Here is a 102,556-nt window from a genome sequence, read left to right as displayed (position 1 = left end):
CTTACAACCTTTGAGGCCGGGGATCTACCTTCAAGGCGAATCGGGGAAGATCTTGCAGGGGTTCACCTTCGAAAATCTGTCAGGAGTGTGCTACAAGTGTGGTTGCCTCGACCATGGCAGGGAGAAGTGCGGCCCTGCGCCGCCAGTCTCTGGGGGGGGGGGTGGTGGTGACAAGGTGGTGGCAACATCAGTAAGCCCGGGTGATGCTGACCTTAACTAGAGCAATCGGTCAGCTTACGAGCCATGGTTGATCACCAATTGGACCCACAAGCTAAAACCGTTCGGACCAGAGCCGCGGAAGAAGACGACCAGTGAGTTGGGCGTGGAGTCAAACTGGGGTCCACACGCTGACAACTAGGGCCCAAAATCTTCACCAACTAGAACGCGCCTTGCTGAGGTGGTGGCGGGGGTCGACTAGCGGGGGTCGGTAGCGGCGCCGGATCGGGGGAAAGCGTCGATGGTGGATGATCTCGGCGATGACTCGACCTTCCCAGTTGAGGTATGCTCTGTTGACTCGCTCTTTACTTTTGAGCCAGAGCCGATTCCACTCAGTAAGGAGGAGCTTGGGCCTATGCAGGACCTATCGGGCCGAGAAGTGGGGCCAGGCCTGTCCAGACGGGCCCAAAGCCCACTAAAGGGTCGCGGCAAGTCTGAGGCCGTAGAGACAATGGGCTGAGCCCAAAACAAGGGAGCGGTGTCAAGCCCGGATCAGCAAGTGGGCCCCAGCATATCCAGCCTGACTGTTCAGGGCCCAAGCCCAATAGTTAGTCTCGGTATGACCGGGAGTGCGAGGCTAAATCAGGCGGGTGGGCGAGTCTCCGAATCCACATTCAGAACCCGCTTAACTGAGACAAACCAAGGCTACTCGGTTACTAGGCAGCAAGGTCCGAATGTCTTCACTAATCCCACCACCTAGCCTCCCCCCACTACCACGCCGGCGACGAAGGAGCGGGCGGTGGTGGAGGACCTGCAGGGAGTGACTGGGAGCAAGGGTCTACCACCACACACAATGAAGGAGGTCAATCTGGTGGTGGCTGCAGCGGTATCCGGGAAGAGTCGAGCAGAGGTAACCACCTAGAACCGAGCCAAGGCTGGCGGCATGGCATCCAATGGCCGGCGGGGGGTGGAGGTAACTATTGGAGATGGGCATGGAAAGGATTTGGGTGATCGGGGGGCTGGTAATTTGAAGCGGTAGCAGGGTGATCAAACTAGGAGGGAGAGGCGGTAGACTCAGAGGTTGGTGGGGGAGAAGAGAGTGTCTGGCATGGCGGTTGACAGTAAGGCAACGCACATTGTGGTGGAACAGGGAGAGGTAGGAGGCAGGATTGCCGGGGTGGTACCCACGGAGGATGCTCACAAGCACATAGTAGCCAAACTTAAGAGCACCATCCGTGACTAGGAAGATTCCTCAAATGTGGAAGGGCCCAAGCTAGGGGGCAAAGTAGTCCCTGCTCAAATCCTTTGTTATGAAGATCCTTATATGGAATTGCCAGGGTGCAGGGAAATCATCCTTTAGCCCGGCTTTTTGGAGGCTAGTGCACTTGCATGAGCCAAACATTTGTGTACTCTTAGAGACCAGACTTTCAGGTAGGGGCTTAGTGGATTTGGGCTTCTCGGGACCGAGATTCACATGGTGCAACAACAGGTTAGGCTGTGCCAGGATTTGGGAGCGGATTGACCGGGTGTTTGCCACGGTCGGGTGGATTCAGGGCTTGACGGACTTCAGGGTAAGCCATCTGCCACGGATTGCTTCTGATCATTGCCCCGTGCTGGTAAACACTTCCCCCACTATCCAAGCACATGGTCCATTTCGGTTTGAGAACTTATGGCTCTCATATCTGCGTTCCTGGGAGGTGGTGAGGGAGGCATGGCAGATGCCGGTACGTGGGGATGTCGTTTATAGAGTGTCACGTAGGCTGGAGATGACTAAACATCGACTGAGGAGGTGGAACAAGGTTGAGGTGGGGAACATCTTTAGGAGGGTTGAAGTGGCTGAAGCATCTATTGCACTAATTCAGAGTAGAGAAGAGATGAATGGAGGTTTGATAGAGAGTGAACAGGTGGAGCTCCAGTCTCAGCTTGCTCTGTAGCACTCCCTTCTTCGGCAGCAGAAAACCTTCTGGAGACAGAAGTCGAGAGTTCAGTGGATTTTGGAGGGAGACCGTAATACCAGATTCTCACGATCCTTCGTCGGCATAGGAACAAAATTTATAGCATCAGGGAGAGCAGTGGTCAAATGACTGATGACCCAGACTCGATCAGGAGAGTCTTGGAGGAGTTTTTCAAATTTAGATGGACAGAGCAGACCAGGGACAGAGGGTTGCCCGCTCAACCAGGCCCATCGAGGAGGGTAACGGATTTGGAGAACACCAAGCTGATCAAGCCGATGACAGGAGTAGAGATTCAGGAGAGCCTCTGGCATCTGGTTGGGGACAAGGCCCCGGGGCCAGATAGGTTTTTCCCTCTCTTTTTTCAGAGGTTTTGGTGCATAGTTAGACAGGATGTGACTGAGGCCATCATTCAGTGTTTCAGCTCAGCCTCCATACCTAGTGAGTGGAAACGAACCTTTATTACCTGGATCCGAAGAGGCAAGATGCCACGGAACCGAGTCAATACCGACCCATTATTCTCTGCAACACCCATTAGTCTAGGCGGGAGGTATTGGCAGCTAGGCATATGGTTAGATTCATTCTGGAGCCGGATGGGTTATAGAGTAGGTTGATGAGAGGCCAAGTATGGAGAGAGGTGTGTCGGTGATTCATTTAGACCAGGGCATCAGTGCTCCTACATTTGGCGCGGGATGTGTGCTCGAGCCCCGCAGGTGCTCCCATGTATCTCGTGGGCAGTAGGGATGGTTGCATGATTGATGTTGTTGAGGACAGTTGGATGGCTGGACTACCGCTATCCAGATGGCCTACCAGGATCGACCCGGCTGCAATAGCCGATTGCAGAGTGTGTGATCTTCTAGTTTCCGAAGAGAGTAGATGGGATGTTGACCAGATCCACCTTCTCTTTGACGACGCTCTAGCAGAGAGGATATTGGCTACACCCCTACCCTTAAAGGGGACGGTTGACAGGAGGGTATGGAGCCCGACTGGCAGGACGAGAGTTACAACTAGGGATCTCTAGACTATATTGGACCCGGGGCCCACCCATCATCTGAAGGGCCGTTGGATCTGTCGATTGCGAGTCCATCCACAGGTGGCCCTATTCCTATGGAGGGTGGCATGGGGCATACTATCTACCAGAGAGGTATTGGCTCGGAGGGGAATTCACCTACCCGTTGACTGTGAGGGTTGTCCGAGGGAGGAGGAGTCTATGGGCCACGTGTTGTTTACTTGCCCGCGAGCGATGCAGGTTTGGGGCCTCGCCTTGGCTCATCGGTTGTGTTTCACTTCTTCAGAGACATTCTTGCACCAGTTGAGAGATTCAACTCGGAGACCCAATATGGTAGAGAGGGGGGTGGTATGGGTGTATGTAGCATATCATATATGGTTGGATAGGAATGCGCGGATTTTCGAAGGCAGAGGGCTCTATTCGAGATCGGTGGTGGACAGGGCCTTCGCACATATAGCCGAGCTGGTGAGCACTGCAGTTGTAAGCTCACCTGGAGGTGATAAGGATATCTGGGGTTTCTCTTTGGCTCTTACAGCGTCTAGGCATGCGATGATACCTTTGGTATCCTGGAAGCCCCCAGTCCTTAGTTTTCTCAAGGTGAATTTTGATAGCAGCATCTTAGAGGGTGATAGTAGATGCGTGGTGTAGAACCAAGTCCGGAAGGAAGACTTCAGTGGAATTTTAAATCAGAAACAGAAGAAGAGGGAGAAGAGAAGGAGGAAGAGAAGAAAGAGAAAAGAAGAAGAAAGAGAGGAGGAGAATACGTGGGGGAAAGAAAATTTCTTAAACCTTCATTAAGCTCTAATCATGAAAATAGGTCCCTATATATAGGGCCAAAATACACAATTTGCATAAATCCCCTTACACAAAAATAAATCCTAATAAACCCACAAATAACACAAATAACCCACAAATAAGCCCTAAAATGCAAATAAATTCAGAAATAAAAATAAACAAATATGCAAATAAAATGCGAACCTAGCTGATGTCCCCATCAACTTCTCCCAGGTGGGAAAAACTCGACCCCATCGAGTGTGGATCTGGCCGGCTGTCGTACTGCTCCAGAAGATCAGGGTCAAGGCGCTGCAATTCGGCTCGCGAAATCCACGACACATCTGATTTGGGTCGACCTTTCCACCGAACAAGGTAACGTTGGTAGCTTCCTCTCCTGGTAGATATAACCTGCTCATCTAATATATGTTCTATGTGTTCTCTGCGTGCATGAAACTGTGGAGGTGGAGGCTCAATAGCAGGTGCTGGATTAGGGTGATCAACAACAGTGGATGTATCAACAAAAGGGTCAGAAGGAATAAATGTTGATTTCTTATATGGGACCAAATCTTCAATATTAAATGTCGCACTAATCCCATAGTCTTCAGGAAGATCTACAACATAAGCATTCGAACTGATTTTCTTTAGGACTTTGAACGATCCCGCACTACGAGATTGCAACTTTTTGAACATCACCGAAGGAAGTCGTTCAGGTCTAATTCTTACCATGACAGAATCGCCTACATTCAATTCTTTATAACGTCTGTGCAAATCAGCAAGGGATTTATATTTTAAGTTATTAGAGTGAATATGTTTGCTGATCTCCTGATGCAATGAATGCAGGTGTGAAGCAAATGATTGTGCAGACTCAGAGACTCTATGTTGATGAGACATGGGAATCAAGTCTATGGGTTGCCTAGGTTTATATCCATTCACCACTTCGAAAGGATCCATGCCTAAGGTCCTATTGACCGAACTATTATATGCAAACTCGGCAGTTGGTAACACGAGATCCCAAGTCCTAGCATGCTCACCTACCAGACATCTTAAAAGATTTTCTAGACTTCGGTTGACAACTTCGGTCTGGCCATCAGTTTGGGGATGATAGGCAGAGGAAAATTTTAATTTGGCACCCATCATGTGCCAAAATGTTTTCCAAAAATAGCTCATAAATTTAACATTCCTATCAGACATAATAGATTTTGGGAGGCCATGGAGTCTAACGACTTCGTCAAAATAGAGTTTCGCAATCCTAGAAGCATCGGAAGTCTTAGAACATGGGAGAAAATGAGCCATTTTAGAGAACCGGTCTACCACTACAAAAATGGAATCGTGTTTGGTCGAGGTACGTGGAAGCCCTAACACAAAATCCAAGCTAACATCTTGCCATGGACAATCAGGAACAGGTAGTGGAGTGTAAAGCCCAGTGTTCTGTTTACGTTGTTTGGCTAGTTGACATGTGCGACACTGAGTGACAATTTTGGCTACGTCTTTCTTGAGACTCGGCCAGAAGAAACGTCTTTCCACCATTTCAATGATTTTATCTCTCCCGAAATGCCCAGACAGTCTTCCAGCGTGTACTTCCCATACTAGAAAATCTCTCAATGAGGTTCGAGGAATACACAATCGGTCGGAGCGAAAGAGATAATCATCTTGTAAAAAGAAATCATCTTGCTCTCTCTCTACTCCATCTCGTAAGGTCAGGTATACATCACTAAAATCGGGACAGGTGGTATATTGTTCCCTGATCCTTTCAAAACCAATTACTTCAGTGCTCATCACGGATAGGAGGAAGATCCGTCGACTGAGCGCATCAGCAGCTTATTCTCAACTCCAGCTTTATGTTTCAGCACAAAAGTATAGGCTTGCAGAAACTCAATCCATCGGCCGTGTCGAAGGTTTAGTTTCTTTTGAGAATTGAGATACTTTAAAGCCTCATGGTCTAAATACAGGACAAATTCTTGCGGTAGCAAATAGTGTCGCCAATGTCGCAAAGTTTGCACTACCGCATAGAATTCCTTATCATAGGTAGAATAACGCAACCTGCCGTTACTTAACTTTTCGCTAAAGAATGCGACAGGGTGACCTGCTTGGCTTAATACGCCACCTATGCCAACGCCAGAGGCATCACATGCGACTTCGAATACCTTAGTGAATTAGGGGAGGCGCAAGACAGGTGCTTCGGTCATCCTATGCTTGATATCTTTAAATGCTTGGGATGCCGAATTAGTCCAGATAAAGTCTCCTTTCTTCGTGCAATCTGTAATGGGAGACATTATCGAACTAAAATTTCTAGTGAAGCGACGATAGAAAGTAGCCAGACCATGAAAACTACGTACTTCTGCTAGGGTCTTGGGCTCGGGCCAATCGACTATCGCGCTTACTTTTTCTGGATCAGCGGAGACACCCTTGGAAGATACTATGAACCCTAAGAAAGTGACGTGATCAGTCAGAAAGGCACACTTTTTAGGATTTGCAAAGAAGCTTTCTTTCCGCAGGACATCACAAACCTGCCTTAAGTGTGAGAGATGGAGCTCTTGAGTTTGACTATAGATGAGGATGTCATCAAAATATGCAACGACAAATTTATTCAAGAAAGGTCGAAAGATCTGTGTCATTACCCTCATAAACATACTTGGAGCATTTGTTAATCCGAAAGGCATTACTAACCATTCGTAGAGTCCATCTTTGGTTTTAAATGCAGTTTTCCATTCATCCCCAGGACGAATCCGAATCTGGTGGTACCCACTCTTTAGGTCGATCTTGGAAAAAACTGTAGCACCAGACATATAGTCTAAAAGGTCGTCCAGCCTAGGAATGGGAAAACGATACTTAATCGTGATTTTATTGATAGCACGGCTATCGATGCACATCCTCCAAGAGCCATCTTTCTTGGGAGTGAGGAGTGTAGGTACAGTATAGGGACTCAAACTCTCACGAATATACCCTCGAGTGAAGAGTTCGTCAACTTGACGTTTCAGTTCAGTGTGCTCGCTTGGGTTGAGTCTATGATGGGGAAGATTTGGCAATGACGCTCCAGGAATGAGATCAATTACGTGCTGGATATCACGCATTGGAGGGAGTGCATCTGGAAGATTATTTGGGAAAACAGAGTGAAACTCCTCCAATAGAGGAACTACGGCGGCCGGATGCTCGGCATTTGACTCCACATTGATAACTCTAGCCACCAGGATGAACACAGGTGAGTGGCTTTCGATATCTTTCATTACCTCTTTCGAAGTAATGATGTGAAGTGACTCATCTTTTCGTGGTGTAGCACCCTTCTTCTCAGGGCCGAGCTCTCTAGGAGGCAATGAATTCAGTATAATTTTCCAACCCTGGAACATAAAGCTACACGAATTTGACCGACCATGAAGTGTGACGTCCCTATCGTATAACCAAGGTCTTCCTAGAATGACTTGGCCGACGTCCGTCGGAAAGCAGTCGCACCAAATCTCGTCTTATAAGATAGGAATTGAATCGGGACAAGGCATCTTTCCGATACCGAAATGGACGTCTTATCTACCCATGTTACTTTATATGGATTAAGATGAGGGGTAGATTTCAGGCCAAGGCGAGAAACAACTCCAGATACAATGGCGTTGATGCAACTCCCGCTATCAAATAAGATTTTGCATGTTTTACCATTAATCTTAATAAGCGTGTAAAATAGGGAGGTTCTACGCCAATCTTGTTCGGTCTTTGTTTGGGCTAGTGTACACCTAACCACCTGAAGCCTAGGGTTTTGGTCATTCCGATCAGTGGGCTCATATTGGGTGTAGGCTAGGCAAACTCTAACCCGGTCTGTTCGTCTCCAAAGTCTTCTACAAAATCCTCGATGTTTGGTTCATAGACTTCTCGATACATTCAGTCTCCTGGGTTCCTGCTTCCAGTTCAGTCATTAAATAAGTCTTGGCATTACATTGGGACGCGATATGGCCAAACTTTTGGCACCTGAAACACTGGGTTTGGCTTCTTGAGGGCGGGTTGGACACTAATATGCCTTTTCCTTTATCAGTTGACGTACTTTGAGCAGGCATCGGGAACGGCTTAGTCGGCGTTTGGCTAGAGCCGGGCTGGGTAGGATGGTTGGAGAGTGGTCTGGGTTACGGGAGATAGCTTTGATTAGGTCGGGCCCCTGGGGGTAAGAACTGAGAGTCGGTACGTCTCACTACAGGGACTCGTAAAAAACTATCCACATCTTGAGCCAACTGGTATGCCTGGCCAAGGGTGGTAATCTCTCGGAGGATCAATTCTTTCTGGATCTGTTCGCGGAGTCCTGCCCGAAACCTAAAAAGAGTAACAGTCTCCTCTTTGATTACACCGCACCTCATGTGAAACTCCTCAAATCATGCAATGTAATCGGCAACAGTTGAAGTTCCTTGAGTTAGTTTCTGCCACCTATCCATAAGGCGTTGTCGGCAAGAAAATGGCAGATACTTCTCATTCAGTTTTTCTTCCATATCCTCCCAGGTGGTGATACGTGGAAGCCTCTGGGTCTCACGCCTATGTTCAACGTTATGCCAGTACCAGTGAGCTTGCCTAATAAGCTTCATTTTAGCAAACCGTACTTTCCTATCATCAGTCATATCATGCCACTCAAAATAGTTATCCATGGCTGCTCTCCAATCAAGGTACACGCTCGGCTCTAATTGACCAGCAAATGTGGGAGCATCTACTCGGACGGTACGAAGTAGTCACTCATCAAGATCGCGCTGGTGATCAGGAGGAAGTTGGTTCCTAGGAGGATGGGGAAAAGCTACAGGTGGTGTGGTCAAACCAAACTCGGGATAAGCTGCGACTGGGGTTGACGGCTCAGGAGTCCTAGTGTGTTGCACTAGAGCACGGATCTCCCGTTTGAACTCATCTTGATCAGCTCGTAATGCAGCCAACTGTTCCAAAATATCTTGTAAAACTCTGGGGTCCATGGTGGGTAAAAGGGTCTAAGAGTCAGTGAGGAGGTACTCTCTACCACTACGGGTTGGCATGCAGGGACTACTCTAATTGGTGATATAATATGCAATGTTACTAATGAACCCTAACTGACCAAATGCAATGCAGGACAACCTACTAATGCAATCTACTATGAATTCGAAAATTAGCAAATTTTCACAAAAGTAATTTAAAATTAAATATTACTAATTTGTACGTTGGTTATTTCAGAATTAAAGTAGAAAATTAGTCACTATAAGAAATTAGGTTGCAAGCACGTTTTACGGTCATTTAAAGTCCGAAAGTAATCTGATCTATGGATGTTGAGACTATCCTGTCGCTAGGGTGTGATAATTTAATATCTAGATTTATAGGGTGAATAGGACGGGTGTGGGAATATATGTTTAAGGTTGCAAAATATGACAGAAAAGTAAGTTTTCAATTATGGCTTCATGCAAGAGAACTAGAACATAATTAGATAAACAAGCCCAAAGAAGGAAGAACCTATTACCTGTGGTGAATGCAGTCAACCAGAAACGTCCGTGGTAGAGTCTCGAGCACGAAATCAGTACCGAGCGAAGTTAGCTGGAGCCGTGGACCCGGGGCTGCAATACAAAGACCTTCTGAATTTCTGGAACGGGCTGAAGAAGATACTGAATCGGGCCTGTAACAGGATCCGCGTTCAATTGGGCTTGGACCGCGCTACAGTACGGCGCACGGGCTGGGCTGGCGGCCTGCTGAAAGGAACTGGACCAGGCCGGTCGGGCTCGGATGTGGCCTGATGGGCAAGTGACAACAGGGCCAGATCTGCTGGGCCCAAATGTACCCCGGGTGGATTTGGTGGGTGTAAGGCGGGTTAATGAAGCCCACAATGGTGACCCGGATAAATGCAAGAAGGGGAAAGGGAGGTTGATGGTGCTCGGCGAGAGAAGGAAGCGGCCGAAGGGAGAAGTGCTAGGCTGAGGGGGCGCCCGGAAACGGAACCGGCGGCGGCCTTCCAGCCGCGGGTGCGGGGGTGGATGGTGGAGGGAGGTGGTGTGCGGCCTGTGGAGTCGGCCGGTGGTGAGGGAAATGGAAGGGGTGTACGAGGAGGCGGACAAAGGGAGGGGAAATGGGAGCGGGGCGGTGGCGGCGGAAGTGGGTTAGGAGAGGCACAAAAGGAACCGGACGCAGGTTGGGGCCTGATGAAACCCCCGTGGAGTCGGTCCGTGGGAGTGTGAAGGGAAGAGGGGTTTTGATCTGAGAAGAAGGGAGGGAAAATGGGAGCAGGGAGGGTTTCGGCGGATGGGATGGCAGAGAGAAAGCTGCCGCGAGAGATGAGCAGCAGCAGGAAGCGGCGAGGCGGTGGAAGGGGGGGTGGCACGACGGCGGTGCGGAGGGGCAGTGTGCTTGGTGAAGCTGCGAGAAGCGGCGAAGCGGCGGGAGGGGGGGTGGCACGACGGCGGTGCGGAGGGGCGGTGTGCTCGGTGAAGTGGAAGGCGGAGTGGCTGGAGGCGGCACTGCAGGCTGAGCTCGGCGCCGACGGCGAAGGAAGCGGTGGAGACAGAGGTTAGTTTTTTTTTTTTTTTTGGGAACACGTGCAGGTCACGTGATCCTACGGTATTTTTTTTCTTTTTTTCTTTTTTTTTTTGAACCTTAACGGGTTCGGGTTATCGGGTTCGGGTTTCGGATGAAACCCGCTCCAATAACTGTGAAGCCCAGCACGTGCAAATCACGTGCAAACAATTTTTTTTTTTTATATACTTGTTGGACTCGGGTTACCGGGTTGTGGGTAACGGGTTTAGACTTACCCGTTACCTAACTTGTTCAACCTCCCGATCGATTCGGGAGGGCGTTCCGGTTGCTTCGGCGGTGGTTGCGGAGCGGCCGAGCGGAACGGCGACGGAGCTCGCAGCCGTGGCTCCATGGTCGGCGGCGACAGGCGGCGGCCGGTCGTGGTGGCAGCCGGGATTCCCCTGTACGCGGTGGTCGGCGGGTGCGTCGACAGTGCCGAGGGACAAGGCCGAAAATAGATCGGCGACACTCTTCTTCTTTCCGGCAGCGGGAGTCACTCGTGGCCCTTCGACACGCTCCAGTGTCCGTGGTCGAGGTACGGCGTAGAGCTCGTGCACCCACAGGAATCTGGGGATCCGGCGACGCTCGGCCATACACCGGCTGATGGTGGCGTCGGTTGTAGGCACCGGCGGAGGGCCAGAGGCGGCGTTGCAGGAAGGGGTCCGGCGGATCTGATGGAAATAGGGGGTTGCGGCAGGGAGGGGCATGGTGGAACTGCTCGGCCATGGGGAAGATTTCCTTTTTTTTTTAACACTGACAGAGGGAAAGAAGAGGGAACCGAGAGAAGCCCGGTGATCCAAGGGTTGTTCCCCTCTGTCCCTTCTTGTGAGAACCGAGAGAATGAAAGATCTTTTTTTTTTTTGGCTCTCGGTTTGGAAGAAATAGCCGGGAGATGGAAGTGCCCGACACAGTCTTCTCTATTTCACAGGAAGGCTCGGACGATCTGGATCGAACTTTGGCAGCAGGGGCAAAGCCTCTTGCTCTGATACCAAGTTGGTGTAGAACCAAGTCCGGAAGGAAGACTTCAGTGGAATTTTAAATCAGAAACAGAAGAAGAGGGAGAAGAGAAGGAGGAAGAGAAGAATGAGAAGAGAAGAAGGAGAAGAGGAGGAGAATATGTGGGGGAAAGAAAATTTCTTAAACATTCATTAAGCCCTAATCATGAAAATAGGTCCCTATATATAGGGCCAAAATACACAATTTGCATAAATCCCCTTACACAGAAATAAATCCTAATAAACCCACAAATAACACAAATAACCCACAAATAAGCCCTAAAATGCAAATAAACCCAGAAATAAAAATAAACAAATATGCAAATAAAATGGGGACCTAGCTGATGTCCTCATCAATGCAGTGTGGATTTTGTGATCAGAGACCACGACTCCAAGCTGATTGCAGCTGGAGGACGGCATATTTTTGATGAGTCTGTTCTAGTGGTGGAGCTGCGTGCGGCGTGGGAGGGTCTCGTTCAGACCAGAATGCACCTGGGTGCTCGACGGGTCCTTCTTGAGGATGATTCAGCTACAATGGTCTATTGGATTCGGAGCGAGCGTGCCAGGACAAACTTGCACCTCTAGTCTATAATATCTGTCATCTTGTGGGTTAGTTTGACTCCTTTCGAGTCTCGCATATCTTTCGAAAGGCGAATAGTGCGGCTGACTGGGTCGCCTTCTTTGCAGCACATCATTCTGGAGTCATCTCATGGGGGGTCATGGAGCATGTGCCGGTGTCACTAGAGCGTGTTTTGTCTTTTGATTATTTTGGGCGTACTCACGGCATGTACTGAGACGCTGGTTCACAAAAAAAGAAAAGTAAGCAATAATCTACCTTTTCCAGATTTTCTATTTACATAATATTATTTTTATATCAAATAAATTGTTAATTAATTTATATTGAATTTATGAATTTTATGAGGTGGTGTTTGAATGAAAAAGAGATACGTAATTTCGAAATAATATTATTTGGATTATTATTATATTGTTTATTGATTTTATATTGTATATGCATATTTTGGTTGGAATATGGCCTGTATGTTATTTTGTAAAACAAATTGTGATATGTAGGGTTATGCATTGGCTCTTTGATTATTATTGAGCTTATTGCTTCTACTTCTGCCCCGCCATAGGGTATAAATATGGTATTTTAGCCATGCTGTAGGGTATAAGTGTTGTATTCAGGCCCACTCCACAGGATATAAGTGCGGCTTTATTTCTGATTTTGGCTCCGTCATAGGGTATAAATATGTCATAGTTAAAAGCTGTTGAGTTTAATATGATTTATTTTGAATCGGATTATATATATGAATATTTGAAAGATATAGATTTTAATTGATATGGGTTTGGAAGCAGAATTGGTTATTTTTTTACATCGATTCATGGTAATTTATGTTTTACTACCATATCTTATGTTATTACATGAATTATCTAGTTAGATAATTCATTATTTATTGGGTAGTCATGCTCATTACCCTTTCTTTTCTTCACAGATACTTAGTTTTGGACGTGGATCCTACTATAAAAGTGAGACTAGAAGCGCGATTCGATAATATCTACATAGTTTAAATTTAGTGTTATTATAATCTTTTTATCGGGTTATTATTTGGAGTTTAATTATGGTAAGACTTTTAAACTTTATTTGTCAGTTCGATTTGGTAGTTAATTGAATTATAGCTTTTAGTTATTAAATTTATTTTCCTGCTTGTTTATGATATCATGATAAGATACCTTGTATGCTTGTAAAGAAAGTTTTCTATGAATATGCGGCAGTTGCCGCGACTCTCAGCTCATGATCTTAGATTGGGGGTGTGATAATTAATATGGTATCAGAATATAAGTGGATCAATCATAAGTCATAGAATCAAATATAGGATGAGTGTAGAAAGGTAGATACTAGGGATATTGGGACATTAATTTATATTGATTGTGATATAACTTAGATTTGACACAGGTATGTTGATGGGTTTGAATAAGAGTGTGCGGTGAAAATGTAGTGGTTTTAAATTTTTTTTAAGCTAATTATAATAATAATTTGATGAAAGATCTACTTTTGAAATTAGAGAGTTGCTTGAGTCGATAACTCTTAAATTTTGTAGACTTTGGTAAGAAAATTTTGAGGTTAAGTTTTTTAAGAAAGCAGAATATAACAGTCAACCTAGCTAATAAGAAACTAGGCCTACTTCATTTGGCTAGTTCGCATGTAAGAGTTAGAGTAGGAGATAAAAAGAAAAAAGATAGGGCCTTGTTCGATTTGGAGTAAGAGATGAAAAAAAAAGATAGAGCCTTGTTTGACCTCAAATAGGAAAGAAAAAAAAGGATAAAGCCTTGTTCGACTTGGAGTAGGAGAAAACTCCTTTATCTTAATTTCCTACAGGAGCTAGGAAACCCAATCTCCATTGGCTAGTTAAAGACCCCCATACCTCCCTTCGCCTCACCTTGAATAGGTTTTGCGAATTACCACATCTAGACCACTATTGGCTCCTCCTCCTCTTGGCTTCCAATGGTCTTGTTTTATGCTGATTACTGGAGATTTCAATTCAACGCTAACCGGAGTCTTAGATTTTGAGAGATTTACAAAATTATTTGGATTTGTACTTTAGTTTCACTCGTAAAGTAAGTAATAATCTGTCTTTTCTAGATTTTGTATTTATATAATATTATTTTTATCAAATAAATTGTTACTGGATTAATATGTGATTTATAAATTTTATGAGATGGTGTTTGAATGAAAAATAGATATGTAATTTTTGAAATAATATTTTCCAGATTAGTATTATATTGCTTATTGATCTTATATTGCATATGCATATTTTGGTTGGAATATAGCCTATATGTTATTCTGTTAAAAAAAATTATGATATGTATCAGATTTGAACTCTCAACCTGACTATATTTTGGAATGTACCTATTGGGGGTTATGCATTAGCACTTTGATTATTATTGAGCTTATTGCTTCTGGTCCCGGCCCGCTATAGGATATAAATAGGGGTGGCAAAATATGACCCGACCTGCCAACCCGACCCGTGTTCGACCCGCCATAAACATGTTTGGATTTGGCCTAAACAGGTTCGGATCGTAAACAGGTTGGCCCGTTTAACTTGTTTATTAATTGGGTCGGATATGGGTTTTAGACATCCAACCCGTTTAACCCGTATAACATGTTTAATTGTTGGGCTGGTAGATAAGGGCTAGGAGACAACGCCCAAGGCTGGCCCAACTTTCTGTCGCACGCGCGCATGGACCGCATGCGCATGGCCTCAGCTCAATTTCACCGCGAGGGCTCAGGAGTCAGGGCACGAATGACGAATACGATCCCTCTTCCCTAGTTCTCTCACTGTTCCTCTCTCGTCTTCGCTCCCATCTTCCCTCAAGACCCTCGCAGAGCCGCAGTCGCGCTCAAGTCCTCGGAAGGTCAAGGACTACACATCAAGGGAGTGGAGAGAGGAAGAGATGGGAAAGAAGGCCATGGCTCCGGCGGCGGTGGCGGCGGACCTTGCTCGAATCACTGCCTTGCCGACCTCGATCTTTCCATCTCTGTTGTCGTCGATCTCGGCCTCACCCTCTCCGCTGAGATCCAAGGATCGCCGCCCCCGACCTCGTCGCTGCTGATTTCAGAGGCGCCCTCTCAATCGGTATGCCTCACTTCCTCTATCCTCCCCCCACCACCTAACCCTCCTCCGGTGCCACCACCACCAGTCCATCCTCCTCAAGCTCTAATCCCTGAGCCAGGCCTGATCTATCGAAGCCGGCACCTCTCTCTCTCCGTTGAACCCTCCACCTCTCTGTCGAACTCCCCACCTCTCTCTCTCTCTGTCTCTCCGTCGAACCCCCCACCTCCCTCTCTCTCTTTCCCTGTCAAACCCCCCACGGCCCCACCTCTCCGTCGAACTCCCCACCTCTCTCTCTCTCTCCATCGAACCCCCATGGCCCAACCTCTCCGTCGAATCCCCCACGGTCCCACCTCTCCGTCGAACCCCCACCTTTCTCTCTCTCTTCCCGTCGAACCCCCCACCTCTCTCTCTCTCCCCCCCTCGAACCCCCCACGGCCCAACCTCTCCGTCGAACCCCCTACAGCCCCACCTCTCCGTCAAACCCCCCACCTCTCTCTCTCTTCCCGTCGAACCTCCCACCTCTCTCTCTCTCTCTCTCTCTCCGTCGAACCCCCCCCCCCCCACGGCCCAACCTCTCCGTCGAACCCCCCACGGCCCCACCTCTCTCTCTCTCTCTCTCGCCAGAAGCAACCCCACCACCAGCCGAGTCTGTTGAGATCGACGACAGGGTGAGTGGGTGACCGGCCCACCCTCCCATCTCTCTCTCTCTATTTGGTTAAACGGGTTAGAAGGGCAAATTCGACATGTTTAATCGACTTGTTTATTAAACAGGTTAAACAGGTCGGGTCGGGTTATCTGTTTAATAAACAGGTCGAATTCAGGTTTGTAATTTTTGACCTGTTTAATAAACAGGTCGGGTTCAGATTTATATTTTTCTGACCCGTTTAACATCTGACCCGACCCGTTTATGTCCGACCCAACCCGATTGTCACCCCTAGATATAAATGTGGTATTCTAGCCCATACTGTAGGGTATAAGTGTGGTGTTCTAGCCCATTCCGTAAGATATAAGTGCAGTTCTATTTCTGATCCTAGCCCAGCCATATGGCATAAGCGTGGTCATAGTTAAAGGCTGTTTGATTTGAATGTTGTAGGGTATAAGTGCGGTATTCTAGCCCACTTTGCAAAGTATAAGTACATTTCTATTTTTGATCCTTGCCCAATCATGTGGTATAAGTGTGCTTATAGTTAAAAGCTCTTGAGTTAAATGTGATTTAAAAAAATTTTGAATTGAATTTATGATTATATATATGAATATTTGAAAGATATGGATTTTAATGGATTTATATTTTAAAATGAAATTGGTTATATCTTTACACTGATTTATAGTAATTTGTAATTGATTATTGTATCTTATGTTATTACATGAATTATCTAGTTAGGATATTCATTACTTACTATGCTGTCGAGCTCATTATCTTTTTTTTTCTTCACAGATGAAGATACTTAGTTCTAGATGTGGATCCTACTATGGGAGTGAGATTAGAAGTAAGATTTGAAAATATCTGTATAGTTTAGATTTAATGTTGTTATAACCTTTTTATCGGATTATTATTTGAGGTTTAATTGATCTAAGACTTTAAAACTTTATTTCATAGTTCAATTTGGTATTTAATTGAATTATGGCTTTTAGTTATTTAAATTTATTCCACTATTTGTTCACAATATTGTGATAAGATACCTTGCAAGCTTATAGAGAGAGTTTTCTATGAGTATACAACGGTTGTCACAACCCTCGGCTTACGATCTTAGGTTGGGGGCATGACAAGAACCATTCAAAAGACCATTAGGAAGGTGTATGTTGGTTCAATTGATAGCCATGATTGAGATCCTTCGAGCTATTTGTCCAAAATGTTGGCACTTTGAGAAACAATACCTCTAAGAATGCTCACAAACTCTCAAGGTGGTTTCAGCTTTCTGCTTTTTGGACGAATATTAATATAGCAATGTCATCAAAGGAGATATTGGCAACTCATTAGGTCTACATGAAGTTGTTTCCCTTTGTGTGGCATTGAACTAATATTATCGCTATAGGCTAAGAGATTAATTGAGTTGGAAGCTTTGGTTACCAACCTTAATAACTGCAATGTTTTGGGCTTCCTCACAAGTGTTTGACCATGAGTTGAGATCGAAAGATAAGATCATCCATGTTGCTTTATATGGTCATAGTGCAGTTGATTCATCTCTTCTCACTCCATGAGGGCCAAATTAGAACTCTTTACCCATTTTCCTGTCAAATTAAGTTCATAGGATGTTCTATTGAAGAACTAAATTGTGTCATAATTTTGCATGCATCAAATTTGTTCCATCTTATCATGAATTATTTCTCCATCATTGAGGAGAGGAAAACCTAATAATAAGTAGGTTGTAGTTCATGTATGGCAAAGTCCAATCTTTAGGGAGAATATGTTGTATTAGCTGAAGTCATACTTAATCATATTATTGTTTTATTTGAAATGATAAGAGTTGCACCAAAAGCACATGATTAGGCTTCTGATTAGATTTACGTGTCGTGTGAGATGTAATGGCCCAAGATTTGCAATGGCTGCATTGGGTAGGCGTGCTCTCTCTATATAAGGGCCATCCCCATCCGATTGCCCGAAAACATTCCTCTCTTCTTTCATGGCTCTCTCCAACCTTTCCAGGCTGCTCTTCTTCTTCTTCTTCTTCTTCTTTTCTTCTTTGTATGGTGAGTCGAAGGTCGGAGACTCAGAAGTGTTGTTCTTCTTCTCCTCTTCTTTGTATGCCTTCTTCTCTAACAGTAGGCGAGGTAGCTCTGGAAGGCCTACTGTTCTACAGGCAACCAACCTGTAGCCATTGTTAGATGAAGTGATCATCGGAGGAGAAGAGATCTTTCTGTCCGATCAATTCAAGAAGTTTAATGAGCCTTTGATCCCTAGCTCGTGATTTTTGGAGCCCTTCTTCTCTTTTTTCTTGTTCTTGTTTTTCTTCTTGTTGGGTGATGGTCGTGATGATGGGATTTTCTCCGCTTTTTGTTTTTGTTTCTTTTCTCTCAGTTTTTTCTTCGTCTTCTTTCTTGTTTTCCAAATCAAAAATCAAGGATCTCTTTAGGGTTATGACGATTCTTGGACCTGGGTTTTGCTACATTGGGAATTGAGAAACAGCTACGTCTGACGGCGAGGAAATCTTGGATGGCCTGCTGCCAACCGTTTGCAACCGGATTAAACAACATAATACTTGCCGGATTAAACGGTGAATCTGAGCCTCTAGTTTTTTATTTTTTCATTCTTTTAAGCTTTCTTGGATTTCTTTACTATGATTTACTCATTTGGTGAGTTGTTTCTATGGATTCTTAAAGAACCGATAGGATTTTGAGATCCCAAGTGTTCTACTATGATTCACAAGTGTTTGACCCTGAGTTGAGATCAAAAGACAACATCATCCATGTTGCCCTATGTGGTCATAGTGCAGTTGATTCATCTCTTCTCACTCCATGAGGGCCAAATTAGAACTCTTTATCCGTTTTCCTGTCAAAGTAAGTGCATAGGATGTTCTATTGAAGAACTTAATTGTGTCATAATTTTGCATGCATCAAATTTGTACCATCTTTTCAGGAATTATTTCTCCATCATTGAGGTGAGGAAAACCTAATAAGGTGTACCAACATGCAATTCAGGATCTCTATCCATTTGAAGTGCTCCGCTTCAATTTGGTATCCATCATCCTCCACAAAGTTCTCTAAAATTACTTAAAAAATGACAATCTCGATCATAAATTATGGAAGATGTCAATCCAATTTTTTTTCATTCATATTGAAAGAATAAACAAGCTGCTTCGTTTTCTGTCACCATCTTCTTACAAAAAATCAAGCATATTATTTTACTGAATTAATCGACCACCACAAACAAGTACACGCGGTTGTGTCTTGTCTTTAGCAAAGCTTCTAGAAAATCCATCGAGACATTCTTCCAAGCTCTACTAGGTACCGGTATCGGTGAACATACAGATGACAGTATCTTTGTATTTATCAACTATTGCCATCAATTTGTTCATAGTGCACATGTGATTGAGGATTATATATAAGGAATAGACTATAGTCCTCTCGAAAGAAGAGGGTATCCATTTCTCTCTAAGTTCAAAATCAATATGAGGCACCCAAACCAAAGATGGACACCATCGATCATGATCTGTCACTGTAAATATCTATATAAATGGACAAATAAATAGATGGTTTCTTATACTAGTATGCTAAAATATATGATAAAACATTTAAATTAGAATTTATTACTTATTAAAAAAAACAACATTTGAACTCTGTGTCCAAACCTTTTTTTCTTTTTTTTGCTGCTATCTGTACGATGTATAAGGTTGAGTCGTTGACCGAACTAGTTGTTCTCTACACCTGCACATTCGTAGGCCTACACCCGAAAGTTCTGAAAGCCCAAGATTAAAAAAATAACAAACTAGCTTGTCTCTATCTTGCTCAAAAAAAAAGGGGGCTTATGAACTAGATCTATTCACTGGCTCCATGGTCGGATCAAGTTCAAAACCTTTTGAACAGGCTTGGGCTAAGACTTTAGACCTGACGGGCCAGGCTGAGCCTGGAAAAAGGCCCGCTTAATATATGGGCCGGGCTTGGGCTTGTGGATTAAAGCCTCTCCCGGCTCGACTTTTTTTTATTTTTCTTTGTTTCTGTTTGTCTTTTTTATTTTTCTTTGTTTCCGTTTGATGTATTGTCATACTTAATTGATAATTGTTGTTGATATACACACTTAATAGGATAACAAATAGAGTAATATTTAATTATTTGTACTTAGTTTTTTAATATTTTACATATTTTTTGTATTTTAAAAATAAATAAAAATTGGTTAGAAAGTTCGAGACCTAGATTGAAGCCCGAAGCCCAGGCAAGGACTGAGCTTGGCCCCGCAATTTAGGTTCCAAGGCCAGGCCATTCCAAGCCCAAGCCTCTATAAATTGCGGTGATCTTTGGTGCAAAGCCGCAAAGCCAGATCGAGACAGGCCCATGAACAAGTTTCCTTGGACTATATATCTCGTTGATAAAGGCTGCTGTTTGATTGCAATTTCCCTTGGGTCACTTCCCTTGAGGTTTAGGTAGCTTGCTGGGGTGGTTGGTGTAGGACGGAACCACCAAAGAAGCACTGAAGTATAAAAGGAGCCACAAAATATAAACATATATAGAAACATGTCCATGGTGTAATAGCAATGGCTATCGATTGCTGGGCTAAGCTGAGGGTACAGGATCAGCTCAGTCTGCAGTTCTATAACAATGGGCCAGGTACGACACCAACGCATATGCAGGCATAGAGTAGTGGTGTATAAGCAGACAGGAAAAAGAAGAACTGTTTGCATATAAGAATAGCAAGCAGAAAACTAGCCACAGAAATTAAAAGCAATTAAAGCATAATATTGAGAATTACAAGAATATTTTTAAGATATTATAAAAGATGAAGAAGCCAAAATTATAACAATATATATCCATTTACGCATAAGAGTGTTGATTAGAATGTATAAATTCAATAATCTTAAGTAAAAAATAATTTATGTCTCATCAAGGCAGTTCAATAATTCATGAAATATTTAATCATTCAAAAACGATTTGCTGAATCACTCAAGTGTCGATAATATTTACTTAATAAAAAAAAAGTTTATTTCCAGTGATGCAAGAGACAACTTAACCTTGGCCACACACACACAGAGAGAGATGTGCTGCATTCCATGGTTTCAAGGAGGAGGGAAGGCAGAGACTTCCTGCTCAAAAGAGCAAAATCGTCCAAAGGCCGGCCATCCCACGTGAGTTGGTTTAAGATAAAAGAAAGGCGTCACGTGAAAGCTGTCAGAATCTATCCATCTCCAATTCCCTTTGTAATAAATGACACCAATTAATAGTAAACATGGAATAAAGTTTAACATAGAGCAAGAGACCGTATGAAACCAATGATTATATATTTCCTGGTAGAAACTGTAAGTGCGTGGGCGGTCATCAGCCTTTCACCCTGACCTCTTTCCCGCACGCCGAGTCATATATGCCTGGTTTCTCTTTTGTCTTCAGATTTTAAAATGCAACTATTTATCTTCTTTGATGCAATAAATAACTATTATCGTTCTCACTTGCTGACCACTACGTGCATGCCGCCTCTTACTTGAATGGAAACAAGAACACATGCATGCGAAATGTTGTCAACTTTTGACTTTTTATAATTAGTGAGACTTGGCTGTTAAGGTACCCCTCCTTATTCATCTTCAACCAGAGGCTAAAGGCTGCCAGTTGTGATGAGCAAATGTTATGGCTGTCGACAGTCTCTTTTTTCTTTCTTTCTTTCTTCTTCTTTTTTTGAGAGAGAGACAGAGAGAGAGAGAGAGAGAGTGAAGAAAATGAGCAGTAGAGGACACCTGGTGGATTTCTGCGATTGTCGATAGTAGTAGTTTAGAGGAATATCACACTGAAAAAATCGACTTCACTGAAAACAAGAAAAGGGATTACATAGAAACAAAGAAGGTAGCAGTACCCTTTTCCTAGAGCTTTTGTTTTTTTTCTTGGGTCCTTTTTGCATGCTGATGCGATAGCCCGTGATTGAATTGGTCGTAGCATTTTAATCGCTACTTCATATATATCACTTACTGCCACATTTTTCATTCTAGTTGGAAATGTTAATGAATGCCTCCAGTCAAGATAAACGCCCTAGCTTATTTCCAATTTATCAGACCTCTCCAAAGTGACTACTGATGATTATGAGGCCTTGGATAATAAGGGTTTGCAATAATCTGATGGTGGCTGGGGAAAAAACATGGGACAAAGAACTCATCGAGCGATGCTTCGGGGGTGAGCTCACTTCCCAAATATTTTCCATGGCGATTCCTCCGGGAGAACCAGCTGTTGATAGTTAAGCTTGGTAGGGGTGAATTTAGTGGGATGAGGGTTAAAATTCGTGATCTTTACGGGCTTCTTAAAGAACCTCGAAAGCGAACAAAGGGATAAAGGATGGGTATGGAAGGTAGGTGTTCATCCCAAAGTGGCATTGTTTCTCTGAAAGCTGGCCTGGGATCGATTACCATGCAGAAGCATTCTGCACCAGAGGGGTATTCCTATGGCTTCTTATTGTGATCGGTGAAGAGAGACTAGAGAATCCATGGACTATGCGCTATTCGAGTGACTCCGAGCTGCACGGATTTGGAGATAGGCTGTCGATTGTTTGTCCTTAGCCATTTACCCTCTAGACTCCACAACTTTCTTTCAATTGATTAAACGTGGCAGTTCCAGATTCATTGGCCATCAGATGTCAATGTCTCTAATATTGTATACACTACATAAAAAAAAAAAAAAAATTGCGACTCTTATTTGCCGACGCTTATTCCAAGCGTCGGCAAAAAAAATTTTCCGTCAACATTTACCGACGTTTTTAAAAAGCGTCGGCTAATGACGACGCTAAAAAGCGTCGTCAAAGTTTAACGGCACTTTTTAGCGTCGTTAAATAACGACGCTTAAAAGCGTTGTCGGAATCCAAAAAACCACCTCATTTTAGTCCCACATCGGCAGATTTAAAAAAAAACCACTCCGCACGGATAGTATGAAGGTACCGATCGGGAAGATTGTTTGTATTTCTGAATGGAGGAGAAAATGCAGACAGAAAATGGTAATTTTCTTGGCAAATGGAAATTCGTGACGCTTAAAGCGTCGGTAAAGAGCGACGCTTTAAAGCGTCGGAAATTAGCGACGCTTTTAAAAGCGTCGGAAAATGTTTTTTCCACTGTAGCATAGGCGACGCTTTACCGACGCTTTGGAAAACGTCAGGATGGTTTCTACGGACGCTTAAAAGCGTCGCTAATGTCCAAGTTTCTTGTAGTGTATACTGCATACCATATAATGCAGGCTAGAAACTAGAGAATCTTTGAAAATATTAGCAAGAACCCTCTTGTCATGTCTTTAAAAGCTACTCACCATGGACTTCATGGAGGCTAGATCATTGGAGGGTTTGACGAATATTAGGAAAATCTAGGATTCTATATCTGTTGATATTGTGTCCTATGTAATTTACTTTATTAGGAACCCCCGCCTCCTAATTTTCTAAAAATTAACTTTGATAACAGCGCGAAGAATTGGGTCTTATTTGATGCTATAGTCCCTTTGACTGAAATGAGGACGGTATGGGAGAGTCTAGTTTATGCCATTATGTTTTACCTGTGGACCATATTCTCTTTAAGGGCACTCGAGGACAGTCATTTCATGGATTATTTCAAGGGCATCCATCCGGAGAAATCATGACATGAGAGTCCTTGCATATGGCTTCTTATTGTGATAAGTAAAGAGAGACTAGAGAATCCATGGACTATGTGCTATTTGAGTGCCCCCGAGCTGCACGGATTTGGAGATAGGCTTTCGATTGTTTGTCCTTAGCTATTTACCCTCGAGACTCCCCAAGTTTTTTTCAGTTGATTAAACATGGCAGTTCCAGATTCATTGGCCATCATATGTCAATATCTCTAATCTATACTGCATACCATATAATGCAGGCTAGAAACAAGAGAATCTTTGAAAATATTAGCAGGAGCCCTCTTGTTATGTCTTTAAGAACTACTTACCATACCTTGGACTTCATGGAGGCTAGATCATCGGAGGGTTTCACAGATATTAAAAAAATCTAGGATTTCCTATCCGCTAATATTGTGTCCCATGTAATTTACTTCACTTGGGTCTAAAAATCAACTTTGATAGCAGCGCAAAGAATTGGGTCTTGCTTGATGCTATAGTACCTTTGATTGAAATAAGAACGGTATGGGAGGGTCTAGTTTATGCCATTTTGTTTTATCTGTAGACCATATTCTCTTGGAGAGACTTGAGGACAGTCATTTCATGGATTATTACTGATTCTTGAGAGCAGATATTTAATTATCCTCTGATTATGGATATTTAGAGACTCACATCGAGTATTACCCGTGTACTGTTAGATAAATTTTTCGAGAAGCTAATAGAGCGACTGATTGGGTGGCATTATTTATGGTAGAGCATACAGCAGCAGGGTTGTAAGAGACTCCTTTTGATTTATTGGGCCAGTTTCGAGGCATTTTGTTCTCTGATGCTGGTAGTTGAGTTTACTCAAGGACTTTATAAAGCAACAGATTGTACCAAGAAAAAAAAAGTAATGCCATCCTTTTCTCAAAAAACAGAAAATAAAACATGAGAGTTTTGCATCCATCCATTTCATTTTTATGAATTCACTAAGTCCACCCTTTATGACACCTCTTTTGGATTATATTTTAGAGATAGAAAGCCGAGCTTGTTAATAAAAAAAATATATTTATATTTGTCATACAACTATAGTTTCAAATATATGCTAATAAATGAATCTAAATTAATTGCTCTTTTTTCTTGAATAATTATGTACATGATTTTTTTCCTGGATGGACAGCAACAAACATGAGGAAAAAAATTAAAGACCGAGGCAGCAATTAAAAATGTGTTTTTGCCATCTTGTTTTACATTTTTTTTTCCTTTCATTCTTTCAATAAACATGAGAAAAATATGGAGAATTAGGAAGCAAATAAGAATATATTTATATATATATTATACATATTTTGAAGAGAAAGAGGCTTAACTTTACTATAATTATCCTAATCTAAATTTTTTTTAAATGCACCAGCAAAGAATCAAATCCACACTATAATTAAAGAGGTGTGATGAATAGGGCAAGCCCCAACTCATTTTTACTATTTTCGTTGGAGAAACCGAGAGACCTTAAAGTTTGGAGGCTGTTGGATTATACATGGCCAAACTTCAACCGTGTTCCACGGTAAACGATAAGATGGAAATGTTGGATTCCAGTTAGAATGCAATTAGCGGTATCATTAAGCCCTTAATCAATCTGGGTCCCACCTTAGCTACTGAGAGACGATATGACATGTCTTATTGTCCCGTGCGAACATCGAGTGAGAATTAAAGAGGCCAACATCATTTTCCTGAACCTTGCACGTGAGGCACTCGCCGTGTCAGTGCCGTCTCAAGTAGTCACGTGCGGGCATCCGATGCCTCTTGTCTCCCGCTTCGAAGATCTTGCCACGTCTGCGTGCTCCCATCCGACCCAATTATAATAGGCACGGGTGCACACGTGCGGAGCTGCACACGGGCGAGAGGAAGAGAGAAGCCAAGTAGCGGGCAAAAAGGCAAGGAAGGCGGGGGGTTGGGATTCCGTGGGCACGACAAAGGGAGGATGCCATGAAAGCTGTTAGAGATAAAAAGGACATTTTACTTCAGTGTTCACGCCGGTCAACACCGGCAAAGTGGTGTTTTGAATCACGATATATTATTTTAATTTGAAGCAGTTTGGTGTAGTTTTTTTTTTTTGGGGGGGGGGGGGGGGGGGGGACATAGCAGGGTGTCATCTGTCATGTAATTGTAATAAGTGACAATAAATTATAATTTTAGCTAAAATATTTCTTTCATGCCCACTTGCTTAGTATTTGATGGATCAATTTCTTCTCCGGTTATGAAGCTTAAAATGGTACTCTTAGGGCTCAATAACTTTGGATGGGCCATTCCAAATTGCAAGGTTCTAAAGAACAAGTGACCGATCAGTTTATGAATAAAACTAGGATATTATAGTGTTTTGGCGGGCTTGGATGAGTTGGATTTTCATCTTGTTTGTGAACGGCGAAGAAAGAGAAAAGCCTTAGCAGTCGGCCCTACATGGAAGAAAAGACGCAGGCTGAGAAGGATGCGCCCTAAAATACATGCTAAGTAAAACCCTACAATTCGAATAGTTTGTGCAACTCTACCTAGTATGATAAAGCATACGCTGGATACATCAATGTCGAGATCAAACAGTATTAGCAAAAATTTTGTTTTGAAAAGTGATGCATAAACAAGAAGTTCCCAATATGTATGATTTCTGTATAAATATTTCAAATATTATGCTTCATATCCAATATTTTAATATTTTTATTATATGACGCTAATATTTGAAATTGATAGTGTGCAAGTAAAATCATCTTTTCAGTCAAGCATATATCATAATTATACGTCGTTTATGTGTATTCTTCTTACTAAAAAATAGTGAAGACAAAGTTTGTGAATTATAGGTTCTAGGCGAATCATGTGACCTTGCAGCGGCGCTACAAATTACGAAGGCCCTACTTGCAAAATTTTACTTTTAAACAAGACACATAGTTTCTAGGGTTTTAGTTTTAATTGCTTGTTTTGGATGAACCCTAGAGTTTTAGAATTATTTTTTTGGAAAAAAAATAATTTATAAAGGGGATGGGTCAGGATTTTGGGTGCAGCCTCGCCAAAGCCCAAGGCGGTGTCAAGGACCATGCTCTTCCCCACATGGGGCTACAAAGAAGGAACCAAGACTCCTCGGGACACCCCCTTCCTTGCATTAGTTTAGGATGGTGGAGTTTTCGAGTCTTTGGACTTGGTTAAAGGAGGGGAGGGGGATGGGAAACACTAAAAACAGCACCCACGTTCCCCTCCACTCTTTCTTTTTATTTATTCCTCCCCTCCGTCAAAAGTGTAGTGTAGTGTAGCCCTCCATGAAGTAGATATATACACCAATATATACTCCATCTGCTCCTGCGATCCTCCATAAAAACTATCCATCTCCAACCCCTTCTGCCACTCGTTTACACTCAATCCTCTCAGACTTTCATTCCCTCTTTCTTTCAAAGTTCATGCTGCTCTGAACATGGTGGGTCCTTCTCCTAACCTCTCAACTCCAGAAGGCTGTTTTGCTTTTGCTCAGAAGCCCTGTTTTTATCCTGAATTCTCTTATGTTTGTTAGGGAATTTGGAAGCCAGCTTGGTTGGAGGCTCTTGACACTCAGAAGTTCTTCGTGGCTTGTTCTCTTCACGAGAACGCGAAGAAGAATGAGAAGAACATTTGTTGTTTGGATTGCTGCACTAGTATCTGCCCACATTGCGTGCCATCGCACCGCTTCCATAGGCTGGTGCAAGTCCGGCGTTACGTTTACCATGATGTTGTGAGACTGGAGGACCTCGAGAAGCTTATAGACTGTTCCAATGTTCAGGTTGGTTAGCTCAGTAAGATCATGTGGCAATAGAGAATTCTATTTGCTTGATAGGTTTAAAAGAAAAGCATTCATCTTTCGCTGTTTTCACCTCTTTTGCAGTCGTATACTATTAATAGCTCCAAGGTGGTGTTTCTCAAGAAGAGACCTCAGAGCAGGCAGTTTAGGGGATCAGGGAACCTCTGCACCTCCTGCGACAGGAGCCTTCAAGAGCCTTATATTCATTGTTCTCTGGGATGTAAGGTAATCAACAAGTTCCATATTGCATATTGTGTGCATGTTCCATCATATATCCAGCTAAATGGTACTTAATTTTTTCAATGCTAGTTTAATGATGCTAATACTTGAATCTTTATCTTTTTTTAGGAAAATGTTTGATAAATATCATTACACCCTGGATAAGTAATGAACACAAACTCTATGGTAACTTTGATGGTAAATCAATCTATGAGCAGAAAATAAGGTCTTAGCTAAGAAATTTATATGGTAGTTTTAGTTCAAAGGAGTATATATGATCAGCTCTCATCATTTTTTTTTTTTGAGGGGAGAGTGAGATTCTCTCATCATGATGATGATCCTTAATGAATTGGTGCCAAGTTTCTGGCTGAATCAACTTGGGTAAGTCATGATACAAGGGACACCGACTCGTGGAAGGGAAAACTAGAGAATTGAAGAATTCTGGTTCATGCAATCAATAAGCAGTCTTTTGAGATCAGCTTGACTTCCAAATAGTTAGATAATGAATTTGATACAAGAAACAGCAAAAATCTTCAAGGCGCAAGCCAAGAGCTAAGCTCAAAGTTCGCACTTAACCTTTACCGATCGAGACCTTCTAGTTGTATGTAAACAGAGATCAACAAATATGCTCTAAATCATGACAACCGTTCAAGCGATTTAAATTTACTTCTTTGTAGGTGGACTACATACTAAGGCAAAAGAAGGATCTTTCCCCATATTTGAGGACATGCGAGGCACTTCAACTGAGTCCAGACTTCTTCGCTCCCCATGATGCCGATGATGAGGCCAATGAGACCACCCAGTCCACTATTGTGGAAGGTGAGGAGCCCATAGGCTCATCAGACTCGGAAAATCTAAGTATGCCGTGCACCGAGTTTTTCCGCAAGAAGAGAAGCAGGCTCGCTGCTTGTTCAAGGTCAGCAAGCAGTGTTTCTGATGAGGACATGGTTACAAACATGAGCAGAAGGAAAGGCATTCCACATAGATCTCCTCTGTGCTAAGGGCTGATTCTTTTGACTGCTTCTATATCCCTTCTTATTAAACAGATCAGCTTTTTCCTTTTTCTATGGTTTCTGATTCCAAGCTTTCAATGTAAAGTTTCCAAAGGCTATTTCAATCAATTATTCAAATTTATCATGAAATGGAGCTCTTATTATTTAAGCTGTCTATCAGACTTCTCCAGCGATTTTGCACTTAGACATTAATAAAAATGTGGTTTCAGTAGAACCCTGCAAGCTCTTGAGCAACTAGATATATTTATATGAAAATAAGTGAACATCACACAAGTCTTTTTACTGCCATATAATTTTACTGAATCCTTGTCCTTGGGTATTTTAAATGTTACAGAACATGTGTACATTATATGGATTAACTATGTCTATGATGTTACATTGTTTTGGGATATGAAGGTTTGAAGGGGTGGAATCAAAATAGACATAGGTGAAGCAAACCAAGCGCTTCACGGTGTAATGAAAAATGAGTAATTTGGAAGACCCATTCTCCTTTTATGCAACCAATCTCGTTGATCGGAGCCTCCAATGCAACTCCTAAAATTCGGCAGATAAATGATTAAAACCTGTAGAGCCTTGACGCCACTCTATCTGTCAACTATGACACAGAAATCCTTCATAGTTGAGCAAATATGCAATGCTTATGTGGGGACATCCTTCATACTAAATCAGAGCTGTTCGCATATAGGGTTAACTGAATTTTTGGCAAAAATAAAGGTTCAAATTCAAATTCTGTTAATTTTTTGAAATTTTATGATGAAGATAATTTAGGATCAAGATATTGATAAAATGATGAGATCCACAATATACTGATCATCTGGACAAGACTTCCACGCTTTGATATTTGAGGACACTGTAAGCACACTCCTCTGAATTTGGGCAAGTATCCTTTGCACTTTGTTTAGAGAACCAACAAATTTATCATAAGTACAGTGCTGCAAAGCATCTCATCATAGACCTTCGATTTTATCTATCAGCACTTCTGTCAGTCATTTTCTATGTCGTATTTCCTACGGTCTCAGAAATAGAATTTTCACTATAAGGTGAGATCATTCACAATGCAGCGTTTCACTCGGAATACTAATTAATGGAATGAACTCTATCAACTTAAGGAAGGATCTTTTCCAGCCTTAATGGATCTTCTCATGAATCCTGAGACTTGTTATCGCCAACTCTGAAAGACCTTTTCCTGATATCTTTGCACAAGTAGTTCTGTGTTTCCATTATGAAGTTCTTATTCCTAGAAGCTTTTTTGTTAAGAAAATTTTTAACTGAAGAGCCTGCTTTATAGTAAATACACAGCCCAATGCAAGCAGTATGTATTAGATGTAACAATGCTGCATTTTTTTCTGGCTTATTCTATATTAGTTTACAAGAAAAGAAGTGAGTCTTTATGCAACGGGTGCAGAGTATTTTATGACAGTTCTGAACTTACACTAATGGAGACTAATATGCAAGGCATGATCAGATTATCTCAAGATCAGAATGCGAAATTATTTATTTTATCCTCAAAAAACTCCGGGAAGAGTGAGAGATGGAGTTGATTTGTCCTGTGCCTTGCGACCGTATGATTCGACACAGCTGGAAAGCTCAGGAGAAGCACTTGTGTGTGTCATTGTCTCAGTTTTATACCTTTATTATATCCAACCTGTTCTTATTAAAACCTTAAAATCTTTGTCACTCTCCCATGATGAAGATTTTAAAAAGGTATTAGTATCATGAAAGGGAAGAGCCTCTTTGACTTTGACTGGAACCAGAATCTTCCAAGGGTTACTTTGAATGCTAACTGCTGTTATAATTGTAACACCATTATAAGAGTTACTGTTGCAGATCCAGTCTCATTATATGTTAAAGATCAGGTGCATACCCGAGGTAGAAAATTTTTCAGAGAAGAAATTTAGTAGAGTTTTGCACCTTGATATAAGTTTAGTACTCAATATGATTCATAGTGGCAACAGAAAAATACGTTGAGTATTTTTCCATTTTTTTCATTTTCCCCTTTCTTTCTGAGAATTCAGATGGGGCTTTAGAACTTCAGCAAGGACTAGAAATAAATGTAATAGTGTTCTATAAGGACGTCAAATCTGTTAAAATTGGAGCATATTTTAAATTTCTTGATATTTTAGAGGATAAGATTTTTTTTTTTTCATATAGTTTGTGAGAAATCAACTTGGTTTAATAAATAATATCTGAATGTCTGGTAATTACCTTGTGCTGGCCATTAGGAGGGTGGATGGAAATTGCGGTGCAGAACTAAAATGTTTTCGAGCATGACCTCATTCACTATATCAAAGCAGTGATGAGAATACTTTTTGCAACCACATTCTTCTTGTAAAATCCAGAAAACATAGAAAAGGTTTGTTTTGGTAATGATGGAAACATTAAGATTACTATTTGAATCAAACTAATGAATTGCCATCAGTGCTCTCTGATAATTTTGTTGGGCGGCATATTCTCTGTAAATACTAGACCTTTCATATCATTTCTTAGAAGTTCTGTCTAGGTAATCATAGAATTTGTCCTCATTCTACGTTATCCTTCTGCACAGGACGAAGTGATCTTCTTATATGGCCTTTGCATGTCAATGGCAAATTAAAATGTTCTTCACTACTTCATCCTAAATAACTCATCTTCAATGCTCCACATAAAGCATTTCATTTCAATGCTATTCTTATTGGTTTTTCTCTCACAACCCCAGCTTTTTCATGCTTATTTTATGTGCATAAAACCTTTTTATAACCAGAATGCAGATACATGCAACATCATGAAAATTAGTAGTCTTATAAAAGTTCCATTCAAGTTTCAGCATCTGCAGCGATCACATAACACCGCATTCTAATCCTATCAAGAGTGTTTTCTTTGATCTCTTGATTGCATGTCCTATGTCCTGGATCCTGGATGATGAAGATAATCAGACATTCTCATATTCAGATGATCGATTTTGACTCGCCCTTTAGAATAGCAACTCGCAAAATTTTAAATCTCTCTTTGCAGAAAGGGTCAGGCGTGCAAGATAGCTAGATCATCCTTTGCTTCTGCAAGCAGTAGCATATGAAATATTTGGAACTGGAATATTACTTAAGGAACTCAGAAAAGTATGAAGCGAGTGAGAATTATTGAGGAAACATAGCTGAAAATATGAATCAACCTGCTTGCTCAAAGAGAAAATGCCGAGAAAGTTAAAATTCTGAAGTGGCAGGCAAGTCACTCAAGTCTGCCATTTTTAGTGAGGACATAACCCATTTTAATTGTATATATCCATCATCATGGCAATGGATTGGCAGACATTTATTCACTTGAAAGGCAAATAGAGGCATCCCAACAGTCTGCAACACCCACCACATTGGCACATAAAAACCTTAAAAAGCTAGTATTGTATCTTAAACTGAATTTTAGGATGCGAGATGTTTTTTAAAGATAAAAGTTGGATGCAGGAAACATGATAAGAAAAAAAAAACTTCCAGAGTAGAAAGAGTGCTAATCCTGCTTCATGAACTCATGGCATTGGCAAACCATATTCTCCGACAAATCCAATCGAATAGCAGTGTAATAGGATCCAGATTCTGCATATTTTCTTGAACACAAGTCACTCCCACAGCTCACATCTACAAGTAGATCACCTGCTACAGGCTTGAAGTAATCCTAAGCCAAACTGGCAAAGTCAATTACAGACCTGAATTTCCTCAAAAAAATTACGAACCTGAAATCTGTCAATCATTTGTAGTCCCTCCACTACAATGGTGTTCTGATCTTTGGGTGAGACAGCAATATGTTTTCTTTTTGTGCATCACCAAAAAAAAATTATGCACAAGAAAGATGTCTGGTGGAATTCAAAATCAATCAAAATTTACTACATATACTTAAAAGTACAGAAAATCTTAACTAAACAATGGCAAGGAAGGATTTCTCAAATTAATTTTTTGATCACATAAATATGATGGAGGTATAGAGAAGCACAGAAGACAAGGAAACAACCTCTTCGTCGGGACCTGGGACGCCACTCCGGAAAGTTTTGACGCCATTCTCTTCCATGGAGGGATGAGATAACAGGTAAAATGATAAAAAACAGAAGAGAGAGAGAGAGAGAGAGCATACGGTCAGCAAATGTTAACTCCAAAAGAGGATACGTATAAAAATGTACAAAGGTGCGCCCACCAAGGTGAGAGTACTATAAAAAATATCATATGACAACAACATAAGAAATTTACCTCAAACATAAATACATCTAGCAAATCCCTTCCTTCCAGCTTTGATGAAAAGCATCCTTTCCAAGTCTTCTGCACTCCCTCAATCTTACATTGCCATACTATCTGCATGTTTTTAGTTTAATATACTAATAAGAATCCATTCCTTATTACTACATTAAATAAACAAATTAATTAATTAATCATTCTTCTTTTAGCCTTAGGACTAAGGTTGGAGAAATCGGTACCGGACACCGTACCGATTTTCCGATGGCATAAGTCGGTACGGGCCATGCCAAACCACAAAAGGCACTATACCATAGAAGAGAGAAAAAGAAAAGAAGGGGAGCGAGAGAGGGGCTGGCGGAGAGTGGCGGACGTCAATGGAGGCCGCGGTAGGCAAGGCTGCAGCCGGTTCTCCTATTTCGAACGAAATAGGAGTCCGGCCGCAGCTTAAAAATTTTTGCGATTTTTAGGTAAAGTCGGCCTCCGCCGGTGTTCCGACTTTTTCCTCTCTCTCCCTCCTCCATTCACTCTCTCTTTTCTTCTCCTTCTTCAGCTCCGGCAATGAGTCTTGTTTCTATTACTGGAACTGTATGGCTACCGGTGAGCTACCGGTATGGCTCGGAACGACCAAAACCGTCCGGTTTGGAATGGTACCACCGACTTTGCTTAGGACTCATATCTAGATGTGTCTTCGCAAGCAGTCTATTAATTATAAAGAACAATAACAACACCAACAACAAAGCCTTATGCTGCCGTGGGACCTATGGAGCACACAATTTTAACAAGAATGCTTCACCAGGATTAAGCAAAATCTTGTTATCAGCTATTAAACCCGGTGAACTCTCACACCGAATCTCAATAATCCATCATAGGCCAGTTGGTAATGCGTAGTCCTTCCTATAGATTCATGTACCGAATTAATTAAACAAGATTCAAACGTCTTTTCAGTAAAATAAACAACAGCATGTAATTCATTAAGTTGGCTTATGAATCATTTTCTTTCATGGAAAGACTTAATGGCGTCTCCTTTCTCGCCAAGTACGGAAATACCACCTGTAACTTGCAAACATTGTGGAAGAGCATTTGGCATCATTGCAGGATTGCAGCTATACTTTTTTTTTCACTTAATTCTTTGCATACTCTGCTTTTATTCTCAATGGTATCATTGCTTTTTACTGGATTATTAACAACAATTGCAATGCGGCTCTAGTTGTGTACTGAAAGTGGCACATTTCATATCCTTCATATTGGTTGGACAAAGCTTATTTTAGCATGAAAGCACATTTGTCAAACCTAGAACAGCCAAAGCTTGTAAAATGAGGATTCAGAGGGGAAGAAGGCACACTGTAAAGAGCCAGTTAATTTATTCTCATTCTTAATCACTACAGTTCGCAAAATATGGGTACTTTAGCATGATATTGATTTATATATTTCCTGAATCCTAGGATTTTCCAGGGGAATATTTCTCGAGGAACAAAGCTGTTGTGATGCAATGATGAGTGCAACAGACGCCGCATATCTGCATAGCAGACATACAAATATGCAAGGCTACTGATTATATAATCTCAAGCAATAATGATAATTCTTTGATCAATTTAAATCAAGATCTTAAATAAAAAGTCCTCATAATCAATTGTTCCAATGTAACATAAGCTGAAATATACCAACTAATTATTATGATTCAATTCAAATAAAATGTTCAAATTAAACTTGTCCAACTAGTCTAAATCAGAAGTCTAGTAATTATGAATATTTTCTTAGTGCACTACCCAAGTCTCAAGCAATCATTGGTAAGGATCTAAAAAATAAAAAAAGATAAAATAATGAGTTACACTAGCCCCGTAAACAATATAACACAATAAAGTAGGGCCAAGCATGCCAAATAAATAGATAATAGCAAGATACTGACCGAAAATAAATCAAATTTTCGTAAAACACACACACATATATCTATATTTATAAACTAATACTAGTGACCCAACATCAGGCTATGACCATGTAACCTAGTGGTATGGGTCAAATAGTAGATACAAGGTACACAAAGTACCACATAACAGATACTACTAGTTTCTCAGATTATAAATCATAGAGCTAACGAATAATCTCTATTAGCAGGGCCAGATCATAGTTGTACTGAAAATACATATATAAACAAATTTCATATTTTATCCAGTCATATTTTCCGAATTTTATAACATAATACATAATATGTTTTAAAATAATTACTATCGTAACAATAACATGCCCAACCCATTTAACCAAGTATAAAATAGATATCACAATCAAATTTAATAAACTAATTATTATTTGACCAAAAATCAGAAAACATACTTTGAAGCATTATCTTACTTACCTCTTTTTGCTTCAAAATTCTACTTCAGTTAGATGGTCAGGTTCGTCAGCTTTAATATCATTAAAATATAATTAGTTTTATCATTATCTTAGAAGTCAAGCAAAGTTAAAAATTAAAATACTATTGCAGAAAAGGCCTTATGCCCAAATCAGGGTGAAAAGAAATGCAATGTCGATCAGACGGTGGTATCCGACTGCATAGATTGGTATGAACAAAATGAACTGAACTGGTCAAGATTAGACATGATTTAAGTGACTCATTGAAGGTCAATGATGATCGAATTCCAAAGAGACGTGATAAGGGCTGAGATGATGGGTCAGCCTATCGCCCAGATGCTAGGGCAGTTTAGAGCTTCCACAATAGAGTCAGTTGGGACTCGAACAAAAGAAAGACAAAATCTCAAACCAGGATCTCTAGTCATGCTTAGAGAGAGAAAGAGAGAGAAAAGAGAGAAACAATATTAAAAAACAAAGAAGAAGAAAGAAAGAAAAAAAGAAGAGGAAAGGAAGGAGGAAGAAGAAGAGGGAGAGGGCCACGGTTAGGTCGCCGAGGTGGTCGATAATTGGAAGGCCGGCGACTGGTAGTAGGGCGACCGACGATGGGGTGACCGACCACAGGGCTACCAACAAAAGAAGAAGAAAAGAAAAGACCAAAAATAGGGGTTCGGTTGTTCCCCTTTTCCTTCCATGGTTTCCCTAACGATAAGCTCCGTCGACATCCTAAAGCGGCATAGGGGGACAAGTCTCCATCTCCGGCGACAAGCGCCGGTAGTAGAGGAGGCTAGAAAAAAGAACAACTAGGGTTTTTGGATCTAAAAATAGAGGATTAACAGGGCCTTTAATTCTCGGATTTTTTTTTTGTCAAGAACTCGATTAGAAGTGAGGCTTATGAACAAGTAAAAAGAGAAGAAGAAGAACAAGGCTCACACCTGCAATTCCGACGATGTTTGGTTGCGTTTTTCGGCGAGCATAGGGAGCTTAAGCCGTCGACAATCTAAAGAGAAAAAGAGAAGCAGATTAGAAGCGCCGGTAGTAGAGGAGGCTAGAAAAAATAGAGGATTAACAGGGCCTTTAATTCTCGGATTTTTTTTTTGTCAAGAACTCGATTAGAAGTGAGGCTTATGAACAAGTAAAAAGAGAAGAAGAAGAACAAGGCTCACACCTGCAATTCCGACGAAGTTTGGTTGCGTTTTTCGGCGAGCATAGGGAGCTTAAGCCGTCGACAATCTAAAGAGAAAAAGAGAAGCAGACTGCGACAAATGCGAGGATCTTCTGATGAGGAAGAATTAGGGAGCTTGAGGGTGTAAACAAAAGTGGAGACTAGGCTTATCCTAGCCTTCAATGGAGCTCGTGGTGGAGGAGGACTCTTCCTCCTCCGCCGTGCTCTACCAGGGCTTTACCCTATTTTTGATTCGAAATAGGCTTTCAGGCCTCTATTTTGGCACTGGGCTGCGCTAATAGGCCAGCCCAATAAGGTCGGGCCTCATAAAGAGCCCGCTAAGCTAAGTAGCGAAACGAACAAAGGTCATGAAACAAAGCCACATTTGAGATAAACTGCTATACACAGTGAAGATCACATGTACATTTCTAATTCTAATGTGTAGTCAATCAATTTAAAGAAAAAGAATTTCAGCAATTAAGCACTTACTATCATAGAATACATAAAAACCGAAAACTGAGAAAGGCAACTGGACATCAAGAACAAGCAAGGTAGTCAATAGCATTGAGAGCTTCAACTTTCCTACGTACAGCCACAAACCAAATCCATGAATCCTTTTGCCTACTATTTTGGATCCATAAGTTAGAATTACGTTAATACAGGTGCATAAGGAAGATATTTATAGTCATACCTATATAGCTCAGCTCTAGTAGGCTTAAACTCATTGTACTCTTCTGTTCCTGAAGTAATAGTCAGATCCAAGTAGACATCTTTGCTGGAGAATGACTTGGTGCATTTCAGACACTTGAACCCAGAGCTATAGATTGCTGGCCTGCAGCTCATGGAAGATAAAACAATTAACAGAATTCAGGCGTTTAATGAACTTTTCCATGTTAAAACACAAGTAAATATATACTTAGAAATTTAATCCTGAAAGTCCTTTTCTTATCAGCCATTACGCAAACAATTCAAGTTCCAAAGAGTCCTGTTTAGTTGAGTACTCTGAAAAATCCAACAGGCCATATAATTTTACGTGACCATGCGAAAGCAGCGAGAGCATAACAAAACTCCAGGAGGCTTACGGGTGCAGTGAGAATTGCTGCATTCAATTAATTTTGTGGAGCAGGGAAATGGAGTCACAAAGACATGGCTTTACCAGCTCGTGCATAAACCACAAAGACATCACTTGGGCCAAGAGTCTGTCAAGCCACCCTATTCAAAAAGCGTGCGACATTTTGATGGCAGTGTGGTGGGTAATGGAGCTCGTGGAGGTGCTGCTTTTGTTATTATAGATCATACTCGTAAGGTATTGGCAGTGGGTGAAAGAAAGCTTTTGGATACAATTATTTCTATGGTCGAACTCAATGCATGCTGTATATCAGCTTCATGCCTTATCCATATGGCTGGAGGGTGACTCTTACATGATCATTAACTGCATCAACAAGCTGCCCCAACCTTACTCGATGCTCATCCACTTCTCTTTGATGTAATTGGTGTATGTTGAGGCACAAAATTTTCAAACTCAATGTAAACTATTTTGGCCATTGCGAGTAGGGCTAGACAGGCTCCAAAAGCAGGATCAACCACATCGGGACGTCGAGTCGTAGGCCAAACTTTCGAATGCCATAACTTGGTCATACAACGTCTGATTGAGATGATCTTTTTTTTTTAAAAAAATTGGACAGTTTTTCGATATCTACGATATGACGCCACGTACTTTAGGGAGTAAAGCCCCCAGCGATCGAGATCAAATTTCATCATTTGGGATCTGAAATGGACCAGTCAAACCAAAAATTTTCTTTTCGAAAAAGACTTTGATCAGGCATAGCTCTCTACCCGAGAAGCATCGAGCGAAGCGACAAAAGGTAGAGCTAATATAGAAGTCGAGATCTACCTCTTCAAAATTTTTAGTTTTTTTCTAAAATATTTCTACTATTGATATTTATTTTAGGAGAAAGTTCTATTAAAATTAGGATGAGGAATCTGACACAAACTGTGTAAAAACATATCTCACCATTGTAAATAAAGGCTATGTATCTTGGTTTTTAATCATCAATGAAAGGCAAGGAGACTTTAGCCCTACTTTTGCAATTTTTTTAATCTTCTTCTAAATTTTTTTGAGTGGTTCGAGTCGAGCGGGTGGAAGAAAATCTTCCTTTTTCTCGATCGGATTATATGTCATAGGGCATCCTACATATTTAGAGAGGAGAATAGATATGTGGATTCGATGGCATCCCATGTGGCTCATCACTCTTTTGCTTATCTTTGGACTTCCATTGATGTATGCCCACTGGAGCTTAGAAACATGGTATTTTGATGATGCTGGATGTGCTTACACTAGCTATGTATGACATGTAAATCCATCAACCTCATCGGAAAAAAGAAGAAGGAAGAAGCACATAACATTTTGCTACGGGCTAATAGAGCACAAGAATGCAAGCCTCAATGAGCTCATCTAGCATGCCATATGCAGGTCGCATTGAGTTCATATGAACAAAAGCCACATATCAATGATTAGAATTGATCGATTCAACAAAGTCGTATTATTTAATATGATTTTAGGTAATTTGGCATATCATATGCAATGCAGGTTATGAAAGACAACAGAAAGCTTCACCAGGGTACCCTATAGAATTTGTGTTGGAAGGAATAGATGAAACATGATATTTAGAGCTCAAAAAATAAAGAAAAACCAAAGATTTGAGAAGATAGAGGGAAGAGAAAATACAACAAATGCAAATTTACTTAGTTCAGCCACAAGCCTATATCTACAGGCGAGAATAAAGTAGAGATTCTACTATAAAAAAAAAAATAGAGTTTAAAAATAGAGCTACCTCTCAACAAAATTCTAGTTCTATTACATCCAATCTCTCATACTTTACTAAAACGAGACAAAAGAAGATGTATATCAAAATTGATCCAAATCCGTACCGCAGAGGCTCCACTCCTGCACCTCCAAATGAGGTCAGTGGTAGAATTCAAACTGGACCCTTCGTAGCCACCACAGATCTCACAAAAATTTTCAGTAAATTTTTTCTCTAAATTTATTGAATTGAATCATGAAGCGGGGTGGATCAAGAAGTTTAAGGCATATTTACAATTTGATTTATATAATATATGAGAATTGTGCACATATCATGTACATAAACCAGCATGATGAGGTGAAAGATTTCAATATTTGGTTAAAAAGTGGAGTCACTTCCAGGTGGAGTCATGCCTAAAATATTTTGATTATAACGGATGTTGTGGATATTGTTGGTTTATGCGCCATTTTTTTTTCTGATATTCAACATTTGTGTGATAAAGTAATGACTAAACTAGGGTCATTGCATATATAGAAAAAGAGTGAGCGAGAGCTTGAGGTACGGTTGCATATTATGTAGACTGTAGTCATGACTATGTTTTGATGATTACAATACTTTATTAACACAACTATTGTAATGATTTTTCTTATATTAGCTATCAATTAGTTTAGGACAAAAGGTGTTGCATTTTCATTTCCGCCTTTTAAGCTCACCTAGTATCATAGATTTTTTGATAATTACAGTACCTTATTACAACTAATGCAAGCGAGCATTTCTAAAGATATAAGTTTTATTTTTCTCTTCTTTTTTTGAGGGATGGTTATGATCGCAATAAGTGAACCATCAAATATTTGATGTTAATATTACATGATGGGAATTCCATCAACAAATTGAGAGTATAGGGTATTTCGATGGTCGTAGTCACATCAAACTAACAAACTACGTAATATCTGTATTTTAACTAACTTATGAGGATGAAGGATTATTTGATGGCCACTTATGATTTTGTCGATTGATTAAATGCTACTTGTGGTTTGATTAAATGTAAAGAAGAATGAGCATTTTTAACAGATGATTATAAATCTTTGACAATAAAAAACTCACAACAGAATAATATTTGCACTCCGTGAAACAAGCCCATTCATACCTATTTAATTTTCATGATAAAGTAATGGCCATTACTTTTAGTTAGTGCTTCTTATATTTATTCCATTTTTTTCATGAATAAATATGAGAAAAAAATCCATCCACTATTTCTCTCCGTTTATAATATAAAGTTTAGACAGGCTAATAACAGAATTGCCATTTGCTCGAATCCAATGCAACAACCATGCAGGGCTTTCCGAGGACACCTCCGACTTCCCCCTATTTATTGAATTTTTCCGTTATGGTTTTTGAACATAAAATTGATAAATAAACCCCATATTCCTAAACCGACAACTTTCCTTACCCACAGTAGTAGCGTAACGAGTGAAACCCGTCGATCAGGCCAATAGAAAATGGGGAGTGCGTTGATGCCAATGACCTACTCGCACCCTGGAAACCCAATAAAAGGAACTCCGCCGCCGCCTCTGCGCCCTTCTCAAGCTAAGTTTTATGCTCCATTGCCTCCGCCGGTTGGTCTCCGTCCCGCGACCCTTCTTCGCTCCTCCGCCCCTCGCCACCCCTCCTCGCTTCCTCTCCGCCGTCCTCTCGCCACCGCCGGCGTCCGCCATGGGAGAGAGCCGCGCCGGCGAGGTGAAGGGCAAGGCCAAGCCCAAGGCCTCCAAAGACGATGCCTACCTCGAGGCCATCATCGAGAAGCGCATCCGGATGTTCGAGTCCATCCAGGCCCAGCAACTCGCCGAACGCCAGAAAATCAGCGGGGAACCCATAAAGTAAGTCTTCTCTTCGTTGGATGCGTACCTCCATATCTGGATTTAATGCGAGTTCTTTAATTTTTTTTTTTTACCCTTTTTTGTTGTTTATTTTCAATTCACATACTTCGAGATCTTAGATTCTTTGAGTTCGTATACCGGTATTCCAAGAACTGGTATTTTTGAACAATCTTGGTTAGGTCAGGGATGGTGGATCATGACTTGGATTCTTTGCTTTGATGTGGTTAATAAGATGAATGAGTTGGTTGCATTGGTTTTGATGTGGTTAAAAGTAACTCTTCTTTTCGGTATGCCTACCTCCATCTCTGGCTTGAATGCGAGTTCTTTATATTCTTTTGCCGTTTTATTGTTTAGTTTAATCCAGATATTTTAAGAGCTTAGATGTGTAGTCTATGATTCTTTGAGTTCGTGTGCTGGGATTCCAAGTGTTCTTGTTAGGTCAGAAATGATGAATTATGAGTTAGGTTCACTGCTTTGTTGTGGTTAATAATACAAATAAATTGGTTGGATTGATTCTGGGCTCTTTGAAATTGGACGGGAGCATCCAATTGATTTATCTTGTCCTGTCCTAATCCTTTTCTGTTACATTGGCAGAGAATGGTGCTAGGTTTTTATCTCAAACATGGTGATTAAAGATTATGATACTCAACTGTCTTTTGTGTTCTTTATTTCTTGGTGACATACAAGTATCTATTCTTTTACAGTGACTTCGGCCTTTTACAGTTCACATGGGCAATTGGAAGTTGAAGATGTGAAGGGGTGTTAAAAAGTTTAACAAGATTTAAGTTAGGGCTAATAGTTTTGCAGGGTAGGGGTGGGGCGGGCAAAGTACCTGTGACTTTCCATAGTGAAGGGGGTCAGAATAGGCAATCTTTGGCTTAGTGTATAGAGGATACCCTGGTGTGACTAATTTTATTTATTAAGTAATTGGCAACTGTTTTGAGTGGACAGGATGTCCTATTTCGTGCCAATGCAACTATGAAGTTTTTCTTTAGAATTGCTATGAGAATGGGAAAATTCACTTGTTATTCTATTAACCGTTTGTGGCTGCACGTTAAAGAAAACCAGAAGTTGTTATAATGTTAGAATTGTTAGATTTCATCTCATGTTCTGTAACTTATTAATTGCTTGGGAGTTAAAGATGGTCTTAAGCGAAAAATTTGGCCTAAAACTCTCGACAGTATTAGACGTAGCTTTGCTCGTGGCAGTCATTTCATTCAACTATCCAAGTGTGATTGTCAACGATATTTCTCAACAATGTGCAGCCTATGAAACCTTCATATCTATAGAAACCAAAGCATATTGCTTGAACGATTTTTTAAGGCAATATGGCTGAATTTGATAAAAAAATTGCTGGGAGAACTTGCGAATTTTTTTCAGACATTTGAGAATTTGACACCGAGCACCTTTTAATATTTCATCTCACAAACTTAACGGTGCTGATATCAGCCATTATACTTCAATTATTAATGATATACGTTTTCATATGGACATTGTTTTTGTCTGAAAACTGCATTTCACTTTTTACATTTTTTGCATATATATATCGCATTCTAGAATAACATTGCCCGATGGGACAACCAAGGAGGGCAAAAAGTGGATGACATCACCCATTGACATTGCTCAGGGAATTTCAAGTGGCTTGGCTGCAAGTGCTTTGATAGCTCAAGTACGTATTTGATTCATTACATCACTTTTTATATTTTACATGTTGTCATACTGGCTTTAGATTCCTCGATGGGCTTCTTTTGATGGGAGAATGCCTGCATGGAAGATAGTGAAAAGCTGAAAAATCCTAACTAACAAGCCATCTTCTGTCTGCCCAAAATTGATGGCTTGGTTATCCTACTATGCAGACTGAGATCCTTAGTGACATCACATGCTAACATATAAATGGATGAATAATCATGAACTGACTTAGCACTTGACATTTCACCACTAAAGGTCACTTTATTAATGACATAAATGGCTTTTCAGGCACTTTTACCCACGTGAATTGCTTTTTCATTGGTCAATCTGCTCATTCTAATTTTTATACTTACTGCAGATGCTGCTACCTGCGGCTAAACAATGTGAATGCATTATACGAGTTTGTTCTGCTTTTTCATCACTAAACTTGCTTAATAACTATTTCTTTGGTTGTAACTTAAAATCACCTCTTAGCTACATATAGCAAAATTTCAATCCATAGATCTCTGACATCAAATAGAAGTATTCTTTTCTTGGTAATTATATTTTTCCCTTGATGTTATGCCTCATTTTTCCACATCTAACAGGTTTGAAAATCTTGTTTCTTGTAATAGTATATTGCAAGGTTTTAAATACGAACCAAACCCCATAATTTTCCATCGGAAGGGTATGGCATTGCTACGGTAACAGACCGAAAATAACATATTTCTAAAATTGAAAAGTGAAAACCGTCATTACCCACTGGTACAGCTGATATGATCGCCAGTATGCACCAGTATGGCCGGTATGTACCAGTACAATTGTTTCGGTATCCTAGCACTTGTATTGGTGCCAATTTCATGCTAGAATGGCATGGTACCAATCATATCGTCTAGTTTTGGCTGTCTTTGGAATCACGGTATACGGTTTTTCTAAGCTAAAAAGGTAGATTGATTGATTTCATGAGAGTTACAGAGCAAAGAATATGCAAAAGAATATTGTTTTTGAGATAGACAATCAACTGAAACATAGGAATTTTAAAATGTTCATTAAAGAATTCTTCTATAGAATTTCCCAGCTGTTGCTTTTCTATGCTCACAAAAAAGAGATTCCGCTAACGTGCCGGTTGAAAAGTTCTTCTGATTTTTTTTTTTTTTTTTTTTGTCTTAAGGTAAATGGAACTCTTTGGGATATGACAAGGCCACTAGAGGGAGATTGTGAGCTGAAGTTGTTTAAGTTTGACAGCAATGAAGGGCGTGATACCTTTTGGCATTCCAGTGCCCACATTCTTGGACAGGTGCTTTCATGTTAGAGATGCAACTTCCTTCTTTTATACTTCTGCTGTAGTAATAAAACATGAAACTGCCCAGTCTAATGTTTTTTCATGTTCTTAGTCATAGTTCTTTTCTTTTATTTTCTTTTGAAATTTATTTATCTCCAGCATCCTTATGTTCATTCTGACCCTTCAGGTTCATAAGCAATCTGTTTACTTTTAGGTGTTCTTTTACTAAATTTGACTACTGCTCTTTTAATGGCAGTCTGTTGAGATGGAATTTGGTTGCAAGCTGTGCATTGGGCCATGTACTACTAGAGGGGAGGTAATGAGATAATAGATCTTGACATGTTGGTCATATTACCTGCAGTATCCTTTGTCTCTCTGAAGTTTATCGCTAGACTGATCCTATGCTTGTTGTCATGTTGCTACTTGCCCCAAATTTGTTTTTCACAAATAAGAGTTGGTAGAATCTGTGACAGTATATTGCAACATTAAAAAGATTGCCTGAGTAAATTATCAGTGCTTAGTTAAAGAAATTGGCAAAGAGGAATAATTAGTTATTAGTATTTCCATACATGCATCGTCAAAATCTTCTTTATCCACAAGCATAGCCCACATAAGTTTGATGTGTGCAGGTGGAATAAGGATATCTAATTTGTGGCAGACTTGCTTATATTGTTGTCATTACCATAACTTTGTATAGGTTGCCGAATTATAGATAGCTGAAATACAGACTGCTAGTAATGACTTTGATGCCTCGTCCGTGTGTCTCTAGAATCCTTCCCTTGATGGCAATTGCCCCAACTAGTCCGTTTTACTGAATTCTGAGATCTTCCCGACTTTTTTTAATGTTTTAAACCACCTCTTTTTTAGTCAAGCTGGTTTTACACTACTAAATTCTGTAAAAGGTGACATGCCAACCTTTATTAACTTAAATACCATCAATTTAAATATACAGATTTTGTAAGCTGGAGTACAGTTGTTCATGTTTTCTTCTAGCATGAATTACATATTTTATAATTTTTTTTTTAATTTTAAATTCATGCCTAAACTGGTAATTATATCATTTTGCATCTCATTTAACATCCTTATGTGTTTTCCTCCAAATTTTCATTATAAGTGCATCAGCCCTGCATAAGTTATGAAAGAAAAAAAAGGAAATGGCACTGTTTTAGATGGGAACAACTCATTTTACGACAGAACCTATAGAGGATGTGAGAAATACTTAACATCCAACTTATTTGGTGCATGGCAAATAAGAGATTTATCTTCTTTGCCCCATGGTTTTTCCAGATTTCAAGGGACATTGAGTGTTTGTATTGAGCCAGGGCTGTTACACGAGCAATCAAAGACTGGTCTCGAACGAGAAATAAAACAAGAGTCAGAGGGTAATTTACTTAATATTAGGATTACATGGTAAAAGAAATTCATGGAATTTGCATTAACCGAAAAATCTGTTCAGGCTTTATTCTGCTACATTTGTTGTAATTCTATTTCATTCCGCATGAACATTTTGAACATTCTAATCATTCCTTGATCTTTTATGAACAAAACCTTGTCTTGCAGTTGTACGGATCTAGATTCTGGCCATTGCTGGTTAATGCTTAGTTGCGTATGGATCAAAGTGACTGTAACTCAAACATGATTGAAAAAGATCTGATATAGTAGATATGGTCGCGATCCATGTTTTAGTGTCTAGGTCAGAAATTATGGATCCAAGTAAGAAATTACTGCTAAAATAGTTCAAAAAAGAGAATGGAATTGTATCCAACATGACTTTGTCTTCTCTATTTGTATATTATGGGCCAAAATCTTGACTACTATATTAAATGGATCCAATATGGATGGTGTTTGATTCCGTCCTAAACATTTATAGCTTATATGATGGTTGCACATTTTTTTTCAAATTATAGTGACTTTATTATATGGTATTACTGGTGGATGCTTCAATTTGCCTTTTGTTATGAGCACCATATTGATGTATCTGCATGCGTACTCTTTGCTTATAAACTTTCGATCTCAAGATGGTAAAAATTAATATTGAAATCTACCTCACATTCATGTTTAGCTGACTTTGGCATGTTTATGTGAACATATGATTTGATCTAGACCATTTGCAGGGTTTCTACTATGATGCATTCTATGATGACTTGACCTTGAATGAGGAGTATTTTGATCAAATCAAATCTCGTGCAAGCAAAGCTGCTGCGGTATGATTTTTACCCCAATATTACTCCCAATTTCCATGTTGTGTCCAAAAACTTTCCATGCATTCTGATAGTGCTTGATCTTGTTACTTGTATATAGAGCGATCCCTATTTTCAATTATTAATAATGGAAAGCTCTCTAGGAAGGGTCTGTGACAATTTTATTTGTCAGTTGTGATATTTCTAGAGGCATTCACATGCATTAGTTGATCATGTTTACATAAATAATCAAGGTAACATTACACTAATGCATTAGATTATCCTTCATGATAGCCCTATAACTTCATGTTTAACTCTAGTTGAAGATGAAAATAGTGTTAATTCGATGCTAGAAAGTAGAAAAGAATGTATCCAAGGAATTAATAGCGTCCGCTTGCAAATAACAAGGTTTAAGGTTTCAATTTCAAAGCAGATTATTTGCCATCCCTAGTGAACATGATTTTGTGTGTGTTAGAAAAATTTTGTTCCAAGAAAGCAAAGCTATGAAAAATATATTCTATTAAAAAAAGATTATGAAAATTAAGTACATATATAGGACACTTCTGGGCATGCTTTGTAGTATTGTTCTTTACAAACTTCTGCTATGCGTGCTTGGTCAGATCGTGCATTTGTCTGGTTTATGTCTTGCAAATGTAAACATTTTGTTATGATATGTAGACACATATAGGTGATTACGAATTGCAATTGTTCCTTGAATTTATATTTTTCACTCTTTTATTCCTCGAATGTTTTCACTTATGCTGTTGAGCATTACAAGTCAGCAATGTGCTTTTGTAAGTTACCTTTTTGCCATATTGAAATATTTGTTAAGCAATAAGAAAGCATCAATGTAGCATTTATTAATAATGAGTGTTGAGGACCAGACACATATTTGGAATCATTTCTGTTTTAATCACTTGTAAGAAGTCAAAATGGGTATTCTTCCTACACATTGAATTAGTTTAGCAACTGAAAGTTGGTGAGCAAAAGTTACAGTTACAGATATTGCAATAATTTTATCACAATATAAAACAAAGTATATGCACATAGATTTAAGGACTCTGAGCAAGATATCATGCTTTCTACTTTTTATGTTCGTCCCCTGCTCTTCAAAAGGACAATTCAAAAGAAAGGCAAACAGGCTTGGATTGGCAACAAGCAGACAGCTCTCTATCATAGTAGCAAGGGGGCTGTTTGCCTTAGCTACCACAAATAAGGCCCAACATATACAATCCATCAATGATTTCTTACGGAGAATGGAAAAAGTACACTGATGTCATAAGGATGCATGTCCAATACAAAAAAATGAGAGACTATCTCCTATACTCCTCTAAAGTAAGGCTCGTTTGGTCGCTCAATCACTTTATCTATTAGTATCACCATGTAGGAATGGAAGCTGATGAGTAGAAGAGGCACATTGGGAATTGGCAGAGCAATTGCTCTTCCTATTTTATGTTTTTGGTATTACTGCAAACCATCTAAAAGAGTGAGTACCAGTATCCAAAAAAATTTTAGATTGTGATTCCAATGCAGTGCCCCTGTCCCCCAGACTTCGTTGTCCATGTGCTTCATTCGATTAAAGTGTCCCACTTATAGAGGACCTATCACACTGATAAGCAGGCTGTATGCCCAGCAAACCATAAAGGTGGATAATGAACTAAGAATCTCCCACAATAAAAAACATGTTATGAAACTGCTGGTCAAACTTTCATTGAGAAGTAAGGGTTTGTAAGAGTAGGATAATTTTGTAAGTTTAAGGATTGGCTTGGTACCAAGTGCCAGAGTCTATGCTGGCAGTTAAGTGATCTTGATCCATGTTCTAACCGTGATTTGAGACCAGTGGTCCTTTATGTTGTATGCCCTATGAGATGGCCTTGATGTTCAGATTAATCACTTTGGGAGATTTTGCTCGACATATGATCTCTGCCTTATCCTAATGTTCCTCTAGGCTTATCCTTTATGCATAACAAGTTAATGAAGAGAAAAGGGCGAAGCTGTAGACTGAATCCTGTCTAGTAGATTTAATCTAATACGATTTTTATAAATCGACCTATGATACAAGCTGTGCGCTCAATTTTGTTGGTTAGAAAGGTAAAGGTAAAGATATCACCCCTTCTAAATTTAACAAACTTTTGCAAAAGAAAAAAAATTTGAGGAGTTCTGAAAACTTCATTAAGGCGCGCTATCCTACATGATGATGTACTTTGGGATGCAAAATATGATGGATATTAAGAGGTTCAGAGAATCAATCTCAAATAAGAAGGGAGAAGCAAAAATCATGGAGAAAGAAAAAATAATGTGCTAAGATGTAAAAGGGAAGATGCAGAATTTATCTACTTTATCTAATGTGAACTCCTCTAGGTTGAAGCCAGACTCTGGTGAAGCCTCCCATTTTTTCTAATAATGGGGCCTGCACAAAAGGCGTGCCTTGGTGCTTGCACCTAGAGAGAGAAGAGAACGAATCCTCTTTCCTCTCTTTGTTCCGTGCACAATTCCAATCCCGTAATTTGTATCATTAAAACATCAGTTAATTCATGTGCAAAGGATGTACAGATCTAGTTTAAAGAAAACACACAGAAAGCAAAGTTCTTTTCAAAAAGAGAAGCTTTCAAGAGTGAGCATGGGCATGAGAGAGAGAAGCATTTCTACTGGATGGCAATCACACGGGCATGCAATGCTACACTTTGTTGGACATTTTCATGTTTACTTTATAATGGGTTTTGTGTTAGTCAAGCTTGACTTAGATAGTTCATGTTCTTGGGCTTTTCTCAGTCATACATGCAGGCCATGGGAGGATAGGTCTATTTATAGGTGCCTTTTGGATATGAAAGTATTTATATGGGACAAGAGAAGTAATATTAGATGCAAACAGGTTGTGACAGTTTGGTTATATTGGAAACTACATTCGTCTGATGCGTGAAGAAACGGTGCCAGGATATCATTATTACAATATTTTCTTGGGAAAAAAACCAATTTTTAGATAGGTTACATTCTGAGATCCAATCAAACAGTTTCCATTCCTTTTCCAACACCTTTCGTGTATTAGTTTGATCGCAGTATAATATTGTAACATGGGGCAGACCATGTTTGGTGCTGCTCTCAGTAAGGCTGGTTAGTCACAAAAAATGACTATAGAAAATTCTATGGTGCTTTCTACAAAGTCTAGCTCAGGGCCTCTTGGCAGGGTTAAGTGACCATAACTTCTCACCTTGAACTCAGAACTCACTTGGACTCTTGTGTCAAGAAAATGTTGTAATGGAAATAAAATTTGATCATATTTGACTAATAGAAGAATAATGAAAAATCCATGAAGTGGGACTCTGATATCTTAAGGGCTGTTTTGGACATAATATGGGATGTTTGTATTTAAGAGTGGTTTCTACTCATGTTCATCATCAGTGTCACTGCATAGACAAAGGTTGGACATCACTGTACTTGGATATTTAGATTTCTTTACTGCTTTACGCTGTAAACATGAGGCCTTTGCACTAGAACACTTGGATGAGACAATATGATTCTTGACCACACTACAAAAGAGTGTACAAGTGCCAATTTAGTTAGTGAAATGTTGGTGACAAGCAGGTCTATGAGATAACATAGATGATCTAGTAGGAGCTAATGATATTAGGTCAATAGCCACAGTAATTGCAAGTTATTGCAGCAAATAAGGTCCAATTACTGCTAGGAATCTTGGCTCACATGATTAAAATTTAAAAGAACTTTTTTAGTTGTATCAGATGGTTGACCTGCTAACATGTACAATATTTTTTCTAAACTGAATTCACTAGTAAAATTATATATGTCATTGATAGTTCTCTACATAGATAAATAATATTTTATTACAAATTCTTCTTGCAGGAAAAGCAACCTTTTGAGCGAATTGAAGTGTCCAGAGAACAGGCTCTTGAAATGTTTTCAGAAAATAAGTTTAAGGCAAGTGACAGTTGATATTTTTGCCATTTGATAGTTGTGGTACATTCTAAGTTGTCAATCTTTCTTAACATCACAATTTACCCATTGATGTTGGACTTTGGAGACAAAAAAAGGGGCATGTAATGTTTGCTTGTTGATACCAAGTTCCATATTTGAACTTTGAAGCAATATTCTATTGCGAAAATTCTTTGGTCAAATTATTCATGCTCATTTAGATTTTTTTTTTGTTCTTTTGCAATTTGGCATAACTGTATGTGGTGAAACTGCCAACTTTATGCAGGTGGAAATTATAAATGAGTTGCCTGAGGACAAGACCATCACAGTTTATAGATGTGGTCCTTTAGTTGACCTTTGTCGTGGACCACATATTCCAAACACTGCTTTTGTAAAAGCATTTGCTTGTTTAAAGGTGATTATTTATGTCCTGAAATGTAATTATTTAAATAACTGCATTTTGCAGTTGGTTTGCACTTTGCAATGCTAAAATTTGAATGTTCAGGCTTCATCATCCTATTGGAGGGGAAAATCGGATCGTGAAAGCCTGCAAAGAGTTTATGGGATTTCCTTTCCTGATTCTAAACGTCTCAAGGTATAACTCCTCATAAAGCTTGTCATGCTGGGATTGTCAAAAGGCTCTTTTTTTCTATCCTGCTTCCTCATCATATACTCATTTTTGTTCTTCTATTTGAGTATATATGATAGTCTTGGTTTTATTTTGAGTCTGTAGTATCTTTAAGATTATCTGGCAAGCTCCGTGGTCGGATGACAGACTCCAAACATCTCCACATCTGGAATGCTAAAGATACTCCCATGTTTAATATATCCATCCTCCTTTTGGTTTAGCCTGCATTCTAAGAGAGGCAAGAGAAGAACACGAGTCAAAAGTGGGAGTGCATTTATCAAATTGAGTAGATGTTAAGAATTAAATCAGATGGGAATCATCTCAGCCATCGTTCTTCCTCTCATACAGTCAAACCACATTTAATTGAAGGTCTTCATGCATCTTTCGCTTTTGCTCCAACAACACCCCCCCCCCCCCCCCCCACAAAAAAAAAAAAAAAAAAAAAAAAAAACCCACCCCAACCAGAAAAAAAGAAGAAGCAATTCTCCTATTCTTCCCCCTTTTTTCTGCTAACTGTACTCCCAGGCAGAAGATTGAACCTTGAACTGCTGCATCTGTAGTTGTGCCTTAACTGCTGAATCAGCTAGTATCATGCTTTCATTGCACAAACAATGCCAAAATGTTGCCTAGGATACTTGTGCATTAAAATTTAGTCAGACATTGAACTTGTTGAACATTTTTGAAAGTTTCCCAAATTGAATTTAGAGATTTCACTTACTGTTTTGACTGACACTGTCAATCATTAATAAAGATACAGGGGTATAAATACATTCTTAGCAAACAAAAAATGCACAAAGAATATTGGTCATCTATTTAAACTTTATATAAGTCTGTCTTTTGTTGTTGAACAAGGACTAGTCAACTAACCAAAGTAGAAAATCAGCATGTTCACTTCCTCCTTATGTTTAATCATGACATCTTTCTGTAGTTCTTACGTTATTATGTTTTTTTAGCTTGTCACTCCCTTGTGATTTTGTTTTCTTAATACTTGTGGCTTACTTTTTTTGAAGCATATGTTGCTTTGAACAATAAATCATTGTTTAATATTTAGATCTAGCTTGCAAAACAGTAATTTCATTCATATTTTACATTTATATTTTCTGTTAATGGGGCACGAGTATCGAGAAGAATTCTGCAGCTCTGTCGACCTGACTTGGATGGATTTCTGGTTGATTCTTGTTCTTGTAAAGAGGGGAATTGTAACCTTTAAATTTCTATGCTTTCTTCCTCCCTCATGACATCACACTTGAAACATATTTATGATTTTTTATTGTGTTAATCTTTTTTAACCTTTCCCTTTATAGGAATATCTCACCCAGTTAGAGGAAGCAAAGAAACGCGACCACAGATTACTGGGACAGAATCAAGAGCTTTTCTTTTTCCATCCCCTTAGGTAGCACAAACTTGAATTTTTCATCCATGGTACCTCGCTGTTGCTGGCATATAACATTCTTTTTTCTGGAAAAAAATCAGTCCTGGGAGTTGCTTCTTCCTGCCACATGGGACTAGAATTTATAACAAGTTAATAGAGTTTCTGCGAGTACAGTATAGGGACAGAGGCTACCAAGAGGTTAATTTTCTATCTCTACTAAGTACTAACTGATACATAAGTTTGTAAGTTGGTTGCTGGATTCTTAATGTCCCTTTTGTTTTACTTGGTTGTCAGGTGTTGACACCAAATATGTACAACATGCAACTATGGGAAACGTCAGGGCATGCTGCGAACTACAAAGAGAACATGTTTGTTTTTGAGGTAATATGTTCTTCAAGAGCTGTTTGATCATGTTACGATGCCCTTGTTCACTGCTTTGTTAGGGTGTGGACTTCATAATAGTCCAAACTCTGACTATCCATGCTGGATATTATGAAGTTTATGATTATACATGCACACACATACATATTTACATAGACCTATATACATATATGTACATGTTTATGTGCGCGCGCGCGGGCATATATATGTTTTTCTATATCTGTATGCATCTCCATGCGTACGTACATCCATATCTATGTGTATGTACGCAATGGTGTGCTACCTGGTTCACATTTCATCTAATTTGTTAGACTTAATTTGTCAAATGCAGGTAGAGAAACAAGAATTTGGACTTAAGCCAATGAATTGCCCTGGCCACTGTTTAATGTTTGAGCACAGGGTTCGGTCATATAGAGGTCAGCTGCTTTCTATATAATTATATGAATCAGTATTTTCAATAGTTCAGCAGTTTAGGTCATCTCATGTACTTTTTATGTTCCACAACTTATGCAGACAAATACCTTGAGCGATGGTTGAAGCACTGTTGTCAAATTATTGTCAATGTGCCAACTACTTTTGGCTTGATGATTAGTGTTTGCTAGACTAGATCCTAGCTGCATTGTTTCCATAGGCACAACGGCATATTGATATGATAGCAATTTTTTTTCTTCTCATTGCATTAAGTGAAATGGCTTGTACTATGTTGCTGGTGTATGACCTTATTTGCCTAACAAATCAAAATTTCTCTTTCTGATGATAAGGGAATAACCAATCAACAATGTCATGTGCTCAGGCTATTTGCAATATGCAATTTTCAGTCTGAGTGACTTTTAATAAGTGATAATTTTTTAAATATTTTTTCCTTTTGTTATTCAAATTTCTGTATTTAAAAATGTTATTGGAACATATTTTCTTGTGTAAAAACTATATGTAACTTTAATGCAAAAGGGTTAAGATTTTAAGATCTAAAATTTTTCTTCTGTGTTTTGATGTTAGAGAAGGGTGTTTGGAAAGTGTTTTTTTTGAATCTTTGAACTCATTTCTTTAGAACCGTAACATGCTAAGTGCTTGCATGGAAAATCCTTGATTTCTGTGTGAAAAAGCAGTTAATAGAAATTAGTTATGTCACTGTAGTTGTATTATTTACTTTATATATACAAGAATGATGATTCACTTTCCTACTAATTAAGTAATATTTAGGTTGTTTACTGTAATATTTTTCTGTGTTATTTGGATTGTGGTAGCTTTTTGATTGATGGTTTGTTTTTTGTCTCCTTTCCTAGTATCAAATTATACATTTCTCGATCAACATGTTACGTAGCTATTGATGCCAATCCATATTTGTTACCTTTTAATTACAAGTTTACAATGAGCAAAAGACTAATTACTCACACAACCACGTATATATCCTACACACACACACACTCACTCACTACAAGTTGGCTAGGGTTAGATGCATGAAAAGTGAAACTACTACTCTTACTACCACCTTCTGTTGTGACAAATGGTTTGTGGCAAATGGTATGATTAGATAAAGGTGGAAGATTGCTTTCTGCAACAACTGAAAAAGAACTTTACCAGAATTTATAGGAATGAGTTAGTTAGGGAGTTGGCACGATTTCCATAGTTTCATTTGAATACCTCAAGTAGAGATGGATCTAGAAATGATGAGAAAGGGTAAGTCCTTAGTGGCATATTGAATACCAATCAAATTATGGAATATTAAGATGAATTTGGTCAGGCTGATAAAGTAGCTTATTCATTAGGATCATTGAGTCATGACATTTATGAAAGTAGTATTGATTGAAGAAGTATGCTCCTAAGTTTTCATAAAAGTAAAGATGATGCGTGAATTTGCACCAAGTATCTCGGGTTCAAATGTGTGAGCCACGATACAATGTTCTAGGGAAGGTTCACATTTTGTGAAATGTGTCTTGTATTGTTTGCATACAAGTATGGAACAAGATGCAGCACACCCCCTTTAACTACTCATTGTCCGCCAAACTGGATGATACCCCCCACATATAATACGACATGTGATACAAGGTTGAGACAATACTGTATGGTTGAGATTTCAAACCTTGCTACTAGGATAGGATGATGGAAAAAGAAGATTATGAAAAAATATAATTTCTTCTAGCCATGCTTTTTTTTTTTTGCTAGGAAAGTTATCTATGGTGGTATATTTTCTTCCTTAGGCAATTGTTGGAAGTTTTTTTAAAGAAGGAAGAATCAGTTGCATTCTTTATTGACTTGAAAAGCCATATGTTAGGGGGTCCATGAGAAATAATTTGGAGGCATGAAGACCATGCGGACAGGTATATTCAGAGTGTAATGGGCACATATGAGAAGCCACGAGAGGCATTAAAAGTCTATGCAGCAAGATTAATGAATCTACATGCATAATGAAAGTATGAAACCACATCAAGGGTCAAAAGTAAGCTGATATTTCTGTACGGTTGTCATAGACGAATGTACATCTGATGTTATAGAGAAGGCTCCATGTTGTTTGTTATTTGCTTTTGGCATAATCTTAAATGATGAGACTAGGTCTAACTAAATGGTAAGTGCTGATCAAGCAGTCGAAGAACAAGGGCCAAAAATTAATTGAACTAAGAAAGGTACATAAGCAAGGTGACCATACAAAAAGACAGCTATGAGAGATCATAGTATGGCCATATTTCTTTTTAAAAAATTGGACCTATTATATGTAAACATTAAAGAGAAAAATTAAGATGTATAAAATTGATTTATAGGCTAATTATGAAACATGAGGTACTTTGGGCTATTATGGTTGATACAATCCTTTGGACACTTGAGGGAAGTTTTGTCAGATGATATTAAATACAAAAGATTTGTATGGTCCATAATGTTGGGCAATAGAGAAAGACATAAGAAGGCAGATGAAATGATAGAGATGAGAATGCTGAGGCAGATGCTTGGTAAAATCGAGAAGGATAAAACCTATTTAGGATATACTAATGATCCGGGGTGGCTTTTATAAGCTGTGGGGGTTGGATTTGTGTAAAAACTCAAGATCATATATTGAGAAGATGACTTTGAATAACAAAGAAGAGATTTGCATAAAGAATGCAGTAACAATGGTTTGTGGCCATTATTGAGAATAATTTTGCAAAGAATGATATACAAAGTTGACTTTAGAATTTGGAGTGAGGCTTACGTTTATGATTGTGGTTATAATTGATGTCAAGGTTTGCTGTGCTGGGACCAGGGCTCGGATTGGTTGCCCGGCGGCTCGGGTCGATACGCCCCTTTACCAATATGTGCCAAGCCTGTACCGACACAGTAGAGAAGGTGGGAGAGAGGGAGAACGGGAGAGAAAAAGAGAGAGAGGAAGGGGGAGAGAGGGAGGGAGAGAGGAGGGTGGTAGAGGCCGGCAACCCGTGCGGAGGAGGGGCTTTGCCCCAGGTCCCCTGTTTCATTCGAAACAGAGGTCCTAGAGGGGATCACTTTTTTATTTCGCGATTTTCCTCTCTCTTCCTTTCTCTCCCTTTCCCTCTCCCTTCCTCCCTTGCTTGCTCTCTCTTTTTCTCTCTTTCCTTCTCTCCCAACGACTTTCGTTTTGGTTGTTGAAACCGTCTCAGTCTGCTGCCGGTATAGCTCGGTATGCCCCGAACTGCTCGGTTCGGGACAATTCCGCCGACCATGATTGATGTGCATCCAAATATAGCTTCAAGAAATATCAGAGGTTTTATCTTCAACCAAACAGCTACTATTAGTTATCCAAGAGATCCTCAAAGATCAAATGTTTATTAAACATTAAATTTTGTAAGAATTTTTTTACTCTTAATCTAAAAAATTCATTTGTATTTAGTGTTTTCCAGGTTTCTAGAAAATCCTTCCCACTATGTGAACATTTGATTATTTGGATTTGGTTTGCAGAATTACCTCTTCGGCTGGCAGATTTTGGAGTGCTGCACAGGAATGAACTTAGTGGTGCACTAACTGGTTTAACACGTGTTAGAAGATTTCAGCAGGTATCATCTCTGTATTCACCTCTGTGATTTTGTTCTTTTATTTTTTTTGCTTAAAATTCTTAGTTTTTTACTTGCTCCCAAGCCTTTGGCATATTTCAACATGCTTGTTTTCTTGCAGGATGATGCTCATATATTTTGCAGGGAAAGCCAGGTTAGTTGAAATTGATTTATATGAAGAATGAAGAATATCCCAATGCCTCAGTGCATTACATGCATTACAAGATCAACTAATTCATATCTAGGAAATTAAAGATTTAATAGCCCTACCACTGGTTTATAATAATTATCAGTAACTCTTGTGTCTGGGGATTGTGTAATTTTGTCAAGTAAGAAATATAAGGAAAAGAAGCAATGTGGTTCAGTCTGGATAATTCTTATGAAGCTATTTATATTCTAATATGCCATGTTCTAGCTTCTTTAGAATCTTTGGAAATGTATTTGGATTGATCTGCAGTTAACCTTTTGATAGTTCTGATCCCATATATCTGGGGTACTTACACAGCATTAACAACGGAGAACAGCGATCCATTACAACTTCTTTCTTTTTCTGTTTTTGAAAAATGGAAAACTTTACTGTAGTTAAGATGAGTATGTACTTGTATTTTTAGGTTTTTTCCTGTGCCTAACTACTCATAATCTCGGATTTTATTGTTAAAATGGCAATAATGTCTACATATTGTATGGTCACTTTAATGTGCAGTTCTTGACCTGGAGTTCTCTTCTTACTATTATCTTTTGTATGCTTGCATTTGCTATAGAACTATATATGAGACATGCAAAGATTTATAATCAGGATAATGTATCTTACTGTGTTCAAAAAAAGAGAGTAACGGAACCATAGTATGTTAGGTCTAGGCATTTCACCATAGTAATTATGTTTTGCACATTCACGTGGTTACCGGATTTTAAAATCTTAACAGTATATAAAAGATCAATTATGATGTTCCTTGAATTGATTAAATTTTATTAGTTACTGATTTACCTGTTTTTGGCTGATGATTCTTTGTTACATTGTGTCATAATGTCAACAAAGTTTCTTCAGTTTTGTTTTCATGAACTGCAAACTTTTACTTATTTTGCACTTGTTGTTTCAATAAAACTGATGTCATTTCCCCAACCTGCACGAAAAAGGTGGCTGACATGTCTGTTTAGTAACTTATTGTAAAATAATGTTGTGGATTTGATTGAGTTACACTCTCACGACGTGGTGGTGAGGCTCCTGGGTTATGGTTTTGGTACATCTTGCTGCTTTAATTGTATTAAAAGATGGTGTCCTCTCCTACTTTTTGTTTTATGCTTCGTAGTAATGAGTAACATGTTGCCTATATGAAATACAATTTTATTTCATGGTTGAATGGGAAGTTTGACATATTCAATCATAACAGATGAAATATAATTAATGGCATCATCACAGTTCTCACATTCATAAGAAGTCATGCTGACTAGCATTTTTGCCTCTATTGCCGCATCAGTTACATCATTTGTTGTTATAAGCTGTCTTATTTTCTAATCTATTTGGCTGATTTGTATTCTTAATGAAAATATTCTCGAGCCTTGTTAGTAATTTTACTCTCATCTAAGGTTGATCTTGTTTCCCTATGACTACAGATCAAAGACGAGGTCAAAAGCGTTTTAGAATTTATTAGTTACACATATGGCATATTTGGATTTACTTTCGAGTTGGAGTTATCTACGGTAAATTACTTTTTCTTATTTTCTGCATATATCACCCTTTTTTGCTAGAAAAAATATCACCTTTTAACTAGGAAATATACAGCTGATTTTAAATCATTTTCTTTGGTTCATGGTGCAGATTTGCCTATGCTTCTTGGTCTTATCTCTATGCTATTTGATATTACAGATTTGCTAACCCTGTTATTTTCATATACATCTGTCCAATGTATTATTGTTTTTTAGGTACTGAAACCCTTACTAGAGTTTAGCATTTGCTATACTTGATAATTAACCTTTGAGGATGTTAACCATTTTACCTTAAAGAAAGGAAAATAATAGTTGTTGTATGCAGCCCCCATGATCTGGTTGCAACAAAACGAACCTTAGAAACTAGTTTTCCCTAGAAAAGCCTTTTCTGATTATCTGTTTTGCAGGAAATACTTAAATAATGAAAAAGTGTTTCGATGTTTGCTGGAAAGTTTGACTTCTCGTTCTCTAGAAAGAAATGCCAGAGAAAGAGATTTTGAACTTAAGGGATTAGCAAATTTGTCTTCCTCAACTCGTAAAATTTTCTGGCAAACCAAACGTATCGAAAACTAGATTTTCCTTTTCCACTGAAAGAAACATATTCGTGATATCACTAAGTTGAAGTTATGATATTGTTTTTTATCTCCCTTAACTCATCATATTTTTGAGCAAACCAAACAGATCAAAACTTAGATTTTCCCTTTCCATGCAAGAAACATATCACTGATATCACTAAGTTAAAATTGATTTTTTTTTTCCTCCAGACATCCTGTTTATGTTGCTTGTTGCAGCCCTTAGCTTTATTAGCATGGGCATTGTGTGTGTGTGTGTGTGTGTGTGTGTGTTTTTGGGTAAAGCATGGGGCCATGGGCATTGTGGTTGAACCCAATTGTCTTATCATGATTCTGGATTTTCCTTTTTCCTATTCTGTAACAGTTCATGGCAGTTTATAGCCCTTCTCTTTGATATTTATATGTCAGACTGGTAATTAATATATTATGTCACTCCTTTCAATGTGTTTTACCATTGACTGAATGAATAAAGAACTCTGCATTTTATTTATGTTGTGTTTCTAAATTGTAGCGGCCAGAGAAATACCTGGGGGACATAGAAACATGGGACAAAGCTGAGGCTGCTCTCTCTGATGCTCTCAATGAATTCGGGAGGCCATGGCTGGTACTTATATCAGAACTGCTACGAGTTTTTCTTTTTTAAATTATGAAATCTTCTATATTTCCCTTACGAAGAAAAAATCCAAAATCCAAAAGGTTCTTTTTTTGTCATTCTTTCTATATTGTAGTTGTAAGAGGTGATTTTGGTTCCTCATGCCCAATTTGGAATATGTTGCATTCACTAAAAGTTGAAAACTGGACGGACTTGCTTTTTTTTTTTTATAAATATTCAATGTTTCTGTGTTAATGATGAAGCAATATAATTGTGTTGAACATTTTTGAATTTTATTTTCTTGCATGTATTTATGCAGTTTCCCTCCACTGCAAGCTTTACCAGGAACCTGCTCGAAATAATTGCAATAGCTATGCTCTTTGCAAAGGCGTCAAAACATGTTATATACACTCCACAAACCCTGCATAGAAAATGAAACTGTTATTTTTCATCTCCTTCAATGTGATTCTATCCATATTCTTTTTAATTTTAGTTTCATTGGCAGCATACTTTTCCTGTTAACTAAAGAAACTCTCCTTGTTCTCCTGTCACTTGCAAGAAAAATTTCTTCTATTTGCAACATATTGTTCACTCAAATCTTCAGCTGTCTTCATTTCTTTGTATGAAGTCATTTATTCTGACAAGGGTGTCCTTTTGTCAAATAACATATTGAGGAACTGTCTGATTTTTGACGTACATGTCTTGTCAAATTTGTCCAATCACAGTTTGGACCTCACCTCTTACAGAAACAAAATTCCATAGTTTAACGCCATATATGTATCTGAAGGTGATGAATATCAAATAAGTTGTCTCCTTTTTAAATTATTGAGGGTTGTGAATTGTCAATGCTTTCCTTAGATCTACCTAGTTCTATTTTTATTGCTGCAGTACGCATTTTTGATATTCTATCCGATCGACTGTGCATGTTTGCTAGATATGCACCTTTTATCTGTTTAGAGTATTAAATTTGTAAGTTGCTAATGTACAGCTGTTTGGACTACTGGCGTATCTTACTGCCATATAGTTTTTCTTATTGCTGCTAAATTTTCAGTCCTTCATTTGGGGGATGCTTGCTTTTCAGTATCTAGTTAGTTTGAACTCACTGCCAGGCACTCTTTATGCATTACCAGTCTAGTCACTAAAAATTCTCTATTTGCAAGTACCCTTTGACTTTGTTGAGTTGTTCCCAAGCTTGGAACTAATAAATATTTTGTGCTCAGGTTGGATGCAGGTCAACTGTTAGGATTTACTTTCTATATGTTCGATGTGTTCATTAATCTGAGAATTTTGGTTTCTGTTCTCCTGACCCAGTCCTTGTTTTAGCAATATTGATTTATTAGATTTTTCACTAGAATACATAGGCATGGTAAGAGATAATGGAACTTCAAACTACCACAAGTATAAAGGATCATGTAATATTAATGTAAAATATCACCTGAAGTCATTAGAGGTTCTTGTATTTGTATGGCCATCTGTATTTCACTACTTTGTTCATCTTACAAGTCCTGTAACTTGTCTATTCTCAGTTCTCATTTGTTGTATTTCTCTTTGGATTTTTATGACTCGGAAAAAAATTAAAATAAAACTCATGATTCTTCAGTTGTTGAAATAGGAGATCTGAATAGTAGTGCCATATATGGTCATTCTTTGTATCGAATATGCATCATCTCATAACAACTTCCACTTTCATTGCACATATCCTATTGTAACTCTACAGTTATGATCAGATATTAGGCGCCAAGTGGTAGTATTTCTGTACCTACTTGGTTATAACATTTGCATGCAGATCAATGAAGGAGATGGTGCATTTTATGGACCAAAAATTGATATTGGTGTTTTTGATGCCCTAAAGAGAAAATTTCAATGTGCCACTCTACAGGTACCAAGTCATAGGATACATGTTATGGCTTATGACAAAATATTTTTCTGCTTGTCAACTTATGGATGTCTTATTGCAGTTGGACTTCCAGCTTCCACTTCGTTTCAAATTATCATATTCGGCAGAAGATGAAAAGAAAATGGAAAGACCTGTGATGATACATAGGGCTATCCTAGGTTCTGTCGAACGGATGTTTGCTATCCTTTTGGAACATTATAAAGGAAAATGGCCCTTCTGGCTTAGCCCTCGCCAAGCGATTGTTTGTAATGTAAGCGAAAAATCTGAAGATTATGCAAAACAGGTAAAAAAACATTAGCATAGATGCTCATTCCTGTAAAGACCTCTATTTGATTCCAGCAGGTTGTACTAGAAACTTATATTTGGTATTTTGAAGATTGGTGGGATGTAACCTTGCTGTAACGTCTTCTTACTGCTATTATCATCATAATTGAAGTCACCATTACTGTTTGAGAACTTCTTTGAACATGCCTGGTTGAGGACTGCCTTGGCATCTGTAGCTTTTCCTAGCTTTTAGTTTGTTTTTCTTTTCCATTTTAGTCTTAGATTCTTATGTGTACCACAAAAATCTAACCAACTTTTTTGTATTGGAGATTGGAAGTTGTGCCAATGTCTTTTCACCATATTTGGATGTTTTCAAATTGGTTTTAATTGTTTAAACTGTATTAACATTAAACAAGAAATTCTGTAATGTATGGCAAACTGCTGATTCTGATGACTTATATTAATTGAAAAGCTTCCCAGTTTTATCCTTTTCCTGGCCAACTTGGTAGGAGAGAATTTTGAGTTTGTTGAATAATTCACTTCACTTTAAGCTTGATTTATCTGCAATATAATGCAAAGAAAAAACTTTAAAAGATATCTGCTAAAGCCTTGTGGCAACTGCTACATCTTGCATTTTCTAAAAATGAGAATGCTGAATAGAACTCTTTCTTCAGATTTTTTTTTTTAATTTTCTGTTGTTAAGTGTAACTCTTACTTGCAGCACATGTCAACTGTTCATTATATGATTCAAAGTTTACAAAATCCTTGACATGAAAATAAAGTTCCATGTTTCTTAATTGTCCACAATATTACTTTGTTGGGAAGATAAATACCTGTAAATTGCAACTATCATTTTGGAAGAGTTATTTCTGTTGTAAGCATGTAACAAAAATAGAATTTATTAAAATTTCATGTCCAAATGCCTGATGAGGCCAGTCTAGCTTTTGAGCATTTTTTCATGCCATGTTATATAATATTGTGTTGTTGCAACCTTTTGTTTTATTCTATATATGTGTGATCCTCTAAACTGGATGCTCAAGTTTTTTTGTCTGCTCTCTTATAGTGTTTGATTTTGTAAATATGGGAGTGACTATAACCTTTGTTTCTCAAGTATTTGCTTTGCGGATGAATTGCTTCCTTCTCACTCCCTGCCTCTGCTCTCTCTGTCTTTCTTCTTCCTATTTCTTGTAGTTTTTTCTTTTGACATGCACCATCTGCCTTACGAGTTATCTTCTACAATAAAACAGAAAATTCCTCTCTTTCTTTCTCTTTTCATTTTCTTGGTAACCAAAAAAAAAATTATATCCATTTCATCTATCATTAACATTATATGGACTTTCTTATTATTTATCAATTTTTTTTGCTATTATAGGTACGTGACCAGATACATCAGGCTGGATATTATGTTGATGCTGACATAACAGATAGAAAGATCCAGAAAAAGGTTTGCTATTTATTTGCCCATTAATTATTTCTCCTTTGTTATTTTATGCCTGTTGATTTTGGATACTTGAATGCAAGGAAGTATATTAAGGCTTGTTGGTTATTATCACCATAAATGCTGAAATTAAGCGTCTCTTTACACTAACTAGCATTAATATGAGGTGCTTGACTGTATATGCTGCAACCCTGATCTCTAATTGTTGTTGTCTATGTTAGTCTGAATTGGGAATGGTTAGGTTGACCAATTCTAGGGGCTGTTTGAGATAAGAATGGACCAGGATAACATATGCATACATATGATTAGCAAGCGCAGCTTTATGGTTGATCATAAAGTTTTTGTGCATTTGGACTTGTTGAACTTGGATTATTAGTATTCGAGATTTCTTCAATTGTTACATTTCTAAAGGGAATTTTGCAAATTTACTATTTTGCAAATTTAGTCCTTTTTCTTTGCAAGAATGGCCCAATTTTAAAATTTTTTGATGCTTTTGCTTGTGCTCCAATCAGATACATCATGGAATTGAATGCACATTTTCTTTTTTACAGTGAATGAAGTTGCTTGTTATATTGAATGCACATATTTGCTGAGTGCTGAATGCAATGTATTTGTGAGGGAGGAGCAGAAGCATCTGAAAACATCATAACCTGGGCGTTCCTGCAAAACAAAATAAAAATAAAATTCGCACTAATTTGTAAAACTGATAACAAAGTGGGTTCTTTTTCCTGCAAATCTCTTTTTAAATTGCTAATAGAGATCTTTCTGAAAAGGCTTGTAAGTAGAACAGGCTTTACTCATATCGATAAAATTATTAAGGTTCTTTACCTGTGATCTTCTGTGAGACATTTTTCATCTTGTGTCAGAAAAATTAGTATATTATGTTTCTCTGATAAGAGACATTCGTATCCTTACCTCCACTGAACTTTTATGGCGGGGACAAAGTAAAGAAAGTTGCCACCTCCATCCTCCAGAAGGAAACAGTTTGTCATTTGCATGTATAGTTGCTTAACCTAGGCAACAGTCCAGCCCCATGATCATCATTAAGGTTGTAAACTTCAAGGTTATTGCTTTTACAGTCTCATAGATTGCCATATGTTCCTCTCTGGTTGTATCTGTCAAAGGAGAAATGTATGGTGGAAGGTCATTTAATAATATTATCATATTTGTGATTCTCAATGCTAGTCCTTTCAGATTTTTAGCATTTAAGGCTTGATATTCTTGTAGAAAGAATTAGAAAAAAAAAGTGCTGGTAATAATTCAGCTTAATGTAGATAAGATGGTAACTGATTTTGCTTTTGTCTTTTTTTATAAAGGCTAAATATAGGATTTGCATTGCAGGCATAATTTGCTTTTCCTGATCTTTTTCATGCCTTCATATTAGTGGAAATCTTTCATCCTCACGGAAACTCAAGTCTGTAAAACTTTAAAGTTTTTAACAATCACATGCTAATTAATAGTTATTGTAAGTTGATGTGAGAAATACATAGTTCCTTCACTTGGTCATCTACTCGATCTCATTATCTCTATGCTGGCTAACATGGTGTCTGCAAATATCCTTGAATATTTTCACATAGTTAGCAAATATGCTTCCTTATTTACAATTGCATGTTTTCAGTTACACAGACCATCCATGCTCATTTAGCATACTCCAGTTCATGCCCTTTTTCACGAAAATCAGTGACGTCAATGTCGTGCACAAGTGCATAGACCATTAGCTTTTTGGTTTGAGTTTGTTTCCCCAGCCCTTGATTATATTTCCAGGCTACCATATCATGACCACATATAATCATAGTAATTGTTTTGCTCCATGTACCTGTACTTTCGTTGATGCAGAAGTTATGAGTCTAAACCATTAAAGTAATAACAAAACTTTGACATGGTATTAATGCCGGTGCACATGGGCTTACATGGAGATTGTATATCACCTGCTCCTATGCAATATATGTTGCTTAATGATGAACATGGGTCTCAGAAATATAGTTCCAGTATCACCAATAATTTGCCAGAGCGAGTTCTTATAATAGACACTCCATGCATAGTATCTGCTTAGAGTTACTCTCTTGTGTTCATTGGGAGAGGCAAATTTTATTAATAATTCTCGTTTTTTTGCATTTATTATTTAAGATACCATATGTTGCCATGCTATGGCTTGTCATATGAAATTATTTTAATGTTCTTGAAACTCATGAATAATGAAAAACTCATCATGAAATAATTATATGTCACTCTAGTTGATGTTATTGTCTTTCACATCAACTGAGCATTATCATATATTTAAATCTCCACAGGTACGAGAGGCCCAATTGGCGCAATACAACTATATATTAGTTGTTGGTGAGGAGGAAGCAAAGACTGGGCAGGTTTTACCTCACAACTTTTGATTTGGATTTATAGACTATAGTACATTCGTGCCTGTGTCAAATACTCAGACTGTACCCACCCTATTACTTGGCAACCTAGTCTAAAGTAGCAGCCATTATTACAGTATAACAGCCATTTTAATGGTTTTGGGCCCTCTCCGTTATGTTATATAAAATTACAGGAAAAATAATGGCAGATATAGTGCATTCTTTAGCATTATAATGGTCCGTTATAATGCAAATAATGGCCATCACCACCAGTCTGCTTCTTTAAATAAGATATTGTTTTTATCAAAAAATATTGTTTCTTTTGTATATTCAAAGTTTTTGCATCAGTTTTCCCTCCAAAAGGGCTTGCGTGGATTGAAAAAATAATATTTTTTCTCAAGCGAATGGTGATTGGAGAGATAGCAACATTATTTCTGTTATTGCTCACTATTTTCCATTATAACGTTGATGCTCAACCGCTGTAATGGTGATTATTTTGATTATTAATAACTGAAATAATACTTTTTGAGGCAAAAATAATGCTCATTGTAACACCATTATGCTGTCAATGTTGTGTGCCTGTTATCGCGGGATGATGCTATTGTTGCAACCTTCCTTTGGTAACTGTTCACATAGCATGAAAAAGCTTAGTAGTTGAATTTCAACAGAATACGTATACTGTGTTCGCTTATTGTGATGGCATTTGGTTGGATGGTCTCGTAGTGTGTGAGTTGACTGTTCCAATAAGTTTGTATATTGTCTGCTGCTTTCACAGGGATGCAACATTGGATGAGAACAGAGTTCTTTTATTGATCAAGGAATATATACTACATTCTAAATTGTTATTCAAAATAAACAGTGTGCTTCTAATTGCCTTCTAATGTGCAGGTAAGCGTGCGTGTCAGAGATGGTTCAGATCATTCCACAAAGAGCATGGAAGCTCTCCTCACACATTTAAAGGAAGAAGTAGCAGCGTATCATTAAATATTGAAGGCTGTTTTGTAGGAGCATATATTTGAATCAAATCTCTCACTTCCTATTTCCTTCATAATATTTTGTATGCTCATAGGGAATGTGTAGAATCTCACTTAGAGAAAGTGATTAAATTACCAATTCTACATAATTTAGTTGACTCCATCGCAACAATAGATTGGTTGGTGCCCTTTTTTTGAAGGCTGTAATTGATGGATTGAGCATGAACTTGTGAATCAATGAATCGTTTCATATTTGCCATTACTGAGAATGGTGATGGGTAGCCTATGGGAGAAGAAGGCATTTTTTTTTTCTCGTTATTTGGTGAAGCAGTGGGCTTACACCTCGTACGCGACGAGAATAAACAAACCCAACAGCATCAGAATATATTCTATCTCTAAGATGTTGAGGGTAGTCTGCAGTGGTAGTCCATAAACATGAGGAATGATTGGCCAGGAAGAAGCCACCCAGTCAGCAAGCCTGGAGCCCTCCTTGGACACGTGGGATGCTCTCAATTCAGTCTGCCCCTGATCATGTGCCGAATGTCCAGAAGCCATGCACGTGTGTGTGGTTGGCCCAGCCTGTTGACCCATGTTAGTTTCTTTTAATGCCTCCTGAATGAGCGTGCTTGTTTTTTTCTTTTTTGATGGGGTGAGGGGCTGGGGGCGAGGGGATCCAACAAAACTAACATCATCGATCACATGTCGAGCACGTGCTTGGAAGGGCAACATGCTGACCCACATTTAAGGCTAGTTTGCGGGAAGCATTTTTCTAGGATGATTTTTGAAAAGCAGATTTTTAGGAAGAAGATGCCTAAGAAAGTACTTTTGAGATGTTTGGTTAACATGGAAAAAATGACAGATTTTAAGAGTTTATGTTTGGTTGACCCTTCACTTTTCCGGAAAAGTTATATAAAATTTCTATTATATTCTTAATAAAAATTAGGTCTTTAATGCCTTTTTAATATTGAATGGTCTTTTTCGGAAAAATTAAAAATTGAGTGGTTCCCAGCTCATAGAAAAGTAACTTTCTTATGTTTCTCGTGAGAAAGACTTTTTCATGAAGACCTCGTTTGGTTCGCGGGAAAAGGAGAGAAAGTGTGGTCAACGGGAAAGTAATGAGATGCCTCTTATTTGGTTGGAGTTTTTAAAGGAGAGAGATGGGAAAGTTGTATTTCCATGGGAATATGATTTCCATGTTTTATGGAAAAGTTTTTTTCATAAGAAACATGAGAAAGTTACTTTCCCATGAGCCGGGAATCACTTCATTTTTATTTTTTCCAAAAAAGCTATTCAGCATTAAAGAGGCATTAAAGACCTAATTGTTATTAAGGATATAATAGGAATTACACATAACTTTTTCTGAAAAGTGGATGGTCAATCAAACATAAACACTCTAGAAATCTAACACTTTTCTATTGTCAACTAAATATGCCAAAAGTACTTTTTCAGGCATCTTCTCCTCAGGAATATGCTTCTTAGGAATCATATTCATTTCATAGGAGGAAAAATGCTTCCCGCGAACCAAACGAGCCCGAAATGTGGGAATCATATTCCCATGGGAATACAACTTTTCCGTCTCTCTTCTTTGAAAACTCCAACCAAATAAGAGGCATTTCATTACTTTCCCGTTGACCACACTTTTATTCTTCCTTTTTTCGCAAACCAAATGGGCCCATGGAGGAGGCTCTTTGAGAATCCACCATGTCATCTGTCAAAATAATAATAATAATAATAATAAAATAATATTCACGTCCTATCTGTAGCGTAAACTTCTTTGATCATTCTAATCTGAATTTCACTTCACTTGATTACATAACCTAATCCATCTCCAAACACTTGATTACATGCTTAATCCATCTTCAAAGTTAACTCTTTTTAATTTACCTCACAACAATAGAATATTTTCGTGCCGACACAAAAATAGGTGGCTCGTCCTTGAAACTTGCAGCATTTTCTATATGCCGTCCGATCTATATATTTCTCAGTCCTCTGGATTGTTTGAACATATTATAAGACTTTTTTTTTTTTTTGCTAATAGTATTATAGGATCCTTTTTAGGATAGAATAATTCACCCTTCCTATAACTATGATGAAGAGGAGCCAAGAGGTAAGCAAAATGCCCCCATAGATTACTCACTTAAAGTAATATATCTCGAAGAATACTTTTAAATATACCTTCTAGTCTACCAAAAAAACCTCAAAGATGAAATATATCTCCGTTGGAACTTAACAACACGTGCCAATTTTTAGTCCCATTTTTTTCTTATTTTGTCATGTTAGCATGTTCTAAATAATAAATGTTAAAGCATCCTATGTAGCACTCCGATAACCTTATGTAGCAGAAATCTTAAATTACCTTTATTTCTCAAATCATCGTCTAATCGAGTGATGAAAATTTTATCTTTATAGGTGTGTGTTGGGGGAATAAGATTTTTTCCCCCAGGTGACACAAATGCCCCCAAGAAGCCGCACAATCGCCGACCCTGAACAGCCAAGGTCGACGTCCGACCTCGGAACGCCCGACCTCAAGACATCCGACCTCGAGACCTCCGACCTAGAAAAATCCTGATGCTCAAGGTCTACCCTTGTCAGCCACCTAGTACGGCCGTACTCCTCTGAGGTCCAACTGAGGACCATATCCTGCCGCTGCTTCAGCATTTATTGCGCATGGCTACTGTAAACCTCTAGTTCACTCAACAATCAATGCGGATCTCCGGCTTACTCCACAATTAATGCGGATCTCCGGCCTACTCTGCAATTAATGCGGATCTCCGGCTTACTCCACAATTAATGCGTATGGCTCCTGTCATCTACGGACTCTCAGCTCTCCACGGCAAGTTAGCCCAGCAGAGTCTGGTCAACCATGATAAGTCTCTGATCTCGGCCATACCTCCGACACCAATGCAATGATTCGCCTGGTAGCGTACTGGTTCGGGTCGTACGACGCCCTCACCGCCGATATCAGCACAATGATTCGCCTGACCGTGCGCCGACCTGAGCCACATGCCGAGCCGTACTATGGCCTCGCCCTGTTACATCGCAGGTAAACCGACCCCCACCTATAAAAGGGAGCCTTGGCTTCTCAGGAGGGGATTGGGAAATTCCGTGCCCTACAAACACTGTTTATCTCCTCTCTACACACTTTGCCCCCTCCCTGACTTGAGCGTCGGAGGGCCGGCGCCGGAAAACCCGGCCACCGGCTTGCCTGCAGGCACCCCAGACGGCGGACGCCGCCCGCTGACGGATCGCCGCCCCGCTGTGAGGACCCCCTGCTCCCTCTCTCCGGCCACCCCAAACGGAGGACGCCGCCTGCCGACTGGTCGCCGCCCCGCAGTGGTGACCCGCAGCTCCCTCTCCCTCGACCGAAGATTGCCCCCGGGTCCAATTTCCAGCAACAGTTGGCGCTAGAGGAAGGGCCCGAGTAGCAGTCATGAAGTTGAGAAGTAAGGGAGCCTCCAACGTCTCCCGGCGTCCCCCGCAAAGTCCTGGACGCTCCGTCCAGAATTCTCCAACTCCGGCTGACCCAGTTCCTCAGGTCCAGCCGGAACAGTTCAATACCTTAGTACAACAAGTCCAGGCCCTGGCCGCCGCCGTTCAGGGCTTGCAACGCGAGGAAGCTTTACCAACGCTTCCCCCGCGGGCCCAGGTCCCGCCGGAATTTCCTCCCAACGGCCCGGTTCTCCCCGGCCAGAATTTACATGGCTCCTCCAGAGCCAACAACGAAGAGCGGACTTCCCCCCAGAGAGAGCTACCGGGGGAAGATTTCAACAGAAGACTCCAGCCTTCTGAGGCTGAGTCAGCCCCGGACAGCCGTGAGCCGGCGCAAACCGCGGCGACGATCCCGCGGGTGGGGGAGCTCGACAGAAAGGTTGAGCACTTGGAGCGCCAAATTGCAGCGCTCCACAGTAAGAAGGCGAGGCAGGAGGGAGACTTTGAGTTCACTACCAAGTCCCCCTTCTCCTGCCAGATCGAGGATGAGCCGGTTCCCGCAAGGTTCAAAATACCTCAGGTGGAGCCCTACAGCGGAATTACCGACCCCCTCGACCACTTGGAGAGCTATCGGGCCCTCATGGCCCTACAAGGGTCCTCGGAGGCCATACTTTGCAAAGCCTTCCCAGCAACCCTCCGAGGGACCGCTCGGCTTTGGTTTTCTGGACTGAAGCCGAACACAGTATCCTCTTTTGAGCAGCTCGGCAGGCAGTTCGCCACCAATTTTGCTGCCAGCCGGCGCCAGCGACGGACGTCAGACTCCCTCCTGGACATCAAACAGAAAGAGGGGGAGTCCCTCAAAGAGTACCTGGACCGCTTCACCGCCGCCACATGGGAGGTCCGCGAACTCGACCAGTCGATAGCCATGTCGGCTCTGAAGACTGGGGTTCGCTCCTACCGATTCCTCTTCTCCATCGAGAAGAGCTTCCCGGCCGACTTCACTGAGATGTTGGCCCGGGCCCGGAAGTATGCCAAGGCCGAGGAGGCAGTCGCCTCTAGGCGGGGAGCAATTGAGCCCGCCTCGAAGAAGCAGAAGAAGCGCCGCGAGGAGCGCGGCCGACAGAGGAGCCGATCCCCCCGCCATGAGAAGAATCTCCCCCGACTGAGGAGCCCGCCTCGTCAGCAGGGGCGACCTCAGCAGAGGACACCTCCCCGACCGAGGTCCCCGCTACGGCCTCGGACGCACCCAGGGAGGTACGATAACTACACACCCATCAATGCTCCCCGGGCCGAGATCCTGATGGAAATCGAGGGTCGGGACTTCTTCCGACCCCCGCCTCCTATGCGAGACACGGGAATTCCCCGTAATCCCAGGAAGTACTGTCGCTTCCACCGAGACCATGGGCACGACACGGAGGACTGCTTCTAGCTTTGGGACGAGATAGAAGCGCTCATCCGTCGGAGAGTACTCAACCGGTTCGTGAGGAACCGACGTGAGGAAAGAAGGCCGGCGGAGAACACCATACCGTCCGAAAATCCGGACGACAACAGGCCCGTTGCCGGCACCATCAACATGATTGGGAGGGCCTCGACAGGAACGGCCGCTCAGGGAGCACCCCCGAAGCGCCCACGCACTGATGAAGTCATCTCGTTCTCGGACGAGGACTTAGAAGGGGTTGAGACCTCTCACGACGACGCTGTGGTCATCTCAATGATTGTAAATAGGTTTGATGTAAAGCGTGTCCTAGTTGACAATGGAAACTCAGCCAACATTTTGTATTATCATGCCTACCAAAAAATGGGGTTGCCAGAAGGACATCTCCGGAGAATCAATGCCCCGCTGGTCGGGTTCACCGGAGATTCGGTCCCGGTTGAAGGTGAGGCCAGCTTCCTTGTTACGGTTGGCCTCGCCCCTCGGGAGAGCACTGTGAGGACGAACTTCCTGGTGGTCCGTCTGCCCTCGGTCTACAACGCCATCCTTGGGCGGCCAGGGCTAAACGCCCTTCGGGCCGTGGTTTCCACCCGCTATTTGCTCATGCGGTTCCCCACCGGCCAAGAAGTAGGCGAGGTCCGCGGAGACCAGCTGGTCGCTAAGCAATGCTACATGGCGGCCCACGGAGTAAAGCAACCGACCGAGGCGACAATTCAGCCAACAGGCCCCTCATTACCCATAGAAACCCTCGATGTGAGGGACACCCCTTGGAAGAAGCAAGTAGAGCCCGGTGAGCTTCTTGTTCAAGTTCCACTACGAGAAAATTTTCCTGAGCTAACTGTGCAGGTCGGCTCCGGCCTTGGCGCCTGCGAGAGGGACTACCTCGTCAGCTTCCTGCGGGACAACGCTGACGTCTTCGCCTGGTCGCCCGCGGACGTGCCAGGAATTGACCCTGAGGTCATGGTCCATCGGCTCCAGGTGAAGCCAACTAGCAGACCTATGAAGCAGAAGAAAAGGGGCTCCGCCCCAGAACGACAACGGGCTGCGGCCGAGGAGGTGGACAAACTCCTCGGAGCCGGCTTCATCCGGGAGGTCTCCTACCCGGACTGGCTCGCCAACGTAGTCCTCGTAAAGAAGGCCAATGGGAAATGGCGCATGTGCGTGGACTACACCGACCTGAACAAGGCCTGCCCGAAAGACAGCTTCCCCCTCCCGAGCATCGACCAGCTCGTCGACTCCACTTCAGGACACCAACTACTAACTTTTATGGACGCCTTTTCAGGGTACAATCAAATCCGAATGGCGCCGGAAGACGAGGAAAAGACGGCCTTCATCACCGACAAGGGCACCTACTGCTACAAGGTGATGCCCTTCGGCCTGAAGAATGCTGGAGCCACCTATCAGAGGCTGGTCAGCCAAATTTTCAAAGATCAGATCGGCCGAAATATGGAAGTCTACGTGGACGACATGCTGGTAAAAAGCCGAGCGGTGGAACACCACATAGCCGATCTCAACGAGACATTCACCAAGCTCAGGAGATACCAAATGAAGCTCAACCCGGCGAAGTGTGCGTTCGGGGTCACCTCGGGCAAGTTCCTGGGTTTCATAGTGACCCAGCGCGGAATTGAAGCCAATCCGGAGAAAATCCGGGCACTGCAAGAGATGTCGCCTCCGAAGACAGTTAAGGAGGTGCAGCGGCTCGCAGGGCGAGTTGCCGCCTTGGGAAGGTTCGTCTCTCGGTCAGCCGAGCGCTGCCTCCCTTTCTTCAAAAGCCTCAAACGGCCGAAAGACTTCCGGTGGTCAGAAGAATGCCAGCGAGCCTTTGAAGAGCTCCGGAGCCTTCTGGCCTCTCCCCCGCTGCTCACCAAGCCCCAGAAGGGCGAGGTTCTTTATCTATACCTGGCCGTCTCCCCGGCCGCAGTGAGCTCAGTCCTCGTCCGGGAAGAGGACAAGCTCCAAAAGCCGGTCTATTACACCAGCCGGGTCCTCAGGGATGCTGAGACCCGATATTCTAAACTTGAGAAGACCATCTTCGCTCTCATCATCTCGGCTCGGAGACTCAGGCCTTACTTCCAAGCCCACACAATAGCTATATTGACCGACCAGCCTATGAAGCAAATATTGCAAAGGTCGGATCGTGCGAGGAGGATCGCCAAATGGGCGGTCGAGCTCGGAGAATTTGACCTCGAATATCGGCCCAGGCCGGCCATCAAAGCTCAGATACTCGCCGACTTCATCGTGGAATGTATCCTGCCGGACGACCCCAAGTTGCCTCCCGTATCCACGGAGGAAGCACCGAGGCCATCATGGGTCCTACACTCGGACGGGTCTTCAACTTCGGGGGGTAGCGGAGCCGGGTTCATCCTCACCAGTCCAGATGGAGTGGTGGCCGAGCAAGCCTTGCGCCTCGAATTTCCAGCCTCGAACAACGAGGCTGAATATGAGGCTCTCATCGCCGGGCTCAAGCTGGCGAAAGAACTGAAAGTGAAGGACCTAAAGGCCTTCAGCGACTCCCAGCTGGTAGTGAACCAGATCCAAGGAGACTTTGAAGCTAAAGAGCCCTCCATGCAAAAGTATCTCCAAAAGGTGTGGGAACTTACGTCTGCCCTGAATTCTTTCAATATTCAGTACATTCCCAGAGCGGAAAACCTCAGGGCAGACCAGCTGTCCAAATTGGCAACCTCCCGCATGAGCGAGCTTCCCAAGGGAACAACGCTCGAGTATCTTCAGATCCCCAGCACGGAGGAACCCGAGCCCACCATGTGCATCGACTCCGAGCCAAGTTGGATCGATAGGCTCGTCTGCTACCTCCAAGACGGGACCCTACCTCATGATGAGACGGAGGCTCGCCGAATCAAGCGCCAAGCCCCCCGGTATGTCTTGTACGAGAATAGGCTTTATCGACGATCATTTACTTCTCCCCTTCTCAGATGCCTCCGCCCCTCCGAGGCGGACTATGCCCTCCGAGAGGTCCATGAAGGGATCTGCGGAAATCACCTGGGGGGTCGGGCACTGGCCCATAAGATCCTGCGGCAAGGATATTACTGGCCCACGCTCCAGAAAGATGCGACTGATTTCGTCCGGAGGTGCGATCGGTGTCAACGAAACGCCAATATCCAGCGCCGACCTTCGGCCCTGCTGACTTCCATCATCGCCCCCTGGCCGTTTGCCCAATGGGGGATCGACATCCTGGGGCCCTTTCCCCTAGCCTCCGGACAAAGAAAGTTTCTAGTCGTCTCCATCGACTACTTTACCAAATGGGTCGAGGCCGAACCTGTCGCCCGGATTACCAAGCAAAAGATGCGGGACTTCGTGTGGAAGTCCGTAATTTGCAGATTCGGACTACCCCGTATCCTTATATCCGACAATGGTCGGCAATTCGATAATGTCCATTTCAGAGAATTTTGCTCTGAGCTCGGCATCGACCACCGCTTCACCTCGGTTGCTCATCCCCAGACAAACGGAAAAACCGAGGTAACTAACCGCACTATTTTGCAGGGACTCAAGGCTAGGCTTGATCGGTCCAAAGGACAGTGGGTCGAGGACTTGTACAACGTCCTCTGGGCGTATCGGACTACTTTCCGACTGCCCACAGGAGAGACCCCCTTCAACCTAGCATACGGCACTGAAGCCGTCATCCCGCTAGAGATCGGCCTTCCTTCTCCAAGGGTGGAGCACTACGACCCTGACACCAATTCCTCCCAGCTCAGGGGCAACTTGGACCTCGTTGAAGAGACACGAGAGGTCGCCCGGGTTCGTATGGCAAGATACCAACAGAAAACGGCCCAATACTACAACTCCAGAGTCAAGCCCAAGCTCTTCAAAGTGGGGGACCTCGTCCTCAGAAGAGCCGAGGTTTCTCAACCGACCGAGCAAGGGAAGCTCGCCCCAAATTGGAAAGGGCCGTATCAAATCGCCCGGGTACAACGACCAGGGGCGTACAAATTGAAGTCCCTGGAGGGGACTCTGATCCCGCGAAGCTGGAACTCTGAAAATCTACGAGTGTACTACCAATGAAACCCCATGGGGTTTAAGACGATCGGGACTATAGACTCAATCTCTTTTCTGCGAATGAACCGCCTATTTTAATGATTACAATTCTCTTCTAATGTTGGGTCGTTTTGTGATCCTCAGATTCCTCGACTAAGATCGGAATGCCCCGAGGCTCGACCGTAGAGTCCCAAACTCCCTCGACCTCGAGAAGTATCGCAGGACGATGAGACATCGGCTTGGCGCAAGATTCCCTCGACTAAGGTCGGGATGCCCCGAGGGTCGACCGTAGAGAACCAGACTCCCTCGACCTCGGGAAGCGTCGCAGGTCGGTAGAGCGTGCCCAGACCCACCGGCCTGACGAACGATCCCTCGACTAAGGTCGGGATGCCACGAGGGTCGACCGTAGAGAACCAGACTCCCTCGACCTCGGAAAGCGTCGCAGGTCGGTAGAGCGTACCCAGACTCGCCGACCTGACGAACGATCCCTCGACTAAGGTCGGGATGCCCCGAGGGTCGACCGTAGAGAACCAGACTCCCTCGACCTCGGGAAGCGTCGCAGGTCGGTAGAGCGTACCCAGACCCGCCGACCTGTCGAACGATCCCTCGACTAAGGTCGGGATGCCCCGAGGGTCGACCATAGAGAACCAGACTCCCTCGACCTCGGGAAGCGTCGCAGGTCGGTAGAGCGTACCCAGACCCGCCGACCTGACGAACGATCCCTCGACTAAGGTCGGAATGCCCCGAGGGTCGACCGTAGAGAACCAGACTCCCTCGACCTCGGAAAGCGTCGCAGGTCGGTAGAGCGTGCCCAGACCCACCGGCCTGACGAATGATCCCTCGACTAAGGTCGGGATGCCCCGAGGGTCGACCGTAGAGAACCAGACTCCCTCGACCTCGAGAAGCGTCGCAGGTCGGTAGAGCGTGCCCAGACCCGCCGACCTGACGAACGATCCCTCGACTAAGGTCGGGATGCCCCGAGGGTCGACCGTAGAGAACCAGACTCCCTCGACCTCGGGAAGCGTCGCAGGTCGGTAGAGCGTGCCCAGACCCGCCGACCTGACGAACGATCCCCCGACTAAGATCGGGATGCCCCGAGGGTCGACCGTAGAGTCCCAAACTCCCTCGACCTCGGGAGGCACCACAGGTCAGCAAAGCATCCACAGACCCGCCGACCTGACGCGAGATCCCTCGACCAAGGTTGGGGCTCCCCGAGGTCCGACCATAAGGTCTCAAGCTCCCTCGATCTCGCAAAAAGCTACAAATCAATAAAGTCTCCCCAAATCCTCTCAACCTCGGCGGGTGCCGTCGGGTCCGTGAGAAGCCCGAGCCCCCTTAAAGTCAAAAATGACTTCGGAGGTCGACGAGGAAGGGAGGCAACCTACTCCGCCATGTGAAGCATAACTCTGAGAAGGCAAGAGGTACATCTAACTCGACGCCCTCCTTGTCAAATTTTATCTACATACTGCTAAGCGGAATCTCATCCAACGTCGGAGTCTTATCTCGCCCCAAAGCCGGGCTTCTCTAATGGGTCGGCTTAAGACCGATCTCCTAACCACATTATGCATGCTCCGCTCATCAAGTCTCCACAATTTGTACAAAGTCTTCATAAATTAGGGCCCAACACGGCCCCCATGCGTAAACTCCGATGTTTAGCTGAGAAAGTGGTCCCGGCCGCGAGTGTACCAGCCAAACACAAATACCAAGGCAATCTTTGAAAATCCCAGCGTTGCTCACCGAAATCTCGGCAGAGTCCGAGAACGATAACTATGAAAACCTTCGGCAATAACTTGATTATTAGCCCACATTCCCCGCGAAGGGTCCGAAGTTGAGTTCGGGAACCCGACTAGACCCCCCGAATAACGGCACGCACAGACCTAGCCCGGTCTTACTTGAGGGGCTAGGGCCTGACTCTGATGCCTTAGTAGCCTAAAGGCCAGGCATGGCAGATTCTGCGATTCTAAGATCCGAGTTATAGGACTTAGAGAAATTTTCTAGAAACCTAAGCTCGGAGCTCCCTTTGGTCGGAATGACTAAAATCCGAGAAGGCCAAGATATAACCCAGGAAAAAGGGCAACTTCGTTAAGCAGCCCGAAAACTAAAATACAAAGTTAGAGGTCGTCGAGGCGGTTAGCTAAGGCTCTAGCCTCATTCACGACAAGAAAGGGAAAGACGAGCACAGAACGACAAAAGTATTTTTTCATTGACAAAGGGCCGGAAGGCCAATTACAAAATTGGAGGTCGGCCATTCAAGAGCCGACCTCGGATACAATGAAAAAGAAAAAATACGCCAAGTCTTAAGCGGCGGCAGCAACATCCGCGGGGTCGTCTGGCACAGTGATGACCTCGGGACCTTCAGCCAGCACAGGCTCGGGGTCTTCTCCAACTGGCTTAGCACTTCCCAGATCATGCCATCCCCCTTCCCGTTTCAAGTCAGCACCTTTCTTTCTCCCTAACTTGTCTTGCCCACGCTTCTTTAGCATCTCTATCAGGGAAGGATCCATCTTCTCCGCCTGTGCCTCCACAATCTCGTCCGCTGACATGAAAAATTACGCCCAGTCTTAAGCGGCGGCAGCAACATCCGCGGGGTCGTCTGGCACAGTGATGACCTCGGGACCTTCAGCCGGCACAGGCTCAGGGTCGGGGGCAGGGGCCTCGGGTGCCGCCTCCGGGACGCCGTCCGTCTCGGCCGCCGGTGCCGCCTCCGGGACACCGTCCGTCTCGGCCGCCCTCGTCGAAGGCTCGGCGGGGTCTTGTTCGTACAATCCTGCCTCGGATGTCAAAATGGCAGGAAGGTCTTCCGTGTCGGACCCATAGCCCAGGTTCATCCTCGGACGGACCATCGAAAGGTCGAACTGGGGGCAGAACCGGGCCATCTGCTGCCGGAAATTCTCGAAGCCCCGGAGGAACCCGTCCACCGTCTCCTCCTCGAGCATATCGTGGAACTCCTGCGACCCCTTAAAGAGATCCACGGCGTTCTCGGCTCGCTCGAGCGCCCTCCTCTCCCGAACCTCGAGCTGCTCGATTTTAAGGCGGGAGACTCCGTCTTCGTACTTGAGGCCCGCAACCTTGGACTGGACCTCCCCCAAGCGCGCCTCCGAAGCGCGCAAGGCCGACCTGGTCAGGGCATGAGCAGCCCTTTCCTCCTCAAGCGCCTCCGCCGTAGAGAGGCGCCTGGCCTCGGTGGCCTCTCGCCGAGTCTCGGCCTCGGCCAACGCCGCCTCCAGCTCGGCGATCCTTTTCTTAGCCGGCTCCAACTGCCGGCTGACCCGCCGGGTCTCTTCCTGACATCCCTGGGCGATGAACACCAGGGTGTCGAGCTCGTGAACATGCTGTAAAGAAAGAGACAAAATGATCGTGAGTTAAAAACATATGGATTCGCTAACAACTTTAAGGAAATCGAGAAAAGGACTTATCCGGGCGGTGTTGCAGTAGGTACTGTCAACGACCTCTTCCAGCGAAATGTTCCGGAATTCGGCCCGGTCCGCCGGAAGCATCACACGCCGGAGCACGGCGCGTGCGACCTCAGCATCATGAATAGCTGAACTCCCCTCGGGGATAGGGGAGTCCAGCTCATCCGACTCCTCTTGAAAGTACCTTGAGGAGCTCGGCACGTCCGGCCTCGGGATCTCGGGGCCGCTTGCTTCAGGGCCCCTGGTTGGCTCGGGCCCCGAGCGCTGTGAGGAACCCGAAGCCGGGCCATCCCGCCGGGCAATGGGGGCAGGGCAAGGAGGGGCCACTGGGCCCACGTCGCTGACGACCCGCGCCCGCCTCGGGTCGGCTGTAGAGGCCCCCGCCTCAAGGCTACTCGTCCCGGCCGACGTGGAAGCGCCGGCCGACCTCGCCTTCTTCCGAGGCTGGGGCATAGCTCCCCCGGCCTCGGCCTCTCGCCTCCTCAGGCGGGAAAAAAGTGATGTGTTGCTGGTCGGCATATGGGGAATATCTGAAATCAAAAATTTCACTAAGTGTCAGACCAGTGGCAGTAAAAGCAAAGGACAAGGAAAGAAACTAATGTAACTACCCTTACCCTCGGGGCGCGCCGAGCTCAGACCCACGCTCGCCAGGGCGTCCTCCCGTAGGAGCTCGGTCAGGTCGTAGCCCTTCCCGAGGGCTCGGAGAGAGTCCAGGGTCCTCTGCTCCCTCCCCGAGGGCTCGGAGAGCTTGTTGAGGGCCTTCAACCGAGGGTGTCCCCACCTCGGATTGAACCCCCACGGCGCCTCGGACGCGAGGAAGAAAAATTTCCCCTTCCACTCATGTATAGAGGAAGGGGCCCCGTGAAAGAGCGACATACCGCCTCGGAAGGCAAAGTATAGCCACTCCGCGTCCGCCGGGTTCTTCTTTAATAAGAAACACCGACGGAAGACGCTCACGGTAATCGGGATCCCATGCCCGAGACACAGGGAGAGGAACCCGATGATGGTTCTCCACGAGTTCGGAGCGAGCTGTGCTGGGACGAGTTGGTACTCGACCAGCAAGTTGCTCACGAACTCGTGAACAGGGAACCGTAGGCCGGCCCAAAGCGTCTCGCGGTAAACCGCGATTCGACCTGGGGGCGGCTGCGTCACCCTATCTTCCGGCCCCGCAGTTTCGAGACGAAACCCGGGCTGGAAGAAAAACCGGGAGCGGATTAACTCCAACTCCTCCCCTGACAGACTTGACCCTACCTCCTCCGGACCAAGACCCATTTCACAGGAGAGCGAAATAAAATTAAAAGCAGAGGATGAAAACTGGGAGGAAAAGAGAAGAGGAACCCTAGCAATCACAGGGTAGGGACCTACTGGACATCGCCGGAAATCGCTCCGGGCACCGACGGCGAGGTTCGGTTAAGGAAGGAAGCAAGGGAGAAAGACAACAAAAATAAGAGGCAGCCAAATAAAACCTTTAGGGCAAACTCGAGGGGCTTATATAGACCCCCTTGACGGCCCAAATCGACGGGGTCGGTTCCCATCCCCCGACCGGATTGCGCCACGTGTCGACCTCGGAGGCCGAGGCACCGTATTCACTCCGGATCAATAAATCGGGTACGAAATCGAAGCCCTGTCCCATCAGACCTCGGGGCCTCATTATGGGTCCGCAGAATCGAATCGCCTTGAAGAACGAGCGGATGGCACCTCCGCTCCCCTCATTTAATAAGGCCCCGGGGCACGTGGAGCCCCGATGTAGCCTCCACCTCGCCGGATCCATGATCCAGTAATACGAGATCGGAAGCGTCCGACCCTAGGTCATGCCGCGTGTCCGTTTTGAACCCCGTAACGGCACACTCATTAATAAGCGGGGAGTCTCGATTACGGGATCGAGGCGCCGCCTCGTTGAGCCCAAGGACCCTCACCATGGGTCCGCCGCACGAAGCGATCTTGGCAATCCAAGAGACGCCACCCCCGTTACATCCGCTCCGAGAAACGTAAGGATACGAGCTCCACCATAAGTTCGCTGAATAAAGCAACCTCGAAACGCCCAAGGGCGCAGGTCTCGCCACAAAAACTCCGAGAAACACGAGGGCGCGGACGAGATTCGCCCCCCAACTTTAATGATAGACTTTACTTCCCACGTCCGAGCCCGCAGGCCGCTCGAACTCGGAAGTCGGGGGGTAGTGTTGGGGGAATAAGATTTTTCCCCCCAGGTGACACAAATGCCCCCAAGAAGCCGCACAATCGCCGACCCTGAACAGCCAAGGTCGGCGTCCGACCTCGGAACGCCCGACCTCAAGACATCCGACCTCGAGACTTCCGACCTAGAAAAATCCTGATGCTCAAGGTCTACCCTTGTCAGCCACCTACTACGGCCGTACTCCTCTGAGGTCCAACTGAGGACCATATCCTGCCGCTGCTTCAACATTTATTGCGCATGGCTACTGTAAACCTCCAGTTCACTCAACAATCAATGCAGATCTCCGGCTTACTCCACAATTAATGCGGATCTCCGGCCTACTCTGCAATTAATGCGGATCTCCGGCTTACTCCACAATTAATGCGTATGGCTCCTGTCATCTACGGACTCTCAGCTCTCCACGGCAAGTTAGCCCAGCAGAGTCTGGTCAACCATGATAAGTCTCTGATCTCGGCCATACCTCCGACACCAATGCAATGATTCGCCTGGTAGCGTACTGGTTCGGGTCGTACGACGCCCTCACCGCCGACATCAGCACAATGATTCGCCTGACCGTGTGCCGACCTGAGCCACATGCCGAGCCGTACTATGGCCTCGCCCTGTTACATCGCAGGTAAACCGACCCCCACCTATAAAAGGGAGCCTTGGCTTCTCAGGAGGGGATTGGGAAATTCCGTGCCCTACAAACACTGTTTATCTCCTCTCTACACACTTTGCCCCCTCCCTGACTTGAGCGTCGGAGGGCCGGCGCCGGAAAACCCGACCACCGGCTTGCCTGCAGGCACCCCAGACGGCGGACGCCGCCCGCTGACGGATCGCCGCCCCGCTGTGAGGACCCCCTGCTCCCTCTCTCCGGCCACCCCAAATGGAGGACGTCGCCCGCCGACTGGTCGCCGCCCCGCAATGGTGACCCGCAGCTCCCTCTCCCTCGACCGAAGATTGCCTCCGGGTCCAATTTCCAGCAACAGTGAGTATTCAAGAGCATCACAGCATGGTAATCTTATGCCCAGACATATTAATCAGCGTACAGTTTGTAATTTTTGCAATCTATTGAGAGAGAGTGCTTTGAGGCTTAGAAGAACAAGAACAGGGGTAAAATAATACGAAAGAATGTTGAAGGGAGAGAGAGTGAGTGTGAGAGTGGAGGGGACAAGCCATTAAATACTGGGCGCCCTTTAGGATTGCTTCCTCCACTGTTTTTTCGTATTTCATCCTTCCTTTCTTGCCCTGATTCCTGAAGCGAGTTTTCTTCTTGAATGTTGGAGTCCTGGGATGTCCTTTATCTATGATAAATGGGAATTAAAAAAACTACAGGTGCTTTGATGGTGCCCAGATGGCACAACAAACCCATCACTTTGTTCCATAATGGGGTGGGCCATTCCCCTTTTTGGGTGGGGTCCACGGCAACTCTAATTTGTCGAGCTCTATTTGAACATCTTAGTTAATTATTACACACTAAGGCTTTTAGAAAGCCATAAAGTCCTTCACGGCCTACTAAGAGTACTTTGAAGGGCAATACTAATATTTAGTAAAATAAAAAAAAAACTATTTTGGCTTTCTGAAAGCCAAAAAAAACTACTTGAAAAAAAAACTCCATGAGAAAATCATGCAATTATAGATGTGTTCCTTTAAAACAACGCAGAACAAAACCTCTGTCATGTGAACAAAAGGAGGGGAGAGCGTTGTCATACCAAAAGTACTTTTTCAATCTTGTTACCAAATATATGTTACAGTTTTATGGTCTTTTTAGAAATATGGTTAACAAATAGTAAACAACTTTTTGTAATAACTCTCCTTCTCAAAAGCTCTATTTTGCAAAAGCTTTTCCTTTCAATAACTTTTTGGCTGGGCTTGGCAAAATTTTTAAAAATAGCTTTAGAGTGGGGCAGTCAAAATCCTAAATGGAAAAAAAAAAAACCTACTAAAGTTTTTTTTTATCCATATGGGATTCGGACTAGTCCATTCCAATACTATTTCTGGGTGTTTTATGAATACAAGTCTAGCCCATCCTATCGTTTGTGATCTTGCTAGTTATATTAGCCTAATCTATGAATTCTATAGAATTTTAGCTTAATTCTATAGAAAAATCCAAACAGTCCTTGCATGTATTGTGACTTACAGCTACCACCTACAATATGGCTTAATATTGAGACAGTCAACCCGATCCATGTGCCATCTCCATGATATGGTTATTTTACATTTGTATAGGCCTTTCTCTTAGGTTCAACTTAGTAGTGTTCGTACTATTGGGTGACATATTCAGCACTTAAATATAAATTCCATTGTCGATTATAGGCTTTGAATTAGGACAAACTAGTTTGAGGCTACCAAATTCCTTCATTGTTGAAATGGACCAAAGAAAACTGGGCATCGAGCTAGATCAAGTCTAAATACTATATAACCATAACCATCCTATTTTATCTCAAACTATTAAAAACCTAGATTTCCTAGCCCAACTCGAGGGTGGTTCGCAGACTCGGGTAAAATTTTATAATCTAACTTAATATATGCACTTTTCTTCTGTGTTCACTAACTTCATTCTTTGCGAATCCTAAGATGCAATTGATGGAGTTAATTAAACCCATGACCCTTCCCTTCCCATCCCAATAATCTTCATAGTATCACCTGCCATCCCAAGGAAACTTTTGTGAGACTTCTAGCATGATAGTTAGCTTCGACTAATAATATTTCAAGGCGCACTTTGCTGGATGCTAGTTGGGCTTTTGTTCGAAATTACTAAAGTTTAGCTGAATTGCTTTCAGCTCCTAGTAGATAATTTGATGATCCATCCTTTAAAGTTAGTCTAGATACGAATTGAATGTGACGGCCATCGATTCTGCTCCTATTTGACGACTATAAAAAAAAGGAGAACCTCAAAGAAAATTAAGGATGCAACTTAGGATGGAAAATTTCAACACTTCCAAACTAACAAATTTTTGAAGTAGATGCAGCTCTGTTTGAGTAAATTGAGTAATCTGAAATCACATTGCACCGTGGATGGGCACTTAGCCTATTTGTTCTCCATAACCGTGGCTGGGTTTGAACCAAGACCCTCGAGCGATATTAAATTGTACACTTGCTACATGTCATGCCACACGACTCATACGAGGTTGGCCCACAATCATGGTGGCAAGTTGAAACTTGCATCCAACTTCTATTTCATTCTTTCAAGAGAGATGATATCAAGGCATTGAAGATTATGAGATGGACTTTAGCCTAAATCCTTACACTTGGAGCCAAGCCAACCCTTTGTGCATCCAACAACTTTAATTTTCTTAATTGCCAACATCTCCATACATCATATCTTCCTAATAATATTCCTTCCAAGTTCCACCTATTACTCCAACCCTACGCCCCATCCTCCTCTCCAACCGCTCAAATGGACAAAAACACAAACATCTTTTCGGCAACATTCAGTGAACGGCTCTCTTCCGTTCATCTTAGCAAGCACTAATTGCGTTTAGATTATTACCTATCCTTATATAATCTTTGGAGCGCACAGTTTAATAGCCACCGTTTTGTACTCCACCGTGGCCCCGAGCCAACAAAGATCCCATCGCCCTCCATCACCAATCCAACGGATCGCGGCGTATCTGGGTTTTATATAATTTCAAAGGCCAACGGTACCGCCGCCTGAAGGGAAGAAAGAAAAAAAAATCTCTTCCGAACAACGGAAGGTTATAAATACGAAATCTAAGTACCTTCTATTAAAGTATTCGACTTCTAATAGTGAGACAACGAAGAGGAGAGGGGGACAGAGGGGAAGAGAGAGAGAGAGAGGGAGCGATAGCGATAGCGGCCCGTAATCGGATCCCCTTCCGCCCCCTTTCCTCGTTCTCCCCTCGGGCCTTGGCCCCCGAGCGCCGACGTCGAATCAGGTAATCGAGATCTCCTCAATCGGTTCTTTTTTTGGTCCTGAATCGAATCTATCTTTTCGAATTAGGTTGTTCCGCTGTTATTTGACATCGTTGCGAGCTTGGTCGTTCGTCGTCGGTTCACGTTTTGGAGAATTAGATTCTTGAAAACTTCTCATCTTTCTTAGGAAAGGTGTGTCTTTTCGGCATTTTTGTGGGTGAAATTTAGTGATTGACGTTGCGAGAGCTCCAAAAATCTGATCTATGACATGATTTTGTATTATTAACCCACGGATGTGCTGTTTTGGTGTATTGGGTTTTCGGATGCTTCTTCGTTTCTTGGGTGGGGCTTTAAAATTTTGATGCCCTATATGATATCTCGGATTCTTGAGTGCTGGCAATTGGGAGCGGACGATTTCGGAATAAGTTATGCGTGCCGAAAGTGATAAATCGGTATCAGGATATTTTTCTTGCAAGAAGATATCATTCATCAAGATTGCGTTAAATGAATACTGTTGACTCTGTTAGGACGCCCGTATGCTAGTTCGTGCTCCCATGATTCCTTTTTGCAGTTCTTTATTACTCATGGCAGAATCTTGGCACAGTTTCTGGTAGTCCGAGGTAAGAATCTGCTTGATCCTTCTTTGGATCCTTCACAGCTTGAAGTTGTGTTCTCAGCCTCTTTCTTGCTATACTCTGACACAGTTGAGAATCAAATAACTAATTAAATTTGCACACCCTTATGGATTAGAGGAGACCTAGGGCTTGGATTATTTTGAAGGTTTGAAAGAGAACAGGGATTGCTTCAGACAACTTTTTAGCCTGAAAAACAATTTCTTTTTTTTAAAAAAAATGCTTTCATTGATGAACAATGTATCTCTTAATAAATCTGACCATAGATATTTGGAAAAAGGTGGATTTGTGGAACCAACCATAGAAATGTGGAATAAGCTTGGGTTACACATATGAACACATTATGATGTGCCAATTCTGTGAATAGCAAGGCTTGGATTAGATATGTTAAACTTGAGTTGGACGGAATGCCTTATTTTTCGTATACTTTCTTACAATGATAGATTTTGGCAGGCAATCTGAACTCAGTTATTGTTTTGTTAGCAATGAGAACTTTAAAAAAATGTAAGTTCTAACCGATCTACATCCGTTTCTATCTGCTTGAACTGTCTTGGTTTGTATGGTTTGAGTGAGAAAAAAAAAGCATTTCTGGCTGAAATGAATCCAACCACATCCATGACAGCCTATATTTCATATTGTAACATTTGTAAGACAAAAATAAGTAAATAAATAAATAGCTTACCTTACCCATCCATTGCTGAGGTCTCGAGTTGTTCATTATTGTTTGATTAACTTTCTCGTGGACTCGGCAGAACCAATTGATCTGCATGGGTATATGTGACATTCTTGTTTGAAATGGTTTGGGTCCTTTGTGACCAAACACTCCAGAAGGTTCTGGACAAACTCATCGAATTGGATATTGAGCTGAAATATTCACATTATGAACCCAAAAAATGCAATTGGTAAAAGGTATGACAGATTTATAACTTTGGACCAGGTGTTGATCATGGGAGTGACTGAGCATAGAAAAATGCAAAATTATCCTGGGGAGTGAGCATAGAGTAGGGAACAGAGGCTGCACAAGCTAAGAAGAGGAAGGTAGTGAGATGTTAGCTAAGGACTTTAGACAGGTTTTCAAATTTACGTACCCGCAGTTGGTATCAATATTACTTTAGACAGGTTTTCAAATTTGTGAATTGTGGTCTATGTTGCCTTGCTTCCACTGTTTCTCATTGTTTCAGATTCTTAGAACTTTTCCAACTCTTGTGTCATCTTTTTAAAGCTTTGCCTGCTTTTTAGTTTGGCAAATATGTGAAGGCATTGCTAATGGACTTGCATGTTGGCTAAGGAGATTCTAGATTCCATAGTTTTTTTTTTTGTTTTCATGGTTTGCATTCTTGGTATTGGGCGCAACTGCTACACCCTATATCAAGTGTTGGTACAATACACACCTTAGTTCCAACACTTGGTACAGGGGGTGCACCGACTCTCAATACCCTACTAGTATGTATGCCTGATACTCAGCACTATAGATGGTGGTACGGGCTGGGTACAACAAACCATGGTTTTCTTTTCATTCATAGAGGTTTTGCTAAACTGTACTAGGAGTTACTAGTAATGGAATATTTTTTTATGGAAAACCATGTAGACTCAAGTGCTATAGTTTATGAGGTAAAGTCTGACTGTAAGAATTTTTTCGGTCAATACATGATTTATTCAGAATAAAACAACTTATGTTGTGTAAGCTCACATTTGCTTCATTTTCCACTGGCACCTGCTTCCCAAGATGATAATGACTTGTTAATCCATAGTTGATAGGTAAGGCTAATGTTGCAATATGATCACTTTTATTTTTTCCTCTTATAACTAACACAATATGTATGCTGGTCTTGTTTGTAGAGCATATACTAGTGATGCTATCTATCTCATCAAATAAATTAATATAGTTTTTTCCCCTAGGTTCTTTTGAACTTTGGAAGAGATGGAGACAAATGGTGCAAGTGAAGTAACTACATCACATGTTGATGTTACCGAAGATTCTGAGACTACAGTCGAGATAAAAATTAAAACTTTGGATTCTCATACATACACTTTGCGAGTGAATAAGTGTGTAAGTATTTCATTTCTCATTTACTTGGCATATTGCAGGTTCATCAAATGATCAATTATATTCTCTTCTCTCTTTGTCCCCTTTCCATTTCCAAATAATTTTGTAATTACTCATCATGTTGATATATTAGCTCATTGATGTATTTTTGACTATAGTTGTCGCTTTAAATGCACAAATTCTTTAAATATGCAACCTGGATTTTCCAATTCTTTGTTCCCTATTATAACTTTTTCCCTGAGCAATTTCTGTTTTCATGCATATTGGAAGCCAAATCGTCCTTGTCACATTCTTTTTGACGTGTATAAATTTCTTTTTTGGATCACTCTTATCAAATATATGAGATCATACAAATAATTTAAATCTTCTCCTGTGCCTTGTTCTATGGTGTCATTTTATGCCTTTTAACGTTTCATTTCTGCTCATATACTTGTTTGTTAGAGTATAAGTGATTTCATGAGGTTCAACCTTGAGAGATATGGTAATTAAGATCAAGCTTAATCCTAAAAGCTATGTTATGATCGTTTGCATGGATCTGCTTGCTTCATCCTCTCAACCAACTGCTTCTTGTCTGTTATTCGGGTTTCTGCTTTTCCTCTACCAACCTTTTTCCTGACAAAAGAAGAGGAAGAAGAGGAAAGGGGACAAGGAATATGTGGATGGAGGAAAATTACAACATCTGATTATTAGTGAAGGTTAAAGACGAGGGAAGTAAAAATATAAGAGGAAGAAACACAAATCATGAAAATAGAAAGACGGAGAAAAAAAAGAAGAGGTGGGAGAGGAGAAGGGATAAGGAAGATGTGTATTGAGGAAAATTATAACATCTGAGCCTGCCTGAATGGTGTAAAAAGAAGGGCGAAAGGAGAAATATAAAAGAACAAGAGAAATGGGGACAGAAAGGGAAGGCAAGAACAGTAAAGATTGAGTTGAAGGAAAGGACTAATGGGAAAGGAGAAAGGAATCCTAGATAGGATGATAATTGGACAATGATTGAATAGCAATCACCTTGCTTTCCAGACCATGGCCAGATGGCACTAGTGTTGTGGTTTCCTTACCTAATGATTAGGCATGAGCTGCATGACAATGTTGACCCAATGTGGGGATAGACTTGAGAGTTGTGTAGTTCAGTACCTGCCGCACTGAATACATTGGTATTTAGGGTTTCCATATTTCAAAGTGAAAATTGAATTGGTGGTTTCTTAAGAATCTAATGTAAATTTAGGATGTTGACTAACTGGAATTCTCTGTTTTTATCATGGGCTTTGAAGTTTGTGGTCCAGGCTTGCTGGTTGGGTGTGGTCATCTGTTGCAACTCCTAGTCTATGGAATGGAATGTACACTTCAATTAGAAGTACAGTTGTAATATCTATTTCATTTTAATCTGCAGTTTTTTGTTAGGTGCAAATCAGGTAAAGATAAGGAACCAATGTATTGGACATTATTTTGGAATATAGGAAATTGTTAATATTGAGGAAGAGAGATAGGGTTTGAGATGTCAACAGTGCACTAGTGTTGTAGTTTCCTTACCTAATGATTGGGCATGAGCTGCATGACAATGTTGACCCAATGTGGGGATAGACTTGAGAGTTGTGTAGTTCAGTACCTGCCGCACTGAATACATTGGTATTTAGGGTTTCCATATTTCAAAGTGAAAATTGAATTGGTGGTTTCTTAAGAATCTAATGTAAATTTAGGATGTTGACTAACTGGAATTCTCTGTTTTATCATGGGCTTTGAAGTTTGTGGTCCAGGCTTGCTGGTTGGGTGTGGTCATCTGTTGCAACTCCTAGTCTATGGAATGGAATGTACACTTCAATTAGAAGTACAGTTGTAATATCTATTTCATTTTAATCTGCAGTTTTTTGTTAGGTGCAAATCAGGTAAAGATAAGGAACCAATGTATTGGACATTATTTTGGAATATAGGAAATTGTTAATATTGAGGAAGAGAGATAGGGTTTGAGATGTCAACAGTGAGCTTACACGGATGATTTGAAATTGGGTCTATGCCCAACTGATGTCAGATGGTTTTGTTTGAGCTCAAATATGCTATCCCGCGAATGATAATGGTTCCAGTTTTAGCAGACTACAGTTATTGACTGCATGTTATGGGCCTCAATATGAAGAGCAGGTCCTCTTGGAGGTGTGCATAATATCGGACATCTTGTCTACCTAGCCTTAAAGCTTCCTGTTGGACTCTTGGAGATCGAAATGGGATCTATAGGCATTTTCTTGGTGAGTAAAATTGGAGGGATTGGAAGTCTGCTGCTAAAGTCCTCTGAAGGAAAGGCTGCCCATCAAGTTCTATAGATTTTTAGATTTTTGGAAGGGCAGCAGTGACAGTTGACTAACTTAGTAAGGTTATGGAGAAGAATGTCCACGATGTCACGGGCTATTCTTCATGCAGGATGTCCTTAGAGTATTAGTTTGCTAGCTGTCAAAGTAGGCAGATAAGTTTTGTTGGATTCATTGATTTTGGGGCACAATTTAAGCTTTCAAGTACCTTTTGAGAGTTTCTCTTTGTAGACCAAATGGGCCTATGTGCAACAATGGAGGTATTACTTTTCCAAAGTTACATTAAAACTTTAGTTTGGCTGAACTATTTGAGAAGAAACTGGCCTGGAAGTATTAAAGAGGAGTGGCAAACTTAAAATAAGTCATTTTCAAAGGTTGGTTGTGTGTCTCTCTGTGTGCGTGTGCGCGTGTGTGTTGGGTGGGGGTTGATGTATTAGTTGCTTTTGACTCAAAAGATTTAGTAGTGAGGAAGGAGATCGAGAAATGTAGAATTGTCTTGAACCACCCGGTTTGAGGCGTACCGAGCCGTGTTGGTGGCGGATTGGGACCGTTCCGGCATTCAAAATAGTAAAGCAGCAGGCGGGGGGAGAGGGAGAAGGAAAGAGAGGCAAAGAGAGAGATGAGAGGGAGAGGGAGGGAGGGCCACCAGAGGCCTTCGGAGGGCGCCTGAGCAAGGTCTCCGCCATCTGGACCCCTGTTCATTCGAAACAGGGTCCGTCGGGGCTCCTTTTTTATTTTAAAATTTTTAAGTGAAAAGAGAGAGATGGGGGGAGAGGGAGAGGGAGCGATGTCCGAGGTTATTCTTGTGTGCTTTGGGTTTCAGGGATTAAGTTTCATTTTTCCTTAGTGTTCTTTCATGTATTTGACTTAATAGATTAAAGGTGCATATCACCCTCCTTTTATTAAAAAGAAAAAAAAATACAAAGAATAAAAGAAAGAAAATTTATATAGTATTTTTGAAGGGCGCAATACTCCTGAAGAAATGCCATTATGCAGGCTATTTTTACTGGAAACCACTTTTTCTGTAGCCTTTCTTCCATATTGCGCCGGTCTATATCCTTCCTTTTTAACCATTCCCAGTTTTATAAATGGAGGTGCTTATAAATGGGTATGCTGCATTATCTTTCAATTTCTAGATACAAATATATATATATTGGTGTACATATGTATATTTATATGGCAGTTAGATGTATGTGCTTATGCATGTGCATGCATGTCTTTGATAGTCATATGGCATCTTAAAATCATGTTGGTAGATTGTGATGTTTGCCCGACAGTCCTTGTTATTGTTTTCTGTTGTTACGTGTATGTTTCAGGACTTTTATCATTTTTTTCCATGCAGGTACCGGTTTTAATGCTGAAGGAGCAAATAGCTACTGTCACTGGTGTAGTATCAGAACAACAGCGTCTAATCTGTCGCGGGAAGGTTTTGAAAGATGATGAACTCCTCTCTGCATATCGTATCCTTCGGAATTTATTGTTTCAGGGCTGTTGGTGCATCTCTAGTTTCTGACCTTCATTATACTTGTAAAATCATTTCAATCTCTTTCACTTTGTGCACTAACAATGTTCTACACCTATGCTTCCTAATTCAGAAGTATGTGACTCTAACATGGCATGAACACATTATATTTCGTTACAATAACTCTGGCAAATCTAGATGCACCTAGGAAATTGATGACATTAAATTTTACAAGCGTAACATAGAAAGTAATATGACCGGATCTGTATATGGTTACTGGGTAATTTTGTTTCTTTCGTTTATGCTATTGGGTCTGAAAATCTTATTGAGAAGTTCTTTCCATTTACTAGCCTACTGGGTGTTTGATGCATGTTTTAGGCATAGCTGATGGCACGAAGTTCGATAAAATGCATCACTGGTTGTTTCGTTAGCAAGCAGGAGAACTCACAAGGGATTACCTTGTAAACAGTTCATGCAAGTGCCAAAATAGCTACTTTTCTCTCAAGCTTATATATATTTGATTAGTACACTTACTTTTCTCTCGAACTTATATATATTTGACTAGTACACTTGTGCTTAAATGGAGGGTGAGTCTTGGCGCAACGGTAAGGTTGCTCTATTGTTGCTTGGAGGTCATGAATTCAAACACAAGCAGCCTCTGCATGCGGGCATAAGGCTGTGTATATCTTATCCTCCCCAACCCTGCAATGGTGGGAGCCTTGTGCACTTGGTTGCCTTTTTTTACATTAATGCTTAAATGATAGCTTTGAGCAAAATAATAAAGAGTTAAAGGACTTTCAAATGCTATTTCTGTAGGCCTTTTCAGCATGCCAACTTCCAGTGTTCTTTTACTAAAAGTCTATTTTGAATTACTATATCTCTTCATTAGAATGGAGATTTCCACTCTTTAAAAAATTAGATCAATTTCTATTATTTATGGTTTTATGTTTAGAGGATGACGCAGGTAAAAAGGAATAAAAGTTTGGAATTCCAATCTACTTCTCTCTCAGTAATACACATGCATTTGAATGCATATAAAATTTTAAGTTCTTTTATGTAGCTAAATTCGCATCTTATATGATATTGTCACCATTGATTTTAAAGCTGGTTAACATTGCATTGCTTATGTGCTGTTTTCTCTTTAAGCTGCTACAATTGTGATATTTAATTCACTTTTATCTGTTAATTTTGCTAGTAAGGTGTCGATACTTGGTTTTGGTTTGATTTCTTTGAGATCTGGTACTACATTTGTGTTATATATTGCCTCAACTTCATAAATAGGTCATACTATTGAGTCAATTCTTGGACTCTAGTTTCCTTAATATAGATGACTAAGATGTGGAAGATGGTCACACACTGCATCTGGTTGTTAGACAACCACATCAATCGTCATCATCACCACCAACAGGTCACGTGGGATCTGAAGGTGCATCAGCCAATCCAGGTTTGCCCTCTTCTGGAATGTGTATTCCTATTTTTTTTCGGAGACCCTCATTACTACCATTTGAGATCTCTAAAATTAATCTGAAGCCTTTTCAACATCTCTGGTGCCGCAAATATGTAAGATACCTTCTTGGAAAGGATGCTTGATAAACTATAACATGCCTTCTGCTTTCATATACTTTTTGTCACGGAGGAAAGTAATAGTAAGGTATAACATTCATATATTTCACAAATAATACTAAAATTTATAATTTCACGTCACAGCTCTCCCCACCCCCCTTGATGGGAAGAAGGTGAAGAGAGCAAAAGGGTAAATGCTGAACCATGAGAAGGTAGAAAGAAGAAGATGAGTTAAAAGAGGAAGAAGAACCAAAAAATCTGTAGACAAATATGAATTTTATTTGAAACACCCCAACAATCAAAAGAATCAATTAAATTTATGATCTATTGCTATGACTGCTAGAGATTGCAGTACCTTCTACTGATATTCTTCTTAGTCTTATTCTCTGTATATATCTATAGATGTTGAGTATAAAGATGTTGGTCTCCTTAGTCTGATTCCCTGCTGACAAGTGCAAGCCTCTGTAAGTACCTTTATACTTATGCTCATTGTTCTTAGTCTTATTCTTTGTGGCATCTTGAGTATGCACCTGTACCATCCTTGGTCTGATGCCTTGCTCACAAGATGCAAGCCTTTGCTAGCATGTCATTAGGTTTTATACCCTACCGGGAATTATGCATTCACAGTGGCACTTGCTTCTCTAATTTCATGTCCTTGGAGCTTGCGATGATTACAATAATACCACTCAGAGGCTTCCATGGTGGAATTTCTTGTTGCCCATTAAACTTCTGCATCACTATTTCAGTCATTGTTAGCACCTAGCAGCATGGGATGCCGTACCGTCCCGAACCGTATTGGGAGCGGACCGGTACGGTTCCATCCATCGGTTCGAGCGATCTTGCGAGGGAGGGGGAGAGGGAAAAGGAGAGGAACAAAACAAGGACGCCTCTGTTCGTGCGGCTACGACCTGCGGAGGAGAGGGGGGCTTCAAAGGCCCCCCCCCACAAGCCTCTCTCTGCCCCTCCCTCTCCCTCTCTTCCTCCCTCCCTCTCTCTCCCTTTATCTCTCTCTTTCTCTCTTTTCAACGAAACGGGGGTGCCCTTGTTTGTGCTGTCGCGGCCTATGAAGGAGAGAGGGGCTCGAAAGCCCTCTCTCCCCCTGCCCTATCCCTCTCTTGGCCTCTCTCTCTCTCTCCCACCCACTCTATCTCTCTCTCTCCCTCCCTCTCCCTCTCCCACCCTTTCTCTCTCCAATGAAATAGGGGCTTTACCCCTATTTTCGTGCAACTAGAGGAGAGGGGACTCGAAACCCCCCCTCTCTCTCCCCTCCACTCCCTCTCCCTCCCTCCCTCGCTCTCTCTCTCTTTCATTTCTGCTCTTTCCTTCTCCCTCTCCGCCTTCCTCATCAGCTCTAGCTTTGTTGATACGGGCTCAGAATGGAATTGTACGGTATGGTACTGTATCGCCAAGCAGCCGGTATGGGTTCTGGTACTAGCACAGCATACCTTGCTTAGCAGTATGACAATCTTTGTTGTATCCGCTCCATGAAATCGTCAAACAACTCAAACTTGGAATCTTTAGACTTTGCTGCCTATTAGCATTGGTTCTATGTCAGAATCTTGATTCTTTGATTAATCATCAAGATAGGCCATCCAACAGACCAAAACTTCTTTGTGACTAACGGACAAGACAACCCATTCTATTTATTTATCCATCTGTGGCCTTATCGGAGTTGTGACAGATAATGGAAAAAGTCTTTTATTACGCATTTCATACTTTTTCAGTCATCAAATGTTTGGGACCTTTTGTTCGTGCTAATCATTCATACCTATGTAAGTCCATCAACTTACAGTTCAACAACTTGCTAGAATCGTTTGGAGTATCTTACATTTGTCAGCTTGTTGCCGTCAATCTCACGAAGGGATGTTTATAATGGAACAAAAAATAAGTATTGAGGTAAATCTAGGGATTGGAGGAGGAAAATGGGGAAAAAATAGATGAAAACAGAAGTAGAGAAAATACTGGTGGTGGGACATCATTGGTGAATGGTTTGACTAGTCAGCCCAAAGTTACTATTTTATTAGCACAATAGTAGGACAACATCTCGAAGATGACCTGCGGCCCAAAACCCTTGATGAGGAGCCTGTCACAATCTTTCAATTGCTTATTGTAGGGGCCAGTATAATACAATTCAAAAGATATGGGTAAAGCCCAGATGCATATCTGACAAGAAAAGTAAGCCAACTGCATAATGATGTTCCTAATCTCAACCCTAAATATAATGTATATTTGCTATAGTAGATTTTGAGGATCCATGATAAATTGCTTGTCTAAAATTGAAGAGAGCATAGTCACTTAAGTGGGAAGTGTAATAGTAACTGATTATACAGGAACCGTAAAATATTAGAACATATATCGCTAGATGGTCACCTTTGTAGGTTAAGATATGAGAATAGTAATTTATGGACATTTAAAGATGATAGCGGCAGTTTCTATAAGAAACTTTGGGTTACCTCATGACTTACTTTCTCCTAATTCTCATCTCAAATAATATTTTTGTTTTAAGGAAAAAAGATATTGCTTGAGACAAGGTTATCAAAGGCTCAAGGTGCACAAAGGCACCAATGTTTCTTGGATCCTAGGCGCAAGGCACAATGCAAGGTGCGCCTTGACAAAGTGAGGTGCAAAAAACACACATATAATTAATAAAGAATACATGATCGTAACCATATTCAACAAGTAATTATCAATTTACCAACAGAAGTAAAATTTGGAAAGCATTATAATTCAGATTTATGCACAAATAAAGGAAATGACATGACAAAATCAAATATATCATATCCAAGAACCAACCACAACACAATAATTACTCTAATTATGAATTATAAAGCATTATAATTCCGTTCCTTAGAACTTAATGTTAAACTTAAAGAGGGACTATTTAGATGGAAGGAAGAAGAAAAAGAAGAAAAATGGATTGCTAGTCCCTATTTCAACAAGGAGAACAAAGAAAAAAAAGGGATTTAGTCTCTTGTTTCACATTACATGGAAGCAGGGACAAGTCTCCTGCTTCACATCAACATACAGGAAAAAGAAGATGACTTTGCCCCCTATCTCACATTAACAGCAGGTAGGGTTGGAATTCGGCCAAGCCGAGCTGCATGCATGCTCGAGCCTCGAGCGTTGAGCCTCGAGCCTGGCTCAATTTTTTTTTCGAATTTCAAGGTGGGCTTAGGCCAAAAAATTTCTTTCCAAATCTTGACCCAAGCTCGTGCCCAGCTTGAAGCCCAAGCAAGCCTGACCAGAATAAGCTTGTTTGGGCTGAAATGCTGGGCTGACTCGAATTGGCTCGATCAATTCAAGCTTCGTGCCTAATTAGTTCAAAATGCTGGGACCTGACCTGAAAGACTCTTGGTAGAAGATCCTAATAACAAATTGAGCCCAAGGTCGACCGCGTTCTAGGCCCAGGCTTGGGCTTCAGGCCGAGCCTAGCCGGACCAAGCATCGATCCAAGGTTGGCCCAAAATTTATTTGAGCCCTATTTTTAAGCTGAAGCTCGACCTGAACAGTCTCGGACCAGACCCAAGGCCTAACCAGAAGCTGGCCTGACTTGGGCCCTTTTCCAACCCTAACAGCAGTGGAGAAGCAAGAAGATAAGGAAGAAGAAAATAAGGGACATTGACCCCTGTTTCATAGCAGAGAAGCAGCAGCAGCAACTGCTGCTTAGAAAGAAGGTGGGGATTGAGTCCCCCTTGTTTGCAGAATGCAAAAAAAGAAGAAAAAGAAGAGGAAGAACATATGGAAGAAGAAGTGAAGCAGCATCAATTGTCCCTATTGCTAAGAAAGAAAAAGAAGACAAGGGTCCCCTGTTCCACATGACACCATATAGAGTACTTGTTTCATAGAACAGAGAAGCAGCAGCAGCGGCTGCTAAGAAAGAAGAAAAAGGGGACTAAGTCCCCCCGTTTCGCATCACGCAAAGAAAGAAGAAGAAAAAGAGGAAGGAGACAGAAAAAAGGGCTGTTGCTTGTAAGAGGGAAGAGGAAGAGAATGCTGACAGCTGCTGCAGCACCAAAACAGCATCTTGTTCTGTTCCACTTCCGCTCCTTTTTTCCATAACTGAAGCGACTTAATTCTTTAATTGATTGCCAAGATTTGTTCCAGCACATCAGATCAACAAATCATGAGGAGGAGAGCCCTGCTTCCAGGTAGAGGGAAAACCAGGGCTCTCCTTCCAGGAAGAGAATTCTGCCAGCTGTTTGCGCACCACACCGAGCCCTAGTTCTGAACTCCACCCCCCACCCCAAACAATTTCCTCCATAACTGAAGCCACCTAATTATTTGATCGTTGCTGAGATTTGTTCCAGCACATCCGTCAACAAATCGAGCCTCATTTAAAGGAGGAGAGCCTTGCCGCCAGGCAGAGTGAAGAGGAGGAAAAGAATGTTGCCAGCTGCTGGTGCACCAAACCAAGGCCTAGATCTGATCCACTTTCCCCCTTTTTTCCACAATTGAATCCAGTTAATTATTTGATTGACGGCTGAGATTTGTTCCAGCACGTCACATGAAGAAATCAAGCCTCATTTAAATAAACATGCCTATTTGGCACCTTGGCGCTTCAATGAGGCACGGGACTCTGCTTCTATTTCTTCTTCTAGTCAAAGCAAGGCACCTGGGGTGCACCTCATCTATGCCTTGCATCTAGGTGTGCCTTTCAAAATGTTGGTTTGAGATGAGAATTAAGAGAAAGTAAGTTATGAGCTAACGCAGTCATTAGAAATCTAGTCGAACAATATCTTGACTCTATAGAAGTTTAGGGTATGAAAATTATGCATTTTTTGCATGATAATAAAAATTAAGTGTTTTTTTGACTTGTTGTGTAGATCAAGTATTATTATTTTTAAGTATTATAAGCTTCAAATATGGTTTATTTCTCTATTTGATTTATGTTGTAATTGTTGTTATTAACCATTATTATCGGAAGTAACAGCAAAATTGTCTAATTGTCATAAATTTTTTTTTGGAAATGCATGGGTATTCAAATTGTAAAATGTGGCTTTAATTGGATGAACAGTGATATGATAAGATAAAGGACTACTTCTATGCATAATGGCCATATGATTAACTACTAAATTAACAGCCGTCATATAAAAGCCAATTATTTATAATATTATACATAAAGAAATGTCTATGAAAGTGTCATAATGGCTGTTTTTCTCAGTCATGATTCAAAGTTGCATTGATCTACCGATGTGGATATAACTTAAAGTTGTACTTTTCTTGATAGTTGGACTTTGTTTTACTCTAAATATTATAGGTTGCTCAAATGCTAACCTTCATTCACTTTGCTTGTGTATTTTGACTTTCAGAGGTTTTGGCATGTTGTTTCTGTGAAACATGTTGTGCTTTGAGATAGTAAATGCTAACTAAATATGCTATCTATTTACAGCTGCTAATTCTTCTTCGAGTATTGCTCACAACCGTGGCAGTCATGTCGCTCGTAGTATTGTATTTGAAGCTGTCAATATAGATCAAGGAGATAATCGCACTTCACACCTTAGTCGGGTGAGATTGCAGAGAGGATATAGATATCGAATTGGCCATTTTATTAAGAAGCACTTGACTAGTTTGGATTATGTTAAGTCTTTCATGTTCTAATATATGTTTGTGACTTGTATGAGCAGTTTATTTCTAGTATCCTGAGTTCGATTGGGACAACAAATACTGCATTCCAGAACCCAAGGAATGATCTTAGGGTAATCTACAACACACCTAATTATTGAGTCTGCTATTGCATCTTATTATAAACATTACCATTTTAAGAGTTCAGTTCACAGAACATTTGGTTATGTTGCTTGGCAGGAAACTGGTGGGAGAACATCTGGCGACACTGGGCTTCCAGATCCCGTGCAATCCAATCCCAACCCTTCTAGTTCAAGGGTTGAGGTTGACTCACAACAGAGTCCTCTTCGTTTTCAATCTGTATTTCCCTTGGGATCTCAGCAGCCAATTGTAAGTTGTAGTCACTTGTAACATACTTGAGGTGATTTTTCACATAAAAATTGGCTGGTCTCGTAGTAAGCTAGTCATACCTTACTGGCACCTTAAGCTTAATAAAAATCTTTATTCCATCATTTTGGGATTGGAAAACAGCTGTACATCATTTAACAATTTCTCTGATGAGACTTTGGGTCTTTGCAGGTCATTCCTGATTCTTTGACCACTATGAATCAGTATTTAGGAGTTATAAGGGATGATTTCAGGAGGGAAGGGATCAGCACTAATGGTCTGTTTCTTGTTGAACCTATGTCATCCATGTTAATTTTCTTCTTTGCTTTTGAGATAGTCAAGACTCAAGAGTGTAACTTTTAGCAGGAAGGGAGCAAACTAATGATGCAGCAGCTGCTGGAATGAATAGTATTGATGTGCAAAATCATGATTTTCTGTCTCCCCCGCCTAGGCAGGGTGGTCTGCCAAGTCCAGCATCTTTAGCAGAAATTGTGCTCTCTACGAGACAACTGCTTATGGATCAGGCTGGAGGATGCTTATCTGTACGATTTTTGCTCATTCCTTTGTATTTTGTTCAGGCTCTTTATTGAGTTGAATTTATTATTAGTTACCAAAATTTTCAATAATAGGAATTCATATTTTTGTGTATTAATTAGTGCTGGTTTAATTTATAGCATTCATGTGGTTATCACTTGAAGTATTTTTTTCCCTTGAGATGTGATTGTGGTTATGGGTTTCTAGTTTTCACTTATGATCCTTTTTAGATGTGTAGTTTCTATGACCTTGAAATTCTTGGTTATTGCTCAAGTTGAACTTACCTAATTAAGCTACCTCTATATCTCTTTAGCCAACTTTAGTTGCCTTAAATACCAAAATTGCCACTAAGTAATTAGTCTTGTCAACATAACTAGATATAGCTCCTATGAGTATTCTTTGAGTTCGTAAAGAGAAAAAATCAATGGAAATTGGTGTATGCTTAAGAATTTTGATGTAGAAATGAAATGTTGATGGATGATAGAGAGAAGAGAGGACATTCAGTGAAAGACAAGTGAACAATGTTTGATTGGGACAATCATCAGCGAAACAAATTGCTGTGAAACACAAAAATTGGGTGCATGAATGTCCAACGTAATTGTTTCATATATTTTATATAAGGCATAAGGTGCTGCTTCAGAATTTATGTCAACGAGATGATGCATAGCTTCAGAGGTTGGGTAATCATCATGTCAAATACATGGACTAGTGGTAGTTTATATTGGAGGGTGGGCATGAGGGAAGAATTGGTTGGGTCATGTTGAGATTATATAGAACCAACTTACTGCTCGAATATGATCAGACTTCAAATTGGTGAAAAATTATTTTTATGTTGAGATTTTCTAGACCTGACTTGCTACTTCAATCTGATCATGCTTCAGTTTGGCGGAAATCATTGACCAGGCCCTATCCAATTTGTAAGGTAACAGTTGATTCCAAATTCAATCCACAAATCATGATCTGTGCGGTTTTTTTTTTTTTTTTGCATTTGGTAGTACAGAGATGACTTGTTTGATGATTGTCAAGAGTGAAGAGGGATTTTGCCAATTACCACTACCTTCAAGGGGAGCGGCTATATTGCTAGCTGCTGCCAGAGGGAAGGATATAATGATTGGTTGTTGGTGTGAGTAGTGGAGAGGTTATACTCAGAGATGGTTGCTGTAAGGGGACATTAACATGGGAAACATTAGTATAACGTCAAACAGGAAATAATGGTTAAGAATGGTACCTAATTAAGGAAACAAGAAATATTATCTGTAGACCAACAAGAATATTAAAAATGTCTATATATATAATATTAATGGAAAAATCACTAGGAAGAATTAGTTTTCATTGAATGCTCGGTAGGTTCTCAGACACGGGGTGATTTAGGAGTAATCATAAATTTATAATATACTCCCCCCTTCTATGATAATTGCTATATATTTCATTCTTTGTATATGAAAAAAAGAAGATAAAATTGTAATATACTATCATGGAAGAGACTCCTTGTCATCCATTTGGAGATCCAATTCCGATGGACTATTTTTCCCTCTAGAATTCTCATGTTTCCATGCTATTATAAGTCATGCTTTAGTTTCTTGGATACCCATGCATCGAATCAGTTTTCGTGTTTAGTTTATTGGGAAGCTCCTTCGGGAGTGTGAAACATGTTTCCTAACAACTATATACTTAATGAGATCTAGGTAGGTGTGGCTTATTAGTTACTCCTTTAAACCAAGGTATGTCGTCTCGGTACTGGACTCCGTACTGATGCCATCCTGTTACTATATCAGCACGCTCGGTATGGAGGCCGGTTCGGCGTATCGAGTGTCGGTATGCCCCTCATACCGCGTACCATGTACCAGAACTACCGCGTACTATGTACCATTATTGAACAGGTGCGGTATGGTACACTCTTTACCATCTAGTTCGGAAAAAATGGTGTACTTTGCTTTAAACTAGGATCAGCAGAACCGTTCCAAACCGGATGGTTTCGGCCATCCCGAATCGTACCGGTGGCTCATCGGTACAGTTCCGGCAATGAAAATAGAACCCTTTGCTGGAGTCGGAGAAGGATAAGGAAAGAGAGAGCTAGCGGGGGAGGGATGAAGAGAGAGAAGGCGGGATGCCGGCGAAGTGCTGGTGGAGGCCGGCCTTAGCTGCGGAAAGCGAGGTTGCAATTGCTGACCCTGTTTCAAACGAAACAGGTCCGATTGCGGCTTTAAAAAAAATCGCAATTTTTAAGTGAAGTCGGTAAGATATTTGCTGACTTCACTTTATAAATAAAATTTTTTAAGGCAGCGGCCGCAGCCGCCGCGGCCTCGCTTCCCGTGGCGGCCTAACATTTGACTTGTATCCATATCCAGTTAGAACAAATATGGATACTAATTCTGATAATCCATTTAATATCCATATTTGTTGAAAAAATATGAACATGGATATAGATATACCCGTATCCAATCAATTTTCTACCCTAACAAATGCTATATTAGTTTTTTTAAGGAGTTTATTGAAGGATTAGGCCCTACATGGAAGCAAAAATCTTTATAGATAAGAAAAACTCTCAGAGTTGGGACATGCTAAAGCCACTATTTTAAAATATGCAAGGGAGAAAACAAACCAATTGGTGCTCTCATGTATGCTTCTCTTTTTCTTTTTTTGGCTTAATCATGGTTTTTGAACCTTGTGAAGGTAGGCTCCATAGCATGAAGTTGATGTGGGGCCCACATTTTAAATACATGAGGAAAGAAACATTCATTGCATCTCGCATTACTGCTCTTCTTTTTTTGGCTTTTACCATATGCCGATTTTCCTTCTACGTTCAAAATCTCAACTTTTTTGGGATATCTCAACAGCCTTAAGCTTTATCTCTTACTAAGACAGACTTTCAAAAATGAAAGGAAGTCTTTGAATATTTTGAGAAAGAAATATGATTAGCAGATCATAACCTTTCATTTTCCAAGTTGTTCAATAAATATGCTCTTACGCACGTAGCACGTGCCAGAGACTAGTACAAGATAAAGAATGCAATTTTAAGTTTTTAAAAGATTATAGTGAAAGTGGGACTCTATTCTTATTTAATGACCAAGAATTACCTTTTGGCGATTATTCTCCATATCATGGTTTCTTTGTAAGGGTATTCTTGGTAATTGCCATCAATTTGAATGAACCAAGCTAGCATTTGTCACTCAATACTCAGCTTATTATGTTGCTGCAGTGACCAGTGCCAGCCATGATCTGACCTCTAGCAACGGAGTACCCTAAATAATTGCTTGTGACTAAGCTAGGCAAAGCCTGGTTCTGTCCATCTTGCTAACAATGCTAATTGTTTTATGCCAGTCTAAGTGGATGTATTTATTGTTATTATTTTTTCACTTTTGGGTAAGCATGCAGGTATGTATTTTGAAGGCCAGAAAACAAATTAACAGTGTTTTATGGAGTAGAGTGTTATACTACAGAAGCACAGTTTTTTCTTTGGAGAAGTTGAAAATGATTGCTAAGAAAATAGAAAGTTGCATCATCAGAGGTTGTGAAAAAGTTGCCAAAAAGATATCTTGTTCAGCAATAACCATCTGCATAAACACATAAATAGTGCAGACACAATAAAAGGACTAAATTAAAACAAAAGTGATTCATTTCAATACTTCCTTTTTCACTTCTGTTATGTTGATTTGCCCATTGTAAGCAACTGCTATTTCGAGGGTGACAGTCTTCATGGCTCTAGGATTCACCTTTTCCGTGAGTCCATTTTAATGTGTAGTTGCTGTAGTATGGTAAGGTTTCAATAATGGAGCTAGTGAGCATATTTTGGTTCTTGTATGCTAAATTATATGAAACTAGACTTCTCTCCAAGTGGATGTTATAGCTGCCTATTGATTTTCTAGTGTACATGTTCTTGGCATTAACATTCACATTGGCAGGGGATTCAATATCATAATG

The 102,556-nt window shown here is 41.3% G+C and overlaps 4 protein-coding genes and 1 long non-coding RNA gene across 6 annotated transcripts in view; 4 read left to right on the top strand and 1 right to left on the bottom strand.

Moving 5' to 3' along the window:
• Nucleotides 1-9,725: 9,725 nt before the first annotated feature.
• On the top strand, nt 9,726-16,624 carry LOC113463306. The gene is made up of 2 exons (XM_039129477.1): nt 9,726-10,368; nt 16,419-16,624. The coding sequence occupies exons 1-2, from the start codon at nt 10,080-10,082 to the stop codon at nt 16,430-16,432; spliced, it is 303 nt and encodes a 100-aa protein (XP_038985405.1). The 5' UTR covers nt 9,726-10,079; the 3' UTR covers nt 16,433-16,624.
• Nucleotides 16,625-26,454: 9,830 nt separating this feature from the next.
• On the top strand, nt 26,455-28,388 carry LOC103715986. Its single transcript, XM_008803801.4, has 4 exons — nt 26,455-26,645; nt 26,739-26,984; nt 27,087-27,227; nt 27,899-28,388. The coding sequence occupies exons 1-4, from the start codon at nt 26,643-26,645 to the stop codon at nt 28,220-28,222; spliced, it is 714 nt and encodes a 237-aa protein (XP_008802023.1). The 5' UTR covers nt 26,455-26,642; the 3' UTR covers nt 28,223-28,388.
• Nucleotides 28,389-31,498: 3,110 nt separating this feature from the next.
• On the bottom strand, nt 31,499-36,193 carry LOC108511600. The gene is made up of 2 exons (XR_005513133.1): nt 35,936-36,193; nt 31,499-32,541 (listed from the first exon to the last, which is right to left on the bottom strand). It is a non-coding gene; the product is annotated as an uncharacterized LOC108511600 (long non-coding RNA).
• A 4,059-nt stretch (nt 36,194-40,252) lies between these two features.
• On the top strand, nt 40,253-66,100 carry LOC103715984 (threonine--tRNA ligase, mitochondrial 1). The gene is made up of 21 exons (XM_008803800.4): nt 40,253-40,613; nt 42,171-42,282; nt 43,453-43,578; nt 43,820-43,879; nt 45,678-45,767; nt 49,602-49,676; nt 49,957-50,085; nt 50,176-50,265; nt 51,603-51,691; nt 51,772-51,868; nt 51,965-52,051; nt 52,383-52,467; nt 55,955-56,049; nt 56,168-56,200; nt 57,658-57,744; nt 58,834-58,926; nt 60,701-60,793; nt 60,873-61,094; nt 62,448-62,519; nt 64,805-64,876; nt 65,753-66,100. The coding sequence occupies exons 1-21, from the start codon at nt 40,333-40,335 to the stop codon at nt 65,846-65,848; spliced, it is 2,184 nt and encodes a 727-aa protein (XP_008802022.1). The 5' UTR covers nt 40,253-40,332; the 3' UTR covers nt 65,849-66,100.
• Nucleotides 66,101-83,993: 17,893 nt separating this feature from the next.
• LOC103715983 (ubiquitin-like domain-containing protein CIP73) overlaps nt 83,994-102,556 on the top strand; it is a 24,402-nt gene continuing 5,839 nt past the window's right edge. The window contains exons 1-9 of one of the 2 annotated variants that reach the window (XM_017844922.3): nt 83,994-84,174; nt 86,683-86,833; nt 90,470-90,587; nt 91,926-92,033; nt 97,542-97,657; nt 97,777-97,848; nt 97,955-98,104; nt 98,294-98,378; nt 98,468-98,643. In XM_017844922.3, coding sequence (XP_017700411.1) covers nt 86,705-86,833; nt 90,470-90,587; nt 91,926-92,033; nt 97,542-97,657; nt 97,777-97,848; nt 97,955-98,104; nt 98,294-98,378; nt 98,468-98,643 — 954 coding nt within the window. In that variant the 5' untranslated portion in view covers nt 83,994-84,174; nt 86,683-86,704. The remainder of the gene's footprint in view (nt 84,175-86,682; nt 86,834-90,469; nt 90,588-91,925; nt 92,034-97,541; nt 97,658-97,776; nt 97,849-97,954; nt 98,105-98,293; nt 98,379-98,467; nt 98,644-102,556) is intronic. The other variant, XM_008803798.4, reaches the window with a different exon arrangement.

This window comes from Phoenix dactylifera, chromosome 1, assembly GCF_009389715.1.
Source record: "Phoenix dactylifera cultivar Barhee BC4 chromosome 1, palm_55x_up_171113_PBpolish2nd_filt_p, whole genome shotgun sequence".
Lineage (NCBI taxonomy): Eukaryota > Viridiplantae > Streptophyta > Magnoliopsida > Arecales > Arecaceae > Phoenix > Phoenix dactylifera.
This window is presented reverse-complemented; position numbering and strand designations above follow the sequence as displayed.

Coding starts and splice junctions, on each gene's coding strand:
- LOC113463306 (XM_039129477.1), top strand. CDS start 10,080: ATGGGAGCAGGGAGGGTTTCGGCGGATGGGATGGCAGAGAGAAAGCTG.
- LOC103715986 (XM_008803801.4), top strand. Junction 26,985..27,086: donor TAGACTGTTCCAATGTTCAG/GTTGGTTAGCTC, acceptor CCTCTTTTGCAG/TCGTATACTATTAATAGCTC. Junction 27,228..27,898: donor ATTGTTCTCTGGGATGTAAG/GTAATCAACAAG, acceptor ACTTCTTTGTAG/GTGGACTACATACTAAGGCA.
- LOC103715984 (XM_008803800.4), top strand. CDS start 40,333: ATGCTCCATTGCCTCCGCCGGTTGGTCTCCGTCCCGCGACCCTTCTTC. Junction 42,283..43,452: donor CAAGTGCTTTGATAGCTCAA/GTACGTATTTGA, acceptor TTTTGTCTTAAG/GTAAATGGAACTCTTTGGGA. Junction 64,877..65,752: donor AGGAAGCAAAGACTGGGCAG/GTTTTACCTCAC, acceptor TCTAATGTGCAG/GTAAGCGTGCGTGTCAGAGA.